At 41.2% G+C, this 144,179-nt stretch overlaps 4 protein-coding genes across 7 annotated transcripts; 3 read left to right on the forward strand and 1 right to left on the reverse strand.

Moving 5' to 3' along the window:
• The first annotated feature begins 2,218 nt into the window (after positions 1-2,218).
• On the forward strand, positions 2,219-16,103 carry MDM2 (MDM2 proto-oncogene). The gene is made up of 11 exons (XM_056846989.1): positions 2,219-2,264; positions 2,843-2,930; positions 4,815-4,889; positions 5,627-5,760; positions 7,999-8,048; positions 9,076-9,143; positions 9,260-9,320; positions 10,440-10,603; positions 11,562-11,717; positions 13,144-13,221; positions 15,351-16,103. The coding sequence occupies exons 1-11, from the start codon at positions 2,230-2,232 to the stop codon at positions 15,900-15,902; spliced, it is 1,461 nt and encodes a 486-aa protein (XP_056702967.1). The 5' UTR covers positions 2,219-2,229; the 3' UTR covers positions 15,903-16,103.
• Positions 16,104-21,093: 4,990 nt separating this feature from the next.
• CPM (carboxypeptidase M) lies at positions 21,094-68,604 on the reverse strand. The gene is made up of 8 exons (XM_056847265.1): positions 68,448-68,604; positions 54,539-54,636; positions 42,672-42,844; positions 30,182-30,366; positions 28,677-28,847; positions 25,363-25,515; positions 23,135-23,283; positions 21,094-21,321 (listed from the first exon to the last, which is right to left on the reverse strand). The coding sequence occupies exons 1-8, from the start codon at positions 68,602-68,604 to the stop codon at positions 21,094-21,096; spliced, it is 1,314 nt and encodes a 437-aa protein (XP_056703243.1).
• Positions 68,605-96,181: 27,577 nt separating this feature from the next.
• On the forward strand, positions 96,182-123,918 carry CPSF6 (cleavage and polyadenylation specific factor 6). Of its 4 annotated transcripts, none has more exons than XM_056846761.1 (11): positions 96,182-96,336; positions 101,293-101,502; positions 101,853-101,956; positions 102,791-102,936; positions 104,736-104,909; positions 105,817-106,321; positions 107,887-107,979; positions 109,184-109,299; positions 110,319-110,472; positions 112,530-112,724; positions 123,301-123,918. In XM_056846761.1, the coding sequence occupies exons 1-10, from the start codon at positions 96,277-96,279 to the stop codon at positions 112,717-112,719; spliced, it is 1,752 nt and encodes a 583-aa protein (XP_056702739.1). In that variant the 5' UTR covers positions 96,182-96,276; the 3' UTR covers positions 112,720-112,724; positions 123,301-123,918. The 4 variants fall into 4 exon arrangements, with proteins under 4 accessions (XP_056702739.1, XP_056702741.1, XP_056702740.1 ...); XM_056846762.1 differs by having other exon boundaries at positions 96,183-96,336; positions 112,533-112,724; XM_056846763.1 differs by lacking the exon at positions 107,887-107,979.
• Positions 123,919-137,630: 13,712 nt separating this feature from the next.
• YEATS4 (YEATS domain containing 4) lies at positions 137,631-142,229 on the forward strand. Its single transcript, XM_056846817.1, has 7 exons — positions 137,631-137,788; positions 138,841-138,960; positions 139,721-139,787; positions 139,876-139,970; positions 141,196-141,288; positions 141,363-141,450; positions 141,850-142,229. Exons 1-7 carry the CDS (start codon positions 137,738-137,740, stop codon positions 142,017-142,019), a joined length of 684 nt encoding a protein of 227 aa, XP_056702795.1. The 5' UTR covers positions 137,631-137,737; the 3' UTR covers positions 142,020-142,229.
• The last annotated feature ends 1,950 nt before the right edge of the window (positions 142,230-144,179 follow it).

Consider the following 144,179-nt stretch of genomic DNA (forward strand, 5'->3'; position numbering starts at 1 on the left):
ACTGAATTTCTGGCATTTTAATCATTATATGCTTCGAAGGTAGTATCTAGGAATGTTTCAGAAGAGGAGCAAAGGTTGCTGTGAAGAATCTTGTTCTGTCAGCTCTAAGCAAGGAAGCATTTCAGCATTTAGACATTCTGGAGATAAATGTGTAAACATTTTTTCCAACATTATGGCACTTAAATGTTTGTGTGTGTGCTTGGACTTTGGTTTACCCTTAACAGGTTTATCTGGACAATCCATTCAGGGTGATTGCATAGATACCTTGTTGACGTGATCAGTGCAAGGTTTCCTTCTGCTGTTGGGGCAGAAGACAAGCCTAGACAGCAACCAGCCCCTTGATTAACAATTGATGCCAAAGCAATAGAAAAGTCTCATGTACTCATGAAATGCTCTCCAGGGACTGCTATACTGTAACACACATTATGAACACTATTTCATAGGATTCATCTGTCTTGTATGTATTTGCTCCAGTTGTCTACATGCAACTTTTCTGTTTACAAAGATATCCTGAGTGGGGGCAGAAACATTTCTTCCCATGCTCACGCACATAGTTTGCCATGGCATTCCACAGAAAACTGCCTCTCCTGACAATCCATATTCCACATATAGGTGTCCCCACCCCTTTACTTATATATGTCCATTGGCAGAGAAAAGAGACTCCCAGGTTGTCAGCAGGGATCCCCACGGTCCATAGGAATACGGGTAGGAATATTTAACATCTTAGTGTGTCAATGTTTTTGCAAGTATATGCAATGCTCTGTGAGTTATCCCAATTGATTTAGCCATAGGATTTCTGATAACATGTACACAGTCAGTTTGAACATGATTTTATATATGACCATATATAAAGCATACATTTGGGGGAGGGGGACAGCTCCAGTATTTGATGCCAGTACTTTTCTAGTGCATCCATGTGATTTTCCCCATGTAAATGAATGGCTGCCATTCATTCACATTAGGAAAATGTAGTAGTACAGATGGAAGGCAGTGTTTGAAATACCTGTCCACCTTGTGTTAAGTGCCTTCAAGTCGCTTCTAACGTATGGTGACCCAATGAATTAATGACCTCCAAAATATTGTGAACAGCCTTACTCAGGTCTCGCAAAATGATGGCCTGGCTTCCTTTAGAGTCAATCCATCTCATATTGGGACTTGCTCTTTTCCTGCTGCCTTCAACTTTTCCTAGCATTATTGTGTCTTCCAGTGACTCTTGTCTTCTCATGTGACCAAAGTAGGATTCCACTTTATCCAGTCCTGATCCGCATGGAACTGGGATAGATGAAGATGTAATGTATCTTGACAACTGCCACCCACTGCACCACTCAGGGGTCCCTGCAATATACAGATCCTCCCTCTTACACACATACTATAAAGACAGGTATTTCACTAATAATATGAATAAAGTTAGTGAAATACGATCCTTTTCTGGTCAGTAAGGCCATGGAAATGTTTTACAGAAGGGGTGTCCAATCTTTTGGCTTCCCTGGGCCACGTTGGAAGAATTGTCTTGGGCCGCGTATCAAATACACTAACGATAGCTGATTCATAATGTTTTAAGTAAGTTTACGATTTTGTTGGGCACCATTCATAGCCGTCCTGGGCCGCAGTTTGGACAAGCCTGTTTTTTTAAAGCTTACTGTTCACATTCAGACCCACAGGCCTGGTTGGGGGGGGGGGGGAGAGCGACCAATACTCTTGGGATCAATCTTTTTACACATCCACTTGGGGAATGCTAGTGCTAGTAAACTCATTGACTGTTGTGTGGGCGTGCGTAAAGTGCCGTCAAGTCACAGCCGACTTATGGCGACCCCTTTTGGGGGGTTTTCATGGCAAGAGACTAACAGAGGTGGTTTGCCAGTGCCTTCCTCTGCACAGCAACCCTGGTCTTCCTTGGAGGTCTCCCATCCCAATACTAACCAGGGCTGACCATTGACTGTTACTTCCCAGTAAAGCCTCGTTCTGGGCCTCTGACGGCGCTCGCCCACCGCCGCCGGAATGCCGAGCCCGGCCCGAGCGCGCGTGCGCCGCTGTGGGGCGCCAAAGAGGCGCGAGTGCGCAGCGCCCCCTCTCGGCCGCTGGCGAAGCGACAGGCCTCTCCGCGGCCGTTTGGAGGGCCCGAAATGGCGGCGACGGGAGGCGGCGGCGGCGGCGAGCATCTGGCCTGGCCCGTGACGAAGGACGGAGCTGCTCGTTAAAGGGAGACCATGAAAGTGCGTGGGGAGGGTGATGACAGAGAACAAGTGGCTGAAGCGGCTCCGGAGGTGGGGGGGGGGAGGGGGGAGGGGGGGGGAGGGGGGAGGAAGGGGCCCTTTGCTTTTCCCTCAGGAGCACGCGGGGGACCCGCCACGAAGCCGTATGGAGGGCAAGGCGAAGACGCGTGCCCGTGGTAACGGGCGGCTCCAGTGGCGACCGACCTCCCTCCCGCCCCCGGTGACTCACTCCGCGTCGGCTTCCGCGTCCCTCGGGATCGTGTTCGGACATGTCGGGCCGCGGCCGGCAGAGGCGTTAAGCCCAGACTTGTCCTTGGAGAAGTAAACAGGCGGCGCTATTTAAACGCAGCCCGTCCTTCATTTTGGAGGGGCTCGTGGGGTTGAGTTTTTGCCTTCTCGGTCTCCGCGTTGATCTCGGGTGAGGCATCGGGGAGAATGAGGCGGGCTGGTTGGGGGGGGGGGTGCAGCCGTTCGGCCTGGCCGCGTGGGCGCTCCCTCCCTCCCTCCCTCTCTCTCTCTCTCTCTCTCTCTCTCTCTCTCTCTCTCTCTCTCTGCGGCCTAATGGGAAGTGGTCGAAAGCTGTGGCCGACTCATCTTTTTCATGCGAGTTCGCTTTTCTTTCCCCGCAGACAAATGTGCAATACTAAGATGGCCTCTTCCGCCGAGCAGCCCGCCGCGGGTACATCCGGCATCAGCCAAACGGATCAAGAAGCCTTGGTCAGTATTCCCAGTGGGTCGCCGTGTTAGTCTGTCTGCAGTAGTAGAAAAGGGCAAGAGTCCAGTAGCACCTTCAAGACTGACAAAAAATATTTTCTGGTAGGGTAGGAGCTTTCATGAGCCACAGCTCACTTCTTCAGAAGAAAGCTCATACCCTACCAGAAAATATTTTTGTCAGTCTTGAAGGTGCTACTGGACTCTTGCCCTTTTCTACTACTGCAGACAGACTAACTATTTCTCATCCATCCTGGTTGGCAATTTAGAATGTCTTTAATAGTAGTAGTAGAAAAGGGCAAGAGTCCAGTAGCACCTTCAAGACTGACAAAAATATTTTCTGGTAGGGTATGAGCTTTCTTCTGAAGAAGTGAGCTGTGGCTCATGAAAGCTCCTACCCTACCAGAAAATATTTTTGTGAGTCTTTCAGGTGCTCCTGGACTCTTGCCCTTTTCTACTACTTGGTCAGTATTGGGAGGGGGGCGCTTTTGGGACGAGGTGGCTCGCCTGTTCGGTTGCATTTTGCTCGCCGCGGTCACGCAGAGGGTTCCTTTTAGGGGCTTAAGAGCTTGATGTGCCTTCGCCTTACTTTTGAAGGATAACGGGAGGCCTTTAAGGGCACATGTGCGGTGAGTTAGTGTCGCACCCGTGCTACCTGCTCTCCACTTGTGTCTTCGGCTGAAAGTACAAGTAGAGCCGCAGCCCACATACTGCTGTGACAAGATTGGAAACTCTCAAAAGGTTGTTCAAAACCTTGGCTGAATGTCCAGATCCTGCCCACTGTCCCAATTTTCTTTGCACACCTTCAGTGACTTGATAGCCCAGTTCAGAGAAGTCAGGGTGCTGCTGCAGCAGCCCCTGTTCCCTACCTAAGAAGGCTCAATTAAATACAGTTAGACTGGGTGGAGCCTGTATTCTATATGTACACTTATGTATGGAATCCTGATTGCTTGAAGAAAGCCCTATTTGGACATGTTGTATGTGAGTGTAAGTCACAGCTGACTTATGGTGACCCTGTAGGAAAGGGATGTTGAACTCAATTGTTATGAGGACCTGATATAAATAAAAGTCACTTATTCAGGCCGGGCCATTCCTTGTCAGCCCAGATCGGGAATGGAGGGGGTGGCTGGCTCTGCTGGCTTGTGGGCCAGATAAGAGCTCGCAAGGGGCCGGATCCCGCCCTCGGGCCTTATGTTTGACACCCCTGCTGTAGGGTTTTCAAGGCAAGAGATGTTCAGGCTCCATGTAAGTGTTCATCTGAATGCATGTAGATTCCCTGCTTCCCCTGTTTTGTCCTTACACGCTTCCTGGATATGTCATCTGGAAAGGGCTTAAGACCATGCATGGTGTAATGGTTATTAGTTCTGGACAAGGAACAGCCCACCACCACCATCAGTGGTTATAAATCTGCCTTCTGCATGTATATCATAATGTGCTGCAGTTGTACTTGCATACACAAACAACAGATTTGTATGGTCCTTCCCATTTAAAGCCAGAATGTTGCATGAATTGTATGTACATATGTATGTAGTGCTCATACCTGTTCATTACTTTGTATGTGCAGGATCGCATACATACACACCCATTTCTCTGCCACCTACACAGGATTCCTGTCTGAGGGAGTGTGTAGCCAGGCTTACAGTTCTGAAGCTACATTTTTAAATTGATGTTTAGATAGTAGCTATAAATTCTGAGTTTTTAAAACTAAATATGAAGCCTTTGTTGGGTGTGTATTCAGTATATTTGTGTAGGTTCTTGGAGAATTTGCCACTGTCATAGCAGTAAAATTAGTCATGTTAGAAACTCCGCAGTACTAGATCCTAAGTTTCTGTGCTTCTTGAACCCAAGTGTGCCTATTTAAGTGACTTGTATCTGTATCTCTATTTTCAGGTTAAACCCAAGCCACTGTTGTTAAAACTTTTAAAGTTTGCTGGCGCCCAAAAAGATACTTTTACCATGAAGGAGGTAAGTCATGTTATTGGTAATAAGTACAGCAGTAGGTGTCTATTGCACTTTTTTTTTTATCCACAGGATCATAGTTCTGTATTGCTGTCATACTCTACAAGAATGATTAAAAGTGTAAAGCTGGAACAATGGGTTGGGAGTTCATATGTGCTTTTGTCTTTCTGTAGAATGAGAGCAGATCATTTAGTAACAATTAAGTTATTGGCTTCTTATAACTGCAAAATGGACATAGTAATAAGCATGTAAAATACATAGACTAACAAAGGTAACAGGATTATGACCGATGGAGGATGTGTCTGGCTGTCTAAATTGCAGTTGCTCCAGGAGGCTGTAGTTGGTGATTATTTGGCTTTACATAAAAGTTTTGCCCTCACTGCAACTATGTCCCCAAATGTATTCTGTCCGTAAGCACGAATGGCAGCAATTTACTTATATGGGTAAATGCTAAGAGATAGTTGAAGATATTACCGGAGTGGTAGCTAAACATGCTGTCTGCTTTTGTGGCCTTGAGAATCAGGTGTCATCCTGTCTGCATAGCCCTGCCCTTCATCTGCATAGACTCATCCTGGGTTTTGTTTCTTGGTCATGCTGCATTGTAGTGGAATGTTATAAATAGGTTTTTAGTTTAAACATACAGTGATATTGAGAGCAGTCATTAATAAAATGTGCTACAAATTCTTCTGCATTGATTCCATACTGTATGAGCTAACGTGTCTGATGTTTGACTGCTGTTACAGGTAATATTCTATATTGGTCAGTATATTATGTCTAAACATCTCTACGACGAAAAGCAACAACATATTGTCCACTGTGCAAATGATCTTCTGGGTGATCTCTTTGGAGTACAGAGTTTTTCTGTGAAAGAACACAGGTACCACTATCTCTTATGACTTCTTAGTGAATGCTTAGTGCATATGTTAACTTACAGCTTTCCTGGCATATTCTTAAGTGCTAGAGAAGTAGGTGGCAGAAAATTCAGCTGTGTGTTTGCATCAGTGAACTCCATCATAGTCTGCTTTTGGCTTCTGTAACTGGCTGATCTCAGAATTTCTGTGAAGTAGATTATACAGCTGTTGTCTACTAAGGAAAATATTCTTTGCCTTTATTCTTTGGAAATGGCGTATTGACACTGTGCATACATCTGATGTGTGTATCATTAAGAATACATTGAAGATGGGGTACACAGGATGCAGCTTTTTATTACACTGAATTCTCCTTGGTGCATTGATGGCTTCTGAGTGTGTGTAAGCATAAACCTAATTGCATGTACAATTCTGACACATCCAGTAATTTTCCTATTCATTGCTGTGTTGGGGTGAGCTTTGTACTTGCATTCCTGTTGCACTTAATGAATGGCCCCCTGCTTTGCACTGAAAGAGAGAGCCTCGTTATGACCTATCAGAAGTGCACTGGGTATTGTCTACCCCATTCCCTAAACTTAGTATCTCCAGGTCACTGATAAAGCAAATTTGAAAAAAAAGTTTATTTACTCCATCTTTACTGGTGAGGTTAAATACACTTAGTGTCACAACCAAATACTAAACAATGATTGTTGGACAAAGTTATTTTGAGATTTACTGGGTTAACATATGGTTCTAAAAATTTCCAGTCAAACTGCATAACTTCTGGAAGTACATGTTCTTAGTAGTATAAACAAAAGAATTAAAGCATTAAGATGGTGAAAGTGAATAATGGAAGAATTGTTGCCCTCCCCCACATCAGAACAGCTAGATTTACTTATTACTAAACCAATATCAGTTTGATTATTTGTCCCATACAGGACCGAAACTTGCAGCGTAAGACACTTTTAAAAAAATAATCCATTTTATAGCAAAGAGATGGCTTATCATAAAGTTGAAATGTGCCCAGAGCTTGAGGTCTTTTCTATCCCAAATATTTTGTCTAGTTTTACCCTAGGAAACTAAAATTCTTTCTGGATGACTTACAAGGACTTCTGGATACTTATCTGGGAATAGCAGTTCAGGGCAGAAAATAGGCAGTTATGTCCTACCAGGCCCTTTAGTGATAGACCATGCAGCCCCGTATTAAATAGAGGATTGTATTTACTTTGGACAATGTAACACATGACACCACTGCTCAACTGGAACTCTAGCAGCTTTTGCAGGACTTGTGGGCCTCTTGGACAAGAGTTTCATCCTAGCATAGTGCATCTTGGTTTGATGCTTGCTCATTCATGGTTGTTGATCGCAAAGACCAAAAAGTCATGCGTTTATGTTTAGACCTGATTCTGATTTAGTGAATTTTACCGATTTCCTTGTGATGTGCACTGCCTGAGAGCCAGCATGGTGTAGTGGTTGAGAGCGGTGGACTCTAATCTGGAGAACCGGGTTTGATTCCTCACTCCAGTGCATAAAGCCAGCTGGGTGATCTTGGGCTAGTCACAGTTCTCTCAGAACTCTCAGCCCCACCTACCTCACAAGGTGTCTGTGGGGAGAGGAAGGGAAGGAGATTTTTTAGCCAATTTGATTCTCCTTAAAAGGTAGAGAGAGTCTGCATATAAAAACCAATTCTTCTTGTGATTCTGTATTTATTAATTTAGTTCCTCAGTGGATTCTGTGGAGTCTTGCTTTCTGTTTGTGGAACTCTATGGTCTAATATGTTAGCTACATGATGGGTTTTATTTCAGTGCAGAGACTGGAACTAAATTGCCTTTAATTGCGTTGTCACCGTTCCCCTTGGCTTGTGACAAGTAAACTGATACCCAGAAATTATGCAAATTAAGCTGGGGGGGTTGAAATAAGTGGGGATAAAATCATTTACAATATAGTCAAGGTGCCATCTGTATATAGTATGTTAGTTTGGGTTTTATAATAATTATGTTTTTAAATTTGTTTAAAGTGTGTGTGTGTATTGTCAGCTGCCCTGAGCCCTGCTTTGCCAGAAAGGGCGGGGTACAAATCAGTTAAAATAATAATAGAAATTGGCGTTAAAATGTATTTACTGGAAGCAGGGCCAGCTTTTTTTTTAAGTAGCCACCCTAGCATTCAGTCTTCATGTTATGAAAGTATTCTAATCTTTAGAGTAACTTTATAATACTAATATCCAATTTATATCCTTGAAACTAAAAAAAAGTGTTATCTTTCCCCAGGCAATTATATTTGATGATTTCCAAAAACCTAACAACAGCCAATCAGCAAGGTAAACTAATTTGCTATAATATTTTAAGATTGTTGTTGCTGTTTATAATAGAAGTTTTTTAAAGTCTTTTTTTTTTAAAGTCTTGTTGGATTAATTCTGTTTGGAAGTGTACTTGGCAGCAAACTTTATAGCAAACACCAAGATATTGGAGGTGTGCAGGAGCAATGACTCCAAACATTGCAATTAGAGAAATCCATTTATCCTTTCTTATTGCAACCAGTGTAAATTATCTTGTCACTTGTAACTGATGACAGCATAGTTTTGATTTGTATTACCTTAGCTAAAGCAGATTATTAACTAGCTATTGGGTTATTCCCAAAAATTGTCAATAAAATGAGTGCTTGGTATGTAGAACCAAGAAGACGAAAAGTTGGTTTTTATACCCACTTTTCTCTTTAAGGAGTCTCAGAGTGGCTTACAATTACCTTACCTTCCCCTCCTCACAACAAACACTTCTGAAGTAGGTGGGGGGTGAGAGAGTTCTGAGAGACCTGTGACTAGCCCAAGGTCACCCAGAAGGCTTCATGTTGAGGAGTGGGAAAACAAAGAGTCCACCATTCTTAATCACAACATCATGCTTGCTCCCAAGCCTTCAGAATTTGTCCATGGTGCACCAGGCAAATTATGTCAGATATGTAGATAGGCAAATGTTTTCCTGATTGACCTGGTATTTGTAATATTTCCCCTCCCAAATTTTCATTTTATTAAATGTATATCCTATCCTCCCCAGCTAAAGCTAAATGACTTCTCTATCTTAGTTCTTTGTGTTTCGGTTGTGGAAGTTGTTTCATGCTGAACTTTAGATAGTATATTAATGTAAGCTTAATTGATCATTCTCTTGTATATGTTACTGTATTTTAGCTTTTCGGGTGTCTGTAAATTTGTCACAATACTGCATTGTTAAATTAGGACTCTGAGGAATTCATATTCATAGAAAATCAATGTATTAATCCACTTACTCGGAAATGTATTCTTGAGTTGCCTGCTGTTCCTCTTTAGTGATTTCCAATATGTATTTTTTTTGAAGACTCTAGTAATGTTAACACATCTTCGAATCAGTCCAGGTCCCTGCTAGAAAACGGAAATGCTATAAAGGTAATTTCAAGCATATGGTATTCCTATATTAATACTCTTTCAAGTGTAATATCTAGAACAGTTATGTTTAATCTTTATGAGGAGTTCTGCTTATTTAGTATTTTTTTTAAAAACAGGAGTCAGTGCAAGAGTCAAGTGAAGCATCTACTTCTAGAAGGAGGGTACGCAGTGAAACAGGTAAGTAAAGGCTTCTTTGCCTGGGTTTCAGTACTTCTAGTAGTTCTCTCAGAGCAAGAGCGCAAGTCACTGACAGATCATAGAAAATGCCTGTTCGAGAGGGAAGATACTGCTGTTTCACCATGTGTGATATGAAGCTTGGCTTCCCTGAGGCTGCACTCCATACCTCCCTGGGTTTGTGGCGTGCTAGTGTGTAAGGAGTTGCTTGTTCCTTGAATTCTCAGTGCCTCTTCCATGCCCACTTGGATCCATCCACTTTTTCTCCAGAGAGAGACCTCAGGAAAATCTGAGTATGGCACCATTCTAGTTCTGGCCAGTTCCCATTCTGACTTGCATGTCTCTCTTCTACATGCTAATTACTCTGCTTTATTTGCTGCCCTTTATGAACAGCCCTGGCAACGCTGTGTGTGTCTTCAAAAGAGTTATGCCAGATCCATTAAAGGTCTTGTCTGTTTACAAATAGATATTGGAATGGGCAGTTAATTTTACACATTATTTGCAGGATGGGATAATCAAGTCAGCCTTCATTTGGAATACCTTTGTGTACATAAACAAATACACGGGTTTGACATGCTGATAGCTAATTTAATGTAATCCTAAAATTTCACTACTGGGCTTCTTTGTAACTGCCTTGTTAAATGTGGAACTCCATGCCCCAGGATGTGGTGATGGCTGCCAACTTGGAAGGCTTTGAGAGGGGAGTGGTAGTTCATGGAGGAGAGGGGTATTCATGGCTGCTAGTAAAAATGGATACTACTTATTATGCATACCTATTCTCTCCAGGATCAGAGGAGCATGCCTATTATATTAGGTACTTTGAAATACAGGCAGGATAATTCTGCTTGTTTGTGAGCTTCCTAGAGGCACCTGGTTGGCCACTGTGTGAACAGACTGCTAGACTTGATGGACTTTGGTGTGATCCAGCATGGCCTTTCTTTTGGTCTTGTTTGTCTGAGGGCAGAGTACTTATTTCATAAGATTTAATGGAGAACACTGAATTTACTGGAGGCTTTCCCCCCAGTCTATGCTGAATTACTATGTACAGAATGTTTCCAAATGCTGAGTGGTTGCAAAAAGATCTTAAGGCTTCTCTTATCTAAAATATGCTTTATCCTGCAGAAGAAAATGCTTTAGAAGACCCTGGTGATGAAAGACAAAGAAAACGGCATAAATCAGACAGCATTTCTCTTACATTTGATGAAAGTCTCTCGTGGTGTGTAGTAAGTGGATTATACTGTGATCGAAGCAACAGCAGCAGTTCCTCGGGCTCTGTATCAAGTCCAGTAAGTAGCAATGGGCTTTAATGCTTTTTCCCCCCCTGGAAATCTCCCACACTGTAAAGGTCCTCTAAATAAACAGCTTATGTGTTTAAAATTGTACCACTGCAGATGGGGAATAACAAGAGTGGACCCCCCCCCCTTTAAAAACAACACTGTCTGCACATGGAATACTTAATGCCAGAGAGAAGCATTCTAGCCTAGTCTTTTCCATGATATGCAAGACTTCTGTGTGTTCGATATTTTTTCCATAGGGTAACATTCAGTCATTGACATAGCAGTATCATGAAGGGTGTAATTGGCCTTAAGTGTATAGGAGTAGTTGTTAGTTTTAACGCTTTCCCCATGGTCCTTCACCTAGTTATGTGGCAGAGCTAGCCATTGCATAATGGATGTGAATTAGCCTGTGCTTGTTCACCCACATGGGTTTTCCTGTGTTGTAAAGGAGAGACAGTGTGTTGTAGTGGTTAGGAGCACTAGTTTGGAGAACTGGGTTCGATTCCCCACTCCTCCACATGAAGCTTGCTGGGTGACCTTGGGGCAGTCACACTTCTCTCAGAACTCTTTCAGCCGATGCAGAGGCAGGCAGTGCAAACCACATCTGAATGTCGCTTGCCTTGAAAACCCTACGGGGTCACCATAAGTCAGCTGTGAGTAGATGATACATACACATATTGTAAAGAGCTATTGCCGTTGCAGCAAAGCTTTCCATATAGAGTAATGGCATATTTTTGCATGTTGGTATGTGTCCAAATACCAGTTCTGAGTAGGGACATAAATTATAATAGATTCAGTTATTCTGTTTTAAGGCAGGTTTATTCCAGTTATTACAAGTGATTCTTCTCATAGATTGTATGAAAACTTATGCTCATCTTCCTATGGTCTCTACAGCTGTTAACTTCATTTACTGTTCTTCTAGTCCAAGCTGATTAAAAAGACATCTATGCATTTTTGTCTCTTTTAGGATAATAATGCCAATTCACTAAGTGGAAATTCAGATTGGTTAGACCAGGATTCCATTTCAGATCAGTTCAGTGTTGAGTTTGAAGTTGAATCAATGTATTCAGAAGACTACAGCCCTAATGAAGATGTACAAGAACTTACTGATGAGGATGATGAGGTAGGTGCATTCATTGGTTAGAGAAAGTATGGACCTGGTATTAGAATGCCACAAGTGCACAGACTTTAAGAAGCTGCCTTCAGGCCATCAGCCCACCTGGCCAGTTGGGCAGGCAGTGCTCTTTTTGCCTGAAATGTCAGGGATTCTTCACCCTGGGATCTTCTGCATGAAAAGCATGTGTTCTACTCCAAATGTGATTAAATTGTGAGAGCCATTTGGATAGTATGTTTTGTTTAGCATTCAGGTGCTGTAGGTGGTCTGACATTAGTTGAAAATTCACCTTCTTATAGAGTGCTTATGATAATAAAATAGAATGACCCCACATTAAGCTTAATTGACTCCCTGAAAACTGTGTCAGGCTCTAGTTAAGTTTCTCTACAACTGCCCTACTGGGTAGAGCCTTGTGAGAACAGTCATATTGTATTACAATATATATTTGGAACATTTTTTGAATTTCTATGTTTGTCATTTTTATGTATAATCTTCTTTTATGCATAATCAATTGATCGAGATTCGAGTCCAGTAGCACCTTAAAGACCAACAAGATTTACAGGGTATAAACGTTTGAGTGTCAAAGCTACTGAACTTGAATCTAGCTGATCTGCTACACACAAACACAGTTATACCCTCTGAAACTATCTTCAGATCTACTTTGTCATCTTTTCTTTTGGTGCATGATTTAGGGTGCCCTGTTTGTTCCCCTCCAGCATTTTCTCTGACTCCATGTACATAACAGCCTGAGGTTCTTGAAAGAAGGCTGGGATACAGATGGGGTAAAATTAAACTTAGTTCTGTGCATAGCCAGTCGCTTTAGTGTGTCAGCAGAGCACTTACATTGTGTGAATCTCTGATTTCTTGGTAAAAAAAATTTGCTAGTCTTTGTAAGTTTCTGAAGTTGCTTTGGAAACATGAAAAAGGGTCAGAGAAAGGGTCAAAAGCGGGGAAGGCTGACTTGCATGCCCTATTTAGGTTCCTGTGTGTCCTCTGCAGCTGCTGTTGCTTCTGGGCTCCCTGATTCCACTCTGTTTCTGTTCCACTTCATCTTTACAAACTGTTTCCCCCCAAATTTCTACAAAAAACAGGTTCAGAATTTGAAAGCAGGATGCATAACACAGAATACAACTCTGCTAGTTGGGATAATAATTCTTTTACTGGAAGTGTGTATAGTTTCATTGGCATATGCCATATTCATTCTTAAAACCCCAAATCCTGCTTGGAGCTTGGGAGAGAAGGTTCACTTTGAAGCAATTTGTGTATCAAGCAATTTTAAGGGTCAAAAGGACCCTCATGTTTTTTTGCAGAATTGCAGCTGCATCATGCTATCTAATAATTGGTGAAAGAGGCTTAAAACGCATATGCAAATACATTTTGTGAAACATTTAAAAATTAATTTAGCTAAATTAAGCTAAACATTTTCTTCCATCAGATATATCAAGTAACTATATATCAGACTGAAGACAGTGATATGGATTCATTTGACGATGATCCTGAAATTTCACTAGCTGTAAGTAAATTCTTGGCTATGAAATGCACTGGTACTTTGGGGTGTAAGAAGCATTGCAGACTATTTTGGGCTATGCTGATTTAAAATGTTCAGTTAAAAAGAACAAGTCATAATGCATCTAATAGCCTGTTAGAAAAACTGGATGTGTTGAATTGTAAAGACAGACTATTAGTTTAGTCCATGGTGATGGTAAGTGCAAGTTATGACTGACCATTGCCAGGAGCATATTTTCCATGATATGTATCAGTTTGTCACCAAACTGTTAAATGTATTTGACATGAAAATTTGGAAAAGTGTAAATAATTTTAATTCTGTTCTATAATAAAAGTATTATGCACACATATGCTGTGTCCTGGACAGCTCTGGAGTATTTCTCCCCACTGCCCCAATTTCCCCCCACTCTATAATAAAGCAAGCTATCAACCCATTACATAAGAAATATAGGGAATGGGATGTTTCTCCATGTGGAGGGTGTTGCTTGACATCAAATAGCATTAGCCCATGCCTCTAAACTTGATCTCCTGCCATACATCATCCCCTTGCTAAAATCTGTTCAGCAAAACTGCTTCTGTTCCTCCTCCAGCTTCTTATGTGAAAGACAGGTTTCATTCCCAGAACTTGAGAGAGCAGCCATGGAACCTGTTCAGTTCTAGGGATCAGCTGAGTGTACCTTATAACAAAGATCATGCTATTCATCAAAAACTGAGCTCTTGCCATCAGCTGAAGAGGTGGTGAGCTGGTTCTGTCTCACTTCTCTTCCTGTGCTGTCTCAGGCTCATCGAACAGTCGAGCTTCTACCCCATGGAAGGAGGCCAGGCACCCCCTGAGTTCGGTGTACTGGGTCCCAGGGGAGTAATTTCCAGCTTGGGCCTTTTTACTCCCACTGACGTATGTGCAGCAAGAACTGAGTTCTTCCCAACCAGTTGAGGAAGTGATGAGCCCCTCTTGTTCCCCATTCTAGGACATTGTCCTCTTGGGTTCATTGAGCAGCCAGGTCATCAGCCCAGAGAATATTAGAGACCCCTTTGTCAGGCCACACTCAGGGTGTTACAGCTACCGTGGATTGTCCCAGGTTGTTTTGACACATGGTGGATCAAATGTTTTGCACCGGTCAGGTGTCTCTGGGGAGCTAGGTTTATAGCCATGCCATGGTCGGACCATTTTCTGCTGAAGGTGCAATTGAGTATCTCCCCCTTTGATGGAGCAATCAGAATAGTCCACCACTTGAAGGCTGATGGATCCATTTATGATTCCAGAATGCTATGGGGGGATTTTAAGAGTCTGAACAGTGACTTTGCTGAAGCCCTAGTAGGAATGCTATGCTGTTGGGCATGAGATACAGGGCTGCTTTCCCGAGAGAAGCCCAGCTCGATGGTATATCAAGAAAAAGTGTTGGGAGATGTCTTGAACATGGTTGGTGGAAATACCATGCTGAATCTGGTGCATGCACATTAGAGTGCACTGAAAAGTTTATTTGGTGGCAGTGGCACAGAAGCAGTATTCTCTGCCATGATCACATTGGCTGAATGGCATCCATAATCATTTTGGGTAATTCAGCATTGGCTCATATAATTTCACCAATAGAGGGACATTTTTGCATGGTTCTTTATGGGTTAGTTTCCTAGAGCGGCTGCAGACTCCAGTTTTTCAATAGGTCATGCAGTAGAGGCATCTGAAGCACTGTCTGGTTCTTTTACTATGGATAACTTCAGCTTGAAATCTCTGATCATGATCAGTGTTGGCAGGATCCTGGGTGCTGTGAAGACCTGTTCATTTGACCCTTTCTCCCTGCCAGGTTGTTAAAATCTTGCATGATACAGTGAGGGCACGACTGATGAGAAATATTAACACTTCCTTATTAGGTGCCCTCAGGAAATTTTTTTTTTTAAAAGGCCATATAGTTTAGTGGTAGTCTTAATGCACAAAAATAGCAAAATTAAACTGGCTGACTACTTACTTAGTTCTTACAGCAACAATGATGGTTCATATAGCGAAAGCATGGTGTTCCAGAGCATATGAGTATCTTCAGGCAGCAAAGGTGGAGTAAGTGGAGGATAAGGGATAGAAAGTACATAGTACATAAAGTAACATAAATGCTAAATCACAACTGTTTCTCTTCTGATTATAAGGATTATTGGAAATGCTCAAACTGCAATGAAATGAACCCACCCCTTCCTCGCCATTGCCCCAGATGCTGGGCTCTGCGGGAGAACTGGCTCCCTGATAAGAGGAGTGAGACGCCTCAAGAGAACAAGTGTGAGGATGCTCCACCACTAGATCCTGAGGAGGGCTTTGATGTTCCAGACTGTAAGAAAGGAAAAATAGATGAAGGTAAAGAGGTGGATGAAGCAGAACAAACCTCTGAATCTCAGGAGAGTGAAGAATACTCACAGCCATCGACGTCTAGCAGTTTGCTTTGCAGCAGCCAAGAAAGCTTGAAAGAGCCTGAGAAAGAAGAGATTGAAGATAAAGATGGAGGCACAGATTCAAACCTTCCTCTCTCCAGCGTAGAGCCTTGTGTCATATGCCAAAGTCAACCTAAAAATGGTTGCATAGTACATGGAAGGACGGGACATCTCATGTCATGTTATGCATGTGCAAAAAAACTGAAGAGGCGCAATAAGCCCTGTCCGGTCTGCAGGCAGCCAATAGAGATGATTGTACGGACCTACTTTTGCTAGCTGAAATGCAGCAAGGACTTTGCAACCTTGTTAAGGATTTCTGAAGACTGGTAATTAAGAGGAAATTTATTTAAAAGATAAGATATTTTGAATGTTTACAGAAGAGTTTTTATATTTTAAAATTTTCTCCTTTGAAAATTAACAGTATTTGCACTGAAATTGATGGACTCTTGAAAACATAATTTTTTTTGTGGATTGGTATCATTATCCTCTGCAGTTACATATCTATATCTATATAAGAACTTGTTAACAAAAGAGTTAAACGTAGTGCTTGTCATGAAATCACTTATTAACAGTTCTTAGTTCAGTATAGATCAAAATTGAAAATCAGATGTTTTCTGTAAATTATACATATTTCAAGAACACACAAATACTAGACTACAAGTTTTTTCTTACAAAAGTTGTATTTGCTTCCATTGCATCTTTTTTCCCCAGTCCTAATTTAAAATCACTCAGTGGTAAGGCCTGAGAGGGAAGGGAGAGGAGCAACTCAATCAATACTCTCTGGAGAGGGACGGTTTCTGTCCTTTCCTCCCACTCCCAGTGCAAGACTAATTCATCTTCTCTTGCCTCATGAGTTGCAGGCTGTGCAGGCTGGTGGTCTAGCACACATGCAAATTTGTTTAATTGGTTTATAATGAAGGGGTGGGGCTTAGCTTCAACCACCTCTTGGTTGACTGGTCAGCTACAATGGAAAGCGGCCTTTCCTCCTTGCCAAACTTCCCAGCTCCCATGGCTAAGACACGAAGGGGAAATTTGCTTTCGGAAGAGGCGGGGCTTCTAGCCTAATCCCAGTCTGTTATATGATAGAATATTTTCTTTGCTATATCTACACTTGGCCGTCCTTGAGAAGCATAGGCCCTTTTACTCCCAGAGACCGCCTCCCAAACTCAAGCAATTCAGAATTGGTCTGATCCCATGGGAAGAAAGAATAAGACGTGGTGTGAATAACTTTGAGTTGCACCTTTGTATATTTGTGGTAAAATTATAGGGAATTATTAAACTGAAAATTATTGTTTGTTTTGCCTTCAAATATTGTATGAAAAACAGGATTCTGGGTATTGATGTAAAATTCATTCTTCAGCTGTCCACATAACTAGAAAAATATGTGTCTTTAAATGTTGTGATCAGGAAACCAAATTTCTGGATTTCACACTCTTAATTAGCAACCCCATTTCAGTGTCCCTTCTGAAGGCAACTCTAGGGTTGGAAGAGGGATAATATGTTGTTTACTCCCTGCCTCTTCCCAACCTAGGGTTTCTAGCACAATGGCAATTGGTGGGAGACTCACCATGGAGTAGGGGCATATTTCCAACAACACACTGATGTCACTTCCGGTCTCACATCGGCACATTCGGATGTTGACAATCACTCCTCCCATTTCCCGCCATTTTTTTCCTGTCAGCCAGCTGAGCAGTGGTGAGAAGAGTCCCATCTGGGAATGGGAGATTTCCACTTGGCAGGCCTAGTCCATCCCTATACCTTCGCTGAAGGTGACTGTGGATCACTGTTTCTTTTCCTGTCTGCCCTCTCCCAGTAGCAATGCTATCTTCTCAAGGCTTGCTGGCTATGTTCAATTGAGTGAAGGTCAAGTTTAGAATAGTAGGCCTGGCCCCACCTGAATCTTTGGACAGCTTCTCTAACAAATGACTTAATAAATGTGACGTCTTTAAACTTATTATAGAACTAAGTACAACTAGCCCTGGTTTGACAATCATCTATTATTGTGAAACAACTGGTATAGTCAAGATGTGCCAGGTAAGCAAGCATTCTCAAAGGAAAAGAGCTCCATATATGTTCATTGGCACTTAAGATTAGTTACCCTGGAGAGGAAGGACCTCTCCAAGTGGTTAGGTGCCTGGTTGCTAGGAGTTCTAGAACAAAGTGTGGTAATCCTGAAAGATATCACTTTTCTTGAAGTTGGTGAATGTGGGTTTCTGTGTATTTTGCTGCAATACCAGTAGGGGGCAGGTGCATCAGATTCCATAGCAGGACTTTCTGAAGACCAGATCGTCAAAGATTGTCATGTGTCAAAATTCCTAGCGTGTCTCCCTCCACCTTTTCCTCTTTTTCATATCAAGAATTAAACATATGCTTGTCAGTAATCTGTACTGAGATGCAACTTTTTCAGCAGCTAGGCCATAAGAAAATTTTACCAGTCAGTCCCAGTATCCCATACTTAAGAGTACAGGTATTGAAATGTAATGGGATGCTCTTCTTTCCCAATGAGCCATCATGCCTGCCAGAAGCCCTTGCCTCAACTCACAAGAATCAAAGTTGGATGGAGTGTACACAACAGCCTGACCTCCAACTTGTAAGTCAGAACTGCTGACTTGTTTTGGCTAGAATGTAACTTCTGCTTTATAAGGCTGGCAAAGTGAAAACTGAACGCTTGAACATGTTAACTCGAATTAAGTAAAGTTGTGGCCAATATGAGAGATGTGGTTTCAAGGAAAGGGGCAACAAAAAATAGAATTACTGTGGAGGCTGAGTAGCTAGAGCCAATCAAATAAATAAAGCCCCCCCCCCCAGGTTAATCCATGTCCAAATGGTGAAATGGTGAAAAACAGCCCGGTTACAGCCATATCAGCTCAACTGCTGAAATATAAACTCTTCAGATCTGAAATGTTAATGTCTGTCCCTGGCTCTCTTCCTTCACAAGAGAGGTTGAAAACAGGCCAACTCTCCTTGCAGCAGTGGGTGTGGAAAATCCCTCTCTGGCCCATGTGAAAAACTGCAGGAATGTGAATCGCATGTTGCTTGTTTGGCATGGGCTGTGCTCAAGATGGCCCAGCCACTGATTTCTACTTTGTAGTCAAAGCTGGCACCTTTAGGTGTTGGTCTTCTTGTCTGTTCAAGAGTTAGACTTGCTACAGAAAGGTACAACAAGCCAATCAGTTTTCACCCCCTCAAGTAGGATTGGTTAATGATGGAAGCAGCTTTCCCTGTCCTTTCTATACTCACAGCTGGTTCTGCCAGTTGTTTCCTAGGAATATCCATTCATGTTCCTCCAAACTTAACTCTCTGAGTTCAACCAAGAAGTTTCATTTGTTAGAAGAAGAGTTGGTTTTTATATGCCGACTTTCTCTACCTTTTAAGGAGAATCAAACTGGCTTACAATCTTTTCCCTTCCTCTCCCCACAACAGACACCTTGTGAGGTAGGTGAGGCTGAGAGAATTTGGAGAGAACTCTTGACTAGCCCTAGGTCACCCAGCAGGCTTCATGTAGAAGAGTGGGGAAACAAACCCGGTTCACCAGATAAGAGTCCTCCGCTCTTAACCACTATACCACGCTGGCTGTACTAGCATTCCCCTCCTTAGCTATGCAGACCTAAGTGAGGCTGTTAACAATAGGACATTTTGGAGGTTATTAATTCATAGGGTCACTATAGGTATGAAGAACTTGATGGCACTTAACACATATAGCTATGCAGACACTCTTGAACAGTGGCACTTGGCACAAGACTTGAGTGTTATGAGCACGTACAGACATGCAGTTTTTGCCCACTGTGGAATTAGATTAAGCTCAGGGAAACCTGCTCTCCTAATTTGCAGCTAAAACCTACACTGACAACCCTGTTCTGACTGTTCCTGATTGACTAGTTCTTGTGCAAATCACAAAGCCAGCTCCCCCTTAATACAGCAGGGCTTTGCACTGTGCTGATGGAAAGATCGACCCAATCATCCCAAGGGTTACAAAATAATAACTGTATGAAAATATGTTTATAAAGTGCCTAAGAAACGTTTGCTCAGGTAACCCTATAAGAGCATGGAGAGGAGAAGAAAACTCAAGCGAACTATTCTACTTGCCTGAAACATGGAGAAAGGAAGGAAGGGGAAGAAGCAGAGCTCACCCTGCAGGAGGAAAAGCAGCATTTCTTCCTTGGTATGTCTATAAATTTTCTAATCAGTTCTACTCAGAATTCAATAGGTAGCCAAAGAGCTACCGCTTTCTTCAGCCAGCAAGTGAGCATTAGCTGTGCAGCACCAAAATAGTGGTGGAATCCTAGCATAGATTTGGTTGCAGGCAAGAGATTTGGAAACTTCAGACATTATCCTGTTCAGTAATTGAAATATTACCATCTTTATGATGACGACAACGCAATTAAATGAATATGCTGGTCTAAATAATGGTATTTAGTAGGAAAAGAAAATATTAAACTTGTACATTATAAACAATGAAAGATATAGTGGGTTTAATTAAATAACTTGGCTTCCAGTGATTCTTTAGCATGCTAATTGATTGCAGATGAAAATTATATTTTTAGTAATCTTAAATTGGCAAGCCACTTTTGAGTCATGCACTAATTCTGTATATTTTATTAATACCAGATTTGTTTATCAATTTTTGTAATTTGTAACAGTTTTTACAGTTTTATCAAGTTGGACAATATGATAAACTAACTTCTGGCTGATCTAATAGACTGTATTAATAAACGTGACTTGATTGCAGATGAATGTGATTAGGAGAGCTTTAAGAATTGTCAATGAAGTAAATTATTAGGATTTTGAACAAGTTAAAATTGTAATTTAAATAATGATCAGTAGTTGCAAGTTGCCAGTGAGTTGTAGCTTAAATTTGTGAGCAAAGAAACACACACCCTCCACTTAGTGTACTTCAGAACTCTTAGTGCTTTCTCTCTCATGTGTGTGCATGTGTCTCACAAGTACTGCAAAAAGGGAGAGCTGTAGTTAGCACTTAAGACAAGTGTACTTACCTGGGATTATCTTGTCCCCTATAAACCAGTATTACCAATATTCTTGTTCCAAACCAAGGATGACACACTCATGATCTTGTAACTGCTACCTCTCTAGTGCAAGAAAAATGCCAATGGAATGAATGGGCTGTGTAATCCAGGTTTTTCATTAGTATTTGTAATCTTGCCACTTACTATACTGAGAAGTAGCTGCTGTAGTAAAAGATTACCTTTCATTGTTTCAGATTCACATGATATCTGGTGAAAAGCTAGCAGCTTTAGGATTAATAGTCTGTAGGATATTATATAACAGCTGCTTTTCCCAGAATACAACATTCATTTACAATTTATTTCACACAATGAGGTAAATTATGGATTATATTGAAACAGCCAAAATTTATTGATTGTCAAGGAAATACTGCCCTGCTCATTAAGGTTTTTTTTATATATGCTGGTAAAGACAAGTAGTTCAAGTACTTTCAAAAGCACACGTGTTATCTGAAAACTGCATACAAAATATTAATTAAAATCAATATGTTCACAGTGGGCTTCAGTATTGTTGACGTATTTTCAGTATAACGAGGTGTTGTTGGGCATGACACAAACTTTGGTGCAGCTGATACATCAGGCAAAATGAAGTCATAGGTCAGGGCACTGAAATATTCTGTGCCATCTGGAACATTCAATATCTGAAACACTGACTTGTATCCAGGTGCTGTTGCCTAAAGACCAACAATGGGGGTGGGGAGAGAAGAGAAACAGTTTTTGTAGACACTTCATGCTTCAGTCTCATAATGGACATTATAAAAACAAAGCTACCTTCTGCCAAGTTAGACTTTCGGTCCACATAGGCCAGTACTATCTGCTCTAACAGACAGTGGCTTTCCAGGTCTCAGACAGGTCTTCCCAAGATATGTGGCGTGGAATGTTGAGCATGCACACCATGTACTTGTGCACATTTCTTGACCACAAACTGCTGCAAATCTATTATCAAGGTTTCTTCTGTTTGCCTAATGCATAGCACATTCATTAGAAAGCTGAGGAAATTCTCTCTATAGCCATGCAGGACTGAAGAGTATATTTGCAGAGGGGAGGGGGATGAAAATATAAGATTTTTCTAAGGTTGATCTTGTACATTTGATGAAGGGTTATTCCGGTAAACCCCAGAGCAGAAGGGAGGTAGCACTACATACATTTGTACAATTATAAGCAGAGTTCTTACTCTTTTTCCCACAGCATCACATTTGCAGTTTATCCCATAAAGTAGATTTTGACATTATTGTATCAAGTGTCATTTGCTTTATTATTGTGACATTCTGATAAGGGGAGGGTGTCACCTGTGCTAATGGTCAATGCTTCTATGAGCTACCATAGACCCCTTGCCAAAGATTCCCTCTGCCCCCCCCAATAAATGTATTTAGTCATATACATATTCACAGAAATCCACCCAAGATACCCAATTAGAACTAGTGTGTGTGTGTAAAGTGCCTTCAAGTCGCAGCCGACTTATGGTGACCCCTTTTGGGGTTTTCATGGCAAGACACAGAGGTGGTTTGCCAGTGCCTTCCTCTGCACAGCAACCCTGGTATTCCTTGGTGGTCTCCCATCCAAATACTAAACAGGGTTGACCCTTCTGAGATCTGACGAGATCAGGCTAGCCTGGGCCATCCAGGTTAGGGCAATCAGAACTAGTACATTGCTACTATCACCCAGAGGTACCCTGTCTGTCTTCCTCAGCCACTGGAATTTTGTACCCTTAATTGCCCTTAGAAGAAGAGTTGGTTTTTATATGCTGATTTTCTCTTCCTTTTAAGGAGATTCAAACTGGCTTACCATCTCCTTCTCTTCTGCTCCCCACAACAGACACATTGTGAGGCAGGTGAGGCTGAAAGAGCTCTAAGAGAACTGTGACTAGCTCAAGGTCACCCAGCTGGCTTCATGTATAGGACTGTGGAATCAAACCTGTTCTCCAGATTAGAATCCACTGCTCCTAACCACTACACCACGCTGGCTCTCTTAGTGACCTCTTATTTCATGTACCAGAGGAATTAATTTTTAGGCTGCAACCCAATAAATATCTCCTTTGCCAATAGAAGACACAATCAGTGCAGTAAAAGCCTTATGTTAACCGATTTGGAACACTGCTGTAATAACTGAGGAGGTAAGACTTAGACTCAAACATTAGGGTAAATTTGGAAACATGAAAAAAAACTTCATTCTTAAATTGACTTTTGGATGTCATTAAAAAAAGAATCCAGAATTTTACTGTTCACTCCTCAGAAAACACTACTGGAAGTGATTCACACAATCATAGAAGAGGTTTGATCAACACAGCAGTTGCATCCCATCCTAAATATACCCATCTTTCAATCAGACCCCTGAAAAACATTGAGCCTTACAAGGGGCTGCAACAGGAAGGGTGGGGAGCCCACCCCATGTATGCACCAAAGTGCTTTAGTGAATGCACACAGGTCTCTATGGATGAGGCAATATTTACTGGGAAAGCAGTTCACAGGGACAGAAAAGTATACTTACATTAAGTACGTAGACCCCAGGCAGGAGCAGAAGATAATATTCTCCATCTTTATTGGTCCTGTAAGGACATACGTGCCTCCTTCCTCTAGTCTCTACTATTACATCTGAAATAGGTTCTTCATCCTTATCCAAAACACGCCCTTTTACACCTATAGGCAAGAAAGGGGTGGGGGAGAAAGATAGACCCATTTCCCTTGCTTTTCAGCTTATGCAGACAAAATAAAGTGTTATTTTCTGATAAGGAAATCTAGTGACGTAGGTGGGCTCCTTTCTTACATCTTTTCTAGCCGCATCCAACAGATGGCATTTGTCTCTTAATCCAAGACTACAGTGAATCACTTGTGCTGTCTGAGGTCTGTGGTGTTCTCTGTACTGAAGCCTGTAACTACGCAGTTCCAATGTAGCACTGCACAGAAGCCTTGACACTGTAATCATATTTGTGCGGAGCACTGGGGTGAAGGAGTCCATCATGAGCGGATGAGTGTGTGCTTATAAAGATTGAAGAGCACAGTTTTATTTGCTAATGTAAAATATATGGTGAGATATAAAGCTAATGTCTGTAACTTTTTAAAAGAATGACAGGTGGGTGTCACCTTTCTTGCCTATGGACAGAACCTGGAATAGTAAGGGAATGTATATGCACTGCCAGGCCATGATATTATAAAACAAACCTAATTTTAATTCAGTGAATGTCTAGAAATTAATTTTTTGAGGAAAGAGGAAATGGGGTTTTTCTGTACAGTGGGGTTGACAGAAGTGATTCATTATAGAACCACAGTTTTAACGTCAAAGAAAATTAAAAATAAAGAGAGATTGCTAGATTGTAATGGGGGATATATTGGGAGCTGTGTAGAAGCATAGTAGTAATTCCACTGCAAGGTGACTGTGGACAAGCAAGGCTTCAGTGTACTGGTCTCTGATGTGGAAAGGACCACAGATAGGTTTCTTCTGCCACTCTTTGCTTACATTCAGTATAACTTTTTGCAGCAATTCAACTGTCAGTTTAATTGGACCAGTGCCTCAAGAGTTTAGAATTCTATCCATGACAGTTTTATCTGAATATCACATAGTTTATTGGAATTTTTTAAAAAAACCAAAAACTTCATTGCTATGCCTCTCCATCCCTACCCCACCCACCCCCAGGCAGATGGCACAGCCAGAAGTCAGTGTGCCTGTTGGCTAAAATAGTGTTCTGTTGGAGAGGGGTGGCAAGTACCGCTGCTAAAGCCCTTCTAAAAGGAACTTTTTTTCTTTCACTTTATTCAGGTTTAACAGACCATAAGCCATGCATCAAGAAAAACATTTAAGAATTAAACATTTTAATTGTTGCTGTTTTTTTTAGGATGAAAGAGATAAGAACTGAATCTAGTGCTAATTTAGAAAGCTGATAATTCTAACTTGGAACATAGCTGGCTGCAAAAGGAACATTTCTGATCCTGTTCCTCCCCCCCGCCTTCCTGAATATCTTTGATCATATTATGGCACAAGAATCCTGGAGCTTTTTTACACTACCAGGTATTGTCAGTCTCCATATATCTTTCTCCGGGAAAAATTAATTTGATCTCCAAAAATGTACTGTAAGCTTTTCAGATACTTTTCAACAGCAGTCTCCAGAGGGATAACAATATTGGCATGCTGATGCCAAAACAACAGTCTTGCGGCACCTCAAAGGCTTGAAACATTTACTGTGGCATAAGCTTTTGGGAGTCTGAGTTCCCTGAGTTCAGACAGCAGAAGTATATATGCACCATGATGCAAAAACAAGGAGGGCTGGAGAGTTATGAGAAATGAGTACCCCAAGATGTAGTTGTGTTATTTCAGAACACAAATGAAAACAGGAGCCAGTTGAGTAAACAAGCCAATCGGATTATGTGTGGACGGCTCATTCCCAACAGTTGATAAACTAGCAAAAAAGAACAGTGTAAGGAGACTGGTTGTAGACCAATAGAATTCATATACAGGTTTGATACTTTCAGACTTGGGCTGCATCCACACATCACAGGATACTGCACTACTGTTTCATTGTAGCAACGATTTGCCTCTGGATCATCCTGTGTAGAGAAGCCACTCTAGTTGCAAATGATTGCTACAGTGCAGTGATAGCACACTAGTGATTGTGGACGCAGTCCATGGATTCAACAGGTCAGAAAGTTCTATTCACATCATTAAAGCAGTTCTATAAGATGTATCAAAATAACATCAAGCACGAATCACCAAAGACCACTTACCTAGATGAACTTGTTTAATGTATTCAATCAAAGCCATTTTGTTGTCACTCCAGAAGGATGGAAGTTCTTCTTTTGGTGGATATTTACAACATGATAGTTCCAACGTAATTTCAAAGCACTGTCCCCAAATGTAATTGTAATCCTGCATCCCACCTAAAGTGAATTGTTTCGTTATGTAGTTGAAACGCCAGTAAGAATTAACACTTTAAATTTACTTTCCTAAAGTTGCTCCCTAGCTCCCTGATTCACCTATACTGCTGGGCCAGCGGTTCCTGGTGTTAGCTTTTCCTATGAGCACACAAATTTGGTGCAAAAGCAGCCTAGAGGAATGCCCTCAGGAAAGTCAACACTGGTTTAATCCTCCACACTACTGCCACCTTGGCCCGCAGATCACTGTACACCACAGCAGCTACTGGCATCTGCTTCCAGCCCTTGTAGCCAGGCAGGCCTAGAGAGTGTGATGGTAGCTACTATCAGGTGTGGGCAGGTTCTTTAAAAGAATGCCAGGTTTTTATTATGCAAACATTAAGCTATTCTTACTTCCTGACAATGGACAATGCCTCCCCTGCACCATGGCTACCTGTACAGTTTTTTAAAAATAGTTGGAACATAAATGTGAGGCAAGCCCCCCCCCCTCCCAATACCCTCTCACATTTTTAGCGACTAGTCACAAAGTTATGGAAATGAGAAGCCAATGTACTAGTCATAGGGAGGAGGGGGCTGTTAGGACCTCGTCCCTTCAGGAATTTCTTGAATGTTATTTTTCTTTAAAAGAGTATTGACCTCTTTTTTTTTGTAAAGATATAAAGAAAAATATGCAGCCAATATATCCTACCAAGTTTCTCAGTAAGAAGTAAACGTCTCCCACCTCCCAGTTTTCAGAGTGTAAAGGTATTTAATATAATTACAAAAATTTAAACATTTTAAGCTACTATAAACCATAGCCCAGACTCCCTGCTGGCCTATGGGCCTGCCTGGCACAGGAGTATCCTGCAAAAAATTAAGGTAGAGAAGAGAAAAGCCCCCTCAGAGTACTACTCAGGAGTTTCAAAATGCAAATTAATTTGGCTCCTAGAACTGTACAGTCCCTCCAATCATGTATTTTAGACTCAAAGCCATTTCTGCCTTTTTACCCAAAGGTTGGTACAATAAAGGTTATCCTACTGATCTTCTCTGCATCTAAAGCAGTGGTTCCCAAAGTGGGCAGTACCACCCCCTAGGGGTGGGTGGGATTACCTAGAGGGGCACTAAGAGGCGAGGGGGCAGCAGGGGTGCGCTAGAGGTGGGCCCCTTCAACTGTGTTGTTGGATAGGGTAGGGGGTGCTGGGGTTGAGTTTGTAGAACCAAGGGGGCGGTGGCCCGAAAAGTTTGGGAACCACTGAGTATTAAAGAGAGAGAGCTACACTAGGGCTGTTGTTTCGGTTCGGCCCGAACTGAAAATCAGCCAAATTTCCCCTGATTCAGTGGTTTTTAGTTCGGGAGGAACCGAACTCAAAACTGGCGGGCAACCGGGGAGCCGAATTCAGCGAGTTCAGGAGTTCGCGAATAAATCCGGCAAATTCGGGGCCGTCAGTAAGCAGCATAACCGTCAGTAAGCAGCATTCTCCTCCCCCGGCCAATCGGTGGCCAAGCTGGGTCTTCCTCTGGCCAATCAGTCAGGATTGAGTACTGGAGGAATCAGCTGATGTGTGGCCTGGCCAGGGAGAGAGAGAGAGAGAGCGAAATCCTCGTGTGTGTGTGGGGGGGTGCTTGTGCACATTCGCTCCTTTCTGTGGCTGCAGGGGGCGTATTTTTTGGGGTACAGACACAAAACTTTCAGTGGCGCTTCAGATGAAGCTTCTTAAGATACCCTCCAAGTTTTGTAAACATTGGGTCAGGGGGTCCCAAGATATGGGCTCCCCCCTTTTTCTTTCCATGGCTGCAGGGGGCGCATTTTTGGGGGTACAGACCCCAAACTTTCAGTGGAGCTTCAGATGAAGCTTCTTAAGATACCCCCCAAGTTTTGTAAACATTGGGTCAGGGGGTCTCGAGATATGGGCTCTCCCCCTTTTCCCTCCCCCCTTTTTCCATTTATGTGGCTGCAGGGGGCGCTTTTTTGGGGATATAGCCCCCAAACTTTCAGCATAGCTTCAGACAATCATTCTTAAGATACCACCCAAATTTTGTAAAGATGGGTTCAGTGGGGGCAGAAATATCGCCTCCCCCCTTTTCTCTTTCCGTGGCTGCAGGGGCGCATTTTTGAGGGTGCAGATCCCAAACTTTGAGCGGAGTTTCAGACAAGTGTTCTTAAGAGACCACCCAAGTTTTGTGAACATTGGGTCAGGGGGTCTTGAGATATGGGCTTTCCCCTTTCCCCTATTGGGATGAATGGATCAGCCGATCCTGTGTGCATCTCCAGAGCAAAACGTCTCGTGCCTAATTGGAATCATCTTGGATTACAAGTCCTCCCCAGCCCCTCCTGATGGAACAGAAGACAGCCACAGTAAGACCCCTTTGGGGGCTTTAATCTATAATTTTTCTCCTGTGTATGTGTGTGTGGGAAAGCAGAGTCTGTGTGTGTGTGGGGAGGGAGCAGTTTCTGTGGATGGGGGGGAAGCCAAAGGGGGCTTTCGTCGGTTCTGCCTGGGGTGTGTGTTCCCCCTCGAGTATCTCGCTCCCTGGTTTGAGGGGGGAGGTTTCAGTTGTGTGTCTTCTGGTTTTCCCTGTTGCAAAGGTGTTGTTTTACAAGGTTGTGTTGCTTTGCAATTGCTTTGCAAACTTCTCAGCTGTTGTCGGAGCTGGGAGCTTTGTGCGTGGGCAGCAAGCTCTGCTGAGAGATGCACATTAAGGGTGGGGGGGGACCCCTTTCAGGGCCCATATCTCAGCCCCCCCTGACCCAATCTTTACAAAACTTGGGGAGTCTTTCAATAAACGTTCTTTGAAGCTCTGCTGAAAGTTTGGGACCTCTACCCCCAAAAATGCCCCCCCCAGAGCCGCGGAAAGGCGCGATTGTGTTTTTAATGGCTTTATTCAGCCGAATTTTTCCCCCAAACTTTGAATTCCCGCCGAATTGAACGGACCCGAAGTGGGGGAGTTCGGACTTCGGCATATCCCGAATCTAAACAGGCCGAATTCGGCCGAATCCGAACTATACCGAATTTTTTTTAATTCAACAGCCCTAAGCTACACACACTTTGAGATCTCTCTGTGTTGCAGTATTTAAAAAAGTCAATGTGTCAAGCATTTCTCACAGCATGCAAACACACACACACACACACACACACAAACAAGCTGATAGCATTTAAGAGCTGCAGAAGAAGCGAGAGAATTCCTACCTTCCACCTGGTACCACGCAAAGCCATTTGTAATGCCATCTGTAAAGTGATCTCCAGTTGTACATCCTTGCTTATTATACATTGTAGTATGGCTGGTAGAGTATGTTTTTGCAAGGTGAACAAAAACATCATTATCCAGAGTTTGGCTAATGCCATCTGAAGTAATAGTAACTGTAGAAAAAAGATGATCACAGTAAACATCTTGTCATTGTTTATAGACTGTGTGCAAACATATTTAAACAGTAGTTAATATAGTTTGCATCATGCAAGCATAAATAACGTCCTGACTATCACTAGAAATTCAGTGTAAGGACTGTTAGCATGTAAAAGAAAAATCCTCCATTTGCTTGAATGTCTAGCATATCACATCTACATTCCTGGCTGCCACTGAAAATTCCCTCTCACCATCCAAAGACCAATGAGATGCATGAGGGCAAAAAGACCCACCATTCTGGTGCCCATAACATGGCATGTTAACTGTTGGAGTGCTGGTTGCTGACACAAGGTAGACTTCTTACTGTAAAATGCAGAAGAGGTATACAAAGTCTAGTACTTCTCTAGTCACCAGCGCGTGTCTGGGACAACATACGTATACATGCATATGCTTTCTCTCTCTTGCAGAAATCAATTAATATGTGAGACAATGAATCATGAAAACAGAAATTAATAGGTAGGTGGTGTGTGTGTAATAAATAAAGCCTTGAAATACTTTAGACTACAGATAGACTAGGATACCCTATTGCTGGTGCGGCTGCAGACAAACCACAGCAGCAATGGGGCTGCCCCATGGCAGGTTTCCCAGAAGTTTCCCTGCCCCAGAACCCAAAGTGGCCACTCCCCCTCCTGAGCTGCTAAGGCTTTTGGATTTTTTTAAAAAGGTCAGCTCTAGACTATTGTTAAGTCAATATACCGTTGTAACAATAGATGTGGCATGCTCTCTGAAGAAACAGCTTTTATTTTTAAAAACATCTCTAGCTATTTCCCTTGCGAAGATATGCCTCTTTCTTTATATCTCCTCAAGCAAAAGGGCTAGAAACTTTTTAAAAACGAAAGCAGAGAATTAAGAGAACCTGCTAAACCTACTGTTACAATGGTATACCAATATAATAATATTGTAGTGCCAATCTTTAAAGAATTAAAAGCCCCCCCCCAGTGGCGAGGGGAGAAAATGGATGCTGCAGGGACACAGTGAGGAAAAATGGCTACCAGAAAATTTGAATTTACGCACCCCCACAGCAGCCATCCAGCCTTTACGGAAGTATTTCCCAAAATTGTGAAGCAAAGCAGATTTGAGAATGATCAAAGAAAAGCTGAGGAAACCCTCAGAGGTGCATGAACGAAATACAATGCTGTGGGGAAGCAAGAAAAAAACCCACTTCCCAAAGCACTGAACTCAGGACATACAACACGTGCAGAAGACTCCTTAGTCTAATCTGCATGCATTTCATGCAACATCACCCAGGAACCTCTGATAAATTTATTTCTGTCCTACAATTTTAGCTTACCAGAATTGCCATTATCAAAAGGATAACTAGCAACTAGTGATCCACCGTGTAGGTTGGCGGAGAGGACAAATGTCTCCGTTTTTATCCAGTCCATCACAGCTTGAGTCTCTGGTTGAATTGTGTAAGGATTACTGATGAAGCCATCAGGAAAATTCCTGTTCAGATCTGCCCCATTCTTATTGTTCCTTAAAGAGATACAATTGTTATTATTACTATTTAACCTCTCTGAGACATTAACATTCAAGTAAATTGGTTTAAGACTGAAGCTGTGTGTGTTCTGGGACCAGGTCTTTTTCAGAATGCCCCTAGAATACTGCTGGCAACTCAGACACTGTTAAACTGTCTGTGTTATATTTCCTAGTTTTGAGGTATATTAATTTCTCTTAACAATCTGGCTAATATAATTATTTATTTTTTTGAAAATTTTATTGGTTTTTATAATATAAATTTTCCATGTTAACAAACAACAATATACGTAGTATTAAAAACTAAATCATAGATAATGTTGTTATAATTGTTTAAGTGCTAAATAAAAATAAAAAATAAAGGAAAATTTATTGACTTCCCCATCACCTCCGTCCGCCTCTTAATAAAGTATTCTATCCCATCGTGATATGGTCTGATCTTAATTATTCTTATATCTCAATTAGATTTCAATCACATTATGCTATCAATATAATTGATTACGTTTCTTTATGTTAACAATGTCAACTAGATCAGATTAAAAGGTACTTTTCCATTTTCCCCAGTCCTAGTTCATATTCACAATATTTCATCCAAGCCTCCCATTCCTCCATAAATTGAACATTGTCTTTTTGATTTGAGATAGCTGTAAGTTTTGCCATTTCCACCAGTTCAAACATTTTCATAGTCCAGTCTTTTTTCCCAGGAGTGTCTGCCCCTTTCCATTTTGCTGCATAAAGCAGTCTTGCAGCTGTAGTCGCGAAAATCAAAAAAATCCTGTGTTTTAACAAATCATCAGGTATCATACTTAATAGCATCATTTCTGGTGTTTTGGGTATATTTTTTTGTACTATTAGTCTTAATTCATTATAAATCATATCCCAAAAGTCCTTAGCTTTGTCACAAGTCCACCACATATGATAAAAAGAACCAACTTCTTTATTACATTTCCAACATTTAGGGGATGTCACTTTGTAGATCTTTGCAATCTTCTTAGGCGTTAAATGCCATCTATACATCATTTTATAGATATTTTCTCGAATTGACTGCGCATTTATTCCTTTCAGATCTTTCGCCCATAGTCTTTCCCATTTGTTTAGGGCAATATCATGTCCCACAGTTTGAGCCCAATTAATCATTGTTGGTTTGATTATTTCCTGCTCACAATAAATTGTTAAAAGAAGATTATACATTTTAGAAATCAGTTGAGCATTATTATCTAATAGCATCCTGTGAAAAGGCGATTTTTCTTTAGAGAATCCATTCTTCATATCTTGTGTAAATACTGATTTAATTTAATGATATTGAAGCCATTGTAAATCGTCTTTAAGTAACTGAAAGTCTTTTAGTGAGCTTTTCTTTCCTTCCCATTTAATTAACTCTTGGTAGGTGATAAATTTGTCCAATCTAAGTGGGCGTAGTGTCAACATTTCTTGAGGTGATATCCACATCGGTGTTACTGGTTCAAAAATATGTTTATATCTCATCCATATATGAAATAAGGAGGACCTGATTATATGGTTACGAAATAATGCTTGTATCTTAATTTTACCATACCATAAATAGCCATGCCATCCACTTATATTATTAAAACCTTCAAGATCTAACAAACGTGAATTGGATAAGTTCATCCAGTCCTTTAGCCATACTAAAGCGGCCGCTTCAGCATAAAGTTGAAAGTTAGGTAGTGCTAAACCTCCTCTAACTTTAGAGTCCACCAGATGTTTATAAGCAATCCTCGGTTTTTTCCCTTGCCAGATGAAATTTAATACGTCTTTCCTCCAGGTATCAAAGTATTTAATATGTGATATTATAGGCAAATTTTGGAATAAGAAAAGCATCCTTGGTAAAATGTTCATTTGGACTGTTGATATACGTCCCAAAAGTGACAATTTTTTATTTGACCAAATGATCATATCAGTTTTTATTTTGTCCCATAGTTTAAGATAGTTATTGGTTATCAAGTCTTTATTCTTTGCAGAGATCCAGATTCCCAAATATTTGATCTTATTAGCCTTCTCCCAACCTGTGTATGATATAAATTCCTGTTGTTCTATTTCTGATAAATTCTTAAATATTGTCTTTGTTTTTTCTTGGTTAACTTTAAATCCCGATACATTTCCAAAATCGTCCAAAGTTTCCAACAATATCTTCATTGATTGTGTTGGGCTCTCCAAGATTAACAGATCATCCGCGAATGCTCTCAATTTGAATTCATGTTTTTTAATTTTTAATCCGCGAATGTCCTCCATACTCCTTAGCTTACAACATAATGATTCCAACACCAACAAAAATAATAATGGAGACAGAGGACATCCTTGTCTGGTTCCTTTCTTGATTGCGCAGTTGTCAGACATCGATTCATTCACCAGAATTTTTGCCTGTTGGGATGTATATATGGCCGATATACCTCTCAAGAAACGGTCTCCAAAATTTAATTTTTCCAATATCTTTTTCATAAAGTCCCAGGAGACCATATCAAAGGCTTTCTCAGCATCCAAAAATACAAAGGCCGCCGTTTGTTGAATATTCTGGTCATAATATTCCAATGAATCTAATAAAACTCTTATATTATCTTTAATTTGCCTTCCTGGAACAAAACCTGCTTGGTCTTCATGTATAAGGTCCTTAATAAAATGCTTTATCCTATTCGATAAGACCAAAGCATAAATCTTATAATCCACATTTAACAGCGAGATAGGTCTATAATTTGAAGTTTTTTCTGGATCTCTTCCTTCCTTAGGTATCAACGATATAAATGCATGTGACCAAGTCTCTGGGGATGCTCCCTTGTCCAAAATTGTGTTACAAAGTAATACAAAAAAGTTAACTAAATTGTCACTAAATGTTTTATAAAATAATGCAGTAATTCCATCTGGTCCTGGTGTCTTGTCCGTTTTTTGTTTCATTATTGCTTCTTGTATTTCCTCCTTTGTAATTGGTGCATCTATCCATTCTTGTTGGGGCTTTGAAAGGACATTCATCTGTATTGAATTTAAAAACTTGTCTATTTTCTTTTTTGAGATATTTTCTTTCTGATATAACTTAGTATAGAATGAAACAAATTCTTTTTGTATATCCGTAGTTGTATAAACTGGTCCTTTAGCGGATTGAATTTTTGTTATAATATTCTTTTGAAATGAATCTTTCAGTTGGGTCGCCAAAAATTTCCCAGGTTTATTAGCATGTTCAAAGTATTTTTGTTTAGCAGATTTTAAATTTTTATTCATTTCCTCCATTAATATCAAATTTAGTTGGTGTTTAGATACAGAAATCTTCATTTGAATGCCATTTTTCTCTTCTTCATGTAAAGCCATAACCAGTTTTTGCTCCAAATTTTGTAAATCCCAAAGTATATTATTGGTAAATTGTAGTTGAGTTTTCTTCCAGGCCGTGTGTTTCTGTATCATAAATCCTCTTAGAACAGCTTTAAATGCATCCCAAACTGTATTCAGCAAAGTTTCCCCATTAAGGTTAATTTCAAAAAAGTCTTTAATTAAGTCCTGTAGTTCTTTTTGAATCTTGTTATCCTTTAAAAGTTTATCATTTAATCGCCATCTAAATGCTTGTTTATTGTTCCATTCAAATGTAACTGGATTATGATCAGAAAAAGTTCTTGGTACAATTTGGATTTTACGTAGTTGCGTGAAAATAGATTTACTAGCCCATATCATGTCTATTCTGGAGTGTGAGTCGTGTCTCGCTGAATAAAAAGTATATTCTTTAGCCGTTGTATTCATTGTTCTCCAGATGTCTTGTATTTCCAATTCTGAAGTCATGGTGAAGAAGGTTTTAGGAAAGCATCCTTCGTTTTCGTCTTTTGCTTTTGCTTTTTTATCCAAGATTGGGAGAGTAACACCATTGAAGTCGCCCATCAAAAGAATCTGATCATTTGCATACTGAGAAATCAATTCATGGAGTTGTCCATAAAATTTAGCTTTTCCTTCGTTAGGTGCATATATTCCTACTACAATCGTCTTTTGCCCCAATATTTTGGTCTTGATAATCACAATTCTCCCTTCATTGTCTTTGTACAGTAGTTCAGGACTAAGGCTAGAATGAGCATATATCACAACTCCCTTTGTTTTTGTTTTAGCCGATGCAACAAATGCTTGTCCAAGCATTTGCCTATCCAGGTATTTTTTGTGTTTTGTTGCTATATGGGTCTCTTGCAAACAAATTAGGGAGTATTTGTATTTCTGTAAATATTTAAAAATTCTAGCCCGTTTGGTTTTTTCATTCAAACCATTCACATTCCAAGAAATTACTTTTGCCATGATGTAGTAATTATTGAAGCAAAATATTCAGTCTATAACACAGTGCCTCCTTCTGCTCCCTGTGGTTCTTCTTCTTCTTCTTCTTCCTCTTCCTTTTGTTCCAGGGTTAGTCCTTTAAGCTCTGTCTTGTATTTCCTCAGAAATTTTCCCACATCCGATGGAGATAAGATTGTCATTTTCATTTCTTTGTAAGTAAAAGCCAAGCCTTGTGGCATAATCCAACGATATTTGATACCATTAGCTTTCAAAACAGACACAAATTCTTTGTAATTATTCCTCTGTGAGAGTAAATGTCTTGGTATGTCCTTTAATAATATTAGAGGAGTATCTCCTGCTGAAACCGGACTGTCATAGTGGATCTTCATGATCTTATCCTTGATCCTAGTGTCATAAAAAACAATCATGAGATCTCTTGGTTTAGATCTTTTCATTCTAGCAGGTAATGGTATTCTGTAAACTCTGTTGATGGCTTGGGTCAGTTCTTGTTCTTCTATTTGAAATACATAGGCCAGATTTGGGACTACAGTTTCTTTGTTGTCTCCCATCATATCTGGAAAATTGCACAGACGAAGGTTGGTTTCTCTAACTCTCATCTCCATCATTGCTATCTGATCTTTAACAGCTGTCTGATTAGTTTGTATTATTTCAATCTGCTTCTCTTGGCTTGCTAATTTTTTCTTTGTATCCTTGTGTTCTTCCATCACTTTCTTAACTGATGAATCCATTGCTTGCATGTCCGTCTTCATAGTATTCATTTGGGTCTTTACAACTTTAAGGTCTTCTGTAACCACATCTAGCTTTTGGTTAATAGCTTGAGATGCTTGGCCAAGATTTGTCATCATAGCAGTCAGCTGAGTCATTTGTGTAGACATCTGTTCAAACTGTTTAGTTGTTGCCTCTGTTTGCTTGGCTAACATGTCTTGCAATTTCTTTTCCATGGTTAAGGTTTGTGTCGCTTCTTTCAGTTTTGTATAGGAAGGGCTATGTAATGAGCCAGAACGGGGTCGGGCATTTACATTGAAGTAAGGCTGGTAAAATACATGTCCTCAATCAGGACCCTCTGATTAGTTGTTGATAGAGAATGCTTCAATGATCAGCTTAATAATTTTTTCGCTTTGAAAAGACCCCTATTTCACTTTAAAATAGCTTTTTAAAGTTTTGAAATACCAGTGAGTTTTGCCGGCCGCTCTAGGTCGGATCAATCAGGAAGTATTCCGGAAGTTGATTTCGCCGTGGACCTTCTACCGCCTCTTCTCGATGGTTGTTCCCTTCAGGAACTATTTCTATGTTGCTCGAGTGCGACGTGTATCCGGTCCTACGAGTTGCTTCCTGTTGTTGTAAGCCAGATGATAGAGAGGGTGGTATAGAGGGTCTTCTGGATTAAGGAGTTCCTTGCTGCAAACGTGGCTGGAGGACCCCTTTTTTTTTTCTTCTTCCACCGGAAGAAAGAAGTTCACCCTCCCCTTCCCTCAAAAGTACTTCTCATTGGTGGAGATTTTAGTCCATCTTATAGGCGTCTTTCTAGCTCTTTGTTTTAGTTTAAGCTGATCAACCTGATAAGGCTCCTGCCTCTAATCCTGATGGATTTTATAGGTCAAACTTATCCAGTTCGATTAAGGGAGGGACAAGGATGCTGAGAATGTCTTCATCTACCCCCCGGTTATTCAATAACATCAGTAAAAGACGAAGGGTTCTTGCGTACTCACTTGAGCGTCTAGAGGTGAGGTTCTTATCTTAAAGTAGTCCTTATGGTGGTTATAAGGTGGTGGAGGGTAGAGCCTTATGCCGAAGTTGCGTTTTGGCGATTTCTTCCCTTGGTGCCCTCGCAGGACCGGCATCCAAAACTCCGAGGGACTTAAAGAAGCTCCCTCAGAGTATTTGGGAGGTCAAACTGCTTTTGCGGGCTGCAGGGAGTTCCTGCTATCCGACCCACTTGCAAGGATCGGGTTGGGGTGCATATAGCATCCCAGAATTAACGCAAACTTGGATTTCCCCCAGGACAGCCTGGGGAAACGTGGCACTCACCCCAGCGGCACCACCGGAAGTCTCAACAATCTGGCTAATATAATTAAAGGTGGTGTTATAATATGATTATGCCTACAGGGAAATGAATATTTAGATCAACCTCAGTGATAATAAATATTTTCTCTAGACATGTTATGTCCCAAATTGTATTTCACAAGTGTGCAAATCATAAGCTTTGAGCCAAACTGCAAGGGATGGCAGGCACAGGTCCATCCTGTGGCCACTGATGCCAGAGCCATAACTAGCTAATTCTGCACCCAAGGCAAAAACATAAAATTGCGTCCTCCTATACTTTCATAGAAGTTATTTTGGTTAAAAGGTAAATATGTGAACAACAAGAATAATAACAACAGTGTTTATTTTAGTCATGAGATCTACATACACAATCAACCAATGCATAAGTGACTATTTAACTTACTAGTTAAAAATACAAAATTAAACTACATCAAGTATGGTCATTTTTTACAACTGCACTGTTGACATTAAATTAAATTAATATATATTTTTTATTTTTAAAGTCTACTTATCGCCTGACAACCAGGAACATTAAAACACAAGTGGGCTAGAACTGATGACGTGAACTATCTTAACCGTTTCTATTTCAAACTTTATCTGATTCCACTTTGCAACCAAACACTATTCTCAATAAAAGTGGAGAGAATAGGGGAGCAGACAGAACGGAACCACGTACATACACAATACCACATGAAGTGTGAAATTCGCAATGCTTCGTTGCAGTGCGGGCAAGTGCCCAGTGAAGCTGGTAGGACAGAGGGCTGCAAATGGTGGGCAAAGCCAGAGAAAATTAACTCTGACTTTGTCTCCATCCTTGTCCCTTGCACACTAAGAATGCTCAAGCATAAGTAATCCGTTTCTTAACATATAACATGTAAATGAACTTAAGAGCCTTTTACCTTGGTTCAGTAGGCTTGTGTGCTGTCATACTTGTTTCTCTTAAGGGGAAAATGGTGTTGTCGCCGCCACCCCTTCCAATCACCTCAGTTCATTACCAGCCCCCCAACCACTTAGTAATAACTGCCAGTTAGGCTTCTCTCTCAATTTTGTACTTAATGATTGTTATACATATAATGGTAATAAGCTTTGTTAATTTAAAAACAACAACAACACTGCAATGCTATGCATGCTTACTTGACTGCAAAACCTACTGGACTCAGTTTACTTCCAAGGTCCAAGTAAATAATTATGACTGGATTGATAAACCAAAAAGAGTCCAGGGTAGGGGGAACTCTTTCTGACAGTGGAATCCTATGCAGAATTATTCTAATCTAAGCCCATCAGACTGGATAGCCCAGTCTAGCCTGATCTCATCAGATCTCAGAAGCTAAGCAGGGTTGATCATGGTTAGTATTCGGATGGAAGACCACCAAGGAATACACAGAGGCAGGCAATGACAAAACTACCTCTGAATGTCTGTTGTCTTGAAAACCCCATGAGGTAGCCATAAGTCAGCTACATCTTGAGAGGGGAAAAAAGCCATTAATTTCAGGAGCTAGGAATTTTAGACAGGAGAAGTTTACATAGGAATGCACTGTAACGATCTTACGTCGTCTTCTGCAATATTCCAGCCAAAGAAATAAGTTTCCTTTAAAAAATCTTTATAGATTGTGTATGTTTGTGTACTCATTTGCCTGCTTTTATGTTTGTTTAAAGAAGCCTACCATCTCACGGGCAGATGACAAACTAGTATTACTACTACTGTGCAAAAGAAGGATTGTGGGGAAGATGGGGTGGTGGGTGGTTGGCTGTTCCTGGAAAGGTTCTGCAAGAGAAGAGAAATGGGGGAGACCCATGGGGGAGAAGGACAACAGTGGAGGAAATTGTTTTCTAAAATGAGAATGCACAAAAAGATTGGCAAAGAGGGTGTGAAATGTTCATGAAATGTGCAGGAAGACACCAACTGGAGAGAGGCTGTAAAAGCCAGAAGGCCGCTCCTGGCAGGGAGCTGTTGAAGAAAGGGGGGAATACCCAGCTTTGCAAAAGCACACCACTGCAAAGCCGCGCACAGACAGGGAGCAGTCCCTTTAAGAGCTGACTCACCCCCTCCAAGTAAACTGCAACAACGGTGCAATCTCCACACACACACACTGCAAACTGCAATCTGTCCTTCACGCCAGATCAGCAAGCAGAGAGGACTGCTGCGTTTTCAGGGGGAGGGACTCAGAAGCTCAGCAATTCACTGGGGATGTATAATTAATCACAAGGTACTCCTGGAATTTTTTTTTTGGGGGGGGGAGTCCCCATGCATATGATTTTTGAGAATTTGGATCCAAAAATTGTGTCTGCAGAGCAACAAACCAAACACAAACTTCCCCTGCATAAATGGCCTCAGTTTGATTAAGGAAGGAGCTGGCAGCCTGCAAGCCCTGAACTGATAATAACAACATAAGAGCCCGGCTGGATCAGACCAGTGGTCCATCTAGTCCAGCATCCTATCTCACACAGTGGCCAACCAGTTACCATGGAGGGCCAACAACAGGGAAAGATCAAGGCCTTCCCCTGATAATTGCCTCCTGGCATTAGTAATCAGAGGTTTACTGCCTCTGGATGTGCTTCTTTAGTCACCATGGCTAGTAGTCACTGAAAGACCTGTCTTCTATGAATCCGTCTAATGCTCTTTTAAACTTGTTTATGCTTGTGGCCATCACTACATCCTCTGGCAGTGAATTCCATACTCTAATCACTTGCTGTATGAAGTATTTCCTTTTGTCAGTCCTGAATCTACTGCCCATCAGCCTCATTGAATGTCCTTAAGTTTTAGTATTTTGGAAGAGGAAGAAAAAGTCCTCTTGGTCTACTCTCTCTACTCCATGCATAATTTGATAAACCTCTACCATGTCCACCCTTAGTTGTCTCTTTTGTAAACCGAAATGTCCAACTTTTCAGCTTTTCCTCATAGGGAAGATGCTCTAACCCCCAATAATCTTGGTTGCCCTCTTCTATGCTTTTTCCAGTTCTGCAATGTCCTGCAGTGACCAGAACTGCACACAGCATAAGAGGCATTATATTGGCTGTTTTGTTTTCAGTCCCTTTCCTAACCCCAGCACAGAGTTTGCCTTTTTCACTGCTATCATTGAGCTATCTACTATGACACCAATGTCTCTTTCCCTCTCAGTCGCAGCAAGTTCAGACCCCATTGGTATCTATTTGAAGCTGGGATTTGTTGTTCCAATGTGCATCACCTTACACTGACCTACATTGAACTTCAATTCCCCCACTGTCGCCCACGTACCCAATTGGTGGAGATCCTCCTGGATCTCTCTACAGCCATCCTTGGTTTTCACCATCCTTAATCATTTAGTGTCTTCTGCAAAACTGGCCACTACACTGCTCAACCCCAGCTTCACACCATTTGTAAACTAGTTAAAAAGCACCCGTCCCAATACTGATCCTTATGGGACAGCACTTCTTACTTCCCTCCATTGTGAGAACTGTCTACTTATTCCTACACATTGTTTCCTGTCATTTAACCAATTTTTAATCCATAAGAGAAGCCATCTTCTTATCCCATGACTGTTTAGCTTACTCAAGAGTCTTTGATAAGGTACTTTGTCAAAAGCCTTTAGAAAGTCCAACTATATAAACTCAACAGGGTAACTGTTATCCACATGCTTTTTCACTCTCTCAAAGAGCTCCAAAAGGTTGGTGAGGCAGGACTTCCCTTTGCAGAAGCCATTCTGATTCTCTCTCAGCAGGCTTTTGTTCCTCTCTGTTCCTAATAATTCTATCTTTGATTACAATTTCCACTAATTTGCCCTGGATAGGCGTTAGACTAACTAGCCTGTAATTTCCTAGTTCCCCTCTGGACCCTTTTATAAAATCAGTGCAACACTCATTGCTGTCAAGACTTCTGGTAGAGCAGATAATTTTAGTGATAAGTTATGTATGAGTGTAAGTAGATCAACAATTTCACATTTCTTAGGGAACTCTCAAGTGTATGCCATCAGGATCTGGAGACTTTTTAATTTAATAAGATTTTAATTTCCCCAATAGGTCTAGATGAATTTCATCTTTCATCACCTCAATTTGACTCAGTTCTTCAGACTCCCTTCTTGAAAAAAGTGGCTCTGGGATGGATACATGCCCTACACTTTCCACAGTGAATGCAGATGCAAAAAAAATTCCTTCAACTTCTCTGCCATCTCCACATCTTCCTTTAGCCAGCATGGTGTAGTGATTAAAAGCGGTGGTTTGGAGCGGTGGAGTCTGATCTGGAGAACGTGGGTTGTTTCCCCACTCCTCCACATGAGCGGTGGAGGCTAATCTGGTGAACTGGATTTGTTTCCCCACTCTTCCACATGAAGCCAGCTGGGTGACCTTGGGCTAGCCGCACTCTCTCAGCCCCACCTACCTCACAGGGTGTCTGTTGTGGGGAGGGGAAGGTGATTGTAATCCGGTTTGATTCTGCCTTAAGTGGTAGAGAAAGTCAGCATATAAAAATCAACTATTCTTCATCATCATCATTCCTTGGTCATGCAAAAGCCCAACTGTTTCTCTGGCTGGTTTCTTGCTCTAGATATATTTAAAGAAATGCTTATAGTTTGTCTTGATGCTTTTACCAATCCACTCCTCAAATTCTCTTTTTGAACACCTACATTCAGTAAGGCTTTTGTTTTGCTTGACTTTTCCTGTAAAGGAGACAAGCAGTAAGCAGTAAGCTTGGTGGGGCACTGCCTCTTTTGCCCTAATGGACCAGCCACCTCTGCTTGGTTCAATTTGAATGCATATAAATGCACCCTTTTCCTAATGTCGCAGCTCTGTGTGCCCGAGGCAGGTGCCTCACTTGCCTCACCCTCATTACAGCTCATTACATCCTCGTTACAGCTCTGGCTGATGCCATTTTAAAAGCATTTGTAGTTCTTTTAAAATTGATGAAAGACTGTGATCAGACATGTGATGTTTCAGCACCTGAAAAGGCACGTGGGGGGCGGGGGGGGCGGAGAGAGCTTATGGGGCCACCACACACCCAGTCTGGATCAAAGCGTCGTGGCAATTTTTCAAGAACTACAAATGCTTTTAAAATGGTACACCTGTGCCCAACGTAGTTTGGCCCTTTGTCAGCTATAGGGAGATGTTCCTGTAACAACTGAATTACTCTGACTGGGGGAAAAATTGAGAAATTGAGAAACTCACAATTCTTTACAAAGTAAATGAGTGTTAAAAGAGACATGACAACCATGCATGGATTTCTCACTTGATTTTTAACTGTAAATGGCATTTGTGAAGAGTATCCCCAATTTGAATTGGTATCCATGGCACAGGGAAGGAAATTTTAACTCTCCCTCCTCCCCTGCACTGTCTGAAAACTCCATTGCCTCTGACTCAGGGCTGCTATTTTCTCCATGGGGGAATAGAAACATGCCACCTTCAGACATCATGAAAAACCTTTGCTTGTGTTGGAAACAAACACAGCTTGTTGTCATACTTGCACACTTCCTCTTGGCTTTCTCCCTCACGCACACAGCACAATTGAAGGATTCTAGGTTTTAAAAGCCTTGAATTAAGATCTAATTTGCCATGATGTCCAAAAAGAGGTTCCTAGGCAAACTGGAGTTTGTTTTCTTCCTACAAACTGGGTTTTGAAATTGGGAGTAAACTAAGGCTGTAAATTTAACCAATTGGTCCTATTCTAACCATTATGCCATGTTGGCCTAGTGTTAAATGAAACAAGGGTGAGAGGTGACCAATTATTGGGATGGGGGAATCAGACTAAAACTAATGAAGCTGATTGGGTCAGAGAGACACCCAGAAGAAGACAGGCCATCTCCTAGAACAGGGTTGCCTGGTCCCCCCTGGCCACCTGCAGGGGGCGGAGAAACACCATTTCAAGATTTCCTGAGGTTCAGGGCTCCAGGAACAGAAGGGAGCCAGTATAGCTAAATACTAGTTCCTCTATTTGCATGTGATACAGGGCTCAAAAGTTTATTAAAAGCACTCCCTAAGACACTCCCCCAATTTTTCCATTCCATTCTAGCCTCCATTCCTACCTGCCCTGTGAGGGGTAACAGCGAGGTTGTTCTGTTGCTTCAAATCCATCAGGGTTCATTGAAGGCATGATGTGTATTCGGGTGCTGTCAATCAGCTTTGTAATTACTGGGTCATGCTGATAACTGGTCACCAGAAAGTCTATCAAATGGAGCAGCATCTCCCGCCCGACTGCCTGTGTTAAGAAGCAAATACTTGTGTTTTTAAATGCTACTGACAATAAGTAGAGGTCACAGTTGACCTGAGGTGCCGAGATCGTACTTTATACATATATTGCAAAGGTTTATGCTCTCAAAACAAGTGAACAAATATGATGGAACATGTTACTTGTCTGGTTCGTGGGGGAAATATGATGGTCAGAGACATGGGTAGTCTTAGCCAATGGGCAACAGGAGCATCTATCCCAGGTTCCACTCTTTGGGGGGCCAACTATACAAAGTCCCAACCCATTGCCCCCAAAGAAGGGAGGAAAGAAGAAAAGGCTCCTGTGGCTGCCAGCATTTGCATGACCGGGGCTCAGGCAACTGGCTTCTGGTGACAGCACTGGCTCCCCCCATCTCTCTGGTGGTGATGGCTACCCCTTGCTTAGCCCCAGTGGGGGGGGGGGGTCCAGCAATGGTGTGGACTGATTCTGGAGCTCCATCCTGGACTTTTGTCCAAGGGCTCAGAATCACAAACACCACCCTGGTCAGAGACCACTTTTCTGATGACTTTAAGCTCAACTGTACTTAAAGTATTTGACAGGGCTGATTCACAGTGAAAATCAGCTCCAGTCAATGCGCTCACTGTCCCAACTAGCATTGATATGAAAAGCGAACATCTCTGTCCATAAACACAAAAATAGGGCAGTGATTTTTTTGTTGTTGTCAAATAAATTTGCTTTGACGGGGAGGGGGAAGTGCCACTAATACTCCATATATTGCCAGACTGGTTTACATTACATTCACATGATGAATGCACACACCTACAGCAGCAGATGACCTAAATACATTGTGCAGAGACAGCATTCACAGTGTGAACTAGCTGTTTTAGTTAGCTGTAACTTTCAGCAGGAGTTCCATGCCAGTGCATGAGATTATTAGATTTCTGCAACTATTGTCAGTAAGAATACTGCTTTGTCTACTTAGGAGGTAAAACTGATAGTGGTCACCTCACAATGAATGCTGAAAGTATCTGGCCTTTTTCTAAAGCAGGCATACTGTATCATAGTAGTTGTATATTGCATCTACTATTTTGTTACATTCTGCTCCGCACAGCTGTCTGGACTTAGGACCATTCAGAACCAAAAATTTGTATGACTGGAATTCTGTAGGCATTCTACCAGTTCTGTCCTTCAGCTGCCACCAGACATGATTTGGCTTCTGGGATAGCAATAAAAGGAGACTTACTAAAGAAATGGGAAAGAATATTGTTCTTCTTAATACGAACTCAGTCACAGCCAAAACAGGTTGCTTACCTATAACTGTTGTTCTGCAAAGGATCATTTCTGCATTCACACTGATTGGCTTTGCACCTCCAAAGAGCCACAACCCAGAGCCAAATTAAACATGAGGGAGAACTCATGGCCGTCACTGTTACCGTTTAAATTAATCTTAAAATTCCTCAAGGGACCAATCCAGATGGGGCCAGCAGAGCAGAGCGCTCCCTCCCCGTGTCTTTTCAACTGCCAAAGCACCTGCACGAGGCTCTTTTGGCACTTGAAAAAGCACGGGATGGAGGGGGGGAGGAAGAGCTACACATTACGGGTTTTGTGGCATTTTAAAATCACTTTAAAATGGTAACAGCGTTTAGTTGGCTCCCAGAAACTTCTAGCTTTCAGGTGCAACACTCTTTCCCCCTCAGAAATGCAGCCCTGGCTGTGCATGCCCATAGAGAAGGAATCATGCCTTGCCACTCAGTTCCTTCCAAAATATAACAGCATGCCACAGCAAGTTAAGGCACCTGTTGTGGGAAAGGTTGGTCGGCTGTATAAACGCTCAGATGAGTACTCAAAGAACAACAGTTACAGGTTAAGTAACCCATTCTTACTACGTCATGGTTTCTGTGCATCACATCAGTAGTAGATAGCTGACCTACCTGAAGGTAGTATACAGGTGCTTTTAGGAGAAAAGATACTTAAGAACAGCTCTCAAAGGATGAATCCACTCTGGCTCTGATATCTAGGGCATAGTGTCCCAAAAAGGTGGGAAAGCTGACACACAGCAACAGCTGCAAAAAGAAGCTCTTGAGCCAGTTTGTAATAGAGCTTGATGGTGTCTATGACCCAGTGCTTAACTCATTGTGAGAACACTCTGTGACCCTTCCTTGGTTTTGAGTAGCACAGAAAGAAGTTTGTATGATGTCTGAAGAAGGACGTTCTGCCCAGGTGGAAGGATAACACTCTTTTAACATCCAAAGAATTTAAGGCCTTCTTTGTTTCAAAAGCTGGAGTTGGGAAGAAGACAGACAGGGAGACCCAAATCCTGACTGAGATGAAAGCAAGACATGACATAAGGCAGAAAAATATTGTCTGACACAGGATAACCTTATCCTTATGAAATTTGAAAGTATGGATGGAGTGATCATAGAGTACAGTTCACTGGACCTCCTTGCTGAACCGACTACCATTTGAACACACCTGGACACATGAAGCTGCCTTCTACTGAATCAGACCTTGGTCCACCAAAGTCAGTATCGTCTATTCAGAGTGGCAGCAGCTCTTCAGGGTCTCAGGTCTTTCATATCACTATTATCTGATCCTTTAGTTGAAGATGCTGAGGACTGAACCTGGAACCTTCTGCATGCCAAGCAGATGCTCTACCACTGAGCCATGGTTCCTTCCCAATTTCTGGTGGCATATTCAAGATAAGTAGTCATAGGCAACATTTGGGTAAAGATTTGAATGGTTTGCCATCAGCAGAGTTAGAACAAGCTGTAAATCCCAAGCCAGTGTGGGTAGGTTGATTGAAGGATGGAGCAGAAGAAGGCCCTTCAACAGTTTCCTGGGTAGAGGCTGCCAGGGCTAGGGAAGGAGGGAAAGCTGAATCTATGGGGGCAAGTAAAGGTAGGTTGGCTGGTGGGTGGGCTGAAGAAAAAGAAGCAGGAAAAGGGAGAGGATATGGGGGTTTTCTGGGAAGTGGAAGAGGAAATAGTGGGGGAGGTGGAAATTAGATGCCTCATGCAAGTCCTTGCAGGTCCCCCATTTGTGTGTGTGTATAGGGAAATCCCCACCAGGAAAGAAAAAAAATTGTGGTGAAAGTATGATGAACAGATCAAAATTAAGTTAAGGTGCTAAAGCAGTGGTACTCACTTGGTGGCTTGTGGATAGCCCCATTCTTAACTACTGTCAACCCGAAGTGACATTTACTTCCATTCCTGACATGAGGCCTCCACATCAGGCAAGCTCACAGCTTACCCATTCCTCCAGCTGTGGTTGTTTCAACCATATACCACACTGGGCAAGAGCCTTGCCTGCTTTCCTGAAACATTGGGACAGGTATCACACTGAGGAATGGTGCTCAGAAGAACCACAGGTTGCTCCCAAGTCACTGAGTAGGTATCACTGCACTAGAGGAAACTTTTCTGACTGAACACTAATTGAACACCTAGGGAAGAAATAAATGAGTTTCCCTACACATCTGCCATTAGATGTGCAATAAACCTCTTTACCGCCTGGCAGAGTAATAAGATATCCAGTTCACCAAGTAGTTATGCACACTGTGAAAAGCTGGTGGTGGAAAGTGCTGTCAAGTCACAGCTAACGCAAGGTGACCCTGTAGTTTTCAGGGCAAGAGACGTTCAGAGGTGGTTTGCCACTGCCTGTCTCTGCATAGCAACCCTGGGCTTCCCTGGTAGTCTCCCATCTATACCCAGGACCGACGCAGCTTAGCTTCTGAAATCTGATGAGACTGGGCCAGCCTGTTCCATTCAGGTTTCTTATGAAGTTACCACTTGGTAAATAAATGCTCCCTTTTCTCTATTCCCGGTTTGTAAGCAGTCTATATTAGGTTAACAGAAGGAAGCAGACTGAAGCAGAAATAGGACAAAAGAGCAGAGGTTTGTTTTTTTAAAAGAAGAGTGGAAAGTGTATAAATGAACACTTTAATGCCACTTCTGTTTACCGTACTTTAGGGTGCAGTAGAAACCGTCTCTAGCTACCATTGCAATGTTTTTCTTGTTCCTTCTGCACCGGTGATTGTGTGATATGGTAGTCGCTGAACATGCAAGACTAATGAAGCAGTTTCACAGGAGCAGCGTAAGACTGTATATAGGTTAGGATATGCTTACTTACATTTTATAGACAGAACAAGCCATGGCATAAAAGCCATGTCATAAAGTGATCTTGTAAAATCTCCACCTTAGGGTGGAGGTTGGCATCAATCTACCTTACCCACATAAATGTCAGCATTGCCCTACAGCTTAGGTCTAGTCACATTCCACAATATAGAGAATCAGAAAGAGACAATTTTTTCTCTACTTCAACATCTTTAACACTATTGCTAAGCAACTATTTGTACACCATAGTACTATTCAGTATCTAGGTATAAATGGGTACTGTTAGCTTTAACCAGTAAATATTAATTGTTGGAGATTATTGTTTCCTTCACAATAATGTTAGCTTAATGTTAATGTTTTTGTACCATTCTCCCACTTCAACTGAAGAACAGCTAACATTCCTATTTAGACATAAATTATATGGTGTAGCACGTAATTGAGGGCCAAATGGCACCCACAGAGGCAAGTTCCCATTAGGAACTGGGTGGAGGGGGGCAATCTCTCCTAGCATTTCAGAAACACTCCAAATTTTTTTTTGGGGGGGGAGAACTGTTATCTTTAAAAGTTTCAAGAAGTGGAGATTCCAATCACAGATTTCCAGTGTGGTCCCAAGAAAGGACAAAACCATGAAGAGGCACAAACAGTTAGAGGAAAAAAGCATTTAAACTTAATATGGAACAATAAAGGGAGCAAGAGACAAAAAGTAACATGATTAAACTATAAAGAAAAGAAAATATGCAAAAGCTTTAAGAGTAGAGCAATATTTAAGCAAAGAGACAGGAGGACTGTCAATCAAAACTTCACAGCAATAAAAATGGGAAAGAATGAAATCAACAGATAGGAAAAGACACATAGCAGAGAGTGCAGCAGTTATGTGCTACGAACAAGTGGCAAAGGTCAAAGACAATACCAAGGTCTCAACTTGCTGCAAACACTAGAGTGATGCTGCCTACTGAGAAACAAAAAGGTAAAAGTGAATGTTTAGGGAGAAGTTTAGTAAATTATCTTCTGCACAGTGAGTTAATTACATAATTAGTTAATTAGATTTCCAAGCTTAAATACCGGCAAAACAGTTGGAAAGAGTATTAAGAACCAAAGAGAAAGAAGGCAGGAACAGAAAGATAAGCACTGGGTATGATTAGCATTATATTGTAGTACAGTATAAACACAATCAAAGTGGATGTATAAAACAGGTTATATATTAAATGGCAATGAAATTGCATCAGTCAACTACTGCTACAGGCTCTGCATTGTTCCTTCTATTTGTTCCTGGCAATGTCATGTAGATAGTGTGGGATACTCTGGGGGTGGTTATTGCCCTGCCTTGGAGTGGTTGTCTAGTTTCGGACAGAAACCTTCTCAAGTCCTATTTCGAATTGCATGTTTGAAAGAACCAAGCAGTGCTTTGGACAGAAGAACAACATTTCTGTCTGCAGAACAGGGTGGTGGTGACTTCTGCTGATTTGTCCCTCTCCCTGCAGACTCTCATTTTGGCAGAAATGTTGTTCCTGCTGTTCCTCAGGAACAAAACTGTAAGGGTTTTAGGAAGCTTCAGAGGAGGGAGAAGTGGGAAAGTCCTGCTCTGCTAAATTCATAGATGGATGCATACCAATATATCTTCCTCTCCTTTCCTTTTAAAATTGAAAATATGCAGGAGGCAACTCCTTATATGGACCTACTTCAGTTTACTTAGGACTAGATTATAGGTTTGGCCCTTACCTGGGTGGCCCAGGCTAGCTTGATCTCATCATATCTCAGGAGCTAAGCAAGGTTTGTCTTGGTTAGTACTTGGATGGGAGACCACCAAGGAATACCAGGGTCACTATGCAGAGGAAGGCACTGGCAAACCACCTCTGCTTCTCACTTGCCTTGAAAGCCCCTTGCTGGGGTTGCCATAAGTTGGCTGCAACTTGGCGGCACTTTACACACAGAGAGATTATAGGTTTATACAGGCATCACTCCAGTAAAGTCAATAATAATACGATGGATAATGCTAGCCGTTTGAAAATACTTTAATCATATTTATTTAAATTTAACAAATTGCATAATTGTCTTAACTGCCCTCTGTCACAGCAGAGATACAAACATCTCTAAATTGGTTTGATATTTGTTTTCCTGGAATGAGTCACAGTACATTAAAAAAAAAGCTGTGGCCACTTTGTCCCTGGCAGGTGGTGGTGTAAAGAATGCTTCTTTGTCAGCAAGGTAGAGCCTGCCAATCAACAATAGCTCAGCACAGTGTTTTAGCCTTGCTGTTCTCAAGAGATTCACAGAGTACTAAGATACTTTTCAACAGACTGAAGATTGCTGGTCAATGCGTACAACGTTTACATATTGGGTCTTCTTTTTTTTAATAACACTGGAAAAAGGAGAAAACAAAGGTTTCTTGTGATTTACACTCTTCTCTTTATATCCCAACACTCCTGTTGTGCTGTAGTAGTACTGATTATGCCATTTGTGTAAATCCTCCATTCCCTTTTCCTAAGCCAGCCACTGAAAATACTCTAAAGAGAACCAGCGTGGTGCAGTGGTTAAGAGCAGTGGTTTGGAGAGGTGAACTCTGATCTGGAGAACCAGGTTTGATTCCCCACTCCTCCACATGAGCGGCGGAGGCTAATCTGGTGAACTGGATTTGTTTCCCCACTCCTACACACGAAGCCAGCTTGGTGACCTTGGGCAAAGTCACATTCTCTCAGCCCCACCTACCTCACAGGGTGTCTGTTGTAGGGAGGGGAAGGGAAGGTGATTATAAGCCGGTTTGAGTCTCCCTTAAGTGGTAGAGAAAGTTGGCATATAAAAACCAACTCTTCTTCTTCTTCTCCTTCTGTCTGCTGCCTATATTCCAGCCACACATACCCAGGAACTGCCCCTCCCCCCCATGCTGGGTTGCTGTAGCTGTTGGCATTTACATCACTTTTAACCACCTTTCTGTCATCCCAAAACTGCTATAATCCTGTAACAGGTTTTCCCAAATAACAGTATCAAGTTGTCACTTCAGCTTCACAATCTAGTATTCTGCATTTCGAGATTTTTAAATTCCTTTTTCTAATCTTAGTTAGAAAAAAGAGTACCTCCAAGCCATGTCTGCGTTGATCTAGCGTTCCATGTGCATTTGTTGTGTGCACGGAGCTACACTTGTGTGAGTTCTTCTTCATGTTAAAGAAGAAAACACATGTGCCAAAGAATGTACATGCCGTTGGCTTCTCTCTCTACAATGGAGGAAGCCCAATGCATAAATGCAGCTGCTCAGATCTAGAAATCTGTGGAGAGTAGCTGCAGTCCACAGATGAACACAAAGTTATTCTGCTAGGTATGGAAAGCTTTAAAAAATACAAGAGCAATCTGTGCATAATAGACATTAGGAAAGTTTAGTAAGTGCTTGCTGCAGTCACTTGCAAGATCATGGCTAATATTGGGTAGAGTCCCAACATCTGGGGAGGACTGGAAGGAGCTCCAGATTTAGTGAATTAATTAGTGCCGGTTCACCTTTCAAAGTTTCCCCTTTTTATTTTCCTAATGGCCATCTAATTAATCTCCGTTCCCTTCCATTCCTCTGTACTTGCCACAGTACCGCAGGGACCCAATACCCCAAGGTATGTAAAGCATTTCTGTCCTGCCTGTGTGTAACGTTTTCTGCCTGCTTTTTCAGCATCACTACTGTACTATTAATTTTCTGTTTTCAACTACAAAATGCATGACTTTAGCCAGGCAATTTGACTTTAGGTTGAAACTCGAGGACAACTCAAGAAGGATAAAGAGCTCATTGTATAAGCAACATTTTTTTTGCACATTCATCCTCTACCCCACTGCCAAATACATAAACACCACAGTTTTTCCGTCTCCAAAAAGCATTTTTTAGAATGCTGGAAAAATTAGCCAAATTATGTTTACTTCTGGTGCCCAGATGATCACGATTACTGCGATGCTATGAGAGAGTTTTCCACTGATCAAGAGAACAGATGTGATGCTTTAGTTTAAGCATTTCTTTTACAGAGTAAAGATGACACCCTATAAACAAATTATGACATAATGGGATCATAGCATAGGAAAATCCCCAGTAAAAGACAACATAATCTAACTAGCTGAAAAAAAGATTTACCTAAAAGAAATGTTGCTTACAAAGTACGTGATGCATATACAGCTAATCCATCTTCCCTCTGTATAATACATTTATCAGCCATATGCTCAATTAAACTGAATTTTTAAGAACGAAGTAAAATAATATCATAAGAAATGAAGTGAATTTATCCAGTTCAAACTAATCTCAGATCTGTATTCTGGCAACAACAAATAAAGAAACAGAAGAGAGGATATTCCTAGGTTGGATTTCCCTCTTACGTGCACACTTGCATGCACGCACACTGTTCTGGTAAGGATATGAAGGGGAACAAAGGACAGATCTCTCTTCCTCTGTCCTGATGTACCTATTGATAGGAGAGGAACTGGAAACTGTAGCATTCATTGCAAAAGAAGGGACAAGAAACAATTTAGAGGCAAAAGTGCAGAATGAAAAGAGATCCCATGGATCAGTTAGTTTACATAAGCTGCATTCATGGACTGTGGCTAGCACATGGTTATGATATCCATGCAAATACAACCCAAACAGCATACTCCTACAGGGAAGCTAGAGGAAATCACAGCAAAAAACAATATATCAAAGCAAACAAAAACTTTTCCAATCCCTTAACAGATATGACTGCTATTTCTAAATGGCTGCAGAATCTGAGCAGTCAGTTTCAGCACACTGTGAGACTTGTCTCAAAACATTATCTATACATATTTATCTGCCCTTCTCCTAAGGGTGGAATAAATCTAAAAATAAGAGAAAAGAAATAATTAAAAATCTTGCAAATGCATGTGAAATTCAGGACTTAGTACTGAAAAGAAAAAGCTTTAAAAAACTAAGGCCAAAATTACACAAGTGTTTGTGACATTTGTAATGATTTCTCTAGAATGTTTCAGTTAATATGCAGCATCACCATTTACAAGTTATATTTTTAAAGATCTCCACACATCCTTTCCAGCTAGTGTGGAAGTACACACCTCTATCTGTTCACATTCTTGCAACTAGACCTGGACTCAGTCCCTACATGATGTGACTGGTGAGTCTGACAAACCCCTTGTCAACATTACTCACCTGCCTGCCCCATCACCATTTCCTGTAGTGTCACTCTCTCTAGTCTCTGCTGAAACTGGCAAGGTCAGAGAAAGCCATGCTAATTGTGTGTGGATTTTGTGGGGGAGGAGTAATTCAATAACAGGAATGTTTATGAGCATAATACTCACAGTAATACTGTAATTTTAAAAACCTGAAGCATTTGATGAAACTGACAAGGCTTTCCTTCCAACTTTGTCAGTGGAGGAAATGGGAGGGTCATGGGTACCCACAGTCATGAAAAGGAAGGAGAAACTGAGCAGAGACCAATGTCATTATTGCTATTAGTGACCAAAGTGATATTTCTCTACAAAGTTAAAATGTAAGATTAATTCCAAATGTGTACAGCTTTGGGACAAAGTGGAGGGAATACCCAAGAATTCACTCCAAATAGAGCACATATATTCACAGGTATCACTAAAAAAGGAAGGCTGGAATGCAGTTGTAAATGTACCTTTTTGCAAGGCCATCAGTTTAAAGTTGCATTTCTCTTTCACTAATGCATGCCCACAGTAACAGGCCCAGAAGCACTTACAGCAACAAGTGTGAATTTAGTCTGTTTTAATGATCACGTATGGTCACTGGCCTGGCACCTTAGATGCTTTGATTTCATTGAAGAGAATGACAATATCAGCCATACAAATGAGAACAAATGCATTCACTTGTGTGTTTTCATTATTCACACAAACCCTCTATTTGTTTTAATTCCAGTAGGACATAAAATTCGAACAAATGCATTTTCTAGGTTTTCAGTAAGCAAAAGACAATAGAGAGTATTTGGTCTTTCATAAAATAATTTTGTCTTCTCTAAAAATAGCATGAGATGCCTTATAATCTCTAACGTTAATTACTTCCTTTTAAGCCCTGAAGTACTGAGGTGGGCTTGATTAGGCTATGTAAAACATTATTATTAGATTATTATTACATTATTTTTCCTGCCTTTGTGAAAGCAGGAGAAAACCAGATGGCATTCAGAGGCTGAATAAACCTGCACTGATACTATAGCAGGGCCTTCAAATGTGTTGAGCCTATGGGCACTTCTAACATTTTGAGAGAGTCCAGTGGGTGCCATCACAAAATGGCTGTCTTGGGAAGCTGGACCAACAACTAAATGGCTCCCAGTGGAACAATTATAGAATTACCGAACTAGATGGTGGGAGTAGCTATTACCAAATGGGCACTCCATAAAGAATCAAAGGGGTTCCTGGGTCTTCTGAACCCTCCTGCTCCAGTTAGGTAGAGGATAGCCAGGACTGGCTCTTTGCTTTGAGAAAAAAGCAAGTGGGTGCCAAAAAATAGTTGTGGGCATTCACCATAATGCCCATGGGTACCATGTTGAGGGTCACTGACTAAATTGTTTCAATGGCTAATCCCTTGGCAGGCAAAGCTGTTAATAAATGAGTAACTTTGGTATCCTTATAGTCATGAGGTACGTCTACTACTTGTATCCAGAAACATTATATTAGGAATGTTGACAGCTAGTCTTGATACCTGTCAATATTAATGTTTCTAGATATATCTTTTCTCTTACGAGTGGAAAAATGAATGATTTTTACTTGTAAAATCTCTGTAACATGTAATAGACAACTTCATTTAAAAAACCGACAAAAGGTAGAAAATATATTTGTCTTATTATGTTGGGAATCTGCTTCCATCTAGCTAGTCTGATTACAAAAATGAATACTCTAAACATGTACATAAAATGTGTTATAGCATTTGTTTCTAAAGAAAACTTGGAAAAGTTTTTTTTTTTTTTAAGGAATACATCTGAAAATAAAAGAGGAGAAATAAGAATGAGAAAAGAAAAGCCCTGCGCCACTCCAGTTTAGAGACACCTGTAAGCATAAAGAGGAAGAATTGGCATTACTACAGTCCTACCACATATTGGCCACATCGTTTTGTAAGTACAATTAAATCACTCTCATTATTAGGAACTGAATCCTTAGATACTATTGCAACCATATCCAGGTTTCGGTTATGGTAACCAAGATAAAGGAGCTCAGGCACACCAGTCTGGACAACTGGTTGTCCTCTCACTGGAGAGCTCCTGAAGCATGCCAATTGCTGTGATTAATTACCGGTGTGATAGAAACCCTAGGGAATTCTTCAGGTGATATGTACAACTTTCTTTATTATTGTCCTCTTTGGCTGGTAACAACTGAAATATAAAGGCCTAATATATGTTGAATAATCCAAAAAGTTATATTCTAGGAATGTAATATAAAAAGATTTTTGATCACGGCTATAGTACATCTCTTTTGCCCCCCCCCCATAAAGAGACAACAATTATGCATGCCTTTTTAGATTTAAAAAATATATTATAAATCCACTTCTAACATTTTGGTAGGACTTAAGTGTTCTTTAAGTGAAATATTCCATAAACATAAACTGGGCTGCTTCCAAGGTAACTGGTAAATATGGCTGTAAAGGAAATCGCAACAATTGAAGTAGTAGACGTACCTCATCCCCATGCATATTAGCAACATACTTGAACTCTGGTATGCCAATCTTATGTTGGGTTGGGAACCTTCCCAGAGCAAGAACCCACAGGTGTCTACCTTTAAGTGGAAAAGAAATTTTATATACATTGGTGAAATAATACAAAGTAAAACAATGAAGGGTTTTTACTATACAATTAAGACATTGGCTCAATCACATTGCCTCAATGATAAGCAACAGGGCTGCAAACTGCCCTGCAAATATGCTACAAGCAAGTCCCGCCGTGATCTATTAGGGTTAAGCAAGGATAAATGTGTACGGGATGGCAGACAAACTTTTTTCCGAAGTTGCTATAAATACAAATTTACGGTATAACTTTTTAAAGAAAAGAACAACATACTTTAGGAATATTGTCGAAGGCTTTCACGGCCAGAGTTCATTGGTTCTTGTAGGTTATCTGGGCTGTGTGACCGTGGTCTTGGTATTTTCTTTCCTGAAGTTTCGCCAGCAGCTGTGGCAGGCATCTTCAGAGGGGTAACACTGAAAGACAGTGTCTCTCAGTGTTAAGTGTGTAGGAAGACTAATATATAGTCAGAAAGGGGTTGGGTTTGAGCTAAATCATTGTCCTGCAAAAAGTATCAAAGTATGATTAGCACATTACCTTTGATACTTTTTGCAGGACAATGATTCAGCTCAAACCCAACCCCTTTCTGACTATATATTACTCTTCCTACACTCTTGACACTGAGAGACACTGTCCTTCAGTGTTACTCCTCTGAAGATGCCTGACACAGCTGCTGGCGAAATGTCAGGAAAGAAAATACCAAGACCACGGTTACACAGCCCGGATAACCTACAAGAACCAATGATACTTTAGGGATGTTTACCCAGTTTTAAAGCGAAATTCACTTCATTTCTTCTACTAATAGACAATTTGAAAATGAAATATGTCAACAGGAAATTAGCTGCATAATAACAGTTAAAGTCAACAAATAGGGGCTTACTAAAGAACAGCAAAGTACCTTGTAAGGTACAAGCATCTATAAACAAGACAAGGAATGAACTGTTGGTCAGACATTTGGAGACACTGAGAATAACTGTAAAACCAAAATTATTTAAGGCCAGCTGGGATAAATATTTAACATTAAAAACAACTGAAAACTTAATGGTGACTTCAAGTTAGGGACAGTCCAAGACATTTTCTGCCTAAAATGGAAATTTCGAGTGGCACTCTCGACCCCCCCACAATTAAAACTGGACGCATTTTCAACTAGAAGTTGCTTAAACCTCTAAAAAGAGGTTCCCTTTCATTACAATGGAGTAGATGCAAAGGAAACTTCTTAGTGAATAGTACCATAGCCTCATTCCCATTATTCCACCCTTAATGTAACCACAAATTCCCCTCTTGGTGCAGCTGCTTCACCTTAGCTAAGTTTGGGGCCAACCATATTTTAATTTAGTGTTTGTTTTGCAACAATTCATATCAAGCAAAAGGTCAGCTAATACCAAGGCAAAAATGATCAAGGATGGCTTTTTTCAAAGGTTCAATAAATTAAAATGGCATATATATTTTTAAAGATACACTACGAAAAATAACTGGTATCCAGAGATGGCAGCCCAATAATAGTGCCTAATAGCCAACAACTGATGCACACTGGAATGTGTCAGGCTTCAGATTTGAGAGATCAAATCATTTCTTTTTCGTTTGCCAGCACTTTGGGGGTCCAACAGAAGGAACCAGTTACAAATAGGCTCCGCCCAGGGGACACAGCAAATTATTAAATGGGTCCTACAGTGGGGGGAGCTGCTCACCGTTGCCTGCTGCACCACATAAACGGGACTATCTACCTGTACAAGCACAAATTCACATCACAGATTCCAACAAATGATTGGCCAAATTATGAGCCGCTGACATATGAGCACGCCAGTCCAGGTAGAACATCATGGTACTTCTGTCCCTTGCCCTAGGGAGATGCTAGCCTAACCCAGCCCTAGTAGAGCAGCAGCCATCACTATGGCTTCATCAAGGTTTCTCTACCAGGGGACAGACACAGCAGGCAATGGCATCTTCTGATCAGCCTAGGATGCCAACTGTAGAAGGGTTTGGGGATATTCTAAATAGCAAGCAGGAAAGAAGTGAAAATCCACAGTGTAGAGGAATACATAATTTAACATTCAAAAGGTTTGGGGGGGGTTAAAACATTCAGCTGTGGTTCAAGGATTCTCACACAGGGAAAATGTGACTGAACAAATACCAGGGCATCCATGAGTTTCCTAGCCTAGAATATCAAGCAATTACATTTTGTTCTTGTGCTTTGGTGGACATAAAATGAGATTGACCCTTTCCTCTCCTTTACTCCTCCTTATGGTAAGTGGAACAAAGATATGCTCTGCCAAGGGAATAACAGTTTATTAGAATAACCCCTCTTCCTGCTTGCATTAGGACTGAATTACAACAGAGAATTAGCTTTATTGAATCCTTTACTGCAACATGCATGGTTCTGACACTGAATACAATACAAGATTATCTAGAAAGCTGTATATTATTAGAGACAAGAGTATTTGTGATACAGCAAAACAAACAAAAGATGAGATTTCAACTGGATGTTCAAACTTAATCATAATGAAACAAAACCTTGAACCACCTGTTACAAGACATTTTTAAAGTTATCCACAGCCTTTCAGACTTGGGACACATTCCAACAGAAAAGTCATCCAATCCTGTGGTACTAGGATCCAGAAACACAACTTCTGGATATAAAGATTCAACATCTCACTGCCTTAACTTTGGAGTACAATATATGTTTTCTTATGCTATTATACTTATATCTAATTCTGAACACAATTCCAAAGTGCTGATCAAACAAAAATCTGCAAAATGAGACCATGTACAATAGGTGGGATTTTTCAATTCCAAAAATATTCTACAGAAAAACCTGAAAACGTTTTTAAAAATGTGAGAGGTGTTTAAAAAACCCAAACAGCTCATTGGTAGTAGCTTAAGAGCACAGGGTATACAGGACACATTTTCTCCTCCCAGCCTTCAAGAGCAGAAAGTATGTCTTGCGCACTCTCTTATCCAAGCCTCTAGCTTGGATACAGACCAGCTGATAGGGGTGGGTTGTAGCACCTCAGACACCCCCATCACCTGGCTCAAGGTGGCAGCAAGAGGCTTGGAGCAATGAGGGGGGAGAGATCAAACAGCAGCAGGGGGAGAGGGAAAGAAAACAGCAATGGGAGAGGAGAAAAAGAAAGCAATGATCAGAGGATGAGATGCTCCCCCCCACCCACAACTTCTCACAGCTCTACCTCTTGTGTTTATATAGTAAATGTCATATTTCTGTTCTTTCCATCATCAACATACTTATAATTGATGCAAAATAATTTTAAACCTCTTTATGTAGTGTCAGCCACTTATTCAAATTTAAATGCTTACAATTGATGACATCCTACTAGGATTCAGGACCTTCTTGAATGCAGCACTGTGTGGTTGTTTTTCCAATTACACACACACACACTCATACAATTTATAAGCCCAGCTGTTTAAGTTCGCATAGAGGCTAGAAGGGATGGGACTCTTGAAACACGAGGCCCTTTCAGACATCAGGACAAACTTTGCTTTCATTCCTGATGGAATGAAAGCACGGATACAGCAATATATTAATCCAGTTCTGTCTAGAACTGAAAAGAACTATAGATGTTTGTCCAGAGCGAGTATTTCACCGCTGTACTGTAAGAGATAGATCCCTTCCTAACTTTCAGCTATTTAAGTCCCAAAGAAAACAACTGTCTACAAATCAAACTGTCTACAAAACTGGAGACTCTAGAGCCCGTTATGGCAGTTTTCAGGTAGTTACTTGTTTCAGTATTTATGTAATGCTTATCCAAAAAGCAAAAAAAAAGTCTCAGGAACTTGTTGTGCTAAGGAAACAGGCATGCAAAGGTGATCATCAGGATAAGGTTGAATTGTTTTTATGTGTCAAACTACTGCAATATCTTGAAAACCAGAAAGAATATTGATGATTCACAGCCATTTATATCAAAATTGGAAGTTTGCCAACATGGAAAGAGAGTTTCCTGTGAAGTCAAATGAAAGAAAGTTTGAGTTTCCTGTGAAGTCAAATGAAAGAAAGCCACATTCAACAAAATGTACTTTTAATTTTTAAAACTTGTCCTCTTATGCCTCTTCTCACATTTGCAATGTTCAGAACTTACCCACTGAAGTTGGAAACATTCTTAGGATGACTTGTAAAAGCTCCTTTAGTTTATGTCAAGAACATACCAGAGACAAAAGAGAGCATATGTGGAAGAACTAATTAGCCACAGGCACTTCTTCTACATGCATTTTATCACACAGTGTGAGTTACCATCAGGAACATGCAGTAGACTGGAAATACTGTGCAGTACCATATGGAGAAATGGAATGGTTTCCAATTGGCAAAGGTGTCAGACAAGGATGTATTTTATCTCCCTATCTCTTCAATCTATATGCAGAACATATAATTAGGAAAGCTGGATTAGAGTTAGATGAAGGTGGAGTGAAAATTGGAGGCAGGAACATTAATAATTTGAGATATGGTGATGACACTTCATTATTGGCAGAAAATAGTGAAGATTTGAAACGACTACTGCTGAAAGTTAAAAGAGAAAGTGCCAAAGCAGGACTACAGCTGAACATCAAGAAAACAAAAGTAATGACTACAGGAGAATTACACAACTTTAAGGTTGACAATGAGGAAATTGAAATTGTTGAAGACTTTCTATTCCTTACCTCCATCATCAACCAAAAGGGAGACTGCAGCCAAGAAATCAGGAGATTGAGACTGGGAAGGGCAGCCACGAAGGAGCTAGAAAATATTTTTCAGTGTAAGGCCACCAAAACTAGATTAATTCAAGCCATCGTATTCCCTATTACTTTGTGTGGGTGTGAAAGCTGGACAGTGAAGAAAGCTGATAGGAAGAAAATAGATTCATTTGAAATGTGCTGTTGGAGGAGAGTGTTACGGATTCCGTGGACTGCCAAAAAAAAAAAACAAATCAGTGGGTTATAGATCAAATCAAGCCTGAACTGACCCTAGAAGCTAAAATTACTAAACTGAGGCTATCGTATTTTGGTCACGTCATGAGACAAGAGTCACTGGAAAAGACAGTCATGCTAGGAAAAGTTGAGGGCACCAGGAAAAGAGGAAGACCTAACAAGAGATGGATTGACTCAATAAAGGAAGCCACAGCCTTCGATTTGCAAGACCTGAGCAAGGCTGTCAAAGATAGGACATTTTGGAGGACTTTCGTTCATAGGGTCACCATGAATCGGAAGCGACTTGACGGCACTTAACACACACACCTTCTAATGTGTTTCATATGATAAAACAGTCCATAGATTAGATATCTCATTTTATACTTATATTTATTTGAAATATTTATATGTCTGCCTTTCTCCTGAGCATGCTGAGACCCAAGATAGGTTACAGTTGTGCACAACTAATGCTGTGTTCAAAGGCAACATCTACTTCCTCTGACTTTTATTCCTACACTGAGTCAAAATCTCGCTCAAAAGTAAAAACAGTGCCAGCTCTGTAGTGAGCCTATTGAGTTTGCACTGCAGCAGACAGTGTCCCGTGAACAGAAGCAAGGATTCTCAAGCTGATGGGATCTGTTTGCTTTCAAACAAAGCAGTAATTATAGGGATAGTATGACATGATTCTCCCATCCTAGCATGAACCCACTTGTTATTTTTTTTAAATACAAAAATAGTATTTTTAGAATTACATAATTTTCACAGTCAGGTTTTTTTTTTCTCAGCCGTGTAAAAATTAGCAGTTTAAGGATGTAGGGTGTTGCGTGTTAGCACTTGACTAAGCAAGGGGTTTAAAAAATCACGATGTAGTTTTGCAAGGGGAAAGAGCCTGTCTTTCTGGCATTTTCCACATGGGGACAGGCATATGTCGTTTCCCCATTGCTGCGGTGGCTGCCAAACAACTTTTTAATTTTTCTATATTCAGCAACTAAATTTCATTGTATCAATATGCTGTTCTAACAATATGTGAATTTCCAGCTTTCATTTTTTAAAAATAAATAATTGCAGACATATGCTTTTCTCCTTATATCACTGCAATATAAAGTGAAACTTATTTTAAAATGAAAGCTGGGAATTCAGCTTCCCAATGGCAAGGAAAAGGAATGGTCACCAGCTGCCATGTAGGCATATCAGGAAAATCAAAACTTTCCTGGCCATATGGCATCCTTCCAGGATTTCCTGCAATCTCTTCCAAACCTTCAGGGCAAAACAGTTTGCAGCAACCAGTTGCCTCTTGACCACCTGCAAAAACTAAGTATACAGTCATGACACTAGTACAACAACTTAAGACTTTAAAATTTCAGATATGACAAAGAAAGAGCCATGCAGAGCTGGCTGTCCTGTTGGGTTCAGATGTTTCCTCCATGCTTAAGAAACATGGAGTTAAGCTCTTCCCCCAGATTTCTGATTTGCAGAAGCAGTTTTTGGCAACCTTTAAAGATTGCCAGCCCTGACCTGGATGGCCCAGGCTAGCCTGATCTCGTCAGATCTCAGAAGCTAAGCAGGGTCAGCCCTGGTTAGTATTTGGATGGGAGACCACCAAGGAATACCAGGGTTGTTGTGCAGAGGAAGGCACTGGCAAACCACCTATGTTAGTCTCTTGCCATGAAACCCCCCCCCCCAAAAAAGGGGTCGCCATAAGTCGGCTGCGACTTGACGACACTTTACACAAAGATTGCCAACATAACATTTCACCTGGTTGACTCGCAATAGCACCAAACAGCTGTGCATTTATTTTAAAAGTGATTAATCATGAAAGCACTCTACGGAAAAATCAACTAGGAGGGGTTACCCTTCCAAGGCAAATGAATTTTATGAATCCACAATTACTTCCAAGTGAATGTGTCCTTTGTTTCATTTGGAGAGTTGCTGCTGCTTCAATGGGTCAGTAACAAATTCCAGAGGGGTAGCTATGTTTGTCTGCTGCAGGCCAAATAACAGAATGCCTTGCGATACCTAAAGTTATTCCGGCATTAGCTTTCATGAACCAGAGTCTACTAAGCCAAACACTTGAACAGTTACATTCAGGTTGCATTTAACAAAATGGGTTCTGGGTCACAAGAGCATATGCCCCAAATAATCATGTTAGTATTTAAGCAGGCAGAGGATTCAGATAGTTGCAGTGGGTCCAAAGCAAAATCCAAAACCAAGAAAGTCATGCAATATGTTTTATTAGGAACAACCAAAACCACACACACAATGTGCAAGCTTTCATCTTCTCCAGAACTCTTCACCAGTCTGGATGTTAGAAAGGGAAGCAATCTGGGGGTGGTGTTTCAGGCCTCTTGTAAACATCCTTGGTGGAATGCCAAGCAGGTTTGCAAAATGGTGCCAGTGTCAGGTTGCAAATTTAGTCTTTTGAACAACACAAAGGAAAATAAAAACTGGAAGCATCCAATTGAAAACACAGAAACCACCAGTTAATTAAATATTTATCTAGCACCCACACATAGGTCCCTTAAGAGGCTAAGCACAGGGGCAGTAAGTGTGATAGTAATTACATTACATTGTATTAATAATATTGTAAATTAATTTCAGTTGATGCAAAAGGTAAACAGCCAGTGGAAGCCAAACGAATGTGTTACAAGACTCTTTGTAATGCATCAGTGATAACTTTCACAAGGAAATGGAAAGATAGGATCACCTTGTGGTGATGTTCTTTTCTCAAAACTGGTCACATAAAACTCATCCCAGTACTTCAGTGCTCAACACTGGAACATAGAAGTAGATTCCATCAAAATTGATGAAAGGAAATGTGTTTAGGACCTCAGCCTAATTATTTTTATGTTGATGTTGAAGAGTGAGCATGTAGATGTAGCTTTCCCAACATTCTCCCTAAAGGGAAAAAGGCCAGCATGATATATTAGGAACTCTTCAAATGATATCAAGCATGCCTTCCCATCAGCTCACCCTATCTCATCAAGGAACATTAGAATTAAAATGCAGTCCTCATAAACCATGCATGTAAATGCTGCTGTAACAAAAGAGAAGCTAGAAAGACTTCCCATGGTGAAACAGTTAATGCAGCCGACAACACCCTATACTTAGCAGACACAGAATTTAAAAATTATCTGGGTCAAACTATAATTGCTGCTTAATCTAAGGTGTGGAAACAATGTACCGTTTCTTATGCAAAGATGTACAACTAATATAGGAACAAAAAAGATGTGGCCCTAATCAGTAATCTCCTACAGTTAAATTTTGTTAATTCAACATTACTGATCATAGACGATTAAAGAGAAAAGGATCCCTGCAGAGAGAAAGGGATGGGGAGTGCTACTACTGCCCTAATAACTGGAGTAGGGCTCCCAATACGCAGAAGGGGACTGCCAAATGCATGGCATCTTATTTCACTTCCTCTCTAAGCAGTTTCTTTTCCCACTGTGCTTCTTGCATGTGCAGTAGAGAACTGAATATGTAAACCTGCTGCTGCACAGATGTCACCCACACGAGATCGGTTTTACTTGCTTTTCAAGATAACCTATCCTGTCCACACTGGCATCTCAAAATTCTGAATGATTTACAGAGCCATCCTGAGCACAGTTGCATCCTTCTACGTTCATTACCTATAGTGCTCTGAACATGCAGAATAAACTATTTAGATTTTTTTAAAGTCTAAAAATAGATAAATGTGGCTGACAGAGGCAAGAAGGTTAATCTTTAAATCTCATACCATTAGTGAAGTATTCCTCTTTGGCAAAGACCTCACCTCCTTGCCATCTCATCTAGATGGCATTGTTTGCATCTTACTTCAGGAGACTTTGGTGTACAAGGATGGCTGATTGGTGCCTAAACAACCATGATCAAACTTATCTGAAGCAAGCACTCAATGAGAATCAGGGTGATTCCTTTAGCTGTGCATTCCCCACCCCACAAATGCATTAGGGTTTTTTTGCCAGCTTTGGTAGTAACACCTCATACAATCATCCACCTTTGGGGGTTTGCCCTGCCTCAGACAGCATGTTCACAAACCTGCTTTGTTATGATCTGTCTGGGATTACTGTACTTAAATTGGGTCTGGTCATAGTTTGGATGGGAAGGTGTGGATTTCTGCACCTCCATGTCCACATTTGGTGCCATTTTCTGTCCATTTTCCTCACTGGTGGGCTAACTGCCAGCTTTAAACAATCGACAGTAGGTATAACACTATAATGTCATGACACTATAGCAATATACCTATAGCAATATACCCACTATTTCTTTAAAAGTAGCAAAAGCCCTCCAGCACTGGGGGCTGCTGGTGGCAGTACATAGAGAATACCCATAGAGAATACCCCTGTGTGGAAGTTCTCTTGCCACTGTGTAAGGAGAGCAAAATTAGGAATTGTCCCCATGTGGAAGCAGCTATGTGTGTGTATAAAGTGCCTTCAGGTCGCAGCCGACTTATGGCGACCCCTTTTTTTGGGGGGGGGGTTCATGGAAAGAGACAAACAGCGCCTTCCTCTGCACAGCAACCCTGGTATTCCTTGGTGGTCTCCCATCCAAATACTAACCAGGGCTGACTCTGCTTAGCTTCTGAGGTCCGACGAGATCAGGCTAGCCTGGGCCATCCAGGTCAGGGCGGAAGCAGCTATACTCCCAAGCAAATACAGTTAAGATTAAGGTATAAAACTGAGGGGATGAAGAAAGTGTGATAAAATCAGCCAACATTAACTTTTCCAGAGGAGAGTTGTTATCCAAATTAATTAAAATTATCGAAATTAATTAAAACACGCACATACATGTATACACAGTGGCAGTGGAAATGCAATGTATCTATGTGAGCCCATGTCAACAGACACTGCACTGCCCAGTGCTAAAGACAAGTTTGGTTTGCACTACACAAGTGAATAGCAGAAAGTCAGAAACTAAAATGCACCATTACAGTGTATTATTCATGTAGTGGTGTGGGAAAATCTACCCCTTCCCCGAATACTGTGAATAGCTGTCATTTACTTCAATAGGGAAAAAGTAAAGCAGTCACTTGAGTGCAACCTGTAGTAGGTGTCGGCATTTTAAAGGTATTTTGACCAACATACAGAAGTCATGTTTATAAATGCAATATGGGCTAACAAAATTTATTCCATCATAACCTCCTGTGAATCAGAACTCACTTCTCCAAATGCATGAAGTATACATCTGTTATACTTTTGATTGGGTCTTTTTAAAAACCAGACTCTTGTAACTTCACCCCAAGACTTTCTGTAGTTTGCAGCTTTTAGTATTAATGCATCTGCCTAACAGATGTACACTCCATGGATCTAATGAAGTGAGCTCTGACTCCCGAAAGTGTATAATTTTGTTATTCTTTAAGGTGTCACTGGACCCCTGTTTTATTTTGCTGCTACAAACTAATAGGGCTACCCATCTGGAATTATCATTTTTTGTTTAATCTCTCTGATTTCAGGCTGACTTTTTGTTCGCTTGAAGTTGTGATTGACAGTAGCATTCTGAAAATGTTTGATGATACGAGACTACGAGTTACCGCACTTTGCATTCCCAGCGATGTATTAAGAGTTTGAAAATGTTGTAAAAAACATCGCTTTAAAAGCGTTTTTGGATATCACGGATTATAAATGGTTGGAAGACGCCTTCACAGCTAAAGGGGCCAAACAAAGTGCTAACAGTATTTTTTATAACATTTTCAAACTCTTAATACATCGCTGGGAATACATAGAAAGTGCGAACAGTATTTTTAATAACATTTTCAAATTCTTAATACATCACTGGGAATACAAGTGCGGTAACCTCCTTAGTTACTCACAGTTTCGTCTTCTCTCTTGCACTGTAATAGCTGACATGCATCAGCTGACATGCATTAACAAATATAATAATCCATACATAAGCAAAATGCTGTTACTGATAATTTACTTCACAGAAGTGGAACGGGCATGATGCAGGTCTTCACATTGCCCCAAGAGTGAAAATGTTTTAATTTGTATTCTGGATTAGTTCTTGACATTGAATAATGTAGAACTATTTGAGGGTTAATTAGTCTCAATGAGAAATCCACTGTAGCTAGTTCTTTGCTTGGACATGCCTCCTTGTGTGCAGTTACAGATTGTGCTTCAGCAAAACCAGATTAAACAGGACTATACACACAAATGATGCACTTCTCAAGAATATAATTTTACACTGTATTCTTAGAAAAATCATTTACTAAGCAAAGGAAAAGATGTTTGGCCCTAATTTCACTACCATACTAGAGCATAACATAGGCTAAATCTGTGCAAGTCTTAATATGTACATACATACAAGCTGTCAAGCTGCAACAGACTTCTGAAGACCTAAGCAAGTAGCTAGGCAAGGGAGAAGCAGAGATGGTTTGCCACTGTCTTCCTCTGCAGTCTTCCTTGGTGGTCTCCCATCCAAGTACTGACCCTGCTTAGCATAAGATCTGACAAGATTGGGGTTTTTTGCCCCAATTTGCATCACTTTACACTTACTCACATTGAATCTCATTTGCCATTTTAATGCCCATTCTTCCAGTTTGTAGAGATCCTTTTGGAGCTCTTCATAGTCCGATTTTGTTTTAACCACCCTAAATAATTTGGTGTCATCTGCAAACTTAGTCACCTCACTGTTCACCCCCAACTCCAGGTCATTGATGAATACGTTGAAAACCACCGGTCCCAACATAGATCCCTGAGGGACCCCACTGCTCACATGCCTCCATTGGGAGAAATGACCATTGATTCCAGCTCCCTGCTTCCTATTTTTCAGTCAGCTCTCAATCCATAACAGGACTTGTCCTCTTATCCCATGATTATGAAGTTTGCTTAGCAGTCCTTGGTGGGGGACTTTGTCAAGTCTTTTGGAAATCCAAATACACAATGTCCACAGGCTCATTCCTGTCCACATCCCACACAATACTCCAACATACCTGTAAACTGGGGAGATAAAATAACAATATGTGGATTCCTGAGTTTAAAAAATGTTGAGTGTTCAGTAAATGTTGTTTCCCTTCCCCATGTGATGTACGTGTGTGTGTGTGTGTGTTAAGTGACGTCAAGTCGCTTCTGACTCATGGCGACCCTATGAATGAAAGTCCTCCAAAATGTCCTATCTTTGACAGCCTTGCTCAGATCTTGCAAATTGAAGGTTGTGCCTTCCTTTATTGAGTCAATCCATCTCTTGTTAGGTCTTCCTCTTTTCCTACTGCCCTCAACTTTTCCTAACATGACTGTCTTTTCCAGTGACTCAATAAAGGAAGGCACAACCTTGTCGTCTCATGACGTGACCAAAATACGACAGCCTCAGTTTAGTAATTTTAGCTTCTAGGGTCAGTTCAGGCTTGATTTGATCTATAACCCACTGATTTGTTTTTGTTTTTTTTGGCAGTCCACAGAATCCGTAACGCTCTCCTCCAACACCACATTTCAAAGGAATCTATTTTCTTCCTATCAGCTTTCTTCACTGTCCAGCTTTCACACCCATACATAGTAATAGGGAATACGATGGCATGAATTAATCTAGTCTTGGTGGCCAGTGACACATCCTTACACTGAAAAATATTTTCTAGCTCCTTCATGGCTGCCCTTCCCAGTCTCAATCTCCTTCTGATTTCCCCATGTGATAGCCCAGGGAAAACATATTTGGCTCTCCCTAAACTCTATGCTGTAAATTCACTTTTATAATACAATAAACACATATAGAAGACATTTTGGGGTATTCAAACTGTATCAACTGTAAAACTCATTTCTCATGTTAGTTAATCCAGTTAAAAAGCACAGCAATTAAAAATGAAGCACCACCAACCTGTCTCAAAATGTTTTATATGTTAATTGGTTCATTCAAGTAATTGGGAATACTCTGTCCATACAAGTCTGCACTTCTCTCATATGATACAGAAGAAACCCCGTGCCTCAATTCTATTGAAATTAATGATTTCATCATTTAGGCATGAGCAGTTTCCTCTGAATTGGGGCCATTACCTGGAAGTGACAATCCTGTACAGCGCCAAAATTAAAAAGCGCATTAAAGAGCTCGATTATAACAGCACTACTTTTCGTGCTTGTCGTGTCTGTTCATCCCAGTTCTTCGAAATACCCCCTCCACGTGGTCTGCCTGCCTATACATATTATCTAACAACTCCTCGTCTCTGTAGAGCTTTTTGCTTGGCTAGATTGAATGCTAACCCTTCTATGGTAATGCAGGGCAGAATTCTGAATATACCATACTCAGACAGTATCTGCCCTTGCTCTTCTGGCTCTATTGACTCATTAGCCCATGCCCTTTTGGAATGCCGCTTTTACGAGGAACTTCAATCGCACTATATTTCCCCCCTTTTAATATACAAATCCAATGCCTCTGTGACTGACATAATGCCTTTTTTACTAAGTGATAGGGACCCCAAGGCTACATTGTCAGTGGCAAGATTTGTTTCAGTCCTTATATCCCTCCAACACTAGATATATGCTGCTCAAGATCAATTGATCAAGGAGCTTCTAAGGGATAAAAGGAAAAGGAAAGGAATCCTGTACAGCACTAATGCGACCTATTGGTTTCACTTGGCTTGGGCTGGAGTAGCTGTGCAGGATTGCACTGGAATCCCATTGGTTTCAGTGGCAATTCCACTTTATCTGCTTTGGACCTGTTGCTGTCAGTAGTTCCCCAAAATAAACAGGAGTCTGTAAAGACTTAACAAAATGTCGTAAGTTGGACCTATAATGTCTCCACGGTGGGGTACCACTCATTCCGTCCAAACAAGCGGGCTCTAGCCCATGAGAGCATATGGCAGAACACAATGCCGTGAAGTCTTCAAGGTCCTACAAGACACCTTTTTATTTTGGCTGCAGCCCCCCTCCCGCAGCGACCCCTATTCCCCAGAGGAAGTTCTCTGTCCGCCACAAAGCCCGCGAAGGCCAGTCCTACCTTCCACGGACTTGCCAATGCTGTACAAGTGAGTGATGGAGGAATGATTCGCGCGCACCTCCCTCAGAAAAGCTTCCAGCTCCGCGGTGTGGTGGTAGCTGAAGTCCAACCCCGCCGCCACCAAAGGGAGCGAAAGGACGAGGCCAAGGAGACCCATCTCCTAGGGAAGAAGCAGAACCGGTCAGAGAGAGAGAGAGAGCGGCGAAAGAGCAGAGCCCCGAGCGGGACGGGGCTTCTCGCCTCCTCCGCTGCCTCCTCCCCACAGCCGGCGTCTAGTGACAAGCCGGGCAGAGCCCGCACGCGGGGGGGGGGGAGAGAGGAAGGCGCGAGCCTCGGCCGGCGTCACGCGCCTTCGCTCCAGTCCCAGCCTCGCCTCAGCCGCTCCGACTGGGACCCTTAGCAGCGGCCGCCGCTCTGCCTCAAGGCTGCCGGGCGGCGCTCGCGGAGAGGCGCTGGGCCAATCGCTGCGCGCGCGCGAGCCCGCCGCCCCACCCCCCGGCTCGATGAGCGACGCGGAAGCCGCCCGGCCCACAGAGGCGGGCCCCGCCCACAGGGGAAGAGGGTCCCGTCACCGTTCCCCGGCAGGCTGTCGGCCCCTGGAGGGCGCTCTGGCGGGGGTGGCGGGGGATGTTCTCACCGGCGGTAGGAAGAGGGCTGTGGGGCCCCCCCTTCCCGCCTTCCGGGTACAAGAGTGTGAATCTGAAGCGCGAAGGACGCGCTTCACTTCGTCCTGGGGCAGATCAGTGACTTCGAGCGCTCTCCCAATTACCGCGCGCGATTGAGAAACGTACGAGCCGTGCTATCCCCTCATAATGCCCCCTCCTGTAAGAGGAGAAAGAAAACGCCGCCAGAGGGAAGCCTTGGAAATAATAACAGGCAGTGTAGGATAGCTGCTGTTTTAGTTCTGCCTTCTGCGAAATAGGACTAATTCGTACCTATGTGTCAGCATCCAGCTTTCAAGATGGTCTGACTTCCCAAAGGTGCTGGCACTCAGTTTGGGAGTGCTACTCGACAGAGCAGTCACCTTCGAAAACCAGGTGGCTGCAGCGCCTTGGAGTGCTTTTGCCCAGCTTCAGCTGGGGCATCAACTGTCTCCATTCCTGGAGCAGTCCGATCTAGCCACAGTGATCCATGCCTTAGTTACATCTAGACTGTACTATAGACTACTTGGGGCTACCCTTGAAGGGTGTTCGGAGGCTGCACCTAGCACAGAATGCTGTAGCTAGACTGCTGGTCAGGGCCAGCTATCAGGAGCATGTAACCCCAGGATTACAGCAGTTACACTGGCTATTGAGTTGCTCCCACGCCCAATTCTAGGCGCTGGTTTTGACCTTTAAAGCCCTACATGGCCTGGGACCAGGTTATCTAAAGGACTGTCTTCTCCCATATGTTCTTGCCCATGAATTAAGGTCACAGGGAGAGGCCCTCCTGACTGTCCTATTAATCAAAGAAGCTCATTTAGTGGGTATATGACTTGAAGAATTCATCTGCGTTTCCACGAAACTCAGCCTGAAGATACTTCTAAAATAGGCACACAGTCATTTGCTTGCATAAGAATTATCCAGTGATCTCACTTTCATTTCTTTCTAAGGTATACCTAACACAAGAAGAATGCATTTAGAATAATCCAAAATTTTATCATAATATCATATAATAATCTCTCTGAAGTAAAGGATACTATGGTAATATCCAAGAGCTGCGACTTGCTCAAAGAGGCTAGAGACAGATGGATAAAGCCTTTTATCCGGGAATCTGTCTCTTAACTGGATAATCTGAGGGTTCTTTTAGCAGGGGTGGATTTTAATAATACATTGGCAGTTGCCAAATTTCTTTCCCAGTCAGTTAAGATTAAAAAAATACTAATTTCCTTATGGGCTATTTAGAGAGTTCCTTTTTTTCTTTTTCTTAATTTTGATGTCAGTGTGACATAGTTCAGGGCTGAATTGGCCATATGAACAGTATCATTAAAGTAATGTTAGCCAAAATGCTTGGTTATGATATTTATTTGGGGAATAGCGAGTCAATAACCAGCAATGGGCATAACCTGCAGGATCTAACCTATGTCTACGGGAGTCCAAACCGTGATTCAAAGAATAAAGCGGAGGCAATGGATTTCAGTTTCAAAGATTTACTTATTAATAGTATGTGCACAAGCACTCAAATATCATACACACACCAACATACAGAGCCTAGGAATCAAAGAGAGGAGTATAGAGACATTTGCCCATGTGGCAGGCACTGATGATGGGAAATACTGTACCTGTCCTGAAGTGGAGTTGTCCTAGGTTCCGTGGGCTAAGTGGAATAAAAGGGGGGCAGGGGGTCCCCTGCGTGTTCGAGCATGGCTCTCCCATCTGTTTGATGAATCAGTGGGATCTACCACCACCCCGGCTGGGGTACCCACCGCTGTTCCTTCAGATATTTCCATGGGTGTTCCCAGCATCTCCACCACCATTAGGGTGGGCTTAGGCAGGACCTGAAGCAAGCTGGGAAGGGGTCTACTTTTCATTATGTTCCACATCTTTTCCCATGACAAAAGAGGTGCTCACTCCAAATTAGAACTCTGTCTTTATTATGGTGCAGCAGCTTTCCCGGCAGTTCATAAATTACAAGCCCGGTAAGGCTGTTATCAGTTAACGGTTATTAGTTATAATTAATTGCCTTAAGCCCTGGTGGCAGCCTTGTTCTCTGGCATGTGTGTCCAGCAACACGCCAATATATTTTTGTTTAGAGTTGCTTGAAAAAATAGAATCATTACTCCAAATGCTTGAAAAAATAGAATCATTACTCCAATAGTTAGTCTTGCTTTTTCATTTGTATATATGAGCCTCATGCTGCTTTTTTCATTAGTTTAACTGCCAGGTAGTAGCAGATCTCCTGCTAATTCAACTAATCACCTGGAGAAAAATGGTTGCTTTGGCAATTTAACTCTATGGCATTGAAGTCCCTCCCCTCCCCAAACCCTGCCCTCTTCAGACTCCGCCCCCAAAATCTCACGCCGGTTGAGAAAAGGGACCTGGCAACCCTATTAAGGATGCGCCTAAAAGGCTGCAGATGCAAGCATCAGTTGTTGCCCTCTTAGCCTCTAGGAGTAGAGGCACCTAAGTCAGGAGGAAGGAGTGATCAGATAAAATAATTATATGCCTGTAATCATAGGGGCTTTTGAACTGAATTAACTGGTGTCTTCCATGCATAACTTGTGTAGGAGTACCATCAGTGCATAATGGGATGCTTTGGAAGCATCTCTTAGTGTTATCATATTCTTGTTCTCTCTACTTGTCTGCTGGGAATGCAGAGGATTGTAACTACATTGCTTGGGCGTTGAAACAAGCATAGAAGCTGCCAGCACAGCTGGCTCATGAGGCTGGCCCACCATCTTTCAGGAAACCAGATGGTCTAACTGTATGTTATATATTAGGAGAGTGGCTGTGGCTCAGTGGTAGAGCAGAAGGTCCTAGGTTCAATCCCCGGCATCTCCAGTTAAAGGGACTAGACAAGTAGGTGATGTGAAATACCTCTACATGAGACCCTGGAGAGCCGCTGCCGGTCTGAATAGACAACACTGACTTTGATGGACCAAGGGTCTGATTCAGTATAAGGCAGCTTCGTGTGTTCATTGTTTATGGGTCCACTCCAGGTCGTGTCAAACCAGATGTGTGCTGTGAGTTCTCTGCTGAAGCCATTTCTAGGCACACAGGGGCTTGATTCATATCAGGACTATGGGGTAAACTCTCTCCTCTCTGTGCCATTTTTTTCACCTGACACAGCTGTGGAGAGCTACTGTTTACCTCGTGAGGAATCTTATGTGTACTGATTGGCTACAATTAAGTTTCCCCAGTGGACCCGTAGTAGATGCCTGGGAGCTCCCTGGGGCTGTTTCAGATCAGAAAAATGGCAGGAGGGGAGGCTTAAGCTCTCTATCTTTGCACACTGTGAATTAGGCCCCCATGTGCCTGGGAATCAGTTTTCCACACAAAACTCCCTGTGCATGTCTGGTTCAACAGAATCTGGGGTACACACGAGGCAGCTCCATAAGCAGTGTAATATGTAGATAGGCCCTGAAAACACAGAAAAAAAGGTAATTATTAACTTTAACCTTTAAAGGAATTTTTGCTTCAAGGATGTGACGTTCACATGCATGTTGTTTATCTGACCATTAAATGTAATGATAGTTAATTAATGTATAGGGTTGCCAGCTCCAGGTTGGGAAATACCTGGAAATTTTTAGGGCAGAGCCTGAGGAGGGGGGGTTGGGGAGGGGAGGGACTTCAATGCCATAGAGTCCAATTGCTAAAGTGGCCATTTTCTCCAGGTGAACTGATCTCTATTGGCTGGAGATCAGTTGTAATAGCAGGAGATCTCCAGTCACCACCTGGAGGTTGGCAACACTATTAATGTATGTTGCACACATTGCAAAAAAAAATCACTTTACAAGCCATCAAACAAAGAATACCTTTATGACATTTTAAAAACATTCTAATTAGTTTAGTAACACATAGCTGGGATGGAATGCACCAGATTAGAGTGCAGAAATAATAGTCCTCTATAATTGCAGTTATTACTAGAGTTGCTCATGCTTTTTCATGCGTTGGCTAACAGACAAATTTTATCCCCACCCTATCATAATAAATGCATGTGCAAATGCAACATACTTTTATGTATTTTTATTAATATAGTATCTCACATCACTGCAATTATATGAAAGATTTCTGGTGCTTTTACCTAATACTTGTTTCTGACCCCATACTGTTTTCTAACTTGCAACCCAAGAAAATGTGTGTGTGTGTGTGTGTGAGAGAGAGAGAGATGTACAAAAGCAGGATTTCTGTAATAAGCTGAAGCATGTTTTTTTTAATTTGTATTGTATTTATTATATTTACATCCCACTTTTCTTTTGTTTGAAAGAAAAATTCTAAAGGCTTTTAAATACAACTGAATGAAAGCAGGTAGTTGTGCCATCTCTCCATTCCCCTTGCTGCAGAGTGGCTGGCTGTTGCTGGACAGATGAATAGGCAGATGTTGTTCCTCTCTTCTGCTAAATTGTAGGATAGCTGATGGTGTTGTAGGTCTCCCAGCTGGATATGTATAACTTCATAATGAGCCGTCCTTGGCTTTCTCACTTTTAATAATGTGAGTAGACAAAAAAGGAGTAAACCTATCCCTACTAGGGAAGATAGGAATTCAATACATGCCTGTATTTTTTCCTGTTAGTCCAATATCTATTCTGGGGGCCTATTTATATTGGACAAAATGGTGCAGGGAGGAGTCTCAACGAAATCCTAAACAGTTGCACTCTTCTAAGTCCATTGATTCTGATAAGCTTAGAGCAGGACATAACTAGGGTTGCCACATGCCTGTCAGTAGTCCAGTGGCCAGTGGGAGAATTTTTTTTTAAATGCCATCAGTGACTGCGTGATATCTCTTCTGGGTTTTCCCCAGAAGTGACATCATGCTTTTCTAGGAATTGCCAGAGAGTGATTTCCTAGTAATTCCTAGAGAGGTGTGACATCACTTCCAGGTTTCCCCAAAAGCGATGTCACACAGTCACTGATGGTCGCTTCTCCACGTTCTCCTATCTCCTTCTGGTTGCCAGGCTGGGCCTGGGAACCGTAGGTGTAACTGTCAAGAGAGAATCCATCTTGGAGAAATTTTCCAACCTGAAGTCTTTTTTGCCTTTTGCAGCGCAGAGACCACTCCCCTGCAACAGTCTCTTTCCAACTACAGGTTCTCAGGCTAGCCAAATTCTATCATGCGTTTCAGCTGGGAACCTGTTATGGGAGGGGGGAACTCACTCACATCCTGGAAAGTTCCACAGATGCAGCCCCATGATTAGTTATAGAGATCAGGAGGTTAAAGCTAGCTTTCTCCATAAGTGTAGCTAATGGGAAAAACATTTTTCACTGTTTTCCCCTTAACCCTCCTTGCTACCAGAAATATACTTATATTAAGCTCTGGAAACTATTTCCTGCAGGAGGAGGAGGAGAGTTGTTTTTTATATGCTGACTTTCTCTACCACTTAAGGAAGAATCAAACCAGCTTCCCTTCCCTACAACAGACACCCTGTGAGGTAGGTGGGGCTGAGAGAGCTCTAAGAGAGCTGTGACTAGCCCAAGGACACCCAGCTGGCTCTATGTGTAGGAGTGGGGAAACCAACCAGGTCCTCTTTGCAACTGGCAAGAGGTTTTTGGAGCCTGAGGAGCGCGGAGTTTGGGGAGGGGAGGAACTTCAATGCCATAGAGTCCAATTGCCATTTTCTCCAGGTGAACTGATCTCTATCGGCTGGAGATCAGTTGTAATAGCAGGAGATCTCCAGCTAGTACCTGGTGGTTGGCAACCCTATCCACTGCTCATGTGGAGGAGTGGGGAATCAGACCCCGTTCTCCAGTCCACCTCTCCAAACCACTACACCATGCTGGCTCTCTCCAGTAGGACTCCAGTAAGTAGATAGTCAGTGTTATTATTTCCTGCGCATCCTGCTACCATTAGAACCATATGCCTTGTTTTTAATAACTTTTCCTAACCTTCTTTAATAAAGCCTTACTTAGCTTTTATTGTTGTTCAAACAGTTTTTGGTAACAACCCAAGTGAGCTTGGTTGAGTGACAACAGCCGTGATAGTAACTCTGTTTAGGATTTCGCTGTCATTCCTTTGCTAAGTGCCATAGTCTTAATCCAATTGATTCCCTGTTCCTTCACACCACAGCGGCTATTTACAGCCCTTTCCCCCTCCACACCATGGCTGCTATTTATACATGTTTAAAGAAAAGAAGGAATCAATCATGGATCTGCAATATATTGTATAGTTTGGCCCTAAATTAGAGAATGAATGCTCAGAAAAACTTTATATTTTGTGTTGGTCCAATAAGCAGAGCTTTGCCAAAGCTGCTGGTTTAATTAATTGTATTTAATTAGAATGAATACAGCCCGAAAGAACATTACATGAACATAAAAATCATGCAAATAAAACAGATAAAGAGCTAACATACTAAGAATAGTTTTAATATATTTGCAAATATGTTTATATAGTTAACTAGTCATAACATCTGTTGCAATGAATGTTAATGTGAGATCGCACAGTAATGCCTAACATCACTTGGCAAATATTCTGAAATAAGAGTTTTGTTGCTTGAGGATATGGGTTATGAGGACAAAAGACTTTGCAATATATATTAGCGCAACAAAAAGAAAATACAAGATCAATGGAAAGCTGGCCACCTTAAAAGCTCGAAATACTGAAAGATTTTAATGAGATCAGTTTAAAAAATCCACCCAAAATTACTATAGAAGCAAAAAAAATTACAAGCCTTTCTTAAAAGGGAAGCTTTTGTTCTTTGTAAGGACTGTTGGTAGCATAATATTTTACTTTTTGCTGCTTGGAGGAAATGGGGGAGGGTCAGAATGTTGATTTGGCCAAAATTCTGCTGTGAGTGAGAGCAGTTCTTATTATAGTGACAAAGTGGGAGAAGAATGGGGTTATGTAAAAAAAACAAAGAAGGGCCATGGGAATGTTGCCCTTAAGGGAAAAAAACTTGAAAAACTTACAACCCCTGCTTGATGGGAAAGTAATAACATTTGAATCAGGGGAACTTAACTTGCGGGGGGAGGGGGGACTTTCATTAAACAAATTGCCACACAAGAATTATACAGATGGTGGCTACTGATGTTTTCTTCTTAGGATAGATGCACATGTTGACATTTCTCCTGCATAAGTATTAAGAGAAACTGTTTAGCCTCTTGTAGTCTGGCATTTCCAGGAGGATATCTGCATTATAAACAATATTTTGAATAAGAATTTGAGCATAAATTTATGGGAAATTGATCTAAAGATAAAATGGCAAATTAGATTCAATGTGAGCAAGTGTAAAGTGATGCATATTGGGGCAAAAAAATCCCAACTTCACATATATACTGATGGGATCTGTGCTGGCAGCAACAGACCAAGAAAGGGATCTTGGGGTGGTAGTGGATAGCTCGATGAAGATGTCAACCCAGTGTGGGGCTGCTGTGAAAAAGGCAAGTTCCATGCTGCCCTAATTAGACAAGGAATAGAGAATAAAACTGTTTTTCTCCATCTCTCATAATACTAGAACGTGGGGTCATGTCCTGAAGTTGGAGGGTGACAGATTCAAAACAGATAAAAGGAAGTATTTCCTCACACAATGCATAGTTAAATTGTGGAACTCCCTGCCCCAGGATGTGGTGATGGCTGCCAACTTGGAAGGCTTTAAGAGGGGAGTGGACATGTTTATGGAGAAGAGGGGTATTCGTGGCTACTCTTAAAAATGGATACTAGTCATGATGCATACCTATTCTTTCCAGAATCAGAGGAGCATGTCTATTAGGTGTTGGGAACACAGGCACAATAATGTCGCTGCAGTCATCTTGTTTGTGGGCTTCCTAGAGGCAACTGGTTGGCCACTGTGTGAACAGACTGCTGGACTTGATGGACCTTGGTCTGATCCAGCATGGCCTTTCTTATGTTCTTATGTTTTTGCAAAAAATGTTAGTTACAAAGTCTTAAACAGGGATGGAAAACTTCCTAAGCTGATGGGTAGGCAGATCATTGCTGGTGGTGACATCATTGTCTGCTTTGATTGCCAGGGGAGGAAAGGACTGTGGGCTACAGAGGTCAGTAGCATCAGAGTAAAGGGTGCAGAAGCTAATATTCTTCTTGGTTCTCATTGTCTGCTCACCAACTTTGAGGATGGTGGTTCATATGGGTCCATAGGGAATATCACAGTTTTGGTTATTGGAATTCCACCATAATCTAGATGTTTATCATAAATTATTTGAGAATGATCAAATTATTGTTTTTAGTCTAAAAAAATGTACCTGACAGAATGTTCCTATGGTTCTGTTGCACCAGGCAGCCACTATGCCAACGTCAACATAACCTGTTAAGGCAACGAGCAGATTTATGCTCACCCACGGAGACTCATGGTTTCCAGAATGCTCTGTGGGATCCAATACCCCGCAGCATCTAATACCCCCCAGAATTGGTTTCCAGAATGCTCTGTGGGATCCAATACCCCCCCCCAGCTTTTTTTTAGATGAACTGACAAATGATTGGCATAGCTGTCTTTCAGAAATCATTGACAGAATTGCTCCGATGTCATCTTTGCCCCTGTTCCAAATTAGCCTCATTGTATACTATGGGGTAAGGGAGAAAAAGAGGGAGCTTAGACAACTAGAGTGGATTTGGCGATGATCTCACAACAAAACGGCAAGAACATCTTATAGGATGTTTATGAAAGCCTACGAGGTGGCAGAGAAGGCTGCTAAGAAGGAGTACTATGTTGTCTACATTGCATCTGTGAGCTCTTGCCCAGCTCAATTATTTAGGGTAATTCGATCATTGATGTCCCTAAACATTACAAAATGATAGGAAATTGGACATTTGCAGTGAGGCATTTGTAAGCTTTTTAATGGATAAAGTCTTGTCCCTCCGCCGCAACCTCCTGCCTACTTGTGATACAGTGAGTGAACTAGAGGCCCCTTGGCCGTCTTTGGGGTCAACATTAACAACAACCTTTAAAGAAATTCAGGCGCCTCTCACAGTCCGATGTGGACAGAATCCTGTTAGCTGCAAAGCCAACCACTTGCCTCCTTGATCCATGCCCCTCCTGGCTGATAAAGGCTAGTCGGGGGTGGGGGTGGTTCCAGCTCCCCTGGAAGACATTATAAATCTGTCCCTGACTTCGGGGTCTTCCCAGGGATGCTAAAGGAGATGGTGGTGAAACCATTCTTGAAAAAAACATCACTGGATCCACACAATCCTGCCAACTACTGCCCAGTATCGAATCTTTCATTTCTGGGCAAGGTAGTTGAGAGAACAGCAGTGGAACAGTTACAGACTTTTCTAGAAGAAACATTGGCACTAGATCCATTTTAATCTGGCTTCCAGCCTGGCCATGGGATGGCGACTGTTCTTGTCACTCTCATAGGTGACCTCCAGAGACAACGGGATTGGGGCGGGTCAGGGCTGCATGTATTACTCAACCTTACCACAGCATTCAACGTAGTCAACCATAAGTTGTTGACCAACCATGTCACCAGTGTGGGAGTGCGAGGGACAGCCCTTCAATGGCTGTCCTCATTCCTCCATAGCTGGGGACAGAGGGTGGCAATTGGGGAGAAACATTCCGCACGTCATCCATTGGTGTGTGGTGTTCCACAAGGGGGAATTCTCTCCCCAATGCTTTTTGACACCAACACCCCCACACCCATATACATACACACACACCCAGTTGGTCCAGAATTCTGCTATATCTGTTGATAGGTGGCCAGCCGGACACCATCCCAGAAAATCTGGCCAGATATCTGGAGGCCATGGCGAAATGGTTAAAGCAGAGTCGCCTGAAGGTGAACCCATCGAATACGGAGGTCCTGTGGCTGGATTGGGAAGACATGGATGGGAACTTCCATCTTCCCACTCTAGGCAGGGTGCAGCTAAAACCATTGGCCTCCGTCAAGAGTTTTGGGGTAACATTGGATGCCTCCTTGTCCGTGGAGGCCCAGGTTACACTGATGGCATTCTGCTACCTCTACCAGGTCCAGCAGTTATCCCCCCACCTGTCTCATACCGACCTAGCCACGGTGATCTATGCAATGGTCACCTCTAGGCTGTGTGTGTGTGTGTGTGTGTGTGTGTGTGTGTGTGTGTGTGTGTGTAAAGCGCCGTCAAGTCGCAGCTGACTTATGGCGACCCCTTTTGGGGTTTTCATGGCAAGACACTAACAGAGGTGGCTTGCCAGTGCCTTCCTCTGCACAGCAACCCTGGTATTCCTTGGTGGTCTCCCATCCAATTACTAACCAGGGCTGACCCTGCTTAGCTTCTGAGATCTGACGAGATCAGGCTAGCCTGGGCCATCCAGGTCAGGGCCACCTCTAGGCTAGACTACTGTAATTCATTCTACGTGAGGCTGCTCTTGAAACTGATCTGACTACAACTGGTCCAGAACGTGGCTGCACAAGTCCTAATAGGAACATCTTGGGCTGCACATATCCAAAATATCCAACCAGTGCTTTGCCAGCTGCACTGGCTCCAGATTGGATTCCAGATCAAGGCTCTGGTTTTAACCTTTAAAGCCCTGAACAGTCTTCAGGATCACCTCTCTCTATACAACCCCCAGAGGGCTCTACGATCAGCAAATAAACTGATCTCCAGCCATTAGAGATCAGTTCATCTGGAGAAAATGGCCGTTTTGGCAATTGGACTTTATGGCATTGAAGTCCCTCCCCTCCCCAAACCTCCCGCCGGTGGCAAAGAGGGACCATCCTACTTACCACTGAGATTTGGGTTAAATGCAAAATGTAGGAAATGTTTGTATATATAATCTTATGATTTAATCAAATCAAAGTATGTTTTAGTTCTTTTTTTTTTTAATCTACTTTACATCATGAAAGTGTACACAAGCTTCCAATTCATACAAAAAAATTTCCTGGCAGAATAGAAAAGTGGCTAATTCTAAATGCATGGCTAGGTTTCCTGTTAATTTTTAGATAGTTTAGATACCATCCCATTAAGAGTACCACAATAAGTCCCTTGTATTCAAGGCTTACATCACTATCTTTAAAACATTAAACTATTATTCCTCAAACTATATTGGATATGTACCGGTAATGTTCAGATGTGCTGTCATGGAAACTGTTGAATAATCATACTGCTTTATAAAACATATTACTTCCGGTATAATATATATTTGAGGGATATACAAAGTTAACTTAGAATTAAGATGTTAGGATGCAACTTGTCCAATTTTAGTATGTAAACTACACTGATAATTTTTTGTTGAAAATGTTAAAGAAAGCAGCTAAAATAAACTTTACATTTTAAAAACGACAGCCTAGTACCATTTATTACTATGACAAATCTATCTCAAGTTCAGGGGCAGGGTGTTTAGAAACTTATCGGTATTCTCCATTCCTCTCTATACCAAACCCACATTGAGATCAATTTATTTATTTAACTTTTGTACTAATCTTTCACAGATGAAAGTCACTGAATGTTACTCCAGTAAAAATCTACAATAAACAAACATGGGGGGGGGGAGAAAAACATGAAACAGTGATAAAAAGAACTGAAGAGGAGAACAAGTTGCTTTTCTGGAGATGGGATGAAATGAGATGCAGGAAATATTAAGATTTGCAGCACAGAGTACAATTTAAAGAAGAGCAATATCTAAGATATGTAAGTACCTCCCGATAACATCTTGTTAGTCTATAAGAATATGATTACACACACCAGTATTTGTGTTATCTCATTTTTGAGAATATATAGTTTATGAAGAGGTCACTGGTCCACTACACTATCTGTGCCATAATAGTGTCAGTAAACCAGGGGTGGGGAACCTTTTTTCTACCAAGGGCCATTTGGATATTTATAACATCATTCACGGGCCATACAAAATTATCAACTTAAAAATTAGCCGACCAAGCCCCAAGCAGGCACCTGCCCCAGATAACTGCCCCCCTCGCATGGGCAAGCAGGCAGGCATCCACCAGGTGGCGCACTCGCCCACCTGGTGGCACAGGATGGTCTGTTGCACCAGCCAGGCATAGCTGTCCAGCCACACGCCAGAGCTGCTCCTGCTCCGCATGGTCGGGGACAGATTCTACAGCCGGCTCCTTCTACCTCCGTCTGCAGGGATGAAATGAGGACCCATTGGCTATGAACTCGCTCCCCCCTGCGCATTCTGGCCCTGCCCCCTTTAACCCCGCCATTGTCGCCACTTCTGCGCCCAGCCCTCTTGTAGTGCAGAGGGAATATGTTTCTCCATGGCCTGGGTGGGAAAGGTCAACACAGTTTCTTGGGAGGTCCTAGCAGCTCCATAGTTAAGGACTCTTCTGCAAGGGTGGGAAAAGGTTCCTTTTCTCAGCAAAACAAACTCACATCCGCCTTGAATAGAGGCTATTCTTGACCATGGGAGGGGGCGGATTGCCAGTCTTCGATCCTTCTGAGCTAGAGATCTGCCAGGACCCACAAAGGGCCAGAGCAAATGACTTTGTGGGCCTTAAACGGCCCCCGGGCCTGACGTTACCCACCCCTGCAGTAAACACTGGGTCCCAAATTCTGGTGTACATGATGTACTGTATTTAGTCAAATGCATAACTAGGTTTTTTTTTAATATAGTTATTCCATCAAAAATGGCTTATTTTACATTCACATACAAGTTACAGTTATACCCACCAATACTTTTTTTTTGTCTGTAGCTCTATGCAACAATTACTTTGACTTCTGATAATATTCTAATCTTTATGTTCCCTTGGGAAGAATTCTGTAATTCTTGGTTTCTGAACTCGAGTAGATATATTAATGTCAAAATCTCAAATCTTTGTTGTTTTAAGAGGCTTAGAGCAATTCTAAGTGCCGCCTGTACTGCAGAGGCTGGCTGTGGTGTAACTGTGGCACTGCTAGTCTGCTCCTTAGAAGGTTTTGTTAGTCAGTGGCCAGCAGGAAAAAGAGACCATATCTGGGTTTCTGAGGCTGCAGCCATGTCACCATCCCCAGCAACCTTGCCACAGTGTCCCAACCAGGTGTTGTGCTGTGACAGTAGGATTGCCAGGTCTCTCTTCACAACCAGCGGTAGTTTTTTTGGGCAAAGCCTGAGGAGGGCGGGGTTTGAGGAGGGGAGGGACTTCAACGCCATAGAGTCAAATTGCCAAAACGGCCATTTTCTTCAGGTGAACTGATCTCTATCGACTGGAGATCAGTTGTAATAGCAGGATATTTCCAGCTAGTACCTGGAGGTTGGCAACCCTATGTGACAGCTAGGCCATGATGGACAGGGCAGGCACAACCAATCAGGGGCCAAGAGGCACGGGGGCCTGGCCCTGCACTTGACACAGGCAAGGGACAGGAAAGGGTGTGGCCAGGATGCTGGGTCCATGTCTGAGACATCCCCCCACCCTGCTGTAATACCAGTCCCAGAGAAATCTATCTGTGCCCAGAGACTGTCATTTGAAATCCATTCTGCATGCATTGTAACTTTTGAGCACAGTAATGTATTTCATGGAGCCCATGCAAGTGAACTGCAATTCCTGACCCCAGAATATCCACTGGGCATTCTAGCATTTCCCATTGTTCTCAATGGGCAATCTTGTCATTTGTTTTAATACATCCCCTCCCTATGCACATCTGGCTGTCCCTGATGTCCCTTGTGACATCCAGCGGCCCCTCCAGATGCTCAGCAGATGCTCCTAATGATGCTGCCAACTCCTCCATGGCCTAGGAGAAAGCATCCCTCTCCCATGGCAGGTCTCCAGCTGCTCCTGCTCAGTTGCCACTCCAGGGCCCCAGCAAGCACTCTGCTGTTCTAATTTATCAGTTATTTGCATGCTGTGGACTATGCTTCCTATGTTATATATACAAGTGGGGATCTTATTATTGCTTGAAATGGCATCCAATTCTAAAAATTGCACTAATTAGCTCATAAAGGCAGATATAACACTGGGGGGAAAGTTTTGAGCCTACATCAGATCTGGAAGAGACAACCCAGTGACAAACCTTTCCTACTCTTCATAGTTGGTGCATATACTTTGTTCCTGTCTATTATCCCGTAAGCTTTCCCCCCATTATTGTTGCAGACTATCCAGCCTAGTATGGGGTGGCACTGATTCAAATTATTTGCATTTTAATATATCAAATCTGATTGCATAATTAGCTCAACTAATGAACTAGCTGTTGGCGTATGTTAGAAAGCGTTGCAGCTCTACAGGCGAGTAAGCACAGAAGACTCAGCACGTAGTACAAAAGTGCTCTTTTATTCACAGTGACAGAATGCTCCGCTTGGTCATCAACTCTCCACAACCCACAACCCAATACATATATAACACACCTATATACATATCTGGCATAGTCTCTCAGCCAATCACCTGTTGGCTGCCTTGTCTCCAGGACTATCTAGCTCAGTCCAGTACAAGCCAGTTTTTCTGCTCAGTCATTGAGCTGTCATGTGACACCACCAATCACCTGGCTGTCACATAGATCTTTTACATCTGCTTGCCATGTGCAGTCTCATGTTCCAACACTCCTCCTAGACTGACATTGCAAGCCCCAATTTGCTTCTAAACAGTTCAAACTTTTCTGTAGGCAAACACTTGGTAAAAACGTCAGCAATATTTACATTTGAAGCACAATGTTTCAGAACCATTAAACCATTGTTTACCGCTTCCCTGACATTTTGGTATCTTATTGTGATGTGTTTACTTCTTGTTCTAATACCTTGATATCCAGCCAATTGCTGTGCTGCAGTATTATCACAGTAAACACTTACAGGCATTTCACATTCAAGATTTAGGTCTTTAGCCAGTTGACACAGCCATTCCAGCTGAATCTCACTGTCGCTTAATGCAGAATATTCTGCCTCACATGTGCTGGTAGCTACATGAGTCTGTTTTAAAGACTTCCACATAACCAGTGCCCCATGTAAAAATAACACATACCCAGTGGTAGACTTTCCTTCTTCTCTCTCTCCCCAACTGGAGTCACTATACACTGTGATTGTTTCCTCTGCATCAGCCTTTAAACACAACCTGGCTGAAGCTGAGCCTTTTAAGTATCGCAGCACCCTTTTTGCTGCATTCCAGTCTTTCATGTATGGACATGCACATTTCTGGCAAAGCAAATGTACTGCCATACAAATGTCTGGTCTTGTCCAACATGACAGATATAACAATGAACCCACCAACGATTGGTATTGATTTTTGTCATGGAATACCTTATCATCCACCTCTTTCACATACCCTGTTGTCATGGGAGTCTCAGTGCTTTTTGCCTCTGTCATTTTAAATTTTTCTAGGAGCTGTTCAATCTTTTTCTCCTGGCACAATTCAAAATATCCTTCTGGGTTCCTGGTAATTTCTACCCCCAGATAATTTTGAATGTCACCAAGATGCTTCATTTTAAAGTTTTCCAGTTGCCTCCTTAAACCAGTTTAGTTGTTCCTTTGTATGACACAACAAACAAAGATCATCAACATATAAAAATACAACACAGTCAGAGCCCTTTACACATTTGGTAAACATACAAGGATCAGCAACACCTTGCTTAAACCCAAGATTTGCCAATGCTTCACTAATGCATTGGGACCATGCACGTGCACTCTGCTTTAATCCATACAGAGCCTTATGCAATTTTAATACTCCTTGTTTACCCTTGCATTCAAACCCAGGGATCTGCTCCATATATATCTCTTCACTTATTGTTGCATTCAGATATGCAGTGGTGAAATCAAAATGGTGCACTAACATGTTATCTCTGACAGCTTTACACAATGCAGCTCTTATAGTATCAGCCTTCACAGTGGGAGCAAATAATTCATCAAAGTCTTGCCCTTCAACTTGGGAATAACCCTTAGCCACAAGCCTGGCCTTACGGAGTATCTTCCCTTCTGGACACTGTTTGACTTTGTAAAGCCATCTGCACCCTATGGCTTTTCTCTGAGCTGGCAGTTTTGTTACAGAGAATACCTTATTCTCTTTCAGGGAATCAAACTCAGTTTGCATGGCTTCTAGCCAGGCCTCCTTTTCCCTGCTTTCCAAAGCCATTACCTCCTGAAAACTCTTTGGTTCTTTGACCTGTACATGATTGACATCAGTAGTCTCAAAACCATACCTCTCTGGGGGAATTCCTTTAGTGCTCCTGCTTGACACCCTAGGAATCTGCCTCCCCTCTTCAGCCCTTGGTGATGAAGCCCTCTGAGGAGATCCCTCCTGCTTCACCCCATCTGCATCCTGTGAGAGATCTGTCAATGGTAGCCCAATTTCTTTTGGCTCCTCCTGTCCATGAATTCTGGCCCAGTTATTTCCCTCACAAAAATTCGCAGCTCTGCTGTAGCTGAGAGAATTATGCTCATCAGCAAACCTGTATGATTTCATGCCAGACTGATACCCAAGGAAGGTTAGTTTCTTAGCTCTCGCTCCTCCTTTCCTTCTCTTGGATATTGGCACATCAACCCAGGCTTTTGTACCAAACACTCTGAGGTAACCTAAGCTAGGATCCCTCTGGTACAAAACCCTATAAGGTATGTCTTGTATGGACCTGGTCCAGATCCTGTTGGAAACATAAGCGGCGGCCTTGATTGCCTCTGCCCAGTATGTCATTGGCAACCCTGCATCCTGCAACATGGAATACATTTTTGTTTGTAGCATTCCCCCATGTCGCTCAGCAACACCATTTTCTGCTGGCACCGCCACGTTGGCAACTCTGTGCCTCACACCTTGCACCTGTAACCATTTCTTAAACTCATTTGACATGAATTCTCCCCCAAAATCTGTTTGGAGAGAATCCAAGGTACATTTAAGTTGTTTCTGCACTCTTTTGGCCCAATACTTAAATGTTTCAAACACCTGTGACTTCTTTTTCAAAGGATACACCCATGAGAATCTGGTGCAATCATCCACCAGAATCAACGCGTAATGGTTACCTGAGTGACTCTCCCTGTAGGGGCCTATTACATCTGCATGCACTACCTTTAATGCAGTGTCTGAGAGTCTCTCACTATGCTTAGCCACTGGGTAAGCCTTAGATTTGGAACTTTTGCATACCTCACAATCCAGGTAGTTCCCACACTCTTTAACTTTTTCCTTCCCCAGTAAGGCTAGCGTTTTCTTTATGGTCTCATAATTTGCATGAGCCAACCTTCTATGTAGCAGATGTATGCAATTGTCATGGGGGCTCTTATTAGTTATCATCTTTGCCTCCACATGCCTATTTTCTACCACATACACATTATTACACATTTTCCCTGTAAGAAGCACTTTCCCACCTTTGGATATCTTACAAGCCTTGTCTGTAAATGTTACAGTATATCCAGCCCTGTCAAGGGCACTTACACTTAACAGATTGTTCTCTAGTTCAGGGACACATAGCACCTTTTTAAATGTATAGTTCAAAGCTGGGAACCACACACTCCCCTCACGTGTCACCTCAGAATTCCTTCCATCAGCGAGGCTTACATGCGGCAAACTTGAGTCCCGTGTGTCTTTTAAAAGTTCCTGATGCCGGCAAATGGTCTGTGACGCACCAGAGTCTAAAATCCAGACACCGGCTGTGTCACTGTGCTCAGTCAGCACCAATGATGCCTTCTGACCGCTCACAAACTCACGTGACGACTGGTCCCTTCGGCTTTTCTTCCTTGCTTCTGGGCAGTCGCGCTTTAAGTGATTTGTTGCCTTGCAGATGTAGCAACGTCTGACCCTCAGAGCCACGTGCTGCTGTAAATCACCCGGCTTTCTCTGCTCCGCATTCCTCTCTCCGCCGGCAAACCTCCGCGTCTCCCGGCTTGGCAGGTTTCCCTCCGGCTTGGCAGGCTTCTCAGGATTTGTTGCAAGCAATCTCTTCTCATGGTCCAAAATTCTTCCAACAACATATTGTAGAGTCAGTTTATCAATTTCAACCGACTCCAGAGCAGTAACTAACATATTATACTGCTCAGACAGAGAGCTCAGGAGTATATAAACTTTATCATCCTCCTGTAGAGTCTTCCCCCTCTGCTCCAGCATTTGGAAACATTCAGTCAGTTCATTTATATGGTTTCTCACAGGAACTGACGGCAAAAGAAAAGTTCTGTACAAACGTCTCGATATGGCTATCAAAGAGCCAGCTGTTTTTTGTACGTAGACCTGAGATAATGAGTTCCAGGCTGCTTTCGCTTTTAAAGCTCCCGTCACATGGACAAGCTGGTCGTCAGCCACGCTCAGCACTATGATTGCCAGTGCTTTCTCATCTTTCACCACGTCCTGCGGCGTCTCAGGATCCGGGGGGTTGGAGACATAAATCCACAGTGCCTCTCTTTTAAGGTAGTGTTGCATACGTAACGCCCACACATTGTAGTTGGTAGAAGTGAGCTTCTCCACAAGCAAGGACATTGCAGCTTGAGCCATAATTTCTCCCGCTCCCTGCTGCTCCTGCTCCGTGTCGCTCTCCTCCTCCGCCTCAGACGCACTGCTGCTGACAGACCTGCTGGGCACCTCCTCTGCTCCGTCTGACTCAACCTCAGACATCCACTCGCCTTCTGCTCACTACAGCCCTTGTTCCACAGATAGTACCTCTGCTCAGAACCTCCAGGATGTAGCGCAGCGGAAGCGTGCTGGGCCCATAACCCTGTTGGCGTATGTTAGAAAGCGTTGCAGCTCTACAGGCGAGTAAGCACAGAAGACTCAGCACGTAGTACAAAAGTGCTCTTTTATTCACAGTGACAGAATGCTCCGCTTGGTCATCAACTCTCCACAACCCACAACCCAATACATATATAACACACCTATATACATATCTGGCATAGTCTCTCAGCCAATCACCTGTTGGCTGCCTTGTCTCCAGGACTATCTAGCTCAGTCCAGTACAAGCCAGTTTTTCTGCTCAGTCATTGAGCTGTCATGTGACACCACCAATCACCTGGCTGTCACATAGATCTTTTACATCTGCTTGCCATGTGCAGTCTCATGTTCCAACACTAGCATCTGTTTTAATGAGTGTCATTACATAGTTAATTTGGCTTCACATAACCTTGCAGTAGTGGCTTTTCAAATTGTTCAACTTTGATTTTCAAGTTGTAGTAAACTAGAGAAGAAAATCAGGAGGTTTACCATATATATCTATATATTATGTATGTATATGTAGATAGCTGGGTACCCAAGGTTGGGTGGAAAGAATATATATATATATATATATATATATATATATATATATTTATTTATTTATTTATTTATTTATTTATTTATCTTTTCTTTCCACCCAAACTTGGGTACCCAGCTTCTGTTTTTAGGTTGGGTTTTATTCCCCTCTTCTTTTTTCCACTACTGTATATGTAGATATACATACATAATATTAGGTATGTAGATGTATATATTATTTAAATTGTTATCTTCTGTCCGAAGTCTCAGGGTGGCTTCCAATTTGACAACATTCCATACAATATTTCCAATGATTTATAGATTTGTAAACATTATGGATGAGGCAAAAATTATACAATATTAACCTTACCACAAGAGCACGTTCTTTGACCTTGAACCACACTAATGCAGACCTCATACAATCTTCTTCCATCAGACAGAGCACAGGTTGAGGTGCAGAAGCACTCCAACAGGACAATATACCTGCTACTCCACATCATATTTTAACCATTCCAGAAAAGGCCTCCCCCTTCACGGCAATTTCATGTGCATTATCCAGGCAAACCCAAATTTGCCAAAAAAACACCTGCATGAGAGTTGAAACCTGCTTTTGGATTCTGACCACAAGATGTTAGTGAAGGTTAGAGTAACCTTTCCAAAGCACTGGAAATCCAGAGATATACCCAAGCTCAAGGACAGGTTTATAAAACAGAGGTTTAGTAAATGAAATGTTTATATCATTAAAAGGAAGATTTAAAAAACAACAACTAATTTTGCGAAAAATTTGGTTATGGGCCTGTAGCTCTGTTTCGGCACAGGAAAACAACTTGGAGGAAAGGCAGGAGCCCTTCCTCCCCCTGCTGTGGCATTTCTAGCTCCTGCAGGTGCTGTATGGATGCTGGGAACCCAAGCTGGTTCTGGGGAAGCTGGATCTAACTCTTTAAAAACCTGCATGTGTAGTTTCATCCAAGTCCTTTCCCTACACTGATGCCTTTGCTCTGGCTCTGAAACAGTATCACAGCTTTGTTGAGACCAGGGATATAGAATTATGATGTCTAATTCTGAACAACAGCTCTAGAGTGTGGGTCAAAAATATGTATAATGGGTAAATGTTCAGATATGAAAGATTTTTCGGCCCATCTGAGGGAATCCAAACGTTCACAGGAAAACCCCAAAACTTTTTTAAACAGGGAGTTAACCTCCTCAAATGGAGAATGTTGACTGAGATCTCATGAAATCTCACAAGATCACAGTGGCCATTTTGGGGTTGCCTAGCAACCAAAGCAATGGAGCCTGGGTTTAGCAACTCTGGTATACATGCAGCTTTAGGAGAAAAAGTGGTGGGGAGGCAGGAGAGAAAGTGGAAAATGGTTGGGGAGAGAAAGGGGGATAGGGCTGGGAACATAATTGGGGACCAGTATAAGCAGGGATGGGATTTCCTTCCTCTGTGGGTCTTATGGGTCCCTAGCTAGTGTTACACTATACTGATTTTAGCTGCCTAATGATGCTCTGTTAATATACCAAACACAGTGTGAGATGATGTTTAATGTGTTTTGCTTGGAATGTGATTCAGTGCATAAAGAGTAATCTGAAATAGTATTTTGAAACCAGGAACTGGAAATATACCCCATCAGACAATGTTCCACTGATTCAATTATAAAAGGCACATTGCGGTACTGGGGACCTTGGCTGGCATATTGCATATATCTAAAGTTAAACCAACCACTTAACTTTACTGTCTTTCTCTTTTGGGGTGAATTCCTTTTTCCTCTGAAGTGGAATTATTCCTCCTATTCCACAACTCATGGCTTCTTAATGTTTCTCCTAGCAACCATGCCAATACCCCTTCCAGAACCTTCAGGGCAGAGCCAAACTTGAAATGTCATTTTTGTGAAAGGCTCCATTCTAGTTAGTTGTTGGATTAAGAATGCTGGCACTCTGCCTCCATAGTAGAGATGATGACTTATACTAATTGATAGACCAAGACTAGCGCTTCTCTTCTAGGATTTAATTAACCATTTGTAGGCTCAGCTGAACTTTTTCCAAAATGCTGTGCATTGAAGATTGAGATTAAGAAACAGTTGAGAGCCTGGCAAAAGATTCTGCATTCTGATAATTTTGCATTTGTTAGAATTTTTATTTAAAGAAAAATGCTGATTTGGAAAAGTATGGGAATCTGCCTTATACTGATTTACACTAAGGTCCTCAGCTAGAAAAAGCTCTTCTGGCACTGCTATCTGGAGACTGTGGGTATTTAATCTAGAGCCCCCTACTTGATCCTCACTGCAAACTATATCACTCATGTAGAGCCCTGAATTCTTCACAACTACCACAGGGATCAGGGCAGGGATAAGAGCAATTTACAGACCTTAGATCTGTGCAATAGAGTCAATAGAACTCCACTGTATCTTATTGTATATGTGTGTCATTGCAATAGTTACTTTTTGGACAATACAATAAAAGATGAAGCTATAACCACCCTTTTACTGGTAGGTACCATTATTACTCTTTCTTGGTTTTCTAGAATAGCTGTAACCTATAACAGAATACTGATTTTAAACAAACAAGTAATCAGAATATGACAAGGTTAAGTTTCCCATCATCTTTTTATGGCATACATTATTTTCCAAACTATTTTACTGAAATATGAGTTTACTTACAAAATATATTCCTGCCTTGCCATCTTATAAATTTTATGTATTTATTTATTTCAATTATACCCCGCTCTCAATTCCTGGCCAAGGCAGGGCTCAGGGAAGCTAACAACATATAAAACCATACAAATTCATTAAACACAATAAAAAACAATCTCAGTAAAATCGCATACAATTTCAAAAATTAAAATTAATTAACAGTGGACAATTAACAGTCAGCTCTAAATCTTAAAATTGCTGCAGCCCACAGGCAGCCAGGGCCCCAATTCTGTCAGTGATGAGCCACAGGATAAAGAATGGGAGGAGGGGGGAGGCCAGCACAGATGTAAAACCATAGCTGTCCTCAACCATAGGCCTGGTGGAACAGCTCTGTCTCGCAGGCCCTGCAGAATTCTTTAAGATCCCGCAGGGTCCTGGTCTCACTTGAAAGGGAGTTCCACCAGACCAGGGCCAAGGCCGAAAAAGCCCTGGCCCTGGTCGAGGACAGCAGGACACTCTATGGTTCAGGGACCAAAAATTTTGTTTTTACTCTGATATGTACATAGAAACAAATGCCAAAGGATGCATCTGGAAGGAATACTCAAATAATTGGCATGTTATAACACACAAAGCTGGCCAGTTTTAATGACTATTTCGTTACAAAACCCAAACCTAAAACAATACATTTGGAGAAGTCTTACTCCCATTTGCTTGCCCTTACAATAGATTTTTCTTTTGTTTATTGGAACAATATTTCCATGCCTTGCTTCATTATGTCAGAACTTCCCACAAACTCATTACAGCTTGGAGTCTAACATGCCACAGGAAGGGAATGTGGAATGAGACAAAAGCTTCTTACGATGCCCCAAATTATTTTCATGAGACAGCCTACAGACCTAAATTAATTTTAGCAGGGCATGTTCAAGCTGCTAACTCGAAGCACGGGGGACAATATAAAACCTTGCAGGTCACTGTAGAGCAGAGGCCAAGGAGCAGAGCAGCAGCTCCCTAGCACCACACTCAGAAACCTAACCTTTGAGGTAGGGCCAAAACGACTGTAAAATACCACCTAGTCTCAACCCCAAAAGGTGGTTCAGGAGGATACCATGATCAATGGTACTGAAAGCCAGTGACTGGCCCAGGAGAATTAACAGGGTTGCACTCTCCCTGACCATCTCCTAGCACAGGTCATTCACCAGGGTGATTAAGGCCATTGGAAAATACACAAAAAGACTGTTCAGAGAGCTCCTCATGGCCCTGCTCAGCTAGAACTGACTTTATTGCAGGAATCCAGAGGAGCATTCAGTGTGAAAATCTAGCTATAATACTCTAGGTTCTACCATACAAAGATTTAAAAAAAAAAAACATCTGAAAATCCAAACATTTAGATATTGTTTAAATTCTTACCAAAACAACAACAAAAAGACAATTCTATAAGCAAAAAATTCCCGCCCCCATGTGAAGTAACTATCTTGTGGCACCTGCAAGACTATTGAATTTATTGTGCATAGACTTTCATGAGCCAGACCTCCATTTTCCAGATACAATTCCTCTGACAAAGTGGGATCTGGCTTACAAAAGCTTTTTTTACAAGACAATTGTTAGTGTTTAAGATGCCACAAAACTCTTAGGCTTCAGCAGACAGAGAGCAATCCTAAACCAAATCCTACTCAGGTCTATTCAGTGAAGTTTATTCAGAGGGAAGTGTTATTAGGAGTGACACGTAACACAGTTACTTCTCTGGAATCTGTTCCCACAAGAACTCACACAGAATTTATACCTAGTTGGAGAAAAAAGGAATTGGATTAGGTTTGTGTTTTGAGAATGATAGAGACATCTACTGTAGGAACAATGTATGACAACAGAAATGAGTGAATTCATAGCATCAGATTTATTCTAGCAATGGTCTTTGTATTTTTTCTACAGTTACGCTAAGCCAGGATGACATTTCCTAACAAAAATAAATGGAGTTCTTTGGCACCTTAAAGACTAACAAACATATTTTATTCCAATAGGATGTTTTGTAGACTAGAACCCATTTCTTCAGATAAATTCTGAGTTTGAATCCTCACTAGCAGTCTTTTTATGGAAGAAGATGAGAAAAAACAGCACTGTTAAAAAGCCATAGCATACAAGAAGTACAATGAAATTGTCATGGGGCAGCTTGAGGCTTCCTCAGATGAGGAGGACCTTGAAGCAGCTGGCAATGGAAGAGAGAAACAGCAGCAGGCTGAGCAGCCACAGACAGATGAGGGGACCTACCTGTGTCAGAGGGACAGCCACAGGCAGTGTCACCTCCAAAGCCTCTGCAGCAGAGGCACTAAAGGCTCAGTGCTAGACTGCAAACCTGAGAAAGAACACTCCCTACTGACAGTGTTGAGACTAATGAGCTCCACCAGGCAGGGGATGCAGAGACAGAGGAACAAGCAACAGCTGGTTTACCTTAGACCTATTTAAGCAGGCACTTGCATCCAGGCCAATGTAGATGCAACCTATTATTACTACTCTGTGCTATCATAGAGTTGGAAGGGACCACCAGGGTCATTTAGTCCAACCCCCTGCACAATGCAGGAAACTCACAACTATCTCCCCCACATACCCCCAGTGATCCCTACTCCATGCCCGGAAGGTGGCCAAGATGTCCTCCTCGCATGAACTGCCCAAGGTCATACAATCAGCATTGCTGACAGATGGCCATCTAGCCTCTGCTTAAAAGCCTCCAGGGAAGGAGCACTTACCACCTCTCGAGGAAGTCTGTTCCACTGAGGAACCGCTCTCCTTGGATGTTGATCATTACTGAGCCTCTTGTGGCTTTGACCTTGGAATAGACCTTGACTTAGCATTTAGACTTCACCTCTGATACTGAGACTCTTGTGGCCTTGACCTCAGAATGGACTTGACTTGGCATTTGGACTCTACTTCTGATATGGACCCTTTTGAGCTTGACCCTCAGACCACTATCTGACTATGCTACTTGCTTCTGACCCTCAGGTCTGCTGGCAGTGAGGACAGAAATACAATTAGCAGTCTGAACCTCTTGCATTTTATCAACACTTGATCCTGCCCCTCCCATCCTCTTACATAAAATAGCCACTAGTGAGAATTCACACTAGCCCAATCTTGTCAGAACTCGAAAACTAGCAGGGTCTGCCCTGATTAGTACTGGGATGGGAGACCACCAAGGAAGTCCAGGGTTGCTACACAGAGGCAGGCAATGGAAAACCACTTCTGTTTGTCTCTTGCCTTGAAAACCCCATGAAGGGGTCACTATAAATTGGCTGTGACTTGATGGCACTTTCCACCATCACCAATATCTGACATGTCTGAAGAATTGGGCACTAGCCTATGAAAACTTATATTGGAACAAAGACTGCAGCAACTATCAGACAATCACATTAATTTCTCACGTGAGTAAAGTGTTGCTCAAAATCTTACAACAAAGGCTGTTATCATATAATGGAAAAAGAAATGCCTGATGTTCAAACTGGATTAAGAAAAGGAAGAGGCACTAGAAATTACATTGCAAATTTAAGTTAGTTACTGGAGCAAATGAAATAATTTCAGAAGAAAATCATCTTGCTTTTCATAGATTACAGCAAAGCTGTAGATCAAAACTGTGTAGATCATGAAAATCGATGTAATTTTGAATGACAAGCTTCATGTATATTGTTATATTGCATTTATGCTTTAATGTTTTTATGTTTGTTTGTGTTAAAATATTTTTTTAAAATCTAAAAATATGGACCTTGCTTCAAAATCCACTTCTCGTGATAACAATCTCATCATAATTGTGGAAAATCTCCCCAATGAAATTAATGATATTATTTCTCTGGGCGTGGAACTGTAATGGTTGTGTGAATTGTGAGAGACCAGAACACTGGCACTGAAAAGGGTCTGGTTATGTTCTGTTTGACGGTACAGTTGATGTATGCCATCCTCTGAAACGAAACAGCTCTGAGCTAACAGGAAAAAACCTCAGAGTGAAAGTGAAAAGGCACCACACGAAAGCTCACACAAGAATGTAAAGAACTTGGTCAGCCTTCAATACAAAAAAGCTGCTTCACTGAACAAAGCAAAAGGATGTTTTGGTGATTATTTTGTTAGAGAAGAAGCAGCTCCAGTGAAAAAGAGCACCCCCCCCTCTACAAAATCAACCAATGTGGCCAGAAAAAAAAGTAAAACACAAATGAAATTGTTATAATGCAAATTTCAAAGTGCATGTTTTTTTTTAAATAAAATTCATTTCATAGGCATTCTGTATGAATTTACATATTGTGTCAATCATAAATGTAGAGATTTGGGTGGACTGGTTCATGTGACTACAATTTAAAGATACAGTCTAATTAAATTTAGAGAATTCAGTGAGAGTTAGAATCCCACAGAAATGTTACTAGAACATTTTCCCAACATGACTGGCATGGCGTAATGGTTAGAGTGGCAGACTAAGGTCTGAGAGACCCTGATTTGAATCCCCACTCTGCCATGTAAACTGGGTGACTTGGGTCCAGTCACACACACTCATCCTAACCTCCCTCACAGGGTTGTTGTGAGTAAAAAATGGTGAAGGGGATAATGTTGTAAGCCACACTTTGAGTCCTCATTGAGCAGAACAGTGGGGTGTAAATGAAATAAATGAAAGGTGCCACAATACTGTTTATTATCAGCACAATTTACTTTTTTGTAACTCTCAATAAGATGATTTGTGGGTTTGTAATATATTGAGGTATTAAGCGATAAAAATTCCATGGTATTACAGCAGAGAACTTTATTTATTTAGCGCATTTTTATCCTGCCTTTCCTCCAAGCAGCTCAGGGCAGCTTACACCATTCTCCTGTGCTACCATTTTATCTTTACAACAACCCTGTTAGGTGAGTTAGGTTGCCCAGTGAGTTTCTGACCTGAGTAGGGATTTGAACCTGTTCTTACCAAACATTTTAATCACTACACCACACTTATGTATTCTCAGGCATCCTTGACCAAAACCTTTTGCTTAGTAATTTCCAAGTAGAACTGTAGAGCCACCCCATTATACACACTTAATAGGGAATAGTGAGCTCAATGAAGTTCGCTTATGAGTTAAGTATACATAGAATAGTTCGAAATCATATGCAATTACTGGGAGGTAAGCCTTTTAAAAATGGGATTTCCCAGTAAAGAGGCATAGCAAACCCTTAAAAGCAACTCTGCTGTAATCTACCCGAGCATGATACTATTGGAGCGGTAACGCATAGGAGACTGATTGTTCCTTCCTCATCAGTGTCTCAGAGGAGGCTCGTATGGGGGGAGGGGGGGACAATGGCGAAAGCTTAAATAGCGTCATTTCTCGTATTGCCACTCTCGCCCTCTCGTGGACTCTGTCGGGGGCGCGAGTACTCCACCTCCCCGCCCCCCATGGGCCTCAACAGGCACGCCAAAGTTCACCACCGGAAGCTCCCTTGTTTCCACGGAAGTGACGTTGTGCCCCTTCTTCTCGCCCCCAGCCCACCTCCCCCCTCTTCTGTGGCGGCGGCGGGCTGCGGCAGCTGCACAGGCGGGCGGGGCTGGCTGCTGCAGCGGTGGGGGAGGAGGAGGAGAAGCGGAATATGGCGGACGGCGTGGACCACATAGATATCTACGCCGATGTGGGAGAGGAATTTAACCAGGTAGAGAGGGGGGCGCCCCTGGTTTCCGCCATGGCCGCGGCTCTTCGAGTCAGGCGGATGGGGGGGGGTCGGATCGTAAGCGGGGGGCGCTGTTTTTTGTGCGCGTTTGAGAGGGAGCGAGGCTGACGGGCCGGGCCTCACAAGGCGCACGGAAACCCCGCCGCCATTGTTGACTGTGGCGCCTCGCCGAGCGGCCCGTGAGTTTTCCCGCCGGGCGCTTCGAGTGGGTTACAGCGAGCGCTCCGGCAGCGAGAAAGCGCCCTTGCGTGTCTCCCTCTCACGCGCGCCCATTTGCTTTTCTCTCTGAGGCCCCAGGAGCTGGGAAACAATGAGCCCGAGATGGAGTCTCTCGTAGCATTGCAGCGTTTGTGTGGCTCCCTCCCCCTCCTTCCTTTCCCTCGAGATGAGAAAGGCTGGAACACGGCGGCCCAGGCACGCAGCAGCCGCCCCTTCCGTAGAGGCTTCAAGAGAGATGTGTGCAAGAGGCTAACTCTCTCCCCTTTAGGTTTGCTCAGCAATGGAGCGATTGAAAAGGCGTCTGTCAAGCCAACAGAAAATGCATTTCTCTCATAAAATACTTTAGGGTAGAAGCATGCCTAAAAATGATGGTGAAGAACCAACCCCTTAATTTAAAATATTGGTTAAAAAAACTGTTTTGGCCTGGCATCAGGCACACCTGAAGAGGAAGGGCATTGCACAGGTGAGGCACCACCGCCAAGAAAGCCCTGTCATTGGTTGCTACCTACCTCGCTTCTGAAAGCAAGAGGCCCAGAAAGCAGAGCTTGTGAGGAGGACATTAGCTAATAGGCTGGGTGGTGTAGAAGTACCTTGGCCCCAAGTCATTTAGCACCTTTAACGTAAAAGCCAGCACTTTGAATTGTACCTGGAAACAGATGGGCAATGAGTGCAGAGCTTTGAAGACCAGGGTGACACAATGATGAAGTGAGTCCAGTGAACTGCAGAGAAAGTTCAGCATACTCGTTATTCTTCAGAATGGAGGATATTTAAAAACTCACACATGGATTCATCTGAGTGGGAAGCAGGGCTGAATCTACATTTTTTGAAGGGAGAAAAAAGCACAAAATGACACCCCCATATGTTTATATGTATTTCTTTAAACATGCGTGTATATACATATGTGTGTGTGTGTGTATAATATACATATACAATCAGCAACTCTTTTAAACAATATAATAAATTGCATTGACTTTTATGAATTGTTAATTAATAATTTCACTTTTACATTACCTGAGAGGCTTTAGGCTGGAATCAGAATTTAAGTCCTGCAGAAATTCAGTTCTGTTACTACCCTCTCCCTCAATTTTAACTTCCAGTGGCATGGTCATTGCTGCTTCTCTTTCTACTTGAATTTTTCCTACCCCAACTTCTCCTGAGGAGTCTCACTTGATTTCATTGTAGTAGAGGTCTCCCTACATACAATAAGCTTGCTGCCTTCCAACCCTGTAGAAGGAGGCTGACTTCAGTGAGGTGGCATTTTTTTAATCAGGGAGATGAGCAGTTTCACACTTGCCTTTGTAATGCACTACGAGTGTTTATGTGAGCAAGCCATGGCCAATGGCCGATCTCAGACACCCCAGCCATCAACGCCTGGTGGATGGGTTTATGTCACTGTAAGAGTGACAGCACAGTGTGCGACCACACTTCCCTCTCCGTTGTCATCTGGGCATAGGAGCAGTGAAGCAGCCCCCAGTAACGTATGAACATAAACATCTTTGGTAGAGAGTGCACTTGCCGGATCCATCAGTCAGCCACATTCTTTCCCATGCACACTTGCGCCAGCAGCCCTCAGAACCTATGCACAAAGCAGTTCCTCTGCCTGCCCGTGTCTAGCTTTCGTGTGCAGTGCAATCATGTGCCGGGTGTGCACATATGAGCCAGAAGGATGGGGAAGGTGACGATGAAGAAGACAACAGCTGGCAGCAGTGGGCTTGTCAAGCACAGGCTGGGGAATTCTTGTCCTCCCCTCAGTGCACTCTGGGAGTAGGGCGCGCCTTGGCCACCTCTCCTGCACCGGTGTCCTCCCAGGTGGCTCAGCAGGCCCACGGCGCTCATGCCTCTGGTTGCAGTGGCCCGATGGCCTCCCTCCCTGCCTGTCTCCCTTGGTGCTGGGACTGGGCGGATGCTGGCTTCTTCCCCCATGCGCAAGACAAGCTGCTGAAAACCACTTCCCGCCCTCCTCTGACACTACTAGTCAGCCCTGCTGGAGCAGGTGCGGGCCTCCAGACAGGTGGGCTGGGGAAGAAGGGGCCCTAGTTGCCGTCACCTTTCTGCCCGTAGTCCATGGCAGCTACTCCCGCTCGCCCCTCCTAGATCTGACCCTGGTGGGAAAGTATAGACCCTGCATTTGATCATCTGGTGTTACTGCAGGTAACACGGATTCTGAATACTGTGTTATCAGGAAGTTTGAAAAAAATCTTTTTGCTACAAACACATCAGTATGGCAACACTTATGAAAATTACATTATGTTTTTGAAGTTCACTGTAAGTTCATTTGTATTTGTTGTAATATCCATTTCACATAAAGGGATCACTAGCAGATAATCCTCAGTATCATTAACTAAAATTTCCAGAAATCTTGGAAGGAAGACAAGATAGTTAAAACCATTGCAGTATGTTTTTTGAACAGTAAATGCACCAGTTAGTTGTGAGTAGTTTTTGTTTAAAATTGGACTAGTTATGTCAACTATAACTTTTGCTCATTTTTCTTCTCTTACCTTAATGATAGCATCTGGATGCTCTGGTGTTTCTTTTTAATCAGATATATTGATGTATTTCAAATGTGGCAGTGTATTGAATATATTTTTCCTCTGATATTCCGCAAAACTATTTGGTACAAGGATGCATCTTTTGTAGTTACTCAAAATACTAATATACAGCAAATGTTATTGAACCATGTAATACCTGGCTACTGAATACAATGAGGTGAAGTTTTTAATAGCAGCATGACAGAGGAGGAGTGACTGATCAAGTGGATTGCAAAGGAGTTGGTCTGTCATAGCAAAACAAAGCAAAAAACCAATGGCACCTTAAAGACGAAGGGGGTTACCGTACTTTGTATTCCCAGCGATGTATTAAGAGTTTGAAAATGTTATAAAAAACATCGCTTTAAAAGGGTTTTTGGATACCACGGCTTATAAATGGTTGGAAGATGTCTTCACAGCTAAAGGGGCCAAACAAAGTGCGAACAGTATTTTTTATAACATTTTCAAACTCTTAATACATCGCTGGGAATACAAGGGCGATAACCCCCTAACAACATTTATTTCAGCATGAGCTTTCATGAGTTGCAGCCCACTTCTTCAGGATCAAGAGGTGTTTCACAAGAGATCAAGATGAATTATCTTGGCATTTTCAGGGAAATCAGTTTGGAAGCAGGTGCCTCCCTCCTAGGAGGAAAGTTGGCTTACCGTGCTCTTATGGTTCTATTGATTCTCTAGTACAAAGCTTCTTAAACTGTGGGTCACGACCCCATATGGGGGGCTGCAAAAATTTTGAATGGGGTTTTCGAAAAATTTGGCAACAGTAAATGGTAAATTATATGTATACCAAAGAATTGTTTTAAAATAAATTTATTTATGATTTATTATCAGTAAATATTTGATTTGTATACCTGTTATATGTACCTGTATACCCGGGGTAGTGTAAAAAGTTCTCGGGGGGGGGGGGAAGGGGTCACGAGTGGAAAATGTTTAAGAAGCCCTGCTCTAGCACATGTACTCTTGGAATAATGTCCTTTTTATGAGGATCTAAGATCAAGATATATTATTTCTCTTCTGACAGATCGGAGTAGTAACTCTGTGTCTGATCTAATACCATATTTATTAAGTGACAGCAATTCTAGGGTTACGTTGTCAGTAGCAAAATTTATTTCAGTCCTTATATCCCTTAAACAATAGATTTAGAATTATGCTATTCAAGATTTATGAATCAAGGAGCTTTTAAAGGAGAAAGGAAAGGAAGTTGGCTTGGAATATCCCAACATTTTGTACTATCCCTCCCTCAAATGATGGTCATTTTATGGTGGTACCCACTGACCTTTCTTAAAATTCCCAAAGTGCCCACAACTAGATTGGCTCCACAAGGTTGGAGACATAATGAAAAGCAACTGGGGCTATGATTTGGGTGGACAGATGCCTGCTAGGGAAAGGCAGCTGCTTCCTTCCCTCCCCATTTGGGCCTTCACTTAAACCCAGAAACCATTCACAGTTGCTTTGTATTAAAAGAACGAAAATACATTGGGGAAATGCTCTGAATTATGCATAATGTAACAAATGTATAATTATGCATAATGTAACAAATGAGCCCTGTGGCGCAGAGTGGTAAGCTGCAGTACTGCTGTCCAAGTTCTGCTCACGACCTGAGTTTGATCCCAACGGAAGTTGGTTTCAGGCTGCCAGCTCAAGGTTGACTCAGCCTTCCATCCTTCCGAGGTCGGTAAAATGAGTACCCAGCTTGCTTGGGGGTAAAGGGAAGATGACTGGGGAAGGCACTGGCAAACCACCCCGTAAACAAAGTCTGCCCAGTAAACGTCAGGATGTGACGTCACCCCATGGAATGACCCGGTGCTTGCACAGGGGACCTTTACCTTTTTTTAACAAATGTTACATTGGGCCCTTAGATACAAAAGAGGAATTATGACTTTCTGAAAGATATTTACAAACTGTTTAAAAAATGTTGTATTTTACCCCTCAAACATAAATTAACTGTAAATTTTGTGTTAAAAAGGTAAAAGAGGGAATTCTTTAGGATATATTACTTAAAATAAAAAAGAGGTCAGTCATATTTGGATTTTGCCTTTATAAAGCAGTGTTGTTTTGAAACTTAGATTTTACTTCCAGACCCAAACCTTTAGTTCCAGATTAAATATCTCTAGAGCAAATACACTGACTATTGAATGTATTTTAATCTAACTTCTGTAATTTCACTATCTTTTAGGAAGCAGAATATGGTGGGCATGATCAAATAGACTTGTATGACGACGTCATTTCTCCATCTGCTAATAACGGCGATGCACCAGAGGACCGTGATTATATGGACTCTCTCCCACCCTCTGTTGGAGATGATGTAGGCAAAGGATCAGCACCAAATGTTGTCTACACATATACAGGGAAGAGAATTGCTTTGTATATTGGAAATCTTACTTGGGTAAGCATTACACTTCTTATTGCTGCATATTGCTATAGTTCATTATTGTAACAAGATCTTTTGAGTAGGTGAACGTTATAATTTAGTATTCCATTAAATTAATAGGCTCTTTATTTTTGAGAAATAAAAACATAATTTGTTCAAATTTTCAGGCAGGATTACAAAACAGCATACCATCTGTCAAACAACCTTAAAGCTAATTTTGATAATGAGATCTGTTAGTATGGAAGGTATATATGTTTATGCTCTATTGATGAATTATTTTAAATGATTGTAGAGGGAAAGGGGTAATGCTCTTTTATTTTTAATGTTGTCTCTAAAAGTAAAGTGTTGATTATGAATATTTACAGTGGACCACAGATGAAGATTTAACTGAAGCAGTTCATTCACTGGGTGTAAATGATATTCTGGAGATAAAATTTTTTGAAAACCGTGCTAATGGTCAGTCGAAGGGGTAAGAACATTGAAATATATCATCATCCCCATTTTCTGTTCTACTGCCAACACTGTAATAGGAAATATGACTTAGTGGTATCTTGCTTACCTGGAAGGCGTGTGACCTAAGAATATATAGAGAGAAATGAGCTTGAGAACAGAGTAACCAGAATGGAGAAGTTGTGAGAAGGAGTTGAAAGTGTCCTAAGAGGCAAAAGGGAAAGCTGTTCATGTGTAGGTGACTGCATGGAAGAAGTTGGCCTGTGAGAGCTACTGTGAGAATTCTCAGTGTCATTGATCATGGCTATTATGTGTCTGTAGTATTTAAACTTTATGTAGCTGTAGTATTGAGAATATATTTTATGTCCTTATTTGTCCTTACTACTATAAATAATCTGTTTGCTTTATTTTTAAAAGGAATGTGAGTGTCAGCATTTTGTTTCTGCTTTCTGTAATTCTTCCAAAACGTTGTAGTTTGGATAATTCTGCCTCCCCTTTCTCTTTTCCACTCCGTCATGGGCGAAGTTAAGAATGGGTTTTGGTCTTGTATGCTTCATCCTCCGCTCCTCTCACCCCATACAGAATCTACCACAATTTGAATTTTTCTTCGTTGTTAATTAAAATTAATTTCCATCCCTTCTGTCTCTGCTCTTAACACTGGAATAGTCTGCCTTCAAATGAAGATGATATATCCTGGCTCAAAAGGTGTGTTCTGCTGTGGAGAGAAAGATGGAGAGGCAAACACATGAGCCTGAGAGAAGCTAGTTTAAGATTAAACATAATATTCCAAAGTTACATACATAACCTTCTGAGATCTCTGAAGATTATTTTTTTCTTCCATTATTTTATTCAGGTTTGCACTTGTGGGTGTAGGATCTGAAGCCTCATCCAAAAAACTAATGGATCTGTTACCTAAAAGAGAATTGCATGGTCAAAATCCTGTTGTAACTCCATGTAATAAGCAGTTTCTGAGTCAATTTGAACTGCAGTCAAGGAAAAGTAAGTGTTGCTTTCAGCGGCTTTCACTGAAGTGAACGGAACATTTGCCTTTAATTTGGCAAGTGTCAGATGTGGTATATATATGGTTGAAGGGGTATGGAGTGCTTGAGAGATGCTGCATAAAATTTTGGTTATTGAAAGAATGCTTTGTTCAAGCTACTACTGATGCATGTGTGTTTTTAAAGTGGGAACTGAATATTATCAAATGGGTCAGCAGAGGGGAATGGTATTTAATCTCTACTGTCCTCACATGGTGTAACAAAACATTTAAAGCTAGATTAGAAGATAACTTGTTTAAGAGTATAAGTGTAGATGTGCTGGATTAGACCACTGTTCCATCTAATTCAGCATCCTCTTTTCATCAGTGGCCAGTCAGATGCCACAAACAGGACTTAAAAGCCGAACCTGCAGAGACTGTTCCCCAGTATCTGACAGAAGCATCTGAACCCAGGGGTCCATTTGGCCATGATAGCTAACAATAGACCTATCCTCCATAAATCTGCCCAACCCCATTTGAAATCCATCTTAAGCCAGTGGCCATTGCCATGTCAAGGCAGTGAGTTCCACAAGTCAGCCACCCTTGTGTGAAATAGTACTTTCTTTTGTCTATTTGAATCTATTGCCCATTAGTTTCATAGGATGACTCCATGTTCTAGTATTATAGGAGAGGGAGAAAAAAATTCTGTCTAGTTTCTCCGCACCATACATAGGTTTGTAGATGGCTTTATGTCATCTCTCAGTTGTCTTTTTTCTAAATTAAAAGCTGCAGATGCTTCAGACTTGCCTCACAGAGCGTGTCTTCCAACCCTGTGATCATTTTGGTAGCCCTGTTCCTGTGTGTATTTTTGCTCACATATATATAAGCCATCCTACAATAAAATAACAGGAGGCAGGATATGGTAGTTTCCCTCTGTGATCATGACTCTTGGAATTGAGCTTTGCAGCTTGTTGTGCTGATAAATCTGAATGTTGAGATCAAGCTCCAGAACCATCAGAAAACATTAAGAACTAAAAGTTGCATAGTAGAGAAAACAGAATTCTTCAGCTGTAATGGTAAATGGGTAATGAATGAAAGTTTTCAAATAAGTGACTACTTATCAAATAATCTGAAAGGGGGACCTGACTGTTTTCAATAGTAGTGGGGACTTTTGTATAACTATGTGTTAGCTTTGATCTCTTGAGGTGTATTTTATTTCCTGTTTTACTATATAGCTGGAGGCATGTATTATGGGCCATCCTACCAGTGTTCCTTCGGGTTTGGGGGCAGAAAATTCTACACATCTGAAGACACATTAAATGGTAGCTCTCTAATGTGGTATTCTAAATTGTGTAGATTTTGAGCCAAGCTAAAGTGTGATTATTAAGATAAGCACCATAATCAGAAGGTTCAGAATGACCCTTTGCTGGTGTGCTTGTTTTGAAAGTACTTGGTGATCTGTAGCTCAGAAAGTCTTTTTAGATCTAAAAGGAAGGACTAATGAAAGCCAGCACGCTAAATTGTATGAGTGTTTCTGTGTTGGACATTTGGTCTTTGGGCTTGTTGTCTCAAACTGTTGATGTATGTGGGTTTTTGGGGGGGGGGGCAAGAAACAGTTAGAGTTGTTGGATTCTGATCTGCTTCTGAAAGATACAGCTTGCACTAGGTTCTCTTAAGCCCTTGTGCTTGCTTAAGGCAGCTGTTCAGATCTTAGCAGAAACTATTCCTAAATGTACAATAGTAAGAATGGGAGAACGTTTTCAAATTGAAAAGCCCTTGCTAATATGATGTTGTATGTCATACTTTTATTTCACTACTGCAGCTACACAGTCAGGCCAGATGTCAGGAGAAGGAAAAGCTGGTCCTCCAGGAGGCAGTTCACGGGCAACATTTCCACCAAGTAACAGAGGGAGGGGTCGTTTTCCTGGTGCTATACCTGGGGGGGACAGATTTCCTGGACCAGCTGGACCAGGAGGACCACCTCCACCCTTTCCAGGTAAAATGTTTCAATGTTTAGTATTTTCCTACATTTATATATAGATAGAGGTTTGACTCAACATGCTAACGTCTAAGGCTTTTATTGCTGGAATGGAGCGTTATCTGATACTGAAATGTAGAAGTATTTTCTGAGTAATTCTTAGATGGCCAATTGAAGTTAGGGACTGGTAGAGTTGAGCTCAAAGAACAAGCTTGATGATAGAGCCCCTGAAAGTTGTGTTATGTTTAAAGTTCTGTAGAACATTATTGCATTGTACAAAAGGTATAACATTCCAATTACTTTCCCTTGTTTTTACAAAAAATACAGACCTATGAGTTGCTTTTCTAAGTAAAGCTACTTGCAAATACTTTAAAAATAGAAAGTTGATACAATACAATAAAGAACCCTAAATATTTTTATTCACTTCGTTTATACCCTGCAGTGGGGTCCCAAAGTGGCTTCCTTCATTCTTCTCTCCTCCATTTTATTTTTACAACATTTTGAGGTAGGTTAGGCTCAGAATGAGTGACTGGCCCACTGTCACCTAGCGAGCTTCCATGGCAAAGCGAGGATTTGAACCTTGCTGTCCCATATCCTACTCCAACACTTTAACCAGTACATATCAAAAGCCCAAATGTAAAGTGTTTTTCCTGTTCGTTGTTGCTGCAATATCAATCAATCACAAATAGGAATTATTGACATGTAATGTTCCTTCTTGCCATGATATACAAGTAGCAGAAGTAAACTGTCATGCCTCATGCTCTTCTAAAGTTGTCACATCTTCTGTTAACTGCATAGATTTTTAGAGGAAAAATTAAACATCAGTTACCAGCCTTCTTTTGTTTATTATAAGTGGTTTCGTAAGTCTTTCTGAAAAAGTTGCCAGAAGGATTTTAATTGTGGAAATTGTTTTTCCCCCTTTTAGCTGGACAGACTCCTCCACGTCCACCTTTAGGTCCTCCTGGCCCACCAGGCCCTCCAGGTCCTCCACCACCTGGCCAGGTTCTCCCTCCTCCATTAACTGGTCCTCCCAATCGTGGTGACCGCCCTCCTCCTCCAGTTCTGTTTCCTGGACAGCCCTTTGGACAGCCTCCATTGGGTCCACTTCCCCCTGGTCCTCCACCTCCTGTCCCAGGCTATGGCCCACCACCAGGCCCTCCACCCCCACAACAGGGTCCTCCTCCACCTCCAGGCCCTTTCCCCCCTCGTCCACCTGGTCCACTAGGGCCACCTCTGACACTGGCTCCTCCTCCTCACTTGCCTGGGCCACCACCTGGTGCTCCCCCACCAGCCCCACACGTGAATCCAGCTTTCTTCCCCCCGCCAGCCAACAGTGGTATACCTACATCAGACAGCCGTGGTCCACCACCGTCAGACCCATATGGCCGACCTCCACCATATGACAGAGGTGATTATGGGCCGCCAGGCAGGTGAGTACCTTTCTGTGTTGATAGACTATTTGTACCCATTTAGCGTCTCTGCACTCAGTCTGTTCAGGTTATTTTGTTTCCCTTTGCTCTAGGAAATGTTGAAAGTTGCTTGAATGTGAGGTTGCAACTAAATCATGGTTTTTCAGACTTTTGGGGCTTTGGATCCTCTTTCTAAATTATTCCGCTTTCTGTGCTCCCAGACCATCATACCATCCATGTGTTCTAAAGCAGATTGCACAGAGATCCTTGGATGCAGTGGTGTGCATGTAGCCTACTACTGTGTGCAAAGATGTGTGTTTGGGGCAAAAAAGAAAAAAAAGCATTAGAATTAGACAAGACATTTGTCACCTCCTCCTGAAAACATCATTGAAAAACCAGAGGTACAGTTCCCAAATGAGTTGTAATGTTAGGGCAAGTTGGGACAGCATTATTCTAACAGAGACAACACTAATCAGTGGGGCTCCTTTTCAAGAGGTCATTCAGCCCATCTTGTCTTTTGGTTGACATGAAGAAACAAGGTATATCTGACAAGGGATCCTTTCCCTTCCAGGATCTTGGTGTTACTTTTCCTGGTGTTTTGCACCTGGGTGGGGTGGGGGATGCTGTTACATAGCTTGAGAAGCAGTACATGAAATACAGGTATTCCAGCTACATATTTATCTTAGCTTGATCATGCATCTATTGTTCACATCACTCATATCTTGTGCACAAATATATGGGCATCTTTGCAAAGATATGTTAACACTTTCACCTTGTATACACCTTTATTTAGTGTTGGTATCTTCTTAACGACTCAACTACCAAGGTTACTTTTCCTGCACAAAAGTTGTAGTTAGTTCCTCGACAGTATAGCACAGTATAAATGTCAGTGTAACTCCGTTCTCTTCATTGGACTAATTCTCTGATCGGAAAGCCTCTGTGCACTGTATAAGTCTTGAGATGTACTCTTTTTTTGTCTGTTTCACCCACTGCAGTGCCATGACTGCTCTCAACATGTGGGTACTCATGTTAAAACACCCCATAGTAGCTTTCTTCATCAAGCAGCCTTGCTTGTCCTAATCCCCCATTTGTTTTCCTGTCATCTTTGAAGAAATCTTAGTCATTTATACCAGTTACTGCTTCTCTTTCTTTGATGCTGCTTATCTTCTGTGCATGTTATATTGTCTCATAATAGTCTTATCAGTTATGTGAAGTTTAGTTGTATGTTATTGTGGCAAGGAAGGTTTTGTTGGCCTGATTATTGGAAAACCAGTTTACGCTTAAACGAGTTTATTCCTCTTCTGACTTAATCCATTAAATTAATGTCTAAAATGGTATGTTTTAAACTTCACAAAGCAGCATTCCAAAATGTAGAACTTTGGGCATAATTGCTTGAAAATACCTAGAGAACTCATAATAAAAACCAAATTGTTATCTTTGTATATTGAGATAGTGCTCTAGTAGGCAAGGGAGGGTTGAGGGTGGTGAACACAAAAGTAGAATCTCTGCACTTGATGTCCAGTATTTTCATGATGATCTCAACTACAGTCCATAACTATATTTAAATTGTCAATTATATATCATAGGCGTTTCACTGGAAATAACATGTCCATAAGAGAACAATTACATATGCCATTGTATTGGAGACAATCGAAAAATAATACTCAAAACGCAGGGAGGTATGAATTTTTAGACATTTCCTCTTATGCTAAATCGGCTATAGGATCTTGATCCACTTCTTACTCTTAAGAGGATAGCATTGCTTATCATTCTGCATTTTTCTTTCTACCAAAAGAACTAACACTTGAGATAAACATTTCTCAAAAGCAAGTTAAGCCATACAACTTTGCAGTGCTGAAAGGAATATGAAGGCTGTGTAGTCTTAACACCATACCCTAAAGAGTGATCTTCATTCTAGGTGCCTTAGTCAAATCAATTAAGCTATATTATCTAGATTACTATTTGCCCCATGTAAAAGGAAGGAGTAGGTGGGTAGTATGTCTCTAGGCATACGAGAGTTGGGCATATCAGATCCAGATTTTATGCTTTAAGCAGCCTTCTGCAGATGACATTTTATGGGTTGAAATAAACATGAGTAGACAGGTAGTGGGCATGAACACACTGCCCCCCCTGCCCAGTATATGATTGAGCATGGCGTCTGTGTGCATGGGTTGTATTTCCGAAATTGCATTTCTAGTCACGGAGATGGAGCCTTTGCGCATAGATTCTATATTCAATCTGGCCATAGTGTGTAGATTGGGGGTGGTGCTAGCATGTTCTTTGCTGCTTCTGCTCTGTACATGTTTATAATACATGTGTAATATCTAGAGAGTGCTACTGACAGATGAAATTATGTTCAAGAGGGCATTTTCAGATTAGTCAGGTATATTTCTGCTACTAATGAAAAGTAACTAAGCTGCTAGTTAAGTGTATAGCCAGCACATCACACCCATGTATGTTATTAAGGATGTAGAGATTTGTAATGCTTGGCAACATTTGCTTGTTATGTTCTGATTGCTAGCTGTTATAACAAATGTGTTGAGGGTCTTCATTGATATTCACTGGGCAGACCAATTTCCTCTATGCTTGAGGAAATACCTACTTAAGTGTAGAAGATTCGTAAGCATATTTTAAAGCTCTCTAATGATGGAAAGCACTGCTTAAGTAGACCATCTGATGGAAGGTTTCAACACTACTTACAGAACTACTGCTTCTGTGATAGTGTACCTTTTTCTCTAGCCTGCAGGTTTTGCATTTTAAAGATCTTGATTTAGGAAAAAAACCTTTCTTTTATGTGTTACTTTGCTTAAGATTGCAAACTGTTGTTAAATGTATAGTTGTGATTAGCTGGAAGTAAAGTTTTGAACTTGTGTGTGTTTGCAGAGAAATGGATGCTGCAAGGACACCTTTAAGTGAAGCAGAATTTGAAGAAATAATGAATAGAAATAGGGCCATCTCTAGCAGCGCCATTTCAAGAGCTGTTTCAGATGCCAGTGCTGGTCAGTATGTTTTCTTTAACTATCTTATCCATGATCAAAAAGGGTTGGATCCCATAAATTCCTTCTTCTAGTGGTGGAGTCTTCTCACTCTGAATGAGTCTTTCTTCTGGACCAAGGCTTCTAGTTCTGGTGGAAGACTCTGCTGCTAGCAGAATGGATTCTTAGGACCCACTGGCAGTCTTTAAGCAGAGGCTGGACAAGCACTTCTCAGGGATGCTGTAGGCTGATCCTGCATTAAGCAGGGGGCTGGACTAGATGGCTGTATGGCCTCTTCCAAGTCTGATTCTATGACCCATTCTGTAGTCATAGAAATGCTTTGTGTTGGGCATCTGTAACTTCTAATGCAATACGGGGTTTTATCTTTGAGAAATACAACTTTCTGAAAGCCCTCTCAGAGTAAGCTAGGCCAGGTTCACAAAAACAGGTGGTAAGTCTGTGACTGGACTACATCGGTTCAGACTTAAGGTAAGGGCTCTCATTCTGGAACGTGCTCCTACAACATATAAATTGGATTAGATTAGAACCCTTCTCCCTGACATCTGGTTTTCTGTTCTGAAGAGCATTTAGTCATATAAGCCACCTCCTCTCTTTTTTTGCCATCAAGCTGCAGCTGACTTATAGCGACCCCATAGGGTTTTCAAGGCAAGAGATACTCAGAGGTGGTTTGCCATTGTTTGCTTCCAAATCATGACCATAGTATTCCTTGGAGGTCTCCCATCCAAATACTAGCCAGGGCCAACCCTGCTTAGCTTATGAGATCTGATGAGATCGGGCTGGCCTGGGGCTATCCAGGCCAGGGCAAGCCACCTCCTACAACCTACAGTAGTGTGGTCAAGACACAGGTTGCCCAAGCCATCTGGTCTTTGGAAACTGAGGTTTAGGCGGTAGTAGTGCATATTCTAATCATTGTAGAAGACAACCGAACAATAGGGTAGTGCTTGAATGTTTAGAAATCATATACATAAACCATATATGTGTGTATATATATGTTCATTCGCATGTGTTTTTCCATCTTCCAGGAGACTATGGAAGTGCTATAGAAACTTTGGTGACTGCAATTTCTTTAATTAAACAATCCAAAGTGTCTGCTGATGATCGTTGCAAAGTACTTATTAGCTCTCTGCAAGATTGCCTTCATGGAATTGAGTCAAAGTCTTATGGTTCTGGGTCAAGGTAAACCTTTTTGTGTATAAATGGGTAAAAGTCTTCGGGGGAAACCTTATTAGAGAGTACTGTAATGAATTTTTTTTAATTTTCAAAACATACAAACAAATGTACAGACTATTAAATTACTACGTTGGAGTTTAGTTTGAGATTATGTTTCAGTTATTAATTTATTTGACTTAAACTTTTCTATATTCTGATTATATTTTCATATCTAAGAATACATTTGTTACTTAAATTCTTACATTCTATTTCTGTTACTAATTTTAGCGTTATGGTTAAAGAATACATTCTATTTTTCATAGAATTCAGAGATTGATCTATGTACTAAAAGATGTTAATTTTGCCATAGTTGCACATTCTGTTAATTTATCCATTCAGTTAAATCTGGATGCTCCTCTGCTTTCCACTTTCCTGCATATACCACTTTTGCCACTGTGACCATATACCTAAATAATTCATTATATATTTTATTTCTTTCCTCTTTCCGTTTTCCAGAATTATTTCTATCAGATTATGATCTGCCAAAGTCTTTGGTAATATTTCTGCTGTCCCAACTTTTGTGATTAATGTCTTCGATATCCAGCTTATATCTATTCTTGAATACAATTGATATCTGTCAGAGAAAAATGTGAAGTTTTTTTTCATTGTGGTGCAATGCTCGCCAAGTATCTTCTAACTCTACGATTTCCATATACTTTAAAACATTCTTGGCAAGTTTACCTCCAATATTCTTGGACCTATCTTTTTTTGTGTCTAATACCCCATACCTATCACCAAAAATCAAAACCTCTCCTCTTTGAAAATCCAGTAAGGCTTGATAGAATTTTTCAAAAAATTCTGTTTCAGATATCTTTGGAGGATATATCGATGCTAATGTCCATACATGTCCTTCTGGTAATCTAATCTTCAAAATGAAATATCTTCCATTGTGATCTTTTAATTCTTCAAATAACTTCCAGACTAGAGTTATTAATATATATTGCAACCCATTTTCTTTTTGTTCGCACTGAAGCTATATATATTTTGCCTAGTTCTTTACAATTTAATATATGTTCATGCGCTTTTTTTAATGTTAGTTTCTTGCAAACAAAGTATATCTATTTTTCGTTCTTTAATTGATTAAAATTTTGGAGTGTTTAGAAGGTGAATTTAATCCATTCAAATTTGCAGAGTATCTTTAATTTAGTAATTGTGTCCCACCTTCTTTTCGCTTTTGTTTGTTTGGTACTGCTCTTTCTGCTGCAATAGATTTTGGTTCAGCAGTTCCAGACTTTAAGTTTTGACTACTATTTTCTTCCCTGTCCTCCTTTTTCTGATTTGTTGCTTCTTTTTCCTCCTCCAATATATCTTTCGCCTCTTCTGATTCCAAACTCTGAATTCTATCTTCTGCTGTCAATTATTGTAAAAGTTATTCAACTTGTTCAGCTGTTGTTACTACCTTCTGCCTTTTGTCAAAAATACTTCTAAAGCAAATGGAATTTTACACCAGCATCTTATTTGTCTTTCTTGAAACACTTGGGTTAGACCTCTTGACATGACTCCTAGAATAATTCACTGGTTTTGTGAAGCTTCAGTTTCTTGATTAGGAGAACACAGACATTGTGTGATAATTAGTGTCAAATAATTAGGACTGATAAAAGTACTGTTCAGTGTCATTACGGTATCTCAAAACCATATTAATCTGTTGAAAGAGCAAATACATTAAGCTGTTACAATTAATATCTGCTAACAGCTGTTGTAATTTGAGCTCTCACTAAATTAGAGTGAGTGTGCTTTTTCAGGAGGAGGAGGAGCATCAGCTGGGCTCTTACATCAGCCTTAATGTTTGCATACTACACTCTGAACACCAGTGCTAAATTACGTAATGACGCCAAAATGTGGGGATACCAGACTTCTTACTTTTATAGTTTAGAACTCAGGGACTAGAAGAGACGTGAAATCCACTATGTTCTTATCCTTGACTGAGACCACATTCTCCCCCTCCTAAAACTCTACCAGAGGTTTGGGTATACTGCTACAAAATACATGTATTTAAAGAGAATTAATGAAGTAATTTCTTTTAGAAGACGTGAACGTTCAAGAGAGAGAGACCACAGCAGGTCAAGGGAGAAAAGCAGACGCCACAAATCTCGAAGCCGAGATCGCCATGATGATTATTACCGGGAAAGAAGCCGAGAACGTGAGAGACATCGTGACCGCGATAGAGATCGTGACAGAGAGCGGGATAGAGAACGAGAGTATCGTCATCGTTAAAGGAGGTGGGTATATCAGTTTCAGACTTCAGGATTAAGGTTTGTTTTTTTCCCTTAAATCATCATTAACTTGAAATTGTGTTACAGAATAAATGTCTGCTTTCAAATTTTAAAGCTGTATGCTATCCTAAACACATTTCCCATAGTGAGGCAATTTCAGGTAAGTATTGAAAAAATAACTTCCTATTCCCCCACATCCCCCTTTGCTTAACTGCATTAATGTCTTCTGGTATTGTATGTATGCTTTGTAATGTTGCTTTTTTAATGATAGTCTGGCAGCCTCATCAACTTTTTGCATCACTGCCAATCTTACGCAGGGTCTGTCACAACAGCTTTCCCATAAGCACTTGCTCAAAGGAAGGTAACAAATTTTCTTTTGGGCCCTGAGTTGCCCATGTGTCAGGGCAGTCTTGCCTCATGTCATCCGTTCCTTCGCACATACCTTTGCATAGCAATAATATTCCAAGGCTCCTGCTAAGTGCTCCTTAATAGCGTCTGATAATTGGGACATTTGCTGCCATTACTGCAATTCCCTTAGTTATGACTTTGCACTGGCAAGGAGCATAACGGCTATTCCTTTGAGCTACATTGAAACTGTATCGCATAGGATACTGGTCATTGGTCCCTCTAGAGCTTAATTGTAAGCCTTGATGAAGTTTATGTTGAAATTTGAAACTTGTTAAAACCACCTTAAATAAACCCAGACTATGGTAAGCATTTGGTCTTGGAGGGAGGACAGTGAGCATGTATTGGCAGAAGTAGACAGTGCATGGTTTTCTTTGCTTGAATTGCTGTATCTCACAAGGTCTTAACGAATTGTTTTGAATACAGAGGGGTTTGAGTTGGAATTTTGATGGCCTTGTAGGAGCTCCTGCTTATTGGATAGTGATACCAGCAAAAAACAAAGTTACACAAAAGTACAGTTCCTGGCGCCAACAAGAAAGTTTTTATCTATACCAAGGACATTGATTTCCTTTTCAAGGAAAAGATAGCTAAGTTAACAGGCTATCAGTTTGACATTAGGTGATCTAGCAATCTGTAGTACCTTATTTTGATCATTCTTTCAAAACATACTGTTTACTACTTCACAAAGCCTACACTACAAAAGTAATTTTTATGAAAACTTTTCCTTTCCTTGACACATGGCTGATGGATGGTAATAGTCCAGAACAGAGGTACACTGTTACGCTTGTGCAAGAGCTTGCACATTAATAAATCTTTGGATTTAATTTAACGCTAGTGGTGCAGCATTGTGTAACATCGTTTCTTTGAACAAAAGACACCTTTCACATATGGAAGGGTACATATTTTTTTAAAGAATGCAGTCTTTCTTCCCTCCTCAGAGCCATCAAGGTGGCTAACAGATTAAAACCTTAATAAAACCACATCTTGAAACAAACACATCATTAAAACATTCATACAATAAAATATACCTCCCGGAGCAGGTTATCTTGCCAGGGCAACCATGACTGCAAATTCAGTTATCAGTGTGGGTTCTAATCTGTTCAGAATCATATTATTTTCGGTACCATATTCTTGTATGGCACATGAATAGTGTTTATGTAGCATCTTCTAATTGCACTAAGTTCTTGTTCCATCTTTGAAAACCAATGTTTTCTATGTTAAATTTAGAAATTGCCTTAGATCTCTATATTTGTCTTATGGAAATGTAGAATAGTTTTGGCTATTCCCTCAGTAATAGCCTGGATCTCTTTAGCGATATCAGAGGACCAAACTAGACATGCAGTCACATGCATGCTTTCTCCCAATTTTAAAAAATTAACCAGGAACAGTCTGGGCTGTAAAAAAAGAATGACACAGAAGGGTGAAATAGCTTATATCTTCCTCTTTGGATGGCTTTCTGATCAATATTCACATACATGCAAGTAGGTTTTCAACAACTTTTGATTTTTTTTTAAAAAAAGAGGGAAAGATAACATGCAAGTTTTCAAAATATGTACTTTCAAAATATCTACTTTGACTCACAGCCCATTCCTGAAACCTGCAGTGGCTGGGGACAGCGTGGCTGTGCCACCACACCTCCACAGAGGTTTTGCAGCCACTGCAGGGGGGGGGGAAAGGGCATTTCCTCCAAAAAACATTTTTTAAAGAGGGGGAAAGCCCCTTAGAGAACAGTGTTCCTGTGCTGAAAGGGGCTAGGAAGCTGCCTACTCACAGCTCTGCCTCTCAGAACGCCCTGGGAATCATCCCACAGGACGCCAGTGGGATGATTTGTACTGGTAGGACGCCAGTGGGAGGCTGAGCTGGTGTCTAAGGGCCACACTGCCATCCAGGGTGGCTGGCACAATTGGCACTACACCAGTGTCTGCCAGTTTGCACGGATGCACCACTAGGGTGATTCAGCCCCCTACCTCAGGAATATGCTCTTAAAACAGTTTTCAATTTCATATTTGTTGGAAGAGTTCTCTAAATCTTCAGAACTGTGGGTTTTCTTTTGTCCATCTCCACATTAAGAGAAAAGTAATTGTGACCTTGGTTTCAGTTCTTCATTTTTTTTCTAGACAGCTTCTTTTAAAGAGTATTCTTATCTCTAGCAACTGACTTCTCAGTACAACTTGTTCATTTGGTATTCCTTTATGTTGTTCTGTTTCTAACTTATCAGAAATGCCACCTTGGATATCACCATGAAGAATATCATTTATTTATTTAAAATACTTTGAGCCTTTCCCAAAAAACAGGCCCAAGGTGGTGTATAACTATATAAACAATATTAAAACCACAAATTGTTATTCCCTACCCCTATTCCAAAAAAGAGGTAACATTTGCAACGACTTTAATGCTAGTGCTATGCTTCACAGTAGATCAGTAGGATAAATTCCCAGTGTGCATCAGAGCTTTGTATTTACCTGAAGGATATGATGAGCAATAAACTTCCTTTTAACCTAAATGGCCTCTTATTAATCCTTATTAGAGTAGTGTTGGCCCATTAACTCTGCCTTATGTGTGAGGGGAGGCACGGTGGAAGAGGTACTCGATGCAGGTATATTATTGAAAACAACCAACAACGAAAAGGTTTTTAGGACTCAAGCATGCTCATTAGATTGTCTTGACAAGTTCATCAAAAGCGTAAATCACCATTAATTAGATAATCTGCCTTTACTTTCTTGAATGAGCACAGTCCCACACAGAGCTAAAGTCATCTGTTTAGGAGTGCACTGTTGAGGTCTGAGATTAAGAAATGATTATACAGCGATTTTTAGAATTTTACTGTTTCTTGTAAGCATACAAACTATTGTAGGAAATTTACAACTACAGAAATATTTCTGCCACTAATTAAAAGGTTGAGATAACAGACTGAAGATACCTTTTCTAGGTGCTACTGCCATATGATAGTTAAAATGTTGTTTTTCTGTTGAATTGTAGTATACAGTTCAGTTTAAAAGCTTAGAATGTATAAAAGCCCCAAACCGAAGACTTATGAGCCCAATCTTTATTTTTATTGGGTGGATACTATTTCAAGGTGAGTAAAAATCTGAATAGAAACAGCCGCAAGAGTTAGTGAAAGGGTGGCTGGAAGTGTTTCAGTAGCAATTGCTAGAGCAATGGCAGCCTGTTGTAGCAAAAACAATGAAGTTTTGTGGCATCTTTGTGTTCTTGGAGTCTGATAACTGCTCTAAATCTGGAATTATATAAACATGAAATTTTATAGTTTCTTGATGGTAACTCCAAGTTTTATTTAAACAATTTTGATATTAGGCTGAGTTCCTTTTTCCTTGGCTGGAATCAATGGTGTTTGCCCATACAGTAAATGGAATATGTTCCACTTGAATAACTACCTATCCTGATCAATTATTTTACACCAGTCGGTTGCAAATTCAAATGCACGTGTTCAGGAATAAAATGCCAAGCGTAGGAAACTGACCTTGCAGCCATATGCTAAATTCTTGACAATTAAATTTATGGCAAAAAAAATTTTAAACAAAATCTAGAATCACCTTTGGTTTGTATAATGCCTATGCTTTCAAGTGTCCATGTTCTATTTAACATGCACATGGCTGTACACCAATTTCATCTCATAAGAAAATATGCAGTGTTTTGTCTAATGGTTCGGGGTACTACATGTCTAATGAAAGGAGATACAGCGTAAATGGAGTGCTGTGTTTTAACATATCACTGTAAAACACATCTGTTCTTTAAAATTATATGTGGCTTCTGTAAAGTGTTTATTTCTTACAGATGTATATATGTATTGGGCAAATAGTTAAATCAAATGCGCTTTTTCATTCTGGATTGTATAATAATTTAGGAGATGGCTGCGAGAACAAAGTCATACTTTGTGGTGATTATGGAACAGCAAGCTAGATACTTTTGTGCACACATTAGTTTGCCAGGCTTAATTTGTCCTGCTGTTTCTACAGTTGGAGCCTGAATTGAAATATGTATGTTACACATTTCAAATTTACTATATGATCTCCATTGAGTATACTACCATACAGTTATTCAAGAGCAAACTTTAATAGCTAATGGTAATTGTGCAAGTCATTATTGTTTTTTTTTAACCAATGTGTATTCCTCAGACTAGATTTTTATTGTGCTATCCAGAGCTGCTTTTATTTACTGAAATTGTGACAATAGTAAAATTGATTGCAAGGGATAATTGAAGACTTAGGCAGGTTAGCAAAATGATCATTTCCCTCTCAGAAGCTTAGTAAATTGGTAGTAAATGCAACCAAACTAGAAAATAAGAGTTTTAAACACATTAACCCTGTATGACTTTAACAATGAGTTTTTTGCCTTCAGTGGAGAACAGTAGGGTATTTGGATTAAATTGCATGGTCATTCACAGTTAGGAATATTCGCAGACAAGGTTCGAATCGGTGCACAGCTTCTCTGAAGTCAGATGTACCCTTCCAGTCTTCTTGTTTGGGTACTGAACGATACATGAACTGATCCCAAATGGTTTTAATGTACTTATAGTTGGTCAGTTCTTTAATGTTCACTGACATTGTATTTTGGCTACTGGGTTATTTTCTATGTGTTCATGAAATTCTGTATCTCTTTGTTATGTCTTTTGTATATTGTCAATATAAAAATACAAGAAAATAGTTACTGTTTTAAAGTGTACCTATTTTCTTGTACCACTCTGCTAGAAATCCAAGCAGCATGTGTGCAGATCATGAACATTTTTATGTTGGGCCATATACATATCTAGAGCAAAAGCTGACAGTATAACAATACAATTTCATCAAAATAATCATAAATCTTAGGACTGCTTCAAACGTGATGAGCAAACACACTGATTTCATGCTTCATTCTACACAAGGGCTTTTCTGTGTGAAAAATCATAATGCTTGAAATTTTTCTTAGGATCTTATGTGTTCTTATGTGTATTTAAAATAAGATAAAGCTAATTGGTCAACTTTAGTATGAATGAATGAATGCTGCATGTTATGACTTTTGATGGTGATTTCTTTTAAAAGCCAAACTAGATGGGTGCAGAATTACAAAGGGACAAAATACCCCAACAGTGATCAATATGTATGTAGAGTTTAATCTCGGTTTGACATAACGTTTTTCTATATACTGTTCTCAAACCACTATAAGCAAAACTCTTAGATTTAGATTAGTTTTGAGTGCCCAAACCAAAAGAGTACTTTAGGCCTGTTTGTGCAAAATTGAAGTGTGCCTTGTTTAAAAAGTGAGTGTTTATAAACTGTCTTTTTATATATGCAAAAGAATACTGTGCCTGAAAAAATATTGTTACAGATCTATTTTGTTATTGGAGAGGAATTGATCTGAAGACTCCTACTTACACACTCCTTAATGTGTGTAGAATGTGTGCAGTAGGTAACATGACTCTTCTCTCCTCCTCCACCTTGTATCCATGTACTGGCCCTAACATATGACCAGAAAATAGGTGTATAAACCTGATTTTTGAGATCTCTAACCCCTCAAAATCATGAGGTAAAACAGGTGTAGAAACCCAATTGTTTAGATCCATAACCCCTCAAAATCATGAGGTAAAGCAATCCTACTCTTTGTCACACATAAATTCTACACGCATTTAAGTATGTAAGACTAGGATGTTCATATATTGTGTCAGATAAATGAGCCTACTAAATTTGAATTCAGTTGTTTTACTTTTTATTAATTTTGTTAGCAAATCCTAATTTTAAAAAATGGATTGGTTAGCTGTATTAAATGACTAATTGTGTATAGGTGGATTAGCAGTACCACTAAATTAGTTAACATTGCTACCTCTCTCTTAAGATACATTGCTTATTAGAATAGATGAAATTGTTGGAGAGGATGGTTCATGTACAAACTGACAAAATAGCAGCAGCTATGTTTCTATATGATAAATCTTTGCTGTTGTATCTAAGTGCTTTGCTGAACAGCACTTCTTTGAAGACAGCATTCCTCATAAGAGGCGTATGGCTATTTGCATTTCAAAGTGTCGTCGTAGGTCATAAGTGTTGTCCTTATGTTATATCAGATTTATTTAAGGTATTTGCTGGAGTCATTCTACTTGGAGCTGGTAGTCTACAAATTATCTTTTATCAATAAATTTAATTCATCATACAGATATGACCATCTACCATTTTTAGCAAGCTTTAGTTTTGTATTGTAAAAATGTATAACTGCATAGTGAATAATAATCCTGTGCACGTGTTAGTAATTTTGCTGTTAGATTTTTTTTGTGGACTTAATATTAATCTGGTTTTTTCATTCCTTTGTTATGCATTCAATAGATGAACAGCAATTTGTGTTACTACTTGTGGGATGATTCTTTGGGAGAGACAGTCAAGTAGTTGGGGAAGTTTTATTCAGCTAGTTAACTGCACTGAATCTCTTGCTTACTGTGGTTTGAGAACAACCTTTAAAAAACTCATTAATATATTGAAGTCTGAATTACTTTGGCCTGTGTCATTCTTCAGCATAAGAATGAGTATCAGTTCAGGAAAACAATGTTGATAAAATTGTAAAATTTATGATGGAAAAATGGCTTTTATAGTAAACCCTTAATGTGAAGCTTTTTATACAGTGGGAGGTCTTTATTGCTGTAAAAGTTTGAAATAACATGTCTATATGTATTGCAACCTATAAATCTGTAGACTCCAGAAACAACAAACAAAATTGTTGTTATTTCAGAAAACGAAATATAAGCCTGAATAACTTTAGAAATATTATCCCAGTTTATTAATCAAATTGATACATTTTCATTTTATGAGCCCACAACACATATTAAGACCAGTAAATTGTTAGCATATCAATTAAACTAACTGAATTACTAGAGAATATTCAGCCACATGTAGCTAACTTATTAGCTGCATGTATTTCCCTTCCAAAAACCCAACACAGAGTACCAGTGAATATTAATATTGGGCAGAGGGGTATATAGTTGCATTAGTCTTTGTCATGGTTCATTGTGAACATTTACAGAATTGTAATTTTACATTGTATAAAAGGGAAAATGTTCAGCTTTACAAAAGAACTAAATTTAGATGTGTGCCGATTTAAGTTTACTATTGTATTTAAACACAACAGTGGCTTAGATCTAGAGCAGAGCTTTTCCTGCAAAACAGGACTTTCCCATCTCCTTCTGCCCTCTAAAAAGATATTCCTTAGTGTTGGATGGGGGAGGTGGATGCAACTGGGATGATAGTTGGTGGAAATTAGTTACACTTCCGCCCCTTCTGCTCCTTTGGTTCTAAGCCATTGAAAAAAATTAGATGATGTGCCAGAAGGGTATAATTTGGATGCTGGCTTCATTTGACAGAGATTTCTATTTATGAGATTTTAATTAACAGTTTTGAACATAGAGGTTGGGTAATAAAGTCAAAAGAAACAGCATTCGTTCAAAGGTAATAATAAAGTAAGGTTTAGGACCTGCGGGTAGGCATGAGAGTTGTATGAGTCGTCTTCCTTGGCGTTCCCTTGCAAAGATTTATCCTGCCAATTATGTTTGGCATCGCCTGTTGTCATCACCAACCAGAAGCTGTTCCTAAATTCATTTTGTCCTTTATTTAATTCTGACAGTGAATGAAGGAGCCTCATAAGAGTTTGCTTAGCCAAGTTAGAAATGATCTCTTGAAAGATTGACGCAGATAGAAATTGGAAGAACTGGCATGAGATTGGGGGAAGGAGCATATGGTGTTGCTCCCAGCCCCTAAGTCATGGACTGTTTTCTTATCTTTACCAAACTGTTTGGAAAGTCCTTGGTGATTAGTGTCAAGAGTCATCATTTAGGTTCTCAGATTAATTGCTGGGATTGCACAATGTCCTGACAATTCAAAAGAGGTTCTGGTTTTGATGTTACAATTTGCAGTTGCATACTGTTGTAGAAAAAGATACACAGTGTAAAATTTGTCCACTAAAAAGTCTTATAGAAAATCATTTATGAATATGTGATACATATTTATGATGTGAGTTTTAGAAGGCAGTTTTTTTGTGTGTGGGAAGTCCAACACCAAAATTATTAAAACTCTTACTGCCACTGATGCATACCAGTAATTTTGATGGCAATATTGGCGGACATCACTGAATACCAGTAAGCTTGTACCTCTGTATTTAGGAAACTTTTATTATAAATCATTGCAGAACATTTCTGTTTATGCACAATTAACAGTTACACCCATTTTACTACTATATGTTAAACTATATCCATAAAATATGAAGAACAAAGGGCTCTAGAGATCATAGATTCCCCACAACAGAAACATCAAGTCCGCATTCACTAACAGTGAAGGTTGAAATTAAAAATATGTGTGTGCTACCATAGATAAAAACTGCTATTTATATATACCATGGTTCCTTCAATGATTTTCTTCCTGTACAATACTCTTTTAGAGGTGGTAGAGATCATTAATGCCAGTTGAATATGCTGTTGCAATAGCTTCAGGTTATAATATACAGTTTTGCAGCTGTCATCTAACTCCTCTGGAACATTAAGAAATTGTACTGGTGTAGTCCTGTCTTTCAGTTGACCACTGACTAGTATGCACCTCCCAATTACATGGGCTAGGGAAATTTGGCTGTGGAAAACGGAAGTCTAGCTTCCTTCATAAAAATGAATGAATCAATCTCCTGATCCTGCATATTAACAAGTGGCTGATGGGAGAAGAAGAAAAATGGGAATTCTCTTATCTAAACAATGTTTGGAGTGGCTTTATGATAGCTGCATACTGCTTTAAGTTCTGAAATTGATCAACCATATGTCTGCATTTGAACTGATTTATTGATGTGTATACTTTTGCTAATAGTTTGGGTTCAATTATTCACAAAGTTTTGAAAACTGATGTGAACAACTGATAACTTACTGCTTTGCAGTTATGTCTCACAGGTTAATTCTAGTCCCATTCCTTGGAAGTAGATTCCATTGGGTTCACGATGACTGACTTCTGAGCAGGAGTGCTTAGAGCTGCAGTTTAATACTGCAAAGCTTGAATGTCATTGTTATTGAAATTAGTGGAATTTGCTTTCAAGTTAAAATTAAGATGTGTATGTGTAAAGCTAACCCAGTAATATTTATGCATTTCCTGTAATTTTTAGGGGTAGGTGGTTCTTCCACTAGATAAATTAATGTCTAAAGAAAAATAGACTTACTAGAATTAATCTTTCTCTCTTCAGCTTAGTTATTGTATCTGTGGTATGTTAAACATTTTACTTGGCTCCACACTTTAAGTAATAAATATGATTGCTGTAATTAAATAAGCATTTCTCAATATGGACAACTTAAAAATAACTATGTGCATGTGCCTGGTATCCCTGACACATGTACACAGGTGTTTGAAGATGCAGGTATGTTAAGTGTATGCCGAAGAAAACTCCAGTTATTCCTACAGCAATACTAGCCTGTACTGAAAAGAGTGGCCCTACTTTGATCTCGCTTGCTATAATGGTTTTGTGAATGGGTGCCCTGAAGCACAACTGGTTTATTTTGAGCAGTGAGCAGCTGGATAAAGATTAATGTATTTAGGACTAAGGTGTCAATATAAAAATTTATATTATTAGAGCTGGTTCATATATTTCAGAATGACTGTAGCAGCAGCTTGTAAACTATCTGGATACAAACTGGCTGGCTGTAGGTTCCATTCATACAATGAACTAAGCCATTGACCCATAACTCCTTTACTGTTCCACATTTGTGGACGTTCATATGAACTAGCTCTGAGCTACCTCTAATTTTACTTCCCAGTTTTTATATGGATGAAGGGGTAATATTGATTTATTTCAAGTTATCTTAGTTTAAAAACGCTTTAAATCAATGTGGTGGCTGAAAACAGTGTAACAAATTATTCTGGCTACTACATTATCCTTAGCATGCTTTTTGTAAATTTTTTGATACAAAGAAATGTTCCTGTCAGTGATTTTCCAGAACATAGGTATTTGTGGATTCTAATGATTAAGTGGTATTCTGCACTGCTGTAAATGAATGGTTTTAAAAGTGTCCTGGCATAATTGTAGTTTTATTATTGGGCAAGTAGTTGCTTTGTCTATGTTGTTAGGCTCCATTATGCTGAAGTAGATGCACGATTTGTGTATGTATAGTTAAACCAACAATTTTTGCTTACTGTGGGACCTAGCAAAAATCTACATCATAAATTTTGACACATTACAGCTGAAGGAAGAGGAACACCTCAACAGACAAGAAACTTCACGGAAAGAGGCTTGTCCAGCGGTTTGCTTCATGCGATCGATCAGAGCCTGTAAGGATTCATGGATAAAATGAACAGGAATAGATCTGAATAAGGCAAATCTGCATACATGGTAACCAGTAGCTCTCTTACATTTTTATGTTGCTTAGCTGTTTTATTTGAAGGAACCTGTGTGATTTAAAACGTATAGCTTCTTGCAACTTTATTACTGGTTATATACTTTTGAAAATTAAAATGTGCAAGCAATGGGAAAAGTCAAGTAAATGCTTGTTTTTATAGTAGTTGGTTCTTGTTTAAATGTTCATATGATAATGTCTGTAAAGAGCACCAAATTGATTACAATAGCTGTAGTGTTGTAATAAACTGTTTAATGGGGCTGATGTGTAAAGCTGTTCAAGTTATTTGATGTTTACACCTCAGGGAGTGTCTTGTGTTCAGCAATATTTGATGGTGTTGTCTCTAACAGAACATTGCATATTTTTGTATATGCATCAACCTGTTGTATCTAAATAACTGGCATTTGTGTCCAGCACCTGATATTGATACTAGAGTAGTGGTTCCTTTTAAAAAATGTGTAGTCTTTCCGCATAGATGGCTTGTGAATTCGCTGAAAGGTGTGTAAAATTGTAAAAACTGTAGATTAATATTTTGTGATCCAGGTGGACTGAACTTTCTTTTAAGGAAATGGAATTCTGAAATTGGATTCTAGTATGCTACTGCCTGTTTATTACAATATGCAACACTAAAAAGTTCATTCAAACATACAGTTGGAAAAATAATTGGCCAGTTGCAAATGGTGCTGCAGTGTTTTACACATTTTCCTATGTTTTATCTGCTGTCACAGGCAAATCTTTACATAATTGTACATTGGTTAAGAATGATGGAAGAGAACAAATGTTCCTGTGATGGACAGCTGCATTCTAAGGAGTCATAGAGCCCTATGATTGACAGGGAGTTTGAATGGAATGACAGTTGAAGGCTGACAGTTGAAGGAGACTGTTAACAGATAGAGTGAAGACAGCCGACTGAGCTGAAGCTATCTGTAAAGGATTCTCCTTGGGAGTGAGAGGGACACACATTGGTTTTAGGATCAAGCAGGAACCATAATCATTTGTAAAGGGGAATAACTCTATTTTAGAGAGTGTGATCCTGAAGTGTTTTATAAGAAATAGCTCTAAGGAAAAGAGTGATCCCAGGCCGCTTTAAGGAAATAAACTGGGAAAGTGTGTATACATTCCTAACTCCTCCTAAAGAACTATTGTTTGAAGAAGATTGTGTGTATGACACAAAACAGTGACTTCCAAGAGAAATCAACCCCATTATATACTAATTGTAACAACACTTGTATGTGAACCACCTTAGTAACATCTTGAATTAGAAAATAATTCTTGTATATAACCTTCAGCTCATACTTGGTTTTCTTCTAATTTCCCTAAAAGCTTTTCAGCTTTGTACTCTGTGAGACCATATCTCACTCTTACTCTTTCTTTAAAAAGCAAGTAATTTGAGATTCCTTTGTCTCTCCTCTCTGAATACACTTCACTCAGTCCTCCACAAATTTGTGGGCACAAATAATTCTGTCCTCTGCAACTCCGAAGTCTCTATAGATTCAAACTAATAAAAATATTTCCCCACATAATCCCTTTTCTGCTATTTGGGAAACTTCTTTTGTTCTACTGAGGAACCTTCCCCACTTCTTAGTGGTAGGGGTAATTCTGCCCTTAACTGTATCTCTCTAATCTTCAGTTTATACATTTATTTTTCATGTTCTTTCTGCTTCCCTTTCCGTCTGTAACATCTTAGCTTCCCTCTCCCTCTCTTGCTGTGCCATTTTAGCTTGTTCTTATTCTGCCTCAATCTTGGATTCTCCCCTGCTTCTAGTTTGGCTCTTTTCTGTTTCTACTTGAGCCTTCTCTGCTTCTATTTTAGCTAATTAAGTTTTCATTTTCATCATTTCTACCACCTGACTAGGAATTTTCTTCAGTTACTGTTTCTCCTTGACTATCCCCTGTTGCCTCTCTAGGTCTGTGCGGTGGTGCCTTGTCTGCCAGGAATTTCCGACAGGTATTCTCTTACTTAATAAAAAGTTCCTCACAGACTTCTAAGATCCTTACTTACGTTTATTTTCTGTGGGACTAATTGCTAGTGGTTTTATTTTCGTATCATGATGCTGCCACCAATTATAACGAACCTCCTTGTATTTTAATATATAATATATATATTCCCTCACCAATGACCACTATCACTTCTGAGACTTATGACTGTCTCGTGTTGTTTTGGTTTTCTGGCCTACACAGTCAGCCAAAGATACTCTTTCTGTACAGAAGTCACTAATTATGGAGGATGCTTTTTTATTTTTGTTTGTATATGAAAGTCAGAAATATTTGGCACATGAGAGGCTTTTTGAAGCAAAAAAAAAGGTTTTATTTGTGTCCACTTAGGGGATTGTATAGGATAGGTCAGGGGTCCTCAAACTTTTTAAACAGGGGGCCAGTTCACTGTCCCTCAAACACTGTTGGGGGCCGGCCGCGCCCCCCCAAACGGGAAGGCAGCCAGGCGCCCAGGCAAAGAAAAGTTAACTTGCGGCAGGAGGATGTGCCACCCCTCCCCCAGGTGCCTCTCCATGGCCAACACTCCCCCCTTCGCTGGACTGAGAGACCCCCCGCCACCGTATGCCCTCCTTTGCCGCCTCCTGGAGCGGGAGGCGGGCTGGGCTGGCCCTCTGCTTGGCAAAGAGCGCCTGAGGGGAAGGGGGAAGGGCGCGGGAGGAGGCCAGCGGGAGGCGGGGGTCTCTCAGCCCTTCCCTCTCCATAGGCGCTGCCACCCAAGCCCCCTGTGCGGGGGGCCGGGCGCTCGCTCGCCCGCTCGGCTTGCAGGCAGACAGAAATGTTCTTCTTCCAGCCTGGCATGGCTCCTTCAGGGCTGCGGCGGCTGCTGCGGCAGGAGGAGCAGTGGCGGCGAGGGGCACATTGCAGTCCAAAACGGCGCCTCCCATCCCCTGAGCCACGCACGTGCCTGGGGAAAGGAAAGTGGCGGCGGCTCTTCAGGGCAGCCGTGGTGGGGAAGGCGCAGAGGCGGCGGCAGCTCCCGGGTCAGCGCAGGTGTCTCCGCTGCTGCCACCCACGCTTTATATGGCGAACAGCCGCCTTAATTTGGGGAAGGGACAGGCGTGGCGGCGGCTCCGGAGGGAGGAGGGGGCCGGGTTCAGGACCCTGACGGGCCGGATCTGGCCCGCGGGCCGTAGTTTGAGGACCCCTGGGTTAGGTTAACAAAGTGTCATAAATTCAGCTTGTAACAGAAAAATGAGAATGAACTGGAGGTTATATACAAGAGTTATTTTGTAATTCCAGATGTTACTAGGGTGGGTCACATACAAGTGTTGTTACATTGATTTCTCTTGGAAGTCACTGTTTTGTGTCATACACACAATCTTTTTCAAACAATAGTTTTTAATTAGGAGAAGTTCAGAACATATACACACTTTCCCAGTTTATTTCCTTAAAGTGGCCTGGGATCACTCTTAGAGCTATTTCCCATAGAACACTTCAGGATCACCCGCTCTACAATAGAGTTATTCCCCTTTATAACTGGCTATGGATCCTGCTTGATCCTGAAACTAATGTGTGTCCCTCTCACTCTCAAGGAGAATCCTTTACAGACAGCTTCAGCTCACTCAGCTGTCTCCACTCTCTGTTAACCCTCTCCCTCAACTGTCAGTTTTCAACTGTCATCCTTAGAATTCCATTTGAACTCCCTGTCAATCATGGGGTTCTATGACTCCTTAGAATGCAGCTGTCCATTACAGTTCCCCTCTATCCTTTTAAAAATAAATAAATCAAGATTTCTAATGGACTTAGGTTTTTTTGTTTAGCTACAAAACACACTCACAACTGTGTAAAAGAAAAATGCATTTTGAGAGTGTTGCTTAACACACAATGACCTAATGTTCTTAGTGATTGGGGTTTTGCAGGACTTTCCTGAACAGATTATTAAAAGTTGGGTGAAACATCTAATCGGTGTCATAACATAACTAAATAAACCCTTCTGGCTTTTAAATTATAAACGATAAAACCATATACCGTATATTTGATTAAAAAGTCACTTGTTTGTCGACTAAAATGTACTCATTAGACAAATGCTTTTACAAATTCCCCGATTTTGCTAGTACAAAACTTTAAAAATTATAATTATTTCAAGGCATCAGTTTATTACATTTTTGTTTCTCTACAATTCAAATGATTACAGGAACTGAATATACAGTTTAGTGTTAACTTTAAATGAATAATTGTAATATTCAGTAAAACAATGGAGATGCATAATGTTTACTCAAGACATGAATGAAGGCCATATCATACACTTTATTGCACCAAATTTAAGATTCTTTTTAACTATACCTGACAAGGAATTGTAACCAATCCCAGATTCTTTGTATGTATGGCAGATTTGATTACAAAAAACAATCACATTTTCACTCTTCAAAACCTGTTTAAGTGTATAAACGCAGTAGGCTAGGATACTTAAGAACTGTAAACAGAGTTATGCTTGTGAAATGGGGGTTCTCATATCCTACCTTGTAGCCCTTATGTCTCCCCAAAAGCCCACTCTTGAAAGTTGGGGAACTCTCCCAATGGTGTTTAGGGCAGTATAGGTGTCTGCAGCTGAGAGCAGTGGAGAGAGATCAAGGGAAATGAGATATATGTACTTTTCATATACATACGGAAGTGCTTTCCACTCATACTACGGCATTATTGGACCCAAGCAATAATGCGTGAAATGGCCCTGATCTTGTGCTTTTACTATCATTGAGATCCCTCAAATTATTGTCTCAGAAGGCTGAATCTCCTATACATCTAAAGGCTGCAATTATCAGCCTTTTTATTCGTACAGCTCAGACCAATGCAGCTGGTGTACCCAGTTTCTGAACATTTTTTTTCTGAATTGTGTAACTGGAGTATTTGAATGTTTAAAATGATAATCTTTTAATATGAAACTGCTTTTTTGATTTTTGTACACTTGGGCCCTCTTGCAATCCATTCCTGCTTTGTGAATGGGTTATGTTGGTTTATCACACTTGGAATATGAAGTTTAACTTGATGGAAGAAGGCTATTTGGGGATGGATTTTGCAGTTTACTATCTAAGGATGAAAATTCCTGAACTCACTTTAGCCTCTGGCTTGTTTATGCATTGAAGGATAGGTCCAGAAGCTGAAATGAATCAAACACAAAATCAGGAACTCCTGGTTCACCTATTTTTTTACCCTGGGGTAAAGTGATGCTATGCAGAGGTAGGCAATGGCAAATCACCTCTGTTAGTCTCTTGCCTTGGAAACCCTACTGGGTTGCCATAAGTCGCCTCCGACTTCACTGCACTTCACCCATAAAGTGATATCTGTCTAAGCATTTCTTCCTTTGTAACAGGTGACTGGGAGTGCAGAGGTCCCTAGAGTAATTTGAATGATTCAAGATGATCAAATGGGATGTAGATGAAATATCCTGGAAATGTTTATCCATTTAGACTAGGTGATTGTCCCAACTCTGAGAAGTCCAATGTGGTATTCCTTTGAATTATTGTGGGGCCTGGAGGGGGGTGATGGCAAAAGAACCTGGATTAAGGTGCTAAACCTGAAGAAACCACAGGTAAGTTAGATGTGTATATGCAGTTAAGTTTTTATTTGAAAATAGCTTCAAATATTCAGGAACCATCATTAAAATTTTAAACCATAATTCAGTTTTCTGTAACTTGCATTGTGCATTTAATTTTGTATAACTTACATGTTACTATTGAACAGGAGAGATACTATTGGGTGCAAATTATCCTACATTTTCTGTTCAATAAATTTACCATTGCTGGCAATGGATCTGCCCCCCCCCCCCATAAATGATTTTTAGTAGTTTTTTGATATGTGCAGGCTAAACTTTTATAACAAGTATAGTAGTAAGTAATCCTGATTAGATGTCTTTGGGGTAATGTTTTTCAATACTTTTAAAAAGTCCAAAGATTTTTTAGGCACACAGAAGAAAATGTCAGAAGAAGGCATTCCATTTATGATTAGGTCTTGAAATAAAATCTGAATACCTCCAGATTAGTAAAGATTGCTAAGAATTTTCCGGACCTCCCATGGGAGATACTATCATACATACACGAGACAATAAACTAAAATCTGGGAAATGTCTTGGCTGCTACTGAATTGTATGTTGGTGATAAACTGTAATTTGCTTGTTAGGGAAATGTAAATAACTTGCAGGAAAGTACCTGATAATGCTGTATATAGGCATTCATAAGTAAAAACAATAGCATTTTATGGATTGTGTTTTTATTTTAATTCTCTATTAAGCTAATGATACTAATTGCTGGAGTGCTTCTAGAAAAAAACAAAGCAGTTACAAATTGACTACTGGCGAAATGTGTACTGCCTTCTGCTTTCATTCCCATTTTTAACTGTTCAAATAACTTGCTGTGTAACACTACACCTCAAACCCGATGGCCTACTAAATGAATGTTGCATTGTCCATTTCTTACATGATAATTTTAGACTTTGGAGTGATTTAGACTTCGATTGTTTAGACTTTGGAGTGATCTTGAGTGGGCATTATGATTAGTTTGGAACTGTTGAGGTTAATTGCATACTTGAGTCTCGCATTTTTTCCATGAGATAAGCTTCAGGTTTTTAATGTTGTAAGTATTGACTTTAGTTTTTAAAATGCCGTGTAAATACTGGACTGCTTCATTTTTCACTCATGTACAGTTTAACCATACTTTCCAAGTTTTATATATAGGCTCTTAGTCACATTGTTTACTTGGCTGGTGTAGAATGCTGTGCAGAACAGACAGCCTTAAAATGCAGCTTTTAACGTTATAGCATCCTCTGTAAAGTGTACATTTTAATAAGATTTCAATTTGTGAAATAAAATATTGGAAGGAAGTCAGTAGAAAAAACTGTAGAGTTCTTGAAATAAAATATTAAAAATTCTTGATGGGGTGAGCTGCAGCAATATTGCTTTCTAAGAGCAACGTGTGGTGTTTTTTACAAGAATGTTAAGGATATCTTAGACGCTCCCTATTTTCTAACATAGTATTGGGACAATCACACCCATGGGTCTGAGAAATCTGTGTCCACAAGTTCATTCCTCAATTTCATATCAGGCTGGTTTCTTTTCTTGAAGTTGTTTAACTCTGGGCTTGTCCATTGAAACAATGCCACTGTGTCCATGTGAACACACATAGCATATAATTTCTAAAAAGGTTTCATGGTGGTTTTTATTTATTTATTTGCTCTTCTGATCCAATTGTAAGCCTCGAGGATATAAAACCAAATACCTCTTTACAGCCTATGTATTTACTCCCCTTCCCCCCGGGTAATCCCGTTTCTGAACTGAGAAACGGATCCTGGTGAATATTCTACATTGATTCTGTTCACCTGTAATAATGAATGCTAGGAATTCTGCTCAGTTTTGAACATTTCTTGTTTTGTCTTCCTACATAAAATGTCTGCAAATTGTAGTATTCAAATAATTTACTTTCTAAATCTAATAGAAGTAATTGTGTTTACTGATTGCAGGTAGATTTAAGTTTTAAAAAATCTATCCTTTTTGCCAGAATTTCTTGCAGATTGCCTACTACTTTCCCTTAGAGGTTTTCACATGATCTTGGTTTGGTTCTTACTATATTGCCTAGCATCTTGTCTACCTTAATCAGCATAGATACTAAATTACAGGTTAATTCATTGCGGTGTGAGTTGATTTTTCTAATGGCTTTCTAAACTGGTGGCCCAAAGATCAATCTGTATAGTGTTGAGTTTCTGGACACTGATGTCTTCACAAGGTAAGAGGGATCACATTTACATTTGTGACTTAAAAGGTCTAATCTGCCTCTAAATGTGGTTCATCAAAACTTTCCCCTTCTATACTTCTAATCCTTTGATTATATTACCTTTCTTTCCAGCCTTTAGGTGACTGTTAAGAATTTGCTGTCCAACTATTTGTTGGTTTTTAAACTGCAAAAGAAGTTACATTGTATTGAAGAAAAATAAATCACATTTTTATGCAACCTTAAGTCTGCCTTGAAATCTTTTGTTATTGTGTTGCCATTTGAGGTGTACTTTGATAATCTGATAAAATATTAAGCTGTTCTTTTAAATTAAGTGTTCTATATTAACTTTCTTGATAAAAATGGGCAAGGGAAGACCTATATGACCCAACTATACTGCTGACAGTGTTCAGTCGTTTTACTGTGTCAGTGGTTGCAGCAGTGTAGAAGCACCAGACATTGTTACCATTATATCTGCACAATCATCCTTCTGAATTTAGTCATTTAACATTACTATTCAGTGGTGCACCTAAGAAGCTCTTTGCTTATTAGTCTGAGTTATGCAAATTCATGAGGAAAGGTTAATCCAGTTTGGATTGTTCCTATGCTAGGATTCAACGTAATCCCATGTATCATAACACATACTACCCTGTGGCTGTATATCACTGTTGTTTACTTGGGTGTTGTGGATTTTCCTTCATTTTAAAGACTTTTCCACCATGAGGCATCACTGTTTCTCACCCATCTTAACCTCTTCTTGTTCTTGCACACAACATCCCAGTGATTCCTTTCTGTAGCACGTCCTAAAGACCCCACTTTTGGCTCTTGCCAGTTTTCTTTCAGTGACTGTCAGTGGAAAGGAGGTGATACTTGAGATGAAAACATTAAGTCTATGTATAAAGGCCTGGTGATGCATGCATAATGTGAAACTGCCTTGAATTAGATCACTGGTCCATCTAGCTCAGTATTTTCTACTCTACTCTGACTGGCAATGACTGTCCAGAGTCTCGGGTAAAGAAAAAAAGAACACTAGTTATTAGTTGGAAATGCCAGTGATTTAATGTGGCTTTATTTATTTACTTATATTTTGATTTATACCCCTCCCTCAATCCCCACCGAAGGCCAGGCTAAGGGCAGCTAACAACAGTAGCAACATACAATATTACCACCCACTGTCCTGCCCTTAAATCCTTAAAGTTCATTCAAGTTATTTAATAATTGCAGATCAAGAATGTGAGCAACTAAGGTAAATTACCTGGTCAGATGATAAATCAAACCAGTAATTTGTGTTGCCCCTAAGAAGTATAGAGAGTTAGATTGGGGAAATGCCCTGATTAAGGAAGTGGGATAGCTCTGTTCTCCCTCATCTTGTGCTTTAACCCACCCTGAATCATAGACACACATACCCCCACGCTTGTAGGGTTGCTCATTCTGGGTAGGAAAATTTCTGGAGATTTGGAAGGGAGCTTAGGGAGGGGAGAGAGGTTAGCAGGAATGTAGCACCATAGATTTGACCCTCTGAAGCTGCCATTTTTTCCCAGGGTAACTCCAGGCCCCACCTGGAGGTCAGCAAATGTAGGAGACCACTCCCTACAAGGAGACATGCACTGGTGGTACCAAGAGTTTCTAAACGGGGGTGTTTCCAAGAAGCCTATAAGAAGAAAATTGGAGAGTTGCTCTAAATAAGTAACGGGAACAGCTGCATGCTCTCTGCACCCCCAAAAAAACTTTAGACTGCTCCGATTCTTACTGCTACAAGGGTCGTCGGTGGTCTAGGTCCGTGTTGGTGAACGTATGGCACGTGTGCCAGACTTGGCCCGCTGAGCCCTCTGTGGGCACTCGCAGCCGTCATGTCTGCCTTCCCTGGACTCCCGCCACCCAGCTGGGTGGCGGGGGCTTTGAACTGCTCCACGCTGCCTGCAGGCAGTGCGGAGCAGTTCAAAGCGCCCCCCCTTCGCTGGACTCCCTGCCACGCTTTGAACTGCGCGCTGCCTGCAGGCAGCGCGGAGCAGTTCAAAGCGCCCCCCCCCCTTCCCTGGACTCCCCGCTGCCCAGCTGGGAGGAAACCTCAGTATTCAGGTTAAATTGCCATGTTGGCACTTTGCGATAAATAAGTGGGTTTTGGGTTGCAGTTTGGGCACTCGGTCTCTAAAAGGTTCGCCATCACTGGTCTAGGCAATGGTCAAGGAGCAGGCAAACTAGGGTTGCTAACTTTGGGTAGGGAAACAAATTCCTGGAGATTTGGGGGTGGAGTATTATTATTATTTATTAGACTTATAACCCGCCCTCCCCAGCAAGCCGTCTCAGGGTGGGTAACATCATTTTAAAAATACAACAATATACAATATAAATATACAGTAAAATCCATAATAAAATCATCAACAAAATTCTGATTCATTATTCTCAATGTCAGCAAGTCCTCAATATTTTGCTTACCAAGTAAGTCACCTGACAGATTGACAGGAAGTATGACGCTCAAAGACAAAATGGTGACAACAATCAATAGGCAGATGAGGTGGCGCTGAAAGGTGAGATAGTGAATGGCATCACCCCCACATTTGTCATGAATCTCTTCATCACTGCACCGCAAATAGGAATGGTAACAAATCAGCAAGCAAGGTTCACCAGATGGGTTTTGTTGCACAGCAGCAGCTAGTGCTAGACTAAATTATGCTAGACACAATACAATCTAGGAGACTTCATAAAATGTCACATGGACTAAGACATAGTATGGGGAGGGCAAGGAGTTTAACTGGGATGTGATGCCATACAAGATCACTCTCCAAAGATGGCATAATTCTCTAGGGCAGTGGTCGGCAAACTCAGTCAACAGAGCCAAATATCAACAGTACAACGATTGAGATTTCCTTTGAGAGCCAAATTTCTTAAACTATATAGGTAGGTACACTGTTTATTAACTTAATAAACTTTAAAGTTTTAAGTCTTAATTAAACTATAGGTACACTGAATAAAACTTGATATCATACTTAATAATCTTATTTATTTCTTCAATGCCTTTTAACAACCATTCATGCACGGGAGGTTTTGCCTTGAATTTGCCGCTCTCTAGATGCACATTTTCCCCATCTGCATTCTCAAAACTGCAGGGGGGCTTATTGTTGAGTTTTGAGAATCTGGACGGGGAAAATGTGCATCTGAGTGGCAAATCCAAGGCAAAACCTCCCATTCATAAATGGCCAATAAGCCCCCATGCAGAGTTTTGAGAATCTGGATGGGGAAAATGTGCATCTGAGTGGCAAATCCAAGGCAAAACCTCCCATTCATAAATGGCCAATAACTCCCCTTGCAGAGTTTTGAGAATCTGGATGGGGAAAATGTGCATCTGAGTGGCAAATCCAAGGCAAAACCTCCCATTCATAAATGGCCAATAAGCCCCCATGCAGAGTTTTGAGAATCTGGATGGGGAAAATATGCATTTAGAGAGTACAAATCCCAAAAAGAGTACAAATGAATCAACCTCCTCCTTGCCGCCGCCGCCTGGGCTCCTTCCTTCCCTCCCCGGCCATCCTCCCGTCCTCAGCGCCTTGGCCTCCTCCACCAGCTAAAACCAGCGCGAAAAATCCCGCCCGCTGATTGGCTGCCGCCGCCTGCCTTGGCGCCACCGACCCTCGAGCGCCGCATGCAAAACCCGGCCGCGCTGTGAGGGGAGGGAAAGGGGGGTGTCCCGGGACGGGTCTTTTTCACAACCCCACACCAGCCCTCCCGCAACACCAGCCACACCCTGTCCGTCTTCCCTTGCAGGAGCCAGCAGAAGACGACGCAGAGGGAAAAGCTGCGTCGCCCCAACTGCCAGCATGGAGCGGTTCACCGCTGCTCCGGTGAAGGCTCCCACAGAGGAGAATCGCCCCGCCCATCAGCTGATCGGCGGGCGGGCGCACCCCGGGAACAGCCGCGCTGCATGCCTGTCGCTGCGTGATGGGGAAGGGGAGGGACTCACCTCCCCGCACTTGAGGGTCTTCCAGGGGGAGGGTTAGGGGCGGAATTGGGGGAGGGGAACTCTCTGGCCGAGAGGTTAAGAGGCCAGAGAAGCTGTACCGCCGGGGAGGATGGAAGCCAGAGGTTGCCGGTGCTAAGTATGCGGAGGCACCCTGGCGACATCGGAAGGAGAGAGCAGCTCAGACTCCCCTTCCGACTGGTCTGAGGCGGAAGAAGTCTCGGTCACTCCGTCCTCTCGGGCAGAGACTGTCTCCTCGCCAATGGCCATGCCCCGCGTGATGGGGGGGAGGAGGGCGCTTTCCAGAGCCGCACTCAAGGGGCCAAAGAGCTGAATGTGGCTCGTGAGCCGCGGTTTGCCGACCACTGCCCTAGGGGAAGTGATCCATGTAGTCGAAATCAGTTGTCACTCTGGAAGATCTTAAGGTCCCACCTGGAAGCTGGCAACAATAAGGCAAGTGCCTGCCGCACATACAAGGTCTATGACAATACTACACCAAACATCAACATTTTATCTTCTATTGGTCTAAAAAAAAAACCTGCACGTTAAAGTTGTTACAACATAACATTAAAGAAGGACTTTTAAAAGATGGTTTTGTAGAGGACAATAACTTTAATATGATAGATGAGGCTGGTTCAAAAGTTTACATTAATGGCAAGGGAACGCACAACTCTGGGCAGTTCAAAGCTTGAGGTGGGAGCAGAAACCATGGAGGCATTCCAGGTTCTTATTCAGGTCATAAGGACATAGGAAAGGCCATGCTGGATCAGACCAAGGTCCATCAAGTCTAGCAATGTTCACACAGTGGCCAACTAGGTACCTCTAGGAAGCCCACAAACAAAACGGCTGCAGCAGCATTGTCCTGCCTGTATTCCAAAGCACCTAATATAATAGGCATGCTCCTCTGAACCTTAGAATAGGTAGGCATCATGACTAGTATCCATTTTTAGTAGTAGCCATGAATATCCCTGTCCTCCATGAACATGTCCACTCCCCTCTTAAAGCCATCCAAGTTGGCAGCCATCACCACATCCTGGGCAGGGAGGTCCACAATTTAACTGCATTGTGCGAAGAAATACTTTTATCTGTTTTGAATCACCCTCAAGCTTCAGATGACCCTGTGTTCTAGTTTCATTAGAGGGAGAAAAGCTTCTCCCTGTCCACTCTTTCCATACCATGCATAATTTTATAGACTATCATGCCTCCCCTTAATCACCTTTCCAGGCTAAAAAGCCCTAAGCTTTTAATCTCTCCACATGGGGCAGTTGCTCTAGTCTCCTGATCATTTTGGATGTTCTTTTCTGCACCTTCTCAAGCTCTGCAATATCCTATTTTAGGTGTGGTGACCAGAACTGTACAATTCTTTATGGTCATTCCAACGAGAAGCTCTTGGTGCCAAAGCAGTGTTTGAACTGAGCTCCAGTGCATATCACTCTGTAGGGGCATAGTCTGCTCAGTTTGTGACTGTATGGTTTGGGGTGGTGCAAAGCTTTCTGAGAGGGGTGGGGTACAGGTACCCCAGTTTTTTCTGTATTTGTTCTGGGGCCAGCTCACTTTAGAGCACAGTGAACAGCATAAATCCTTAAATGTGGGAATGAATGATTTGCAGGGGTGAGTGCAGAGCCCTTTCAGTACTGATCCGATTCAACAATTAACTAGGAAGTGCAAAGGACAAGTTTCGAAGCAACTTCAACCTCTAAATCAAGCCATTCGGTGTAGTAAAGGATCCGCCACGCATAGAAACCACGGCAAGACTCTTGAAAATATAATTAAAAAGCAGTAATTTCGGAACAAGCAGATCCTTTACAAAGCAGGGCTACGGAAAAAACTAAAGTAGTGCCCAGGCATTGCAAATCTTCGCTAGTCTGTTTAAAAACAAACAAACAAACAAAAGCCCTATGGCACCTTAAAGATCGTAATTTTTCTTGGGCTTTTATGACAGCTGAATCTATATTCTAACAAAGATGGTTGCCCGCAATTCGAAAATACGGAGCTCTATCGCGGACAGCCTAAGGGCCTCCATTACAACTCGCCTATATACGAAGAATTACGTTTCGGAGAGTTTAGTGTGCGCAAAGTCTTATTCTATGAATTCCGGAGAGCCTTTCTGTTTGTTTCAGCAGGCAGAGTCTCTTCTCCCGTACAGCCACACTGTGCGAGAGCCGGCCAAGGCCTCTTTCCGAAGGTGAAGCCCCACCGCTTTCAATAGGAAATAGTCCACTAGCGGTGTACACTACGTCACAGGCGCGAGAGCCTGATTGTCCCACAAGCCCCACCGAAGACCTTTCTCCCCCCCCCCCAAACTCGCCGCCTTCCGCTTTGAAGAGAACCCCCTCCCTTTTCGCCGGAGGAACCGTTATACCACGTGACAAGGGTCCAGCCCCCCGCCCCCCGCCCATTCCAGCGAAGCTGGGAGGTGCCGAGCCGGGCAGCAGAACACTGCAAATCCAGCGCCGGAAGTGGTTCAGGCGCAGCGCGGGGAGGGTGCGAGGGCCGTGGGCGAGACCGAGCGAGGGAGCGGTTAGGTTCTTGCGCCCAGCGGCCCTGCAGGCGAGAGAGCAGATGGGGGAGGCCTTGCCTTAGCGCGGCCTGGCTGCTCTCGAGCGGCGTGAGGAGGAGCCTTCCCTTCCGGTGCAATATGTTCAAGAGAATGGCTGAGTTCGGGCCTGACTCTGGAGGGAGAGTGAAGGTGCGAGCGTCGCTCGGGGCCCGGTGGGCGGGAGACTGAAGCGCGCAACCTAACGGCTACTTGGAGTGACTGGTGCAAGATTGAGGGTTCTCCTTGGAGGCAAGGGAGAGCGGCTTTTTCCTTTCTTGGTTGCTTCTTGCACTCCCGAAGGCGGACACGCGTCTGGGTAGTTTCTTGGCACCGTCATCTTTTAGGGCTGTTGCTATGGTTGGCTATGGAGATCTCCCAGAATATCTATTACAGAGTTCAGTTCCCCTGGAGAAAAAGGCAAGTTTGGAGGATGCGATGTATGACATTATACTCCCTCCACAAACTCTGCCCTCACCCCCCAAATCTCCAGGAATTGGCAACCTTAGCTATTTTACAGGAGAACTCCAGTTATTGTGCGTTTCAATGGAAGGGTTAGTTCTGTGTAAACCACAAATAATTAAGTTGCTAGATTAAGATATTTATGTTGTTATGTTACTAGCATTATTGCGTTTAATTTGTGTTTCTATGTATATTATCGGACGCCACTTTGAAAAAACACTGAAGATGTGATGCTGGAAGACCTACAGATAGTAGTCGGACTTGTTTTAAAGAAAATAGTACAGTTCTGGGATGATGCATATGTATCTGGGTACAAACCTAGATGAAGGCTCAAAATGTCTAATTGGAATTGACTAAATATGTGCATTTAGGCTTGGGCTATTTGGATTTATTTTTAAATTTAATTAGTTTAGTAGGTCCCCCCTAAATCATCTTCTCTTCCCCAGACTTCTCTCATTTAATTTTAGAAATAAAAAACTTTTGCTGGGGTTTTTTTTTTTTTTTACACACACTAAGGAAAAGTACACATTCCACTCTTACACTTTGTTGTTAGTATTAAGGAGTAAGTCATTCTGGCTCTGAGTCTTTATATTCTCTTGTCAAGGAAATATGGTTTTCATAATATATAATGGAAGAAAGAATTAGAAGTTTCAAAATGTTGGAGATCATGTTTGAGGAAATGTCAGTTTTTATAGGAAGTTGAGTTCTGCAGTGATTTTTTTGTATGTGTATCTTGTTCAAAGGGTGTTACTATTGTGAAACCTATAGTTTATGGGAATGTTGCACGCTATTTTGGGAAGAAACGGGAAGAGGATGGACACACACATCAGTGGACAGTTTATGTTAAACCTTACAGAAATGAGGTATGTAAAAAAGTTTTCAACTTACATTCATAAATATACAAACTTAGATTTGATCTTATTGACATTGTTTTTGATTATGGGGCTGGAATCTATTCAACCTTTTTCCTTGAGCAGAAGGGCACTTCCTTAGGAGGAAAATTATTTCTGAGAGTTCTCCTACCCCATTGCAGACCCCACACTGCATGCCTTTCCTTAACCTCACCGTTAGTAGTCTCTTGAGAACTAGACCAGGAATGGAGAGACAGGAAAGATCTATTCTGCACACAGAACTTTCCTTGTTGGGATTTAGCCCATGATGTTTTAAATATGTAATAGTGCAATCCTAAAAACACTTATCTGTGACTAATCTGGGAGTAAGCCTATTGAATAGTCCTGAGTAGAATTCTTAGTAGTCCTGTAATTTGAAATGAAGTATACTACAATAAATAAAGGAGTGATTGCTTAGGAAAAGGTGCAGTGAAAACTCTGGGAAGTGTTGCAATATGAAGTTGGCTGGATAGAAATTCCCATTGGCTGAGATGCTTTTATTGGAATGCACTTCACTCACTTCATTTAGTGTAGGATGCTAGTTTAAGAAAGCATCTTAGGGAAATTCAGACAGGTCACACAAATGTTGCAAGAGCCAGAAGCTTGAAAACTGCTAATTCTATCTAAACAAATCAGGGGTGAAGTGTGGGATGATGGGGACTAGGAAAGAACAATTAAACATTGTAAAGTGTTTTTAAAAGCTGTAAGTAATTGGTGGCTATATTTGTTCTAGGATATGTCTGCCTATGTAAAGAAAATTCAGTTTAAGTTGCACGAAAGCTATGGTAATCCATTAAGAGGTACGGTTTATGTTTTATTGATAGAAACATGGTTTTCATTACTTGTACTCTTGTAAGTACATTTACACTTACTATTCTTCTCTTTTAGTTGTAACTAAACCTCCATATGAAATCACTGAAACCGGATGGGGTGAATTTGAAATTATCATAAAAATATTTTTTATTGATCCTAATGAGAGACCTGTAAGTATTCCAACTGAAATGATATGGGCAGTTTTTCATATCTAATTGTACTGCAAAAGTCAAACTGCTTTAGCAAAGCCCATTTGGAAATGGGTGTCTTTGATTTAATAGTTGCTTGTGCAGAAGACTGTTGGGGTAGTGCACTTTTTCTCTTTATAAGAACATCAGATACATTCTGCTTAAATTCTATATTTTAAGAAGTTATTAAATGCACAAAAGCTTGGCATGAGAAAGTCTGGCATCCTTGTTAGGAAGAACTTGGTTCAGCCTTGATTATGAAATTCTTCAGTTAGTACTTTATGCTAGGTCAAAGTGGGAACATGGTTTCAAGAAGTGATGTAGGTGAGTAACGCATTGTGTAACTGAGATTATTTTTAATTTCTACCCCGCCCTTTATTTTAATTATATATGTATGTGTGTATCTATCTATCTATATATAAATAATTTGCTAATATCAATAATATTAGCCTTAAAAACTTAATAGTTAAAATGGCACCCTAGTTTAGTTTAGACAGGTTTAAGAAGGATTCCCTCATTTATCAGGGTGAGATTGGTCCTGGAAGGGAGCAACGGGGAGACCTAAGAGACAACAGGGAAACATGAGATCTAATTTGGGTTCATCAAAAAGGACCGGGGAAGGAAACACAAGTGAGAGGGGAAGATGGGAATGGGAAAGAAGGGGAGGGGAAGGTTGTAATTTCTGATTTTTTAATCAACTAAATCCAAATGTATAGCTGGCTTATGTGATTTACAGATGAATTTATAAGCTGAGATGTTAGGGGAGAGGGAATTACAATATTTGAAATCAAGAAGAACATATTATATAATGGAGAAAATAATTCAAAATAAAATTGTATCCTCTATGCCTGTTGCTTCCAGGATGAGTACAATAACTTGTGATACCAGAAGTGTGGGACAGTTACGATCAATTAAAATTTTGAAAGATGCAAACTTGAAAGCTTTATCTTCTTACCAGGTCAACTGCAGTTGGAGAAAAACATCTGTTACAGAGATAGAAAACAAAGAGTCATAGAGACGCTACCAGTGCAAGTGCCCTGTGATCATCCAGCTAACTGAATTAATTAGATCCTGTGCAGTCCAATATTTTTTTTCCTCTGAATGCTTCTCTGCTATGAACCACTGCACCTATTGTACAATTCCTATTGCCACACAGTTTAAATAATGTTTCTGTATGTTAAATAATTCATTTCTCTGTCTTGCATAGGTGACCCTGTACCATTTGCTGAAGTTGTTTCAGTCTGATACGAATGCAATCCTGGGAAAGAAAACTGTAGTTTCTGAATTCTATGATGAGATGGTAAGAAAACAAAGTATAATGAAAAGTTGCTCATCTTAGCATAGAATAAAAATAAGTTGCTGTTTCTCCTTTAGATTTTTCAGGATCCTACTGCAATGATGCAGCAACTCTTGACTACATCTCGTCAATTAACACTTGGTGCTTATAAGCATGAAACAGAATGTAAGTCAGATTGCAAAGTTTGTAAAGCTTCATGCCATGCTGTATTTTAGATACCTAAGGCATTGATTTGAAGATCAATAGCAAGGTTCATAATTCTGCGTGCAGTTGCAGTTACTGCGAAAAATGAGCAGGTCTGCAATCTGGCTTCATATAAGTGATAGATTCTTAAAATAAGGTTTTATGCTACATCAAGATTTAAATTGTTTTTTAGGAATAAGTGACTTGAAAATCCAGTTTATCAAATTAATCATCTTCAAACAAAATCACATCTGAATGTTCCATTTAACTGGTTTCATGTTTTAGGTTCAAAAGAAGATATAGTAAGTCAAATTGGAATCACTGTGTTTTGTAAATGTTTGAATACTATTGTGAATAAGCATAACTTTTTTTTGCATTCAGTTGCCAATGTAGAAGTAAAAACTCGGGAGAAGCTAGAAGCTGCCAAAAAGAAAACCAGTTTTGAGATTGCTGAACTTAAAGAGAGATTAAAAGCAAGTCGTGAAACTATAAACTGCTTGAAAAATGAAATCAGGAAACTTGAAGATGATGATCAATCCAAAGAGATATAATATGTACGGACCTTCTATAGAGATGATCATGGAACTGATAAGGTGTCCTCAGATTTTGTAGGAACAACTGCATATTAGGGTTTTAGGCATTTCTTTGCAAGGGGAGACCACATGTGCCATTTGTTTTTAAGTAGTATTTTCATAATTCAAATTAAAGATGTTTTATCTCTTATTTTAAATGATACGATTACCTCAGAACTGAAAAAAATATTGTAAATTACATTTGAGGTAAAGTGAAGAACGTAACAAACATTCATATTACTCTTCACTGAGCCATATGTGAAATCTGTCCACATGGTTGATGTTCAGATGTTTAGTAGTATTGATGGCTTCATGAGGTACTCATCCATTGACCTAGATAGGAAGAAGTCTTCGGTGCATAGGTAAGTAAAGTAACAGTGCTGTGCCAAGCAGTTACATTCTTGACTTCCAAGGACTTAGATTGGAATGGCATTGTAAGTTTCATATGGTTTTCTGTTCGGCATTGTCAGAATCATCTGATCGAGTATCTGCTGGACAAAGAAGAATCACTGTTGGATTTCCATAGGTTATACTTGGCAAATGATAAATCTTACAGTTTTGTGCTGTGTGAATTGCAGATACCAGCCTTTTTTATTTGTTGTTTTTGAGTTCTTGGAATAAAAGTATTTTGGGAATGGATAGTCTCATTTCATGTTGCATAGTTTAAATTTCTTTTCACACATGAATCTCTTTTCTTCAGTATTAGAAAATGATATGACTGCGTAGCAGCAGTAAGGATTTTAAAATCACAAATCATAAAGCTGAGATTTATCATCTGGCAATTTTCTTTGAACATACCCTTGGTAGTCTGTTTAGTAAAAGGTCAGAGAAAGGTCCTAATGCCTTTCTTTCATTGAATGAGAGAAAAACTAGCAACAACTACACTGGCAGGCTGGATCAAACTTGAAACCTCCATAGAATTTCCACAACAAGGTGCAGGCTATTGACGTTTCGTAGGGAGAAAACAACACATACGCCCCTCCACTGTGTTATTTTCTTTTAAACATTTTAATGCAACATTTCTACCTGATCAGGCTCTCCAAGGCAGTGCACATAAAACCATTAAAATTTAAAAAATTATAAACTAATTCAGTAAAAATTATAAATTTCAGTAAAAACAACACCAGAACCAGAGAAGGAGGGCCAATAACCATTATTGGACATATACCAAATGGAACAAAAAAGTCTTCACCAGATGATGGAAGACAGCTGAGCATTCCAAAGCCCATATCACTACACACACCAGTCAGGCAGTGGTGTGTGATATGATTTTTTAATTGGGACACATGTGCAGCCAATCAGCCTGTTGGTGGAGCCACTGGCTGTTTTCAATGCCACTTCCCCCCTCCCCCGAGTGTCAGAGAATGAACAGGGAGGTAAAACCCAACAACAGTGCAACCCTAATGGAGGCATGTAGCCTGAGTGTTCCCCATAGCCCACAGGGGAAGGGTGTCCACCTGTCCCCTGGCAAGGGTGTAACAAATCTGCAAAAGTGCTGACCTCATGCAACCAATCCTTCCCCAAGACAGGTTTGGAGATCTCACAGAATTACAACTTCAGATGAAAGAGGTAAGTTCCTGTGGAGAAAATGGCTGCTTTGGAGGGTGAACTCTATGGTATTATTCCCTAATGAAAGCCTTCCCAAGTCCCACCCCCAAATCTGCAGGAATTTCCCAACTTGGAGTTGGCAACTCTAGCTATGGTGTCCTTGGGAGCTGTTATTGGGTTGGGGGGGAGAAGGTTGCCCAATGCTGGGTAGGGGTGTAATTTGCTGTAGCTGTAATTGGCATCTTGTGCTACAATGGGGCTTTTGGGTGGGACTATACCCGTGGGGAGCATTTTTCCTTTTCCACTACATAGCACTGCATGAGCTACGCTGTGGTTTTTGATGGTGTAATTTTACTATGGGGGGGCATTCTCAGGCTGGGGGCAGTTTAAGGAGCAAACTAATACATGCCTTGCCCTTTACCCATCCCTGGCTGTGCTGAGGGTTGTCCCGATGGTCTTCTGGCCAGGGGTCTGCGGCTGGCCACAGGGTGGCTTCAGTGGGATAATACACCAGTTTATCTCTGGGATACACACAGCTGGTCACCCCCTGAATGCTCTCCCATCCACCCTCAGGATTATGCAGTAAGTGTT

Source organism: Euleptes europaea, chromosome 3 (genome assembly GCF_029931775.1).
Source record: "Euleptes europaea isolate rEulEur1 chromosome 3, rEulEur1.hap1, whole genome shotgun sequence".
In the NCBI taxonomy this organism is placed as follows: Eukaryota; Metazoa; Chordata; class Lepidosauria; order Squamata; family Sphaerodactylidae; genus Euleptes; species Euleptes europaea.

What these genes read in the sequence shown, in the direction of transcription:
- MDM2 (XM_056846989.1), top strand. Translation starts at nt 2,230, where the DNA reads ATGACAGAGAACAAGTGGCTGAAGCGGCTCCGGAG. An exon ending in TGGCTGAAGCGGCTCCGGAG is followed by an intron (nt 2,265 to 2,842) that starts GTGGGGGGGGGG and finishes CTTTCCCCGCAG; the next exon opens with ACAAATGTGCAATACTAAGA. An exon ending in ATACTTTTACCATGAAGGAG is followed by an intron (nt 4,890 to 5,626) that starts GTAAGTCATGTT and finishes CTGCTGTTACAG; the next exon opens with GTAATATTCTATATTGGTCA.
- CPM (XM_056847265.1), bottom strand. Translation starts at nt 68,604, where the DNA reads ATGGGTCTCCTTGGCCTCGTCCTTTCGCTCCCTTTGGTGGCGGCGGGG. An exon ending in CATTGGCAAGTCCGTGGAAG is followed by an intron (nt 54,637 to 68,447) that starts GTAGGACTGGCC and finishes TTCCACTTAAAG; the next exon opens with GTAGACACCTGTGGGTTCTT. An exon ending in CTAATATGCATGGGGATGAG is followed by an intron (nt 42,845 to 54,538) that starts GTACGTCTACTA and finishes TTCTTAACACAG; the next exon opens with GCAGTCGGGCGGGAGATGCT.
- CPSF6 (XM_056846761.1), top strand. Translation starts at nt 96,277, where the DNA reads ATGGCGGACGGCGTGGACCACATAGATATCTACGCCGATGTGGGAGAG. An exon ending in TGAACTGCAGTCAAGGAAAA is followed by an intron (nt 102,937 to 104,735) that starts GTAAGTGTTGCT and finishes TCACTACTGCAG; the next exon opens with CTACACAGTCAGGCCAGATG. An exon ending in GATTATGGGCCGCCAGGCAG is followed by an intron (nt 106,322 to 107,886) that starts GTGAGTACCTTT and finishes TATATATCATAG; the next exon opens with GCGTTTCACTGGAAATAACA.
- YEATS4 (XM_056846817.1), top strand. Translation starts at nt 137,738, where the DNA reads ATGTTCAAGAGAATGGCTGAGTTCGGGCCTGACTCTGGAGGGAGAGTG. An exon ending in ACTCTGGAGGGAGAGTGAAG is followed by an intron (nt 137,789 to 138,840) that starts GTGCGAGCGTCG and finishes TCTTGTTCAAAG; the next exon opens with GGTGTTACTATTGTGAAACC. An exon ending in CTATGGTAATCCATTAAGAG is followed by an intron (nt 139,788 to 139,875) that starts GTACGGTTTATG and finishes CTTCTCTTTTAG; the next exon opens with TTGTAACTAAACCTCCATAT.